The sequence below is a fragment of the Micromys minutus genome (assembly GCF_963924665.1).
Source record: "Micromys minutus genome assembly, chromosome: 11".
Classification (NCBI taxonomy): Eukaryota; Metazoa; Chordata; class Mammalia; order Rodentia; family Muridae; genus Micromys; species Micromys minutus.
Genome location: NC_137980.1, coordinates 42,279,039 through 42,421,822, shown reverse-complemented (window position 1 = coordinate 42,421,822; position 142,784 = coordinate 42,279,039). Strand labels below are relative to the sequence as shown.

The 142,784-nt window shown below is 49.8% G+C and overlaps 4 protein-coding genes and 1 pseudogene across 6 annotated transcripts; 2 read left to right on the top strand and 3 right to left on the bottom strand.

Moving 5' to 3' along the window:
- Positions 1-22,281: 22,281 nt before the first annotated feature.
- OCSTAMP (osteoclast stimulatory transmembrane protein) lies at positions 22,282-25,734 on the bottom strand (the record flags this gene model as incomplete). The annotated part of the gene is made up of 3 exons (XM_080925617.1): positions 22,282-22,725; positions 23,588-24,587; positions 25,691-25,734. The coding sequence occupies 3 exons, from the start codon at positions 25,732-25,734 to the stop codon at positions 22,282-22,284; spliced, it is 1,488 nt and encodes a 495-aa protein (XP_080781743.1).
- A 6,089-nt stretch (positions 25,735-31,823) lies between these two features.
- On the bottom strand, positions 31,824-95,310 carry SLC13A3 (solute carrier family 13 member 3; the record flags this gene model as incomplete). Of its 2 annotated transcripts, XM_080924764.1 has the most annotated exons (13): positions 31,824-32,000; positions 34,077-34,214; positions 36,770-36,931; positions 45,071-45,183; positions 47,737-47,834; positions 49,563-49,667; positions 50,587-50,682; positions 55,751-55,876; positions 58,776-58,955; positions 62,154-62,220; positions 70,715-70,878; positions 73,867-74,132; positions 95,200-95,310. In XM_080924764.1, 13 exons carry the CDS (start codon positions 95,308-95,310, stop codon positions 31,824-31,826), a joined length of 1,803 nt encoding a protein of 600 aa, XP_080780890.1. The 2 variants fall into 2 exon arrangements, with proteins under 2 accessions (XP_080780890.1, XP_080780891.1); XM_080924765.1 differs by lacking the exon at positions 62,154-62,220 and having other exon boundaries at positions 55,751-55,793.
- Positions 95,311-95,614: 304 nt separating this feature from the next.
- On the top strand, positions 95,615-99,320 carry LOC308427411 (leucine-rich repeat-containing protein 51-like; annotated as a pseudogene). Its single transcript has 2 exons — positions 95,615-95,642; positions 98,799-99,320. The product of its transcript is annotated as a leucine-rich repeat-containing protein 51-like (transcript).
- A 10,468-nt stretch (positions 99,321-109,788) lies between these two features.
- TP53RK (TP53 regulating kinase) lies at positions 109,789-113,428 on the bottom strand (the record flags this gene model as incomplete). Its single annotated transcript, XM_080925546.1, is given in 4 exon segments — positions 109,789-110,554; positions 112,012-112,147; positions 112,149-112,176; positions 113,337-113,428. Coding segments are annotated over 4 exon segments (735 nt in total). The 3' UTR covers positions 109,789-110,075.
- Positions 113,429-121,330: 7,902 nt separating this feature from the next.
- SLC2A10 (solute carrier family 2 member 10) lies at positions 121,331-132,965 on the top strand (the record flags this gene model as incomplete). Its single annotated transcript, XM_080924817.1, has 5 exons — positions 121,331-121,452; positions 129,188-130,459; positions 130,979-131,101; positions 132,369-132,504; positions 132,890-132,965. Exons 1-5 carry the CDS (start codon positions 121,449-121,451, stop codon positions 132,963-132,965), a joined length of 1,611 nt encoding a protein of 536 aa, XP_080780943.1. The 5' UTR covers positions 121,331-121,448.
- Between the last annotated feature and the right edge of the window lie 9,819 nt (positions 132,966-142,784).

Sequence of the window (142,784 nt, the reverse complement as noted above, 5' to 3'; positions counted from 1 at the left end):
TCCACAGTTGCCTATGGTCACACCTCTGTGTATATACATCTATGTATACACATACGTATGCATATACCCAGTAGGCAGGCAACCTGTAAGTCTCAGCAGCTGCTGGGAGGAGGGAGAAGAGGAAGAAGGCGGCCATGCCTTTGGAGTTGCAGTAAGCTGTGGATGTCTGCAAGCAGTTGTAGAGCAGTGCTTTTGACTAAACCTGGAGTAACACAGAACCTGGAGAGAGCTCAGACTCCAGGAGAAGGTCATTGACTGGAACATCCAACCGGATATCTGGTGGTCAGAGATCCTTGTTGATAATAGTTCCTGGGGGGGGGGGTTCTGGGGATACAGGGTACATCAGAAGAGAAGGATCTGCTGTATAGAAGGAAGCCAAGGTTTCCCCAAGTAGTCCCACTGACTTCATACAGTCCACAGACATATATTGTGAGCAGTCAGTTACGGGAGCACCATGCCTATTTTGGACTAGAGACTGTCCACTAAGCTAGCTTCCCAGTGAACCTAAGAAGATAATATTGCCAAGTGATCGCAACATGGGCTGACTGTACAGTCAGTGGGCAGTGTCCGTGCACTCCTGCAAACAGCTACTCTAAGTCATCACCAGAAGACATTAGCTGCGAAAATAGAGACTTTCCTAAATATCTGAAGATTCTCCTCAGTGGGATGTTATGAAAGATGGATTGATTTATACACACAAAGCAATAGAGCAGAACAGGGGCTGGAGAGATGGCTCAGTGGTTAAGAGCACTGACTGCTCTTCCAGAGGTCCTGAGTTCAAATCCCAGCAACCACATGGTGGCTCACAACCATCTATAATGGGATCTGATGCCCTCTTCTGGTGTGTTTGAAGACAGCTACAGTGTACTTAAATATTTTTTTTTTAAATTAGGGCAGAACTGAATGCTGTCAGTTCTGTCAATGGGCAATTTCTAAAAACCTACCTCTGCTCTAGGAGAACACCTCTGCTCTAGGGCAACACCATATCTATCATTAAAGGGCTCCCCCGGGGACCAGACTCCAGCTCATCTCACTGCCCCAAACAGAACTTCCTTCCGTTCTTGTTACCTGGGAGGAAGCCTCTATCAGATTGGCCTATAGAAAATTTCTTAATGATTGTGTGGAGGGGCCCAGCCCACAGGAAGCGGTGCCACCCCTGGGCAGGCAGTCCTGGGTGGTATAAAAAATCAGGCTGGCCAACCCAGTAAGCAGTGCTCCTCCATGACCTATGTCTCAGCTCCTGCCTCCAGGTTCTCACCCTGATTGACCACAGGTATAGACTAGAAGCCATAAGATGAGATGAGTCCTTTCCCCAAGTTGATTTTGGTCATGTTCCTTTATCACAGCAATAGAAAGCAGGCTAAGGCATATCCCCTTCCTAAAGAGTTTCTAATCAGCACATAAACATGCAATTACCTCGATCTTTACAGATAAACCTTCATTTGGGTGGGTGCGTTTGTGTGTCTGCTCTTCCAAAGGACCAGAGTTCAATTCCCAGCACTTACATGGCAGCTCACAACTGTAATTCCAGTTCCAGAGTATATGCCACCCTCATACACACATGCAGGTACAACACCAATGCACATAAAAATAAAGAAATCTTCTTTAAAAAACACTTCATTTTTTAAAATTACATTTATGCTGGGTAGTGAAGTCAGCTCCCACCTTTAATTCCAGCATCAGGAGGCAGATCTGTGAGTTGGAGGCCAGCATGGTCTACAGAATGAGTTCCAGGACAGCCAGGGCTACCCAGAGAGCCATGTCTCAAAAATAAAACAAAAATTACATTTTCTTGTCTATTTGTGGAGGAGAGCTTGGTCATTAAGGATGCATGGGCCAGAGTGTGTGTGGGGACGAGAGGGCAGCTTACAGGAGGAGTTGGTTCTCTTCCTGTTCCCTGTGCGTCCTGGGATCAAACCCAGGTTGTCTGGCTTGGTGGCAAGTGATGTTACCCCACACTGTCTAGAAGTCTCCCAGACTCTTCATAGATGCAGTAATAATTGCTACGGAAGGAGAATAGCCAGGCTGCAGATTCTCAGACTGCTGAGCCGTCTGCAAGCTGTGCAGGGGGGCCCAGGGCTACAGCTGTCACCCCCCCATGTTAGAGTGGGTTTTGATAATGCAGCTTCTTCTGGACCATGCCTGCTCCTGTAAGCAAGCTTTCACCTACACCCGTAGGTAACCCCAATGAACTCACTGGTGTAATCATTACTTTGGTCTGGCATAGGTTTCCTTCCTAGGGTATATTGCATCTCCCCAGAAAAAGTCTCACACAACAAATATCTACTGTCATTTTAATGTGGTAAACATGGGGTTTTAGGGTACCAATAATGTCTCCCAAGCCTCTAATACTCTCAATGTGACCTTATAGAATAAGGCTTTTACAGATGTCAGTCAACATGAGGTCATGCTTGAGTAAAGTGAGACCTGGATCAGACATGTCCTGGATAAAAGGGAAATGCAGACAGACATGCGCAGTGAGGAACGGACATGTGCAGTGGTAACGGACATGCGCAGTGAGGACAGATGCCACAAGCTGCCGGAAGACACACGGGAGAAGCGAGCTTAGCCAGCCTCCGGCGGTCAGAATGAAGCAGGCTCGCAGCACTGGGCTGACTGGCTGTCTCTGGTCCGGTCAGATGAGATCCACTCTTCTGATCCGGGTGCCAGTTTCTTGCAGCAGCTGTAGGAAGTTCACAAACCCTACATGTTGCCGTTCCCTTCAGCTGTTTTTAAGGATTTTCTTCCATTTAATGGCTTTAGATTCTTTATGTGTCTTCCAAGTTATTTTTTAAAAACACCTTTGAAAACTGCACAGCTATTGTATGTGTGCATGGGACGGCAGTCATGTACAATCAGAGGACAACCTTGTGGAGCCGGATCTCTGTCCACATTTACAGGTGCCCTGGGATGCTGACTTGTAGAACACACACCTTTAACCTTTACCTGCTGAGTCCTCTCTGAACTCTCAAGTTTCACTTTGACATGTCTTGTGACTTTGTGATTGGGGCTCACTGACCTACCGTTTATGAACTTTTTTTTTCTCATCAGACTTGGGAAAAAAAACAAAAAGTCCCCCCCCCCCGGCATTCAGCACTCCCTTGTATATACTAGGTCAAACCAATAAAGGGGAACAATTCAGTAACCACAATTTGTGATCTGTTGCATAACCCAGCGGCAAGTAGAAGGCACAATTAAGACAGATAGGGTACAGATCTTCAGAGAGTGAAATTACCTCCCGAGACAGCTCACCAACATCCTCTACAGGGAGCTGTAGTTTGATAAGACCAAGCAAAGAAAAGTAAGTATAAGGAATGCATTTTGGCAAATGTGGTAAAAATGCTTAAGAATCCTATCAGTGAGTTTTAAGAACACTTTAAATTTTATTTATTTGTGTGTGTGTGTGTGTGTGTGTGTGTGTGCAAGCCATATCACACTTGTGGAAGTCAGGGTAACTTGTGAGAAAATCAGTTCTGTCCTATTATGTGAGGCCTAAGGATCAAACTCAGGTAGTCGGGTCCGCCAGGAAGCACCTTTGCTTGCTAATCCTTGTCAGGCATCCATCAGTAATTTTAAAACAGATGATAAAATTGCATCTGCAACAGCAACCAAATCACTTAAGTAATTATTAAAATCTTCAAGAAAAGGTTACTATTGATATATTGATATTACTGATATTCAAGTTTCAGCACATATTAGTATATATTGAACACATGTACATTCAAAGTATGTACTGACTTTACTGAAGGATATAATGTACAAATGGAATAAACACATCATCTTGTTCATACTGGGATTTCCGATGGGTCTCAAACAGAGGGCAACTTTTCCCACCCAAGAACCCAACCTCACAAGCAGAGGCAGCAGACAGGTCAGAGTGAGACTCTGTTGGACAATATAACTAATTTACTTTGGCCACACCAAGGGCGATTTGCCCATGACAAGATACCCAGTGGCCCTTTTTTGTTTAGCCAATGAAATAAACTCACTTCAGAGAACAAGGCTGGGTTTGTGGAAAATTCCACTTGTGGCTGGCTACCAGGACTTGACATTAACCCATCATGAATGGCCGGCATTCTTGCTAGATGCATACATCCACAGTATGGGATTCTATTTGGCACCATGGAGACGTTTTCTCAGAAGCTGACAGGTAAATTCTAAATCATACCCCTATGAACATGTTCATTTAAAAAAATCAAGATAGCTTTGAAAACACTGACATAAACAAATCACTAATAGAACAGAGGTATTTAAAACACAAACAACGCAGAAACACTGTTTGACTCAGACACTCCCGAAATCCTCTTCACTATTCAAATCTGCTCAATTCATTTTTGGTTTTATTATGGTAACTGTCTTCTTGGCTTACATGGAAGCTCAAGGAGGCACTTCCCAGCTAGCTTGAGTCTTCATTAGAGAACTCCAATGACTGGGCTTTAGCAAATGCTGGCTCATGTGTGGAAGTCACCACAGGTATGAGGTGAAGGGGGATAAAGGGGGTCTGTCACTAGACAGCAGGGACGGAGGATGAACAGGCTGTGCAGTATGAGTTAATACTGGAAACATGTAAACAGAAACTACTCAGTTATCACAGAAGCAACTGGTGATGATCTGGAATCAAAACTGGCTCCTCACTTCCGGCAACATACGCTATGCAAATGAACTGTGGAGGGTAGTCAGTGTTTGTTCCATGATTTGGAAGGGAGGCAGGCACACTGGTATGTTAGAAATGCTGAATGTCTCTATAGTTAGCAAAGTCCGACGTCCATAAAACAAACCCTGTACGTCACGCATGTGAGCTCTGGTGTTTGACACAGGGCTGTGACGAGGTCTCACACCTTTATGTGTAATTCAGGATTTGAGCATTGCATGAATGATCGGTTGCCTTGCTGGAATTTACTTCTTGTGAGTTTTCTGATGTAAAAGGAAGTTTGATTTGTGGCGAAATGATTTCTTACACATGTTACATTCATAGGGTTTCTCCCCTGTGTGGATTTTCTGATGTTCCGTGAGAGTCCAGAGCCGGCGGTAGCTTTTCCCACATTCGTTGCATGCGTACGGCTTCTCTCCCGTGTGGATTCTCTTGTGCACTGTGAATGCTGACTTGTGGCGGAAAGACTTCCCACATTCTTTGCATTTGTGTGGCTTCTCCCCGGTATGAGTTCGCTGGTGCTCAGTGAAGGAGACCTTCTGACAGAAGGTCTTCCCACACTCTTTGCACTCATAGGGCCTCTCTCCCGTGTGCGTCTTCTGGTGGTGCCTGAGAGCTGACTTCCGGCAGTAGGTCCGCCCACACTCCTGACACTCATAAGGTCTCTCCCATATGGTTCTCTTGTGTGCGAAGCGGCGTGAGCTCTTGTGGGCCACTCGCTTGTGATCGTGACAGTCATGCAGATTCTCCACTGTGTCCGCTCGTTTCTGCTCACCACAGTTTAGCTTCCCAGCAGACGGTCGGCTCCACTTACCAAGCACAGCGTGCTTGTCGCCTGTGTGAGTTCTCTGATGGATCGTCAGGGTGGACTTCAGGTAGAAAAGCTTCCCGCACTCGATACATTCGAAGGACTTCTTTCCTCTGTGAATTACCTGATGCGCAACCAGGGCCGACTTGGTGCACAGGAACTTTCCGCACTGGCGGCATTTGTACGGTTTCTCGCCGGTGTGGCTTCTCAGGTGCACGTTCAGCGCCGACTGACAGAAGAAGGTTTTGTCACATTCCTTACACTCATAGGGCTTTTCCCCGGTGTGGATCCTCTGATGTGCCGACAAGGCGGACAGACAGAAGAAGGTTTTCCCACACTCCTTACACTCATTGGGCTTCTCGCCCCGGTGAGTTCTTTGGTGTACGATGAGGTAGGACTTCTTGCCAAAGGCGTTCCCACACTCCTTGCATTTGTACGGCTTCTCCCCGGTGTGAGACCGGAAGTGCTCGGCCAGGGCTGACTTCCGGAAGAAGGTCTTCCCACACTCGTTACACTCGTAGGACTTCTCCCCGCCGTGAATCCTCTGATGCACGATGAGGGCAGACTTGTCAATGAAGGCTTTCCCACACTCCTTGCACTTGTAAGGCCTCTCTCCGGTGTGAATTCGTTGGTGTCGAGTGAGGCTCGCCTTTATGCGGAAAGTTTTCCTACAGTAATTACAAGCGTAGGGTCTCTCTCCCGTATGGATTCTCAGGTGTACAATCAGAGTGGACCTCTTAGAAAAGGTTTTCCTGCACTCGGCACATTCATTCCGCTTTCGTTCGGGACACTCCTCAGTGCTGGCTGACTCCGGTTCACCGACATGTTGAGGGAGCTGACTTACAGACTGCTTATTCTGTTGAGGGAGATCCTCACCTTGACTCCTAACGCCCCTAACTTCATTTCGTTTGCACCGTTTTGCAGCAGAATGACTTCTGTCAAACTTTGTGTGGAGCACTGGCTTCCCACTCCCATTGTGCTCAGAAGCCACCTTCCCATTGGCTTTGCTTGGCTTTGTAACAGTTTCTTCTGAGTTATTTTTTAAGCCATTTCCACCTGGATCATATTTATGGAGCATTTTTTCCGAAGAAACACTATTCATGCCGAGAGCAACTGTTTTCTCAAACAGATTGGCTTTTTCTGACGTCGCTTTGTTATTGACGACTAAAGACTGCTTCAAGTGTTTGTCTTGTACTTTCTTGTCCTTTTCTAAGGCGTCATCATCTTCTGGAAGGAAGGAACAGGATTAATATGTGAGCTCTCTGAACCTCTGACAAACTGTACCAAGGCCTTATGGGGGCCAGTGCTTCAGCGCTGGCTTTCCAGTGTTAAAGAGATTAAGTTAAGAGATTATCTCCCACTTTATGGAAACAAAACCACAAAGGATGAGGGAGAGGAGGGTCGGGGAACAAAAGCAAACTCATCTATAGCGGCTCACTAAACGGGGACAGAGAAAGGAGACACTGGCAAAGAACACAAGAGCTTGGGCCCCCGACAGAAACACAGCAGCAGGGACGGTCCCCAACAGCTCTCCATGGCTGACAGGGTGAGAGGACAAAGACCTGGTGTGAACAAAGAGGAACACAGTGAGGCAGCAAGAGCATGAAGCCACCCTCAGAAAGCCAGTGCTCAGAAGCAGCAGGAGGGAGGGGCCAACTGGACATTTCAGTGCTGAGAACTCTGGCATCTATGCAAATGCAGTGGGGCAGAAAGCTCCGGTGGGTGGTGAGGGGCACAGGCCAAAGGCAGTAGCTTGGTACCTGGGTGGGCACCTGGGGAAGGATAAAGCTCGATGAAGACGCTTGGGTTCTGTAGATAGAGCGCATAAAGCCAAGCCTTTTTATACTCAGTTAAGTGAACAGATTGGGGAGAACATTTTAGTAGCTATGAGAGCTGGTTTCCTCATCCATCACTTCTAGAGCGCTAGGTCCTAGAAGACCCCAGAAGAAAATCATATAGGTGCCTGCTGTGGTCATGGACCAGTCTGGGATTCGAGGTCTTCCGTTCCCCACTCAGTCATCACGCTTACCTGTGTGATTCTGACATGAGGAGGCTTCCACTACCCAAGGCTCTTCTCCTTGCTCCAGTTTTAAGATCACATCTGGCTTGCTAGCATGAAACCCTGTTAATGAGAAACAGCATGAACTTGAACCAAGCTCTGTGAACTTCAAGAACTTAAGGACGGAAGAACTGAGGGATGGATATGCCCTCTGATAGCCCAACGGGGCCGGAACACGTGGGAGAAGAGCAGTGTGCACGCACACAAATGCAAGCGTGTGCAAACACTCGTCATCATTTTTTCCCCGTTACTCAAGGCAAGAAAATTCACTTCTACAATCCACTGTATTCTCTGACACATACAAGAAAGGCTGCCTCTGTGTACTATGTGAGGGTTGTACTCACCCACCATGATGAGGCTGCCTGTGTGCTGTGTGAGGACCGCACTCACTCACCATCATTAGGCTGCCTGTGTGCTGTGTGAGGACCACACTCACCCACCATGATGAGGCTGCCTGTGTGCTGTGTGAGGACCACACTCACCCACCATCATTAGGCTGCCTGTGTGCTGTGTGAGGACCACACTCACCCACCATCATTAGGCTGCCTGTGTGCTGTGTGAGGACCGCACTCACCCACCATCATTAGGCTGCCTGTGTGCTGTGTGAGGACCGCACTCACCCACCATCATTAGGCTGCCTGTGTGCTGTGTGAGGACCACACTCACCCACCATCATTAGGCTGCCTCTGTGCTGTGTGAGGACCACACTCACCCACCATCATTAGGCTGCCTGTGTGCTGTGTGAGGACCACACTCACCCACCATCATTAGGCTGCCTGTGTGCTGTGTGAGGACCGCACTCACCCACCATCATTAGGCTGCCTCTGTGCTGTGTGAGGACCGCACTCACCCACCGCGATGAGGTTTCTGTAGTTCTCCAGCATCACATCCCTGTAGAGGAGACGCTGCGCAGGGCCCAGATATTGCCATTCCTCACGGGTGAAGTCCACAGACAAGTCCTTGAAGGAGACTGATCTCTGAAAGTGCAAGTTTCATCTGAGATACCGGGACTCAGCAACAGCAGATGAGCAGGAATAAGAACCATGAGGTGGACCCCGCCCAGACGGCCAGTGTTTGGCTAGAGACGTTTCAGGGGGAGGAAAGATACTGCCCCCTATGTGTGAGTTCTTTAACTCTGCAGACTTTTTACTGTGTCCTGGGACTCCTGGATCACTGACTCGTATGCACTATGGCTCTTGCTCTCGAGGAGCACCCAGTATGCTGGGTGACAGGCTCAGGACTGCACTTCAGGCAAGAACATACATGCTAGACAAGGGGCCACCACACACAGACCTGTTCCGTGTCATGAGGCTTCTGTGAGGTGATGGTTTTCACATGATACGTCTTGCCACATGCTAAATACACTTAGGAAACACACACACACACACACACAACAGTTGAAGAGTGTCCTTTGTAGGAAAGAACCCAGGGAGTGCGCAGACCACACAGGTCCTAGAGCCCACAGTCAGTCATAGGTTTTTGCTACTGTAACACTCAGTAAAATACTCTTTTGACGTACAGATGACCTACGTGTTTACTTGGAAACCATAGTGAAGTTCTAGGCTAAGCAGTATGTTAATACCAATAACCATGGTACCACCAGTAACAATCTGTTGTCTGTTCATGCTTCTGGCCAAGATCTGAGTATGACATAAGCCCAGGAGCTGCTGGAGTGCTCCCTACCATGCACCCTGGAGAACACAAAGGCGCCTGTAACCCCTAGAGCAGCAGGACAATGTGAATTCTGGAGGTGACACTGTTGTGTATGGTGGTGACAAGCCACTGCCCCTGTGCCCAGTAGAGCCACAGAGGCTCAATCTGGCCAGTGCCTGCTTCACACTTTGCCCGTGACTCTTTCCATTCAACAAGTGCTGCGTTTACAGCTGATAGAGACTGTGTGTCCAGGCAAACCTGAAAACAGCTCCCACATGCTCCCCCAGAAAAAGCTTGCTGTTCCCTACTTGAAAACATGGGAAACAGCTAAAAGGACCAATCAAAGGGGAAGAAACTTGGGATGCCCTTCTACAGGGAGCTTCAGTAGGTGAGAGATGAGAAGAGTCAGCACTCCGTGAGGATCAAGAGGGACTGGCCACCAGTGGGCTGGAGACTGTTCTGTGTGACCAGCGCCGGAGCATGTCAACATTACATGCCAATGTTAGGAAGACAGAATTAAACACCCCGCCCACTCAACAGCACAGGAAGCTAAGGCATCCACCTGCACTCCTGCACTCAGAGCATCTGTACCTACCCTGGCAGGTAACACTTGGTTTTGGAACTCAAGGAGAAGAATAGTAATGGGAAATAGTATCTGAAGGCAAAACACAAAGTCTCTAGACAGGCACGCCATGAGTTCTAGGCTGTACTGTGAAAGGGAAAAAGTCCAACGATATCTCCAGTGTACCCTTATGTAAGAAAGGAGAGAAAACACAGGTAACAATATCTGTGCAAAACACGCACAGAAAGGGCCAACCCGGAAGGAATGACCTTGTCACCTTCAGGAGGAAGATGGAGGGAGACAGTAATAGCAAGGAGAAAGGGCAGAAGTGCTGTGGGCAGGGACATTTTCCCACACAGACTTTCATGTGTAGGTCTGACTCAGAACCGCAGAGATGCTTCCCAGCCCCCAAAACCCAAGTAAGCGAACTACCATACGCTATGGAAAACTACAAATCAGACGTGAACAGCACAACACCTGGCTGGACAAGCGAGCTGACAGCGTGTAGATCACAAGACAGAAGGGCTACAGACAAGGAGTGTGTATAGTGACCGGAGCCTTGCCTGGGTGTCAGCCACAGGAAAGCCTCTCCTCTACCAGCCAGAGCTCCGTGAGGGCAGAGGTGCTGGCTTCTCTAAGTGATGGGTGCAGCATCTGGTACAGTGTTTGGTACACAGCAGGAAAAGGCCAGGAAGTAACCAGCCTTGGTAAATCAAACCAAGGATGCCAAACTTATTGGTTTGTTTGTTTGTTTGTAAGGTGTGCACTTTTATTAAAATGGTCTCAAGTCAGCCCTGGCTGCCTCAACACCTTAACCCACTCCCAGGGAGACCAAAGCCTTCATACATCAAGTTTGGGGGACAAAAAAATGGCCATGATGGCTGACCATTCAGAAATTAAAAACAAAAATGAAGTATTAAGGCGGAAGATTTTTAAAAATGTGTTGCAGTAGATAACTTACACAGAAGCAATGCTGTCACCTTCCCTGGTGTGGACTCAGAGCATGGCCATCCTCCTCTTAGGAGTGGGGGTGGCTTTCGGGAGGGTGAGGGACTTCCTGTAACCATGTATTTCATGGATACGTGGAATGACTATTAAAAAAAACAAAAACAAAAAACAATGTACAATCAAAGTCCTCAGCCACACTGTAGAACTTTGGGGGTTGTTTGCTGCTGTCGCCTTCACCGTGCCAGTTTTTAAATCCCGAGTCAAAAGGATGCTGAACTTTTATCCTGTCGGTGTGGGCCTGCCCAGGCAGCACAGCGCCGAGACATTACCGATGGGTACTGCTAGCAAGACAAGCAAGTGTGAGCAACACATTTGAGAAAGGTGTGGACAGACCATCGGGAAATCTATCACAATCCCAAAGACAGGAACCGAGGCAGGCAAAGCACAAACTGATTCTCATGAGAACTTTGCAAGGCTTGATGACTGCCTATGACTGGAAACAAGGAACGGGAGGACTGAACACACACCTCATTTTCTTCCCCCTCCCCTCCCCACTTTTGAGACAGTTTCACACTGCAGCTCAGGTTGGCCTCAACTCATGGCAATTCTCCTGCATTAGCTTCCTGAGGACTTGAGTTGTAGGTATCAGTCACCACACCTGGCTTTGGGCTTTATTTTTTTTCTAGCTCGTGGAACTGGAAGGATTAGCAACGTCGGCAGGGAACAATTAGGGAGCTGCACACTGGACAAACAAGAGGTGGGGACATTATTTTTGTTCTGCACCAGAAGACTCCAAGTGCCTTTTGCAGACCCCTTGCAGGGGAGCACAGCAAGAATCACACCCTGAGATTGTTACAGACAGGAAGATTTCAGGGGTCAAAGGGTTCAAGTTAAAACTCTAATGACACAAGAAAACAGACATGAATGGAGTTAGCACACAGTGTCAGTGGCAGAAGTGTCACCTTAGCATCCACCCACAAGAGGAAAGGATTAGCGAGTTAAAGAGAGTGGGATGAAAGCCAGAAACAGCTAGGAGTTTGGTGAAGCATGGAGTGGAAATACCAAGTATGGAAACAGGCGAATGATCACTAATTTTGATCACAACATGGGTAGTACATGTGGAGCAAGCTGACATTAGAGACGCAAGTGAAATAGTTGTACCCCAAGATCTAAAATCAAACTGTGCCCTGGGATGCCTGTCTTAGAAGTAGAGCTGAAACACTCAGGAGGCTCAAGGAGAATTACCAGTCTGAGCCTGTCTCCACTTTACAGCAACACACACACACACACACACACACACACACACACTTTCTGAAAAAGGCACTAAAAATAAAAAGAAATAGTAACAGGCACCATTTGAGACATATATAACCAGTTTATTGTAGGTTTTATCATTACACTGTGGAGAATGCTCAGAGGGCTGTCTACACCTCTGAAAATAGATTAGACATCTGCAACTACTAGGCCTTGCCAAGTTGTAAGTCACAGGGAATCCACAGCTGTTGTTGGTAAAGGTGACTCTGCATCATCTGCTCATAGATTCTCTAAGAACATGTTTATAAATAAACGATTAAAAAAATCACAGCAACAGCCCACTTCATGCTACTTGAGTCTTTGTTGTACAACCTGAATAGCCTACAGGGATGAATAATTTCTGTTTATTTACTTATTTATTTTTTTCAACAAAGGGTTCTCTGTGTAGCCCTGGCGGTCCTAGAACTCTCTATGTAGACCAGGCTGGTAAGAGCCACCTGCCTCTACCTCCAACCAACTGTTGTCACCTCCCAAGCTCTGGGATTAAAGGCCACCACATCTGACAATACCTTCTGTTTATTGAGGTCCACTTTTCTGGTATTGATCTGATTTCCTTCTAATCCCTGATGCTGACTTTTTATATATTTCTGTTTCATCTGGATGCATACACTGCAACTCTATGAAAACCCGCTGCCCAAAGTGGAAAGCGAATTCCTCAGTGACTTACCTGGGTACTGTTCATTTTCAGGTGTTCCCAAGAAAGGGCCAGGAACGATGATTGAAGGGCTGGGCGAGGAAGAACAGGGAATGTGATCAACAGACTGTCCAGCAGCTTTGACAGTGACTCACAGATGTGCCATGGAAAGAAAGGACCCTGCAGAGGGGATGCCCACAGGCAGTTCTGAATGGACCAATCAGAGCTTTTCTTAATGTGTGACTAGAAACAAAGGTGTGAACTGAATTACCATCTTACTCATGCCTCCTTAAAAAGCAAACAACACTTCGGAGTTCATATTAGATTACATCAATAAGCTTTAGTATATATAAAGTCGGAAACGGCAGGCCAGAATTCTAAGATTCTGTCTGTCTATCATCCATTTGTGTGTGTGTGTGTGTGTGTGTGTGTGTCAATTACCTATTTTCCTACTAATGCATTCAGCAGATGAACTCAGAAAACCCAGGCAGAGGAGTGAGCGCTCTAAGATGCTCATCGCTCTGCTCCCCTCCCCCAACCTTAACTGCCCTAGCAAGAGAGGGAGGCCTTTGCTTCAATGTAGCAGAGGACAAAGCCCTGGCCTTCGAATCAACACAACAAAATTCAATTCTTGGTTCTGTCACTAGCAAACTACCTAAGTGGTTAAAATAGCTGCCTTCCTCACTTTAGAAGTTCAAATATTTCAACAACAACAAAAAAATCTTCTCTGAAGCTACTCTCGGGCCATTCTTCTATATAAAGGAAATCAATAAACGCCACGATGATGGTGGATGTGGTTTGAGCAACTCTGGTGAAACAGAATAGAGACTCTAAGGAACGACATGCATTTGTTCGAAGTGATGCAGAGACTGTTTCCTTAGCCATGGCTGGCATCCCTTCCCTCCCAAATGAAAGACCCTTCAAAGAAGCGCCATCCTCCCCAATCTGGACCTTGTTCATTCCCTTAATCACAGCTCAACCCTTAAGCAGCCCCAAAGTTTTACCAGGCCAAGGGCACAGCAGACTGGTGGGATCCGGTATTTGTACACACTCACCTCTCTCCTTCTCAGGCTGCTCGCCCGCAGGCCTGCAGCCCCGGGATGCCCTGTAGCCTCGCCCGGCCCCTGGACACCCGCGAGCCTCTGCGGGCCCCAGGAAGGCGCTGGTCCTTCTGATCCTGCCCCAGAGTTGCCACCCCGTATTCCCCTGGCTCGGAGGAAATCTCGCCTTTTTTGTAGCTTCCAGAAAGCCCCGGGCAACCGTGGCGCACAAGGGCCCCTCGAGCCTCGCCTGGAAGATTCCCGCGAAACGGAAACGGGTCCGTAGAGGCTAGGAGACGGCGCATGCGTAGAGCCTCGGAGCAACCATTCCCACGGTTCTCCGAAGGGTGCTGTGGTCTTTCTAGAACTACATTTCCCACAAGGAGGTGCGGCACCCGCCCAGCCGATTTCCTCTGAGGCGCTCGAATTTTAATCACAGTAACCATAAGTAAAAACCATGAGCACAAAAAGAAGTGTAAGGAAAAAAAAAAGTCAGAGCTCTAGAGAGAAATTCCAACAGTGTATTAAAACAATAATAACCAAACAATTCTCTCAGAATAAAAAAAAAAGTAATGACGACCTTCCCAAAATTGCAGAAGAAATCGTTTATTCCCAGCTGTTTGAGTTTACTGGAAGGTGCACACTCTCCTGCCAATTTTACAGATGGGGAAATCACAGTAGAGAATAGTAAAATATTGTAACGGTATATTATTTTCAATTTTTATTTTATTTTATATGTATAGATGTATTGCCTGCCTGCCTGTAAGTCTGTTCACCACCCGGATGCTGTGCCTCGTGCCTCGTGTCTGAGGAGCCCAGAAGATGATATCATGTAGGTGTTGGGAACTGAACTCTGCTCCTCTGGAAAAGCAGCCAGTGTTCCAAATCACTGAGCCATCTTTCCAGTCCCTTAGCAATATATTTTAACGTGACCAACTATATATAGTGCAAGTAATATAGGAACTATCTCTTCATCCACGAGGACATATTGTATGCATGTCATTATATTTTAAAAGAGGAAAGCTATGTAATGTTACTCACTGGAAAGCCGGGAGGTTTCTGACACAGTTATCTGTCATCTTTAAACACCAAGAGGAACACTGAGATGCAGAGACTGAGAGATGGCTCTTGGTGAGCCAGACTTCCAGAGGTTCAATGCTTACATGTTGTCTCCCACATCAAACGTGGCCAAGTTGTCATTTTAAATAAAGCAGGTATCAGAAGGATTTCAAAACACAAACCTGATACCGTGGTGGTAGTCGGGTTTTGTTGCATTGTTCCTAGAGCTTGTGTCTGACTTTAGTTAACTAGTTATCAGAGATTAAGTGGAAATCAAAAGAAGCAGAGAGGCCGTGTGGAGAAACAACCAAATGTTTCCCAGAAACCCAGCCATGCCTCCTTCCAGGGATCCTTGTCAAGACTTGAGACCCAAGGAGTGAGCCATCCTGGACATTGCATGCAGTGAGGCAGAGTCACAAAATCCACACCAGCAGCCGTGTAGCATACACTAGATAACCGATCGAATCATTTTAGGCCACCGAGTTCTGGGAGTAGTTCGTTATGGAGCAATAAATGCCTGGTGAGTCTGCAAGATGTTTCATAAAGGCACTTGTCAACAAGCCAGGTGACCTGCTGTGGGTCCCAGGGATCCACACGGCAGAGGGAGAAGACCCAGTTCTGCAAGCGACACATGTGTACCGTGCCATTCTCAGAGGCATGTGTACCCGGACACATACCAAGCCAAAAGAAGACCGAAATGACTTTGGGGAAAGGTGGGTTTTAAAAGCAAATGTACGGGGGAGGGAATGCAGTTGGTTTCTATATCTAATAAATGTAAAAGTGGGCTCAATTATTAATAGCACTTCTAGAAATAATTTAAATTTAGTATGTTATTTGTTTGGAAATGAATTTGAAATTAGCCATATGGGATTCTTTGAATAGGTCTGGTCCCCATAGATTCATGTGTTTGAATGCTTGGCCCATAGGGAATGGGAGTGACACTATTAGGAGGTGTGGCCTTACTGGAGTGGTTGTGGCCTTATTGGAGGAAGTGTGTCATTGTGGGGGTGGGCTTTGAGGTCTCCTGTGCTCAAGCTACACCCAGTGTGGCTTACAGTCTCCTCTGCTGCCTTCAGATCAAGCTGTAGAAGTCTCAGCTCCTTTTCTGGCACCATGCCAGCCTGCACACTGCCATGTGTCCCTCCATGATGATAAACCCTTGAACCTGTAAGCCAGCCCCAATTGAATATTTTCCTTTCTTAGAGTTACCTTGATCACGTTATCTCTCCACAGCCATAAAACCCTAACTAAGACACCATATAAATGTATGTGGGTATATATAAAGTAACGGCCATTCACATTAAGGATCCAAGAAAAGTAAACACTACTTTAAAATCACATACACTCTTGGCAGACAAGCTTGGCCGTGGAATTGGAAAAACATTCCTCATCTGGCCAAGTCGGCTGTTGCTCTTGCTGAGTTTCTAGAACATTCTGCAAGTAAATTGGAGCTCACGGTCCCTTTATCCTAACAGTTCAGGAGACTCTAAAAGAAACAGTTGAACTTGTGTATAAAGATACATATCAGCAACATCCTCAAATTCTTTTGTTTTGGTTTTGAGACAGGGTTTCTTTATTTAGGCCGGGCTTACTTTGAACTTAGGACTGCCTGTATCTGCCTCCCAAGTTCTGGGAACTGATCTCAGTGATGGACAGGTGCGCCTCCAGGCCCCCCCTCGGGGGAAGGGGGTTCTGGGAGACCCTGCACACTCCAAAGACTTCTGGCTGACTCAAATCCCCGTTGTTTAGGAGTGTTTTCCATAACACACTCATGCCCCCTCCTCCCATTTAGTCCCTCATACCCATATCCTGGAATTATCTTTCTAGCTCCCTGTTCATTTTATTTCTGACATGACGGAGCATCAGGGTGCATTCTGTCCTGTTTCTTCGTATTTCACTTTCAGCCATCCAATGCAGTAAGTCAGGATTGCTTAGAGGATCACAGGCTTCGTGGTCCCTACATTCATTCTCTTTGAATGAAGACTGTAGAGTTAATAGCAAGGCCCTGACACTGTGCATGTACGACCACAACTCAACTAACTACCACAAAGGAGGCAGACAATTCATGGATCCTGGTGAGTTTTTAATCCAGTGGGAGGTCTCTCAAAAAAATCTTAGACTTGGGCCAGCCAGATAGCTCGGAAAGAAAAAGCACTTGCGGCCCAAGCCTAAGGACCTGAGTTTTATTCTCAGGACTTGCAAGGGAAGAAGAGAATTGCTTCCACCTAGGCATCCTCTGAGGGCCACAGGCCTGCTGCAGCCAACATCTGAGCATTTCACCTACATGTATACATTGTATACACTCACAATGGGAAGAATAACAAAGTAGAACATTTAGACTGGTGAAATAAAAGAAGAAAGAGAGGAGGATAAGAGAGGAAGAGGGGAATATAATGTTGGAGCCTGCAGTTTCCCACACTGACCACTAGATGGCAGAAGACTCCCCAGCCAACTTCTCTTGGAGGCTCCCCATCAACCAACTTCACTAGGTAGGAAGTGCAAAGTCTCAGAACCTGAGGCCGCACAGTCAAGAAGGCCTGCTGATAGAAAGCGCTGATGGAAGGTTCCAACACGTTCAGCTAATATATCCAGATGCCAATAATGTGGGTCAGGTAATTTGAAGGGACTCTTGTTTTTTCGTAGCTTTGTGAAACTGGCTCCCTTTTCAGCTAAACTACTGGTTTTCTACCTCAACCCTTACTCAAGATTCAACATAGGCTCTCACAAGCTGTGTGTACTGCACAGCGCCAGAGGATCCCCGATTTCCATTGTATGAGAAGAACCCACTAGAGAGAACTTTACCTAACCTGTAAGTCTGACAAGGCCATCCACAGAATGACGACCCACCTTACTACCCTAGCCAAGGTGCAGGCCATGACCCAAAGCAAGCATGCCAGGGATCTGAACTTGAACCCCAAGTCGGATGGAGACTGATTCAGTCTGGCACGGGAGCTGTAAAGCCTGCCGGTGATCCCGGCTACAGACGTCTCCAGGGCTCTGCTAGCTCTCGAGCCCTTCTGACTCCTACAGTTGGCCCTTTGAGTGATGCAGAAATTCCTGTTGCTGGCAAGCAAAGCCCTGGGAGTCAGTGTACGCTGCAGACATGCTAAGATGGGAGGGAGCTGGCTGTCTGAGAGAGGTTCTGCAGGAGGATGAAGGCAAGTGTCCACTCACTTATTCATCTGATTGAGAGTCAGACCTGGGGCTGGAGAGATGGCTCAGTGGTTAAGAACACCAACTGCTCTCTCAGAGGTCCTGAGTTCAAATCCCAGCAACCACATGGTGGCTCACAACCATCTGTAATGAGATCTGATACCTCTTCTTGTGTATCTGAAGATGGCTACAATGTACTTATAATAAATAAATAAATCTTTTTTTAACAAAAAGAAAGTCGGACCTGTTACATTTGTTTACTTGTTTATTATAATGTTTCAATTTATTCTTTGGGGATTTCATGGATGTATACAAAGTATGTATGAATCCAGTTGGCACTGATACGTGCATGGTGTGGTGCCATGTACTAGAACACCAGGAGCCACACCCCTTAAGAAAAATTACCACTTCCACCCCAGTAGCCATTGCCTGCCAATAGCTCCTCAGCAAGGAGCCAGGCCTCATGTGCTCCTCCCCAATCCATGCCAGCATGAGGATTGGTTTCTTTTGTGTAGGCAACCACAGCTGCTTGAGTGTAAGAGTGCAATGCATTTATTTACTCTGTGTGTGTGTGTGTGTGTGTCTGTGTGTCTGTGTGTCTGTGTGTGTGTGTACATGCCATGGTAAATATGTAGACATCGGAGGACAATGTCAGGGGAGTTGGTTCAACTTTTCCATTGGGAGTTGGGACTAGAGCTCAGGTTGCCCCCTGCTTCCCACAGAGATGTCTAGAGTCCAAGGTTCCTGAGGTGACTGGTCTGTTTGCCCCAGTTCAGATACTGACATCCTAGCTCCTCAGGGGATGGTGTCACGAGGTGGCTCTTTGGGGGCTCTTGCGGTTAGGCCACAGTGGATGGGTTAGTGGCCAGGTGAAAGATGGTGTCTCTATTGCTCTCTTTCCCAGCTCAGTTGCCCTGTGGCACTCACTGACTGGCAGCCATTGTCTGTCTGTCTCCTTTGAAGTTATTCTCCTTTTTGTTTTCAATACTACTGGATGTATTTAATTCTGAGACATTACATTAAATATAATAATCTGATATACTCAGAAGGAAAATATATAAACCCTTGCCTCTTTCATTCTCTTTTTCCCCCATGTGTGCACAGTTTGTGTATACGTGTGTGTGTGTGTGTGTGTGTGTGTGTGCAGGCACACTATCCTGTGTGTGTCTCTGGGAATTTGCAGATCACGGCATGCATGTGGAGGTCACAGGACAACCTCTGGTGCTGGTCTTCCGCTTGACTGAGGCTGGCTCTCCCCTTTGTTGCTGAGAACTCAGAGCTAGCTGTGTGCCTCTCCTGCTTTTCAGCTATGCCTTCTGACCTAGCTGTAATTCTAGCTAATGGTGGAGTCAGGAGAATCAAGAAGTTCAAGGTTAGCCTTGCCTACATAGTGAGTTTGAGGGCAGCCTGGGCTACGTGAGGCCCTGTCCCAAAGCAAATACTAAAAGATAAAGTAAGCAAAGAGAAAAGAAAATAAATAATGCCATCTTGGTTTCTTTTTTACAGCCAAGGCAATTTAGAGAAGAAAGAGTACATTTGGAACTCAAAGTTCCAAAGGGTTAGTTAGGATCCATTGCCACCATGGGGAAGAACATGGCAGGAGGCAGGCATGGTGTTGGAACAGACACACACAACCAGAAGGCCTCCAGTAAGGCCACACTTTCTAATCTTTCCCAAACAGTCCTACCAACTGGGGACCAAGTATTCAAATATAAAAATCTGTGGAAGTGGGTGTGTAAGGAAAAGATGACGGGGCACCAATGAAAGAAAAAGTCACTGAAAGGAAAGTCATGGGGCACCAATTTTGTGAAAAAATGACGATATGAGTCACGGCACCAATATTAGGGGAAGGATGAAGAGAGTGGGGGTGGGATATGGCCCATGGAAGTGCAGCAAGGCCTGGGGGCAAGGGAGATGTCTCTGAGGGGCCCATGTTGGGAATCCCTCCCCCCTGAGGGACCAGCCACACAACGGTATAGTACAGAATAAAGTTTATTCAGGTCATGGGAGAGTTAAGAGGGCAGTAGAGGCAGAGAGAGAGAGAGAGAGAGAGAGAGAGAGAGAGAGAGAGAAAGGGAAGTAGAGGAGTAGAGGCCGGCCATGAGCATGTGGGAGAGAGGGCAGAAGGGAAGGGAAGAGGAGGGGTAGGGGTGGGAAAGCAAGGCTGCAAGAGCACAAGAGCAAGAGAGAGAGGAGGGGTCAAGCAGCTCCTTTTATAGTGTCAGGTCACTGGGCGGAGCATACCTGGTCACTGCTGGGTAATTGAGGGATGGGGTATACCTGGCTGTTGCTAGGTAACTGAGGGGTGGGGTTTACAGAATCCCAACAGGGTGAGCATTCCCTACCACAGATGCCCAAGAATCCATTGTAGCCACAGTCATAGTGACAAGGTGTAGATTGTCCTGAAGCTGTTTGTATTTTAATGTTAATTCCACTTCCCCAAGAAGGGCTGCCTAGTCTCATGACTCCAACTGAACCTTCCCATTTTAATTAGTAAAATAAAAGAAAGCCAGTGACTGGGCAGAGAGAGGGAGGTAAAAAGGGCGGAGAGGTCAGAGGAGGTCAGAGGATGGAGGGGGAAGGATGTGGTGATATGGAGTTTCCCAAGGACCAGCTGGACCCAGGTGGGATTTATTGGTGTTAAATAGCTAAGAACATTATTTTACAGGTCTAATATCTCATATAGAAGGGCAGTTTGTATCTTTGTCTATTTGATGTAATCTTGTTGTGTAGAGGGTTTGTGGACTGAGAGTTGAATATATAAACCTGTATGAAAAGCTATCGGGCTCTAGAGTTGTGTTTGTGGGATTTTGGGGTACAGAAACACCCCAGGACAGAGGCAGAGAACAGGTATTAGTAAACCGCCAAGGGAAGGGAGTTGCATGGACAAGTTGGGCCATGGTGGCAGCTCAGACCAGGCCCCAGAGGTGCTCGCAGCTCTGTATCAGGGTCGGGCCTTGAGGAGTGAGACCTCAGGGCTGGTAAAGAGATAAACCAGTTACTATTTTTTAATATTACTTCAATAATGTGGTTCATCACCTGCGTGTTTGTGGTACTGATGTTCTGAGAATTAATGTGAGCCTTGGGTTTCACATTGGTTAATGTTCTTTACACTTCCTGCTCTGCCTCCCTCCCCCTCCCCCCCAGCCAAATCCTCCTTTCAGTCTTTAGAACATTTGATTCTGTTTTACCGAATGGGATGCTGCCTGATGCGACCATCCCAAAAGGCAGTCAAGAATTTGAAGTTTGGGGCCAGAGAGATGGCTCAGTGGTTAAGAGCACCGACTGCTCTTCCAGAGGTCCTGAGTTCAAATCCCAGCAACCACATAGTGGCTCACAACCATCTGTAATGAGATCTGATGCCCTCTTCTGGTCTGTCTGAAGACAGCAACAATGTTGCATGTACATAAAATAAGTAAATATTTTTAAAAAGTTTGTTGTTTTACTATTATTGCTATTATTTAATGTTGCATAAAATAATAAAATATTTTTTTAATTTTATGATATTTGATCACATTTTGAACTCGGAGATTGAGAACTGTAAAAATCTGTTTCTAATACTGGCTCAGCCTTTCATTCCAGAGCTTTCTGTTTACTGTAAAGGAGTAGTTGTGGGGTGTGTGTGTGTGTCTCAGCCCTGGCTCATACCTTAATGCAAGAGCTAAGCAAAGTCAGACTAGGTCAAGAGGCAAAGCAAGCAACCAGGTCTGAACTGAAGAGAAAGCTTTTTTATTTTGGGAGGTGGGAGGGTCAGCTGCCTGCTTTCTCTGCCTCTCTGAGCTAGCAGGATTTTACCCCAGCAGCTAACTCCTGGGTCCTCATTTAGTAAAACTGACTGGCTGGGATTTGTGTTTTTAAAAGAACAATTTTACTATGGGGAACTCAAGGCCACACGTAGCCGGGTTCATGGCCAAGGATTGCTAAACAAATATGTCCCTTCTCTGAAATTAAAAATTGGGCAGTGTTCAGGGCATCTTGTATTTTTATTTACTGAATGTGAGAAGTCTAGATAGAAAGGCCCCCAGAGGAGCATGAAAAAGCGAAGCCGTTTACTTTTCTATTTAATAACTACGCTCATTTATAGGATCAAAATGTCAGATTATCGTAAATTCTCAAAGGCTTGTAAATTGGAGGGGTGCTGAGGTGAATCCACATGCAGGATCTCCCTGTGAATGTTTGCCAGGGCTATCTCCATCTAGCGGGGAGACTGAACTGTCTGGTCCTCCCAAACTTCCGGTCCTCTGTGCTGCACGTGGGCCTTCCTTCCTCTTCCAGGCCTCCCGCTCGCCAAGATTTCGCGCACATCCCTTGTGGAAGGGAGCTAGATCACTGTTGCCATGCGTGATCAATATGTAGATACGGATACTGAAGCTCCGAGACCTGCAATGACCTACTCAAGGTCATACGGAGGCCGAAAGGGAGTCATGTGCCTGAGATCCCTGTGACTCCAGAGCGTTGGTCCCCTGTCCGGGCTTTCTGGGTCCCCGAGTGCCCATAGTGCTGGCATGTCTGTCCACGTGGTCACTCCGGTCATGTCTCCTTTGGAGCCGGGCCTGCAAGTGGCTAAGCCTCCTGGCCTCCTGGGCTGGGAAGAAGGAGGCAGCGATGGCGTGCCGCAGGCGCTGGGCGTAGGCCTGCAGGACCAAGGTGGCACCAACCAGCAGCTGTAGGGTGCCCGCGGCCAGCGCAGCGGCGACCCGGGGCGGTTGAGCCTGGGGCAGATGGCAGTCGTGGGATGTGAAGCGCAGCTCCCACCGGAAGGAACGCTGGACTGAGGCAAACGCGCTCTCCACCGGAGGCTGGTTGAGGACGAAGAGGATGAAGTCTAGGACCTTATATGAGGCCTTCAAAACCGAGAAAAGGGGCAAGTCAGAGGCGCTGTCAGGCCATGCCCTGCCAACTACAGTTAGGATCCAGGGAGGGTCAACTGTGACACAGTAGTCATCAAAGCCGTGTCTCAAAAACCTTACCTCTGTTATTCTTACTACCTCTGGGCAAAGTACTTTTAGAGAAAACTAATTAAAGCTGGAGATGTATCAGTGGCTCAGGGGCAGAGCGACTGTCTAGCATGCAGGAAGCTCAGCTCCCACCCAATAAGGGGGTGTACCAGGGGTGGTGGTCCATGCCTTTCATCTCAGCATTAAGGAGGAAGAAGCAGGTGGATCTCTGGATTTGGAGGGCAGCCCGTTCAGTGTTATCAAATTCCAGGTCACTCAGAACTACATAGTGAAACCCTGTCCAAAAAAAAAAAAAAAAAGCCCTGCCAATCGATGCATATGGTGTTGGTGGTCTTGCCAACTTGATGGGACTGAGAAATGCCCAGGACATTAGCAATGTACACCTCTGGGTGGGTCTGTGAGGGTGTTTTCAGGGAGGAATTAGGGCATGCGGGCTCTTTACTAACATGACCTACTGATGGGTCTACATCACCAAGGCCTTGTGGGAAGGAGGTAAAAAGGAGATGGGGCCAGCTGAAGGAAGCAATCACTGGGTGTGGGGATGGACTCAGCCCTTCTCCCTTCCTGCATTCCACTTCTCTGCTTTCTTATACCTCATGTCTCCACATCATCTGTCTGTCTGTCAGACTCCTAGGCATACCCAAGGACGACCACTCTGAGGCAAGCAAAGAAAAACAGAAAGAAGCCCAGCACCGGACAGACCCCTCCCATTTGATTATTCCAAGACTACTTCACTTGGTACACTTACATCATATTTGACTGTGAGTGTGACTGGAACACTGGGTAACTTCTGAGCCCAGGTAACCGTTGCTTGTGCCAAGAGGAAGGCCCCATAGTCTGAGGCCACCGTCACAGCGGTGGCTGTGAGGAGCAGCGCCAGTAGCCCCAGCCTTAGGAGACAGCTCAGCAGCTCCTCCTGTGACAGCTTAGACTGGGCTGTTTGGAGCAGCCACGGAGGTGGAGAGGCCAGCAGATGTGTGGCACCAGCCTGGGCCAACTGCCGAACCAGCTGCCTAGTCGCATAGACATTGTCGAAGCGTAGGTCTGTGAGGTAGCGATGAAGGTACCAGGCCGACTCGCCCAGGAGACCCAGCAGCAACAACCCGGTGACCACCCGTTGAGTCCCCAGTGCTGCCCGAGCCAGAAACTCCAGGCCAGAGAAGTCTTCCAGGATCTGCTGAGTGACCGTGTGCGTGTGAAGGCGGAAGGCTGAGCCATTGCCCTCTGCCTCGAAGGTCAAGCCCCGGCTGACTGCTTGGCTGGCTGGGCCCAGTTCCCTGGCCGCCTGGTGCAGCTGGTAAGTGGTATTAAGCAGACTCTCCAAACAGCCTTCAGTAACACAGCTCAGCACCCGCCCAGCTGCGCGCATGTTAGCTAAGACGTTTGGCACCACGGCGACAGCCAGGTTGGCTGTACTGTAGGACAGGAGCAAGCGGCGGCCCTGCTCAGAGCCCAGGGTAGGCACACTGAGTGCAAATAGGCAGCGGATGGGGGGCACCAGGACCAGGCTCAGGAAGATGAAGAGACCACAGAGAGCGGTCACCAAAGCAGGGGGTCCCAGAGGATAAAGCTGCAAAGAGACCAGCCAGTGATGAACCAGGCCTGCGATAAGACTGGCTAAGGAAACACATAGGAGAAGCTGGGTCAGTAGTTCCTTACAGCTGGCTGGGACAGGCTGGGAGAAGGCGTTCCAGGCCGTCTGCAGTGGGACAACTACCTTGCAGAACCCCAAGCGCCAGAACCTCCACCTGTATACGAGGAAATAAAGGAGCCATGTGTCAGGAGGGCGTGGCTCTCCTCTAACCCACCAACCAGGCTGCTACTAGATGCCTCTTATAGCCATTGGAACGGGCACACTTTCCGGATGGACCAATCAGAGGTACTCCGTCCATCCGGGGGTAACACAGCTGAACCAATCAGAGCCTTCCTCAGGAAGTCGGTACAGGGTTGTAGGTCAGCAGCCCAAAGTCTGGGGAATACTGAGTGTGTGGGACTAGGTGTCTGGACTGATGCCATGGTTACAGGCTCTGGGAGCAGCAGGTAAGCTGTGGAGGGAGAGTAAGCTTAGCTGAGAAAGTATGTAGCAAGAGAGTGAGGAGGCACAGAAACACACACGCACACGCACACACACACAGTGGCATGCAAGCACGAACCTACAAAATGAAAATCTAATAAAATTGAGGTGGCGAATGAAAGACGTTGACATGCAGGCATAAATGTAAAATATGCAATGAATGAATAAGTAAACATTTGTGTGTGTGTGTGTGTGTGTGTGTGTTGAAGTCAGACAACAACTTGCAAGAGCCACCAGATGAGCTATCTCTAGGATTTGCTTCTCTTCCATCACGCGGGTCTTAAGGATTGCCCCCAGTTGCGAACCTCGCTGCAGACAACTGTCTGTTGCCTGCGGGGTCAGCACGGCAGAGTGCGCCCCCTACTGGTGCTTGTCACTACTGCACACCCGCGAGTTTTCCACACCTGCACCCCCTTCCTGGTCCACCCCGCCGCCCCGAGAACATTTAGGGGTGGAACTACACAGTGTGGTTAGTTTCAGGACCTAGACCTGCTGAAGCAATAGAAAGGAGCGTAAATGCTTTTAAGAACTGGAAGCCATATCAGGTACTGAGTTGGCTGCGGCAGGGGGTGCTCTCACTCCGAGCCGCACCCTCTGCACACCCCTCTCACTCAGTGGCCTTGTAGCCACTGCTATTATTTCCATCCCACAAGGAGAAAAGCAAGTCCCAGAAAGGCGAGGATTCATGGGAAGGCTTGAGACTTAACCTCACACCCGCTACAATGGGCTGCTGACTTCTCTTGCGTGTGGTCTTTGTGTCCCAATCCCCAGACGTACCCCAAGCCGAGGAGGTGTTCCGTGGCTCCCCTGCTGTTCCTCATGGTCTTTGAGGGCGGGTTTTAGGCAGCTGCTGGGGCAGCCACAGCAGGTGAAGAGGAAGTGTGGGGTCCGGAGAGTCCTGTCCGGAGAGTCCTGTCCTGGCTGTTCTTCCCTTCAATCAAACCCTCCTGCGTGCCTCATCCTGCCCTGCCCGGGGGCCCACCTCCTGGGGGGCTGGGCCAGCTGCCTCATCCTCTCCTGAAAGGGAGTCAGGAGCAGCCAGGGGTGGGAGGAGGGAGACACACTTTCCAAGCAGGGCGGTGACCCTGAGGGCAGGGAAGTAGAATTAGCCCGTTTCACAGAGGAAGAAACTGAGATTCACAGAAACCATACAGCTCACCAACAGTAACACTAGACTAGGAACTCCACTTTGCTCCCCCTATCCCTCACTCCTAATCCCTGATTCTGGGGATGAGCACTCACAGGAGACTGCAGGGACTCACAGGGACCTCTGCTAAGGCCACACTGTGCTGTGCTCAATGCAGGCCACAGTGAAAACAGTAGGTGCTCAGTACCTGCACATGTCCCCGGTAGCGATTGTCCTGAAGGTGTAATTCCAGGCCATTCTTGAAGCCTATTCCCACCTGGCACGCAGAGACTTCTCCCCTGCACCTCCACTGTCTACCCTAGGGCTCTGTCTCCAAGAGGCCTCTTTGGCCATGGGATGGCTCCCCTGCTAAGGGACATGACACGCTTGACAAGATTCAAATTGCAAGCCATTCTTCCTTATACGAATATAGTTCTGGGCCATGGGGAAGTGGCCGTACATAATTGAATGAGACACCTGTGACCAGACCCTCAGAGGCCTATGAACCCCTCCCGGAAACCAGGAGCCTTCACAGGTCACAGCTCCCCACCCCCACCCAGAGCAAAACCTTGGCACACCGCAGAGCCCTGACTGGGCCGTGTGGGGCACCCCTGTGAAGCTGCTTCTCTGCTAGAGTGGGTGGCGCGCTGCCCAGGTAGCCCAAGGGGACACCCACACTTTGGTGGGAAAATGAACAGGGTTTTAAAGCCAGGAAAGAAGGAAACAGAAAACGGGGAAGGTAGGAAGGGACAAGGAGAGAGGGAAAGAGGATGTGTACACACACACACACACACACACACACACACACACACACACACACACACAGTCTTAACAGTGCCACCCCTCTGTAGGAGGCTTAGGTCCTCTGCTGTCCAGTGGGCCGAAAGGAGCAGGGGGCCTCTGTAGCAGCCCTGGCCCAAAGGCCACAGATCTAAATAAATGCAAATGAGTTTTACTCTGCGGTGCTCTATGGCTTTGGGCAAGATACTGTCCCTCTCTGAAGTCTGTGTCCTCTTCAGTAAGAGAACAAAGCACCTTTCTACTCCATGGGTCTTCAGCAGGTGCTACCTAAATTCCCATGTCATAAGCCCTTCCTCCTGAGTTCTAGTCTTGCCTGCAACCCACAAACCCTGGCCGGCCTTTGCCCAGTTCTGTAGCTGGTTGTGAGGAAACAGAGGCCATTTGGGGAAGCCTCAGGCAGCTGAAGGAGGGCTGTAGCACAAGGCCTGGTAAGGGGAAGGGCGGAGGGGGATATTTTGGGATTCTCTTCGAATATGTGGGCAGCCACCTCTACTTGGGCCAGGCTGACCTGGCCTCAAGGCTGACAGCATTTGGAGGGGTTTCTGAGTCATCAAAAGGCAACGGAGCTGGGCTGGGGGTGGGGATGTAATGTTGAAGGAATCAGAGCCACGAGACAAAGGGGAAGTAGGGAATCTAACTGTTCCCAGGGACGTGAGGCTCACAGTCCCACAGCGGGTTAGTGTCCTCGGGCAAAGGGGTGAGAAGACGGCCACAGCTCTCCTGGCTGACAACGTTGAGGCGGTTAAAACCGTACAGGCAGCTGTGGAGATACCTCACACTGTAAAGCATTCTGTGCAGGCAGAAGGACCCAAGACCCCTCAATCCATGGGGGGAAAGCCAGCTATGGCGGTGGGCGCTCATGGTCCCAGCCCCGGGGAGGTAGAACGGGGGGGGGGGGGAGTTTCTGGAGTTTGCTGGCCGGCTAGTCTGGCTGAAGGGCATGTCCGGACTCAGTGAGCTTCTACAGGTACTCAGATTAATGCGATCATAAACACACAGACGTGGACACACGTCTTACCCAAGAACCTAACAAATAAAGCAGGAGCTGCCAGCAGGAGCCATAGAAGTTTCTAGCAGTGACATTAAAACTGAAAAAACACTTTGATAATGTTTATTTGTGTGTGTGTATGTATATGTGTGTGTATGTGTGTGTGTGTGTTTGAGTGTGTAGTCAGACAATCCAAAGAGTTACTTCTTTCTTTCCACCATGTGGGTCCCAGGGATTGAACTCAGGGCCAGCAAGCTCAGCAGCAAGCACCTCTACCTGTTAGGCCATCTTGCCTGCCCTGAGATCTATTTCAATAAAACATTTGTTCCATTGAGTATATCCCAGATATGATGTGCTTAACGTGTAAGAAATGCACAAAGCATAGCAGGATAATTTATCTTTGTGTCACTGCAAGTGCCTGGGGGGGGGGGTGTCACTCATACCATGGCCCAAATGTTAGGTGAGCAAATGACAACCAACTCCGTCACGTGAGGAAGTGCTGTGGGACAGCTGGAGCGGAGACAGACCTTCACAGGCCGGGAGGGTGGCAGGTGGAAAGCAGGAGCCAGCACAGGACAGGAAGGACAGGAGGGGCCTGGGGTGAGAGGGCTGCTTATGGTTTGACTGCCACAGGCCGACAATTGTTGCTGCCATTTTGTTTCTATCTGGAGCTCAGGCTACCTGTCACGCATAACTCCCGATTGTCCTGATTCAGTGTACCACGCTATGGGATGACCGGTGTGTACCACCACACCCAGCTTGGCGTTTTGTTTCTCAAGAGAGATAGAACCCCAGATTCTTAGGTGGCATTCCTGACACTGAAGTTCAGTGACCATTGTCTGACTGGAAGCTAAGGGAGGGAGAAGAAATTCTTGGTTGTGGGGCTGTGTAGGTCAGCTCTGACAGGGAAAGCCATGCGCCATGACTATGGGGTCTGCTCCTTCCAAATGCACCTCTCCTTCCCCATCCCATGCCCAGGTATGACCTGGAAAGGCCACACGGAGGGTTCTGTGTTTCTGTTGGTGAGACATGTGGGATTATATGTGCCAAGTTGGCCAAGCCATGGTACCAGTGATGGGTCAACATTATCCTGGATGTTTCTATGAGGAACATTTTTGGTTAGATTAAGATTTAGGTCAATGGTTTTGGAGTAAAGAAGATGGACGTCAGACTATGGGGTGAGCCTGGTCTAATCAGGGAAAGGCAGCCTGGATAGAAGGGGATGGGTGTGGTCTGCAGCAAATAGCACCTACTGTCTGCCCTTATTTCTGCACTCCCAGCTTGCCAGTGCCCACACTCTTCATCCCATCAGGGGTGGGTCTCACCAAGTCTCCACAGCTGTGAACCACCCCCAAAACATATCTTCTTTATGTTTTCCCATCAATGAGACGCAGCAGCCACACCTGAGATTAAATAAACCAGAACCAACCATCTCAGCACCTGCTCTGAAACTCGGCTTACCAAGGTCCGGGCTGGGACCCCGGGAAGTCAACTAAAGAGGGACCCCAGAGAGTCAGTGACCACTGGGGACATTCCCCCAGCCAAGTTCTGTGACCCTGCTATCTTGTTTAGCCAGCCCCAAGCAATGCCACAGGACGTTTGCTCATGTTCTTGAAGGTACTGGGTGTTGGGATGCTGGGACTTCCACAGAGAGCTCTGCCCAGATGCAGCAATGTGAGCCAACAAATCTGTCCCAAGGCCACAGTGTTTTGGGTGGCTATTGGGCATCTTCAGATGTCAAACAAAGCTGGGATTGGCTTGTTTGTCCTTTCTGACTTTGGCACTCCACCTCGCCCGTTCCCACACCACCGTGGTGAGTGCCTCTGTCAGTGTCTCTCTCCTCTTGCCTCAGGTTTCTTGCTGAGAACATACAGGCAGTTAGTAAAGGGACCAGTGGTGACAGTCCTGGGAGAGGTGAGGATAGCTGTCACCAGCTAGAAGGAACAGAAGCTGGATGTCCAAAACCCCATGGATAGCCCAGAACCATTATTCCACACTGTCCACCCTCTTCCAGACTCCCCACCACCCCCATCTTCTCATTTCCACAGAACTATGAGTGTCCAGCCACTGTGTTCAACTTCAACATAATGCCACCTCCTCAGAGAAGCCAACCTGAGCCTGAGTCAGCTTGTCATGTGGCCATTTAAATGAGGACTGTCATTGTACATATGTCTTACCGCCTGTTCCTGTCCTACACATGAACCAGCGCATCCTAGGCTAAGTGCCTGCTGACCAAGGAGAAGCATAAAGAACAAACGGAGGTCACGTTCCAACACGTAGTCAGTTCGTGGGACAAGTATTTACTGAGCACTAGCGGTGTGCAGGAACCTGGTCCAGACCTCTGAGTTACATCAGAGAGCCAGAGAACTGTTTTTATGGTTTCTACTGTACAGGGCGAAGGGGGGGGGGAGGTAATAAACCAGGAAAGAAGTACCAAGCATCCCAAGAGCTCAGGAAGTATGCACAGGGGAGACAGAACAGGAAGGGAAGTCAGAGGCCAGATTTGCAGAAGTCCTGACCAGCAATCTGGGGTTTCATTCTGAAATGCCAAGAGTCATCATATCCAGTATTGACCAACAACATTCTTTATTTGAGCTCATTTTTAATCAGCAATATCAGAAATCATGAATCCTGTGGTCACAAGGCCATGGTCCCTGAGGGACACCACCGTTCAGCCCCAGAGGGTGCTGAGGCTGATTCAGTCTTACAGTGTCATCTCCAGCTCAGGGTCCCCTCCACCCCAGCTCTGGAAAAACACTCGGACTCACTGCTGTAACAGAAAGTGTCCATCCCTGGGATGTCTGCCCTCTGGAGGAAGTGATAGCTCCGCCCCTAGGTGTCAACAGAATTCTGAGCCGCCCACTGTCCCCACAGTGTGCTGTTCACAGAATACCAGAGGTTCTTACTGGGAATAAAGACAGCAATTGTCTACTTCCAGGCTTCAGCCTCTGGTGGAAGGCTGTCCTTCAAGGGGTGGGGTCTCCATCTGCACAAAATGTTACAATGTCACAATGTCACAATGTTACAGCATAGTTCTGGCCTGAGACACTTTGCCCTGTTTTTCTCCCAGATCTCTTCCACTGTCCTTCCGATTTTTCTCTCACCCCTGAAGACTGTGGCCTTTGCAGATAAGACTTACTGATCACGTGGGGTGGGAGCAGGGAGGCCAAACCCAGTTGTCAGGGTAAAATCAGCTGGTGGTCTGCAGCCACAGAGCCCCTCTCAAGACCACAGACAGGAGGGTCCTAGAGGGATAATGGGGGTCCAGTAAGTCTGACTTAGAGCTAGGTCCTAAGAGAATCAGATGGGGGAAAAAAAGAGAGAGAACCCCCAAGCATCTTGGGTAGATGTATGAGTTGGGATTTCTCAACCCCCCATGGTACTCTGCTTTCGAGACTTGGGGAGCAGCAGAGAGACTCCAGGAAGACCCGTGCCCTCCCTCCACCTCAGGCAATGGAAGCCGACCTCTGGCAGCCAGGTATCATCAACAAGAGAGATGGCTAAACAGATAGGGTAGAATCCAGTCTGCTGTGAGCAGCTGTAACATCTGGCCAGAGCTTTGCCGTCACAAAGCCCCTCCAGTCTCTGTACTGGTGACGTCTCCAGAGACCTAAAGCCAATGGCAACCATGAGCATCGATACCCCCGGCCCCAGGTGAGCAACATAAACGCCCTTTCTGCTTTGTTCCTTGTGGCTGAAGTGGACTTTCCTGCACCCGGGCCACAGACCAGCTCGGTGAGAAAAGCCTGTTCCGAGGGCAGCAGGCACAGGAGACAGTTGCCTTTGAAATGCATGAGAAAGAAAGAGAAGGTGCTGCAGACAGTGAACCCTGTGGCCCCAGGGAACCACTGAAGGTCATCCTGGCTTGCTGCCACCTATCAGATTACAGGAAAGAATTGCTTGATCAGCTTGTAGGATCTTAGCAGCAAGTGACAGCAACAGCCCTCAGGGAAAGGTCCGGCCGGGGAGAAAAAAAAAAAAGTCCCCAGCAGGGCTCAGAGGGTTTGAACCGTGTTGTTGGTCAAGGCGGGTGGCAGTGCGGTCACGTTGGCATCGTGGGTGTTGGCCCAGTCTGGAAAGGTGCCCAGCTGGAAGATGGTCTGTGCCCAGGTGTTCATGGCCAGGCTGAGCAGCAGGACACCCATCAGGTTCATCAGGAGGCCGGTCCGCACCTGCAGTGGAGACCGAGCGAGCTGTAGGTCCTCAGAGCAGACGGGAGATGGTGGCTCAGCCCACGGCTCACAGCGAGTAGCTGGCTTTACTGGAGCCAGCCACAGGTGTAAGCCACAGATGCTTCCCAGGACCCAGGCTGGCCCCCAGGCCAGGTGACACTCCCTCCACTAAGGGTCATTAGGTGTCAGGCACCAGGCTCCGGAGTGGTCATGGGTTATGCCAATTAACCACAAGGCCACTTCACAAAGTTATCCATTTCCCCTCGAGACAGAGAAAGTCAAGCCTTGACCAATAGTCTTAGATGATCATTAGGCCCCTCCCACTCAGTACACACATGTAGACACAGGTACACATGCATGTTCATATGAGAACACAGACACAGTTAAGGAAAGTCTCCTGTTTATGAGACAGGGACTTGTCGCCTAGGCTGGCCTCAAACTTAACATGTAGCTGAGGTTGGCCTTGACTTCCTGATCTTCTTGCCTCCAACTTCCATGAGCTGGGATCATAACTGATTTTCTATGACCTGCCTATCTGATGTTTCTATTTTTATTTTTTTATTATTTATGTAGGCTAGAAGTATATAAATAGAGCAATACTAGTTACTATTATAAATAAATATTTAGTCATTTCTCTTAGCCAGTTCCAATGTCCCAAAGTTTACTATCTGATGTTTCTACCAACAGTTTAAAAAAGGGCCTTGGTTTCTGACTTTTTCTGTTCTGTTATTATGAAACTTCCTGAAGCTGTTTGCACATTAAAACATGGTGGCATCCGCAGGCCTGGAATCCGCGTTTCTGAGGACCACGTTCGCTTACATTTGGCTCCAGAATAAACCCTCTCTTTTCATTGAGGTGACAGCTGCAAGTTCAAGGCCAGCCAGGGTCACAGAATGAGACATCTCAATTGCTCGGCGCCCGTTTTCTGAAAGCCCAGACCCTGCATCTAATAACCCGTTTCTGTCTGAACCCACCCAGCCCCAGCAGCCCCTGATCCTGTGCATCTGGTGTTACGGAGTGAAGGCATTTCTCTACTTCAGACATTTGCATGGGCTGGGCTCCCTGTCTGGACAGCTCCACTCCACTCCCCCCCCGCCCCTCCCCCCCCTCCTTGCAAGGCTGGTGAGTCATTTCGCGGTGGGGGGCGGTCTTGCCCATTTCATCCTTCTATTTCGATCCTCGGCATATTGTATCACTGTTTTCCACCTAGCAATTCTGAAATTCACATTATTTTTAATGCATGAGGAATAGTCTTCCAGTTTGACTACACAAAGTACCTACCCTCCCAGGAAGCAGACGGTTGCATCTTCTGCAGTGCTGCCCCCCAGTGGCCGGACCACAGATTACACTAGACAAACCCGACTAAGGAAAGGGGCCAGTAGGGAGGAGCTCTTTTCTCTCCTTCCTCCTCCTCCTCCTCCTCACTCTCGCTCCAGTCTCCATTTTTCCTGTTGGAGTCTGATGTCTGCTTCGGCAGACTGACCTCAGCTGTGTGAGCAGAGGATGCATGGACGTAGTGCTGGCTGTGGACAGAAGAAGAGGAGGAAGAGAGAAAGAAAGAGGCAGAGGAGGAAGAGGAGGAGGAGGAGAAAGAAGGAAGAGGAAGAAAAGGCAGAGAGGAAACTGGAGCTCACGGCAGCGGTTCTCAACCTGTGGGCTGCGACCCCTTTAGAGGGTTAAATGACCCTTTCACAGGAGTTGCCTAAGACCGCTGGAAAATGGGGATATTTGACATTATAGTTCATAACCGTTAACAAAATTACAGTTATGAAGTTATCAATTAGAATATGCTTATGATGGGGGGGCAGTCACCACAGAATGAGGAACTGTATTAAAGGGCTGAAGAGTTAGGGAGGCTGAGGACCACTGGCTTAGGGGAAGAGGAAAATAGAGGAAGAGGAGGAGGGAAAAAGGGGGAGGATAAGGTAGGAGGGGGAGAGGAAGGAGAGGAGGAGGATGACGACTGTCTCAGTGAGGAGATTCATGTGGGGGGCATGAAACAGACTGGCAATGCTGTCTCTAGTCACCACCCACCCCTCCTCTTGCCAGGACCCTGCTGGGAAGGCCCACCCGTACCATGTCTTTGACCAGCAAGTGTCCGGTGGAGAAGGCGATTGAGTTGGGGGGTGTTGAGACTGGCAGCATGAAGGCATAGGAGCAGCCGACCGTGCCTGGGATCATCAGGTACAAGGGGTGAACGTGCAGTCGGATAGCCTGGGCGGAAGAAGTCCCGGTGAGAAATCGAGACCATTGGGAAGAGTGTCAGTGACACAAATTGTCACAGTGACAGAACTGTAGAGGCACATGAGAAGAGGGACAGAGACAACGCACAACACACATGACATGCAGTTTTAGGAAAATGGAGGGATTTAAGGTCAACGATGACAGGGCCACACTGCCCTTGACCACAGAGCAGGCAGCTTAGAAACCGCCTTCCCATGAGTGAGCTTGTGGTTCCAGCTCCTCCCCAGCCACTGACCCGACGTCTGAGTGGGACCTGCATCTCTCACACATTCCCAGAAGCCCAGGCTGCAAGTGGTCCAGGGCCATAGGCTGAGAATAAAGGCTGGGCCCTGTCCCCACCTTTGCCATTTTAGAAGCTGCCACCTGGCACCTGTGGTCAGGGCCTGGCTGGAGCTGAGAGAGCAGGTGGGTGTCCCCTTGTCCTAAGGTGGAGAGTTCGGTGTGACTTGGTCCTGGATGCTACCTACCCTCTAGGCTGACTGCATCTCTGATATTCCCTTAGAGGGAATTCCTGCAACAGGAAATAGAGAAATTTCCTCAACAAGCTCCATCATCACCCCCAGTCTGTAAATATTTTGATTTTGATGAGAAGCCACATTTAAATGGTCTTTACTGGTATCTCTTCTAGGTATCTGTAATGGGATCTAGTTTCGGCCAGTTGCCGACTTGTAGGCTTTGAGCTGCTCTCCTTCCTCCATAGCACCCCAGAGCATCCCCATCTCCACCTATTACCAGGTGCCCTAGACTTCAGAACAGGGTCTGATGAATCCAATCCCGCTCAGCAAAGGCTTGAGGACTTCATACTGAGGGCAATTTGCTCATATCCAGCACAGTTTCCAGTGTTCACGTTCTTTTACCTGGGAACTCCAGGCTTGAACCTTGTCTGATGTTAGCAGCCTGTGCACACAAGGTGAGGACCAGCTGCTTGGTGATAGCTTTCAAGAAACGGCTCCCTGTCCATTAGGACAGAGCTTAAACACTCTGACCATGGACGGCTTTCTGGAAATGTCTGAGGGACCATTAGGACAGTGCTTAAACACTATCCATTCATGGCAGAGGAGTCTGTGTCCCATAAAGAAACACAGGTAAGTCTTTGGCTGATACAGTGTCACCTCAACTAAAAATAGAAACATACGGGGCTGGAGAGGTGGCTCACTGAAAGTGCACTGTCTGCTCTTCCAGAGGTCCTGAGTTCTATTCCCAGCAACCACATGGTGGCTCACAGCCATTTGTAATGGATTCTGGCATCCTCTTCTGGTGTGTCTGAAGACAGCTACAGTATACTCACTTAAAGTAAATAAATAAATCCTTTAAAAAATAGTAACACAATAAACAAAGAGATAAGGAGATTAAGCCAACCCCCCTCCAAAGGTGGCAACGCTGCTTCATTTTATCCGGCTTCGGTGAGGGGTGTCCTATGGCGGGTTTTTTTTTTTAAATCTGTTTAACTATAAAACAGAAATCCCTCCCCCTCTCCCTCCCCCTCTCCCTCTCCCTCTCCCTCTCCCTCTCCCTCTCCCTCTCCCTCTCCCTCTCTCTCTCTTAAGGTAGCATTTTTCTGTGTAGCCCTAGATATCCTAGCTCTGCTCTCTATGTAGACTAGGCTAGCCTTGAACTCACAGAGATCTGACTGCTTCTGCTTCTGCCTCCCGAGTGCTGGGATTAAAGGCATTTGCCAGGAGATCAAACAGCCTTTTAAGCTCTAGAATGAAATCTGTCTGCTGGCAGCCTGTGCCCTTAGCTCGTCCTGGCTGGATCTCTGCCAAGCATTGGTCTAGAGTGTATGCCAGCTCACTTTCTCCTGCTTTGTTTTCTTCCTGCCTGGCTTCCTCAGGATTTTTGTTTCCTTTCTGAATCCATCATAGATTGCACGGTTGTCCTGCGTCTTTCTGTGCCTTGGGGATGGTTGGGGTGAGTAGGAAATTGCTGGTGGAAGGTTTGCTGGATCTTGCTTGCCTAGCAAAAGAGGGTTCTGGATAAATCACTCCGAACCACCCCTGACCCCAGCCCATCTGAGACTGGCTGGCGACTTTTATAGCAAAGGGTCTCAACAGGTTGAGACTTGTCCTCCCAGGGGACTCTTGGCAATGTCTGGTGACATCTTGGATTGCCACTGTTACAGGGTGCTGCTGGCCTCTAGTCGGTGGAAAATGGAGCGAGCTCTGATCCCCCACAATTTGCAGGGGAACCCTCCTTACAGATGAAATTTGGACTAAAACCAGGAGGCAACAGTGCTGTGGCTGGACCCTCTCCTGCGCTTGTTTGGTGACTCGAGAATTTCCATGGAACCCAAATTGCCTGTCTTCCTAAGAAACACAGGATGTCCTCATGGGTTAATTCTCCCACGAAGGAACTACCCTCACTTCTAAGGCATTCCTTTAAGAAAGAAGCCCCTGTCGTTTGTGAACTGGCTCTGTGGTTCAGACTCTCCTGTGCATCCTGGAAGCAAGCAGGGCAGCCGGAGCCCCAGGGAAACCCCATAGCAGGGGACTCTGAGTCAGGAGTTGGGCCACGGGGATCCTCACCAGCTCTGCCAGGACAGGCAGGAAGATGATGATGGTGGCCGTGTTGCTGGCGAACTCCGTGAAGAAGGCGATGACCACAGTGATGAGCAACACTGCCAGCAGTGGGGGGACATGCTCCAGGGGGTGCAGCTGCCCACCGATCCAAGCCGACAGCCCTGACTCCTGTGGGAAGACATTCTATTGGTCTCAGTCCACCCAGCATCTCCCTTCACAGGCAGCCACCAGTGCATGCTTTGCCACCGCAGGCTCTACAGGCCCAGGGGACCCCATGATCTATTTGGTTAGAAAGCAGAGTCTCTCTTTCCATTTGGGTCCAGCACCCAAAGTTCTGGCTTGAGTGGAAGAGGGAACCAGACAAGCCCTTCTGGCTGAGTCTTACTCCTCTAATGATGGTCACCATTCATATCTTCCGTAAAAAATGAAGTATTGTCACTACATGATGGCACATTAATATATATATAGGTTATATTATATACCATGTACTATCTGTAATATAAAATATATGTCACAATTAGTAAAAATGGTCAACTTGACACATTTTAGAACCACCTGGCCATTGTATAGATCAGACTGGTCTGTGGGCAAGTGTGCAAGGTATTGTCTTAATTGTGTCAATGGATGTAGGAAGGCACAGCCCACTATGGGCAGAGCCATTCCCTGGGCTTGGGTCCTGGACTATATAAGAATAGGGAGCCCAAGCTGAGCACAAGTATGCACTCATTTGTTGTTTCTGATTATGGGCAGAATGTGACCACTCCCCTTAGGCTCCTGCCTTGACTTCCCTACTATGATGAACTTTAACCGGGAATTGTGAATATAAGCAAACCCGTTATCACTTAAGTTGTTGCTTTTGTCCTGCCTTTTAAAAAAAAAAAAAGCACAACAACAGAAAAGAAAACAGAGACAGCATGTGTCTGATATATCAAATTGCCACAGTGTTACTAATGATAGACTTATGAGCAGCCCTAAAGATTTTGTCACAGTGATAATTAACCAATATGGTAGCCACAAGAAGCCAATGCTAACATAGCATCATTAGTCTCCATCCTAAGAATCACGGTTGCTGTTAGACCGAGGAGGAAACATTCTTGTGATTTGCCCAATGTCCCGTATTAGTGCTGAGAGACTGACCTGAATCCATATGAACTTCTAAAAAGCTCCCTACCATCTCCTCCTTCCTCTGGAAGAGAGGGTCTGTCACTTGACCCTTTAAGAGCAATGGCCCACCTGGGTATGGCAGCTCATACCTTTAATGTCAGTACATGGGAGTTGGAAGCAGGAGGATCCCTTGGCAACCAGAGAGCACCAGGCCCGCTTGATACTGTCCCAAAGCAAAGCAAACAAATAAACCACGCAAAGCAAAGCCAATCTGAAGTGGACCATGGTCTCTAGAGCACGGAAGGACAGGAAGGCCCCTTAGACCTCGGCTACACAATTGTTGGGGTCCCCTCTCTCCTGACCTCTCCAGGAACGACCTCGGTTAGCAGTCCATCACACTCCCTCTGACACCATCAGGTCTATCTTACAACCACAGTGATCAGGCCAGGCCAGCTTCCATAAGACATCAGAGTTGACCGAGTCTCTAGCAGGTCTGCATAACAGTGTAGCACGCAGGGATTGTCCCATCCCACCTTAGGGCTCTTCCTGAAAAAGGTAGCAGAGCTATGGGTTTGGGGGCTGATCCAAGGCACAGCTAAATGAGCCCCCAAACACTGAGAATCAAATCATTGTGTATGGGGGGGGTGCTTGATGCCAGCTCATTCTGAAGTTACATTTCTTAGTAATGTATTTATTTTCCTTTGCAATAATGGATACTAAACCCAGAACTTTAAACATACAAGGCAAGTGCTCTACCACTGAGCTCTACCTGTAGGCCATACTTTCCTTGTTACTTTGGGACTAAGCTGCCCAGGCTAGCCCTGAACTCACTCTGTAGCCCAGGCTAGCCTTCAACTTTTGACATTCCTACCTCATTGCTGAGTAGTTGGAATTGCATGCCTGGGTCACCATTTCTGTCTTTAGAAGATTCTTTGATAGCTTTGGGGACATAGCAGTTGCTGTGCAGACAGAACAACACATTTGGATTCTCTGATTTACCTTAGAAATTACTTCTAGGGCCAGAGTAATAAGAACTCAAGAAGCTGGGTGTGGTGGATCACACTTTTAATCCCAGCATTTGGAAAGTAGAAAACAAAATGATCAAGAGTTCAAGGCCAGCTTTGGCTACATGTTTCAAGTCAGCCAGAGATGTATGAACCACAAACTAAAACCAAAGAACCAAAATCAAAACAAAAACAAACAACAGTTTAGACATATCTCACCCCAGGTAAGTCATTGCAGCATTAAGGTATTTTCTGCAGCCTGCAGAGCCTGTGAGAGGCTGAACCAGCCCTTCCTTGCTACAGGGAGCACAGGGCAGCTGGTGTTCCCTACAGCCATGGTCTGGCACATTGTGCAGTGCTGAGAGAGCCTGTTAATGACCAGGCAAGTTGCCAGTCATGAGCTTCCTGTGGCCTGGCCTCTGAGTGAGAGGACCCTTGCCAACCAGTGTCTTGACTTGGGCTCCTAAATGGAAGGCATCATCTTCCCCTCAGCTCCCTACAGTTCTGCTGGGGATACTAAAGGGATTTCCTCCAGTCCTTCCAATTCCCGGAGGAACCATGGGCTTGGTTTCCTTAGAAACACAGGCCCTAGAATTCCTAGGGAGGCCAGAGACCAGCAGCAGCCAGAGGCACCATGGTGGGGAGAGCTGAGGGTCTGTGCTTCCCAGTTAACCCTTCACCTTCCCTGTGCCTCAGTTTCCTTATCTGTAGACCAGAGGTTATAAGGGAGAAAAGTAGCTGATCTAAAATATTTAGCACAGTGTCTGGACACCATGAGTACTAAGTGGCCAGATGTCACTCGAGGCCACCCGGTGCCTGTAGGGGGAACTCATTGCTGATTGGCACAGTGGCTGTCAGACTGTGTTCCCCAGAGACTCCAAAGGTGACCAGAAGACCCAGCGTCACTTTGCAGAAGGGGATGGAGGGAGACCAAGTTGCCAGGGTGGTGTCTCATTTTCCCCTGTTTTCTTCAGCCAGATCCTCTCTCTAGTGTAGCTGTCATTATAGTGAGCATAGTGTGGCTCTCATCATAGTGAGCATAGTGTGGCCATGTTTCTTAAGGACAGTTCAAGTCCAGTGCTTAAAATCCCAAGTCTCTGAGGGACTAGGAGATGGTCCAGCAGACAGGCAGCAAGAGGGGCTACACGTGGATAGCAAGGTTGGTACGCTCTCTATTTCCTCCCACCCTCCTGGCCTGAGGCAAAAGCCCCACAGCTTAAAACAAAGGTCCGGTAGCTTTTCCTCGTGACAGTCTCCCACCCCCATCCCCGTGGCCTATGGACAAGGCCAACAAGTACAAGACCAGACTGGAATATGTTTTCCCCAAAGTGGTGGGCCTGTTAGCCTCTCTGGTTTTTGTCCAAACTGACCAACCCCGAGTGGGGGAAGGTGTGCACCTTAAAGACCCTTAAAACCGGAGCCTTCATCGAGAGACTGCATTTTAGCTTCTCTCTCTCTCTCTTTGTATGTATACATGAGTGTTTCTCAACCCTAAAAAACCCTCCAAAATTTCTTTTCCCGACTAACTCTGTGTTTGAGATTTTCCCTGCTGCTACTTGTCCAGTTCAATTTCCCCCCTGCCTTTTCAGTCTCTGAGTGGCAGAGAAAACAAACCTAATCAAGGCGCAAGAATGTAACACTGGGGTCCTGGGAAATCTCTCTAAGGGCCTCAGAAAACACAGGAGGCAATTCAGCTCAGCAAACTAATTCTTAGAAGAAACAAAGCAAGCTTGAGTAAAGAGAAGGCCGCTCTGTGTGTGAGTGTGTGTGTGTGTATGTGTGAGTGCGTGTATGTGTATGTGTGTGTGTGTGTGTATATGTATGCATGTGAATGTGTATGTATATGTTTGTGAGTGTGTATGTGTGTATGTGTGTGAGTGTGTGTGTATAAGTATATGTATGTAAATGTGTGTGTGAGTGTGTGTGTTTGTGTATGTGAATGTGTGTGACTGTGTGTGTATGTGTGTATATGTATGTGAGTGTATGTGTTTATATATATGAGTGTGTGTGTATGTGTGTGTGTGCATATGTTTGTGAGTGTGTGTGTGTGTGTGTGTGTGTGTGTGTGAGAGAGAGAGAGAGAGAGAGAGAGAGAGAGAGAGCAAGAGAGATTGAGAGCATTTAACCATTGTAGCACATAAGAGAGCTCTGTGACCTTAGATAAGTGACCTAACATCTCTGTTCCTACACTTCTTTAAGTGACTCTGAGGATTAGTAAGAGTCTATAACAATGACGCAGGAAAGGACTTGTTATTTTTTAAGTAATTTGATGAGCACTAGAGTGTTCTCCTCCATGTTGGGTGTTTCCCCAAGCACTTTGTTAATATTAACTTAATTTCTAAAACCATGCACGAAGGAGGGGGTACAATCTTTCCCATTTCATTGTCGAAGAAATTGAGACACAAGGAGCTTGTGCTGGCTGGTTTCATGTCAACTTGACACAAGCTAGAATTATCTGAAAGGAGGAAAACTCAATCAAGAAAATGCTTCCAAACTGTAAGGCATTTTCTCAATTAGTGACGGCAGGGGAGTGGGGAGGACTTAGCCCATTGTGGGTGGGGCCATCCCTGGGCTGCTATTTCTGGGTTCTATAAGAAAGCAGGCTGAGCAAGCCATGGGGAGCAAGCCAGGAAGCAGCATCCCTTCATGGCCTCTGCATCAGTTCCTGACTCCAGGTTCCTGCCCTGTGTGAGTTTCTGTTTTGGGTTTGCTCAGTGGCAGACTACTTCCTGAAGTATAAGTTGAAATAAACCCTTGCCTCCCCAAGTTCCTTTGGCCATGGTGTTTCACCACAGCAGCAGTAACCCTGACTAGAATAGAACTAACAGATGTGCTCTGACTCAGGCTCTGAGTCTTAGTCGTTTTGGTAGGCTCACGTCACTATTAACAAGTCACACATAAAAAGCAATTGTGATTTCCAGCAGAAATTGGCTGACGGCAGGAGCATATCTCTCTGTCCACCTCTGTGACTGACCGCCTCTGACTCCTGGAGCCTGGTGGATTTGTTTATAAGATGTGATTCCCAGGGGGTTGGAGAGGTGGCTCAGTGGTTAAGAGCACTGACTGCTCTTCCAGAGGTCCTGAGTTCAAATCCTAGCAACCACATGGTGGCTCACAACCATCTGCAATGGGATCTGATGCCCTCTTCTGGTGAGTCTGAGAACAGCTACAGTGTACTTATAATAAATAAATACTTAGAAAAAAAGATGTGATTTACATCATGAGGTACTCAGATAACAGTGAGACGTCATTAGAACAGTCCTGGGGTGGAAATGAGTCTGATGGGGCTGAGCACGAGGCCATTGAGCTGCAGGGAGAAGCAAGGAGGAGGTGTGTACACTGGCAGGGAGGAAGGCAGGGGCTGGATGTGTATGGCTCCATGGAGGCTCAGGGAAGCCTTCTGCCCAGCACTGTAGCATATGGGGTGTTTGTCTGTGCTCTGCAACAGGTGACCTGAGGAAGCCACAAGCCCAGGACCACCTATCATCCACCCAGGAATCCTCAAGCCTTGGGCAGCCCGATGCAACCTAATGAAGGCCCTGGACAGGGTCCAGAAGCCAAGATGTGTCACAAGCTTCTTGGTGGCTCCTGGACCAGATTATGCCGCCTAGGGACAGAGGCTGGGGTGAGGGGCAGCTGGTAGACAAAGGCTTCACTGAATGGAAACCCTGGCTTACTGCCCAGCACTGGCCTCCCAGCATGCACTATGGCCCTGCATCCCAGCCCCAGAGGCAGTGCCTCTCCACCAATCCCCTAGCTTGGAGAATCTTCTGGGGTACAGGGTCTCCAGCAGCTCCTGTCCCAGGTCCAGGCTATGCCAGTCACTGTAGCAAAATGAACCCCAGCCACTGAATTGTGTAGGCCCAAGCCTCCCGGTTACCCTCCACTGGCCCTTTTCTCTAATGTCCAATCCAAATAGCAAACCACATCAGGCTGTGTCCTAAGTATGGGCTCACCTTATAACATTAGGTTATATTAGACAATGCTAGCAAGTGGCTGCCCCGTCATTCCCATTTTACAGATGGGGAAAATTGGGACCCAGAAGATTTAGTAACTTGACCAAGGTCATACATTTTCTAATTCTAATGGAAACAGTCTGGTCCCACTACACGGCCTGACCAGAATGGGATAATATGCTACTTCCTCCAGTAAGCCTTCCCAGGTTCACCACATGAGAAGGCATTCCGGCCCTCCCTATTTCCAAGACATCCTTTGCCCGAGGCGGAGCCCGATTCTCACGTGCCAGGCCTGGAATCTCTTGGTGCCGCCCTCCCCTGGCTAAGCAAACAGTGTTAGCAATCGGTTGCTTCTGTCTCTAAAATGGGGACAGCAGCTGAGGACATACCTCAGATGCATGATATCCTGGGTTTGATCCCTAGCACTGCATAAAACAGACGTGACGGCAGATGCCGGTAATCCCAGACTCCGGGAGGTGGGGGGCAGAGGTGGGAGGATCAGGAGCTCAAGGTCATCCTTGGCTATGAGTTTGATGTCAGACAAGAGACCCTGCCTCATGGACTGGAATGGGATGGGATGGACTGGAGTAAACTGGGATGGAATAAGATGGGGTGGGCGGGGCCAGGATAGCAGCTGCGAGTCAGGGGTTTTCCAAAGCCTGGCATGCAAGCTCTTTAGAGGGTGCAATGACACTTCTAGATCTCAGAACCAAGTTCAGTTTGGGTCACTGCCCCTCTGAAGGGCTCCTGGAGACTTAATTATCCACAGCCTCACTTTTCCTATCTGTAAAATGGGGATAAAAATGTTGCTTCCATCCTTGGGCCAGGGGTAGGGATTAAGTGAGATGATGCCTCAGTTGCACTGCTGGTGTCGGGGTCAGCTGACCCTGACCTCCCAGGAGAACAAGAGTGAAGCTGAAAGTAGACAAACTTGAAATCACTCCTGGGAGCTTCACTACCTGGGTGGTGTCTACCTTGGTCCCAGCCTGCCTCTGAGCTCAGAAATGGCCAAATCAAAACAGGAGCCACATTGTTGCTAAGGAGCCACATTGTTATTCATTCTCCATACCTTACAAGAATGATTTTCTAGTTCCTAAACCTAATGCGCTCAGAAATATGTTTTTTAACCTTTTCTGATCTTGTGACCCCCGTGATGTATGATCACCCTTTGCCTTACAAAAGAAAAAAAAATCAAAACAAAACACATTTTCAAGGTATCTTGATTAATACCCATGACCGCCTACAGCATGGTATATGATCACCCCATAAAAGGGACCCCCAAAAAGCCAGTGAGTGAGGAGATGCTCACTAAAATCTTGACTTGGGGTGAGACAGCCAGCTGCCCAGTCCCAGGCACAACTCTAAAATACAGCTGGCTTCAATCGGGCAGTTGTGGAATTGGACTTTCTTCTCACAGATCTGGGTTTAATAGAATAGCATTGAGAATGACCATCAATATCCAACACTCATGTCACTGGGGTCAAGGCCACAGAATTCGGCATCAGATGCCTGGATTTGAGTCCAACCTCCTTAGCTGTGTGACCTTAGGCAACTCAGTTCACCTCTCTGTGTCCTGGCTTTCTTGCACTGAATGGGGTAACAGCAGCATCTGACTCAGAGGTTTATGGGGAGGTCTCCCCAGGGTTCTATGTCAGAAGTGGGGTGACTCATGTGCTCTGGGTCACCCTTGCTGCACACCTATTGTGGGACCCCAGGGGCTGGATCAGACCTCACCCCCCTTTCTACAGCACCAGGCACTGAAGGTAGACCCACAGGCTAGAACCAAGAGTTGTCCTAACTTGGGGAGCAGGGCTTGGCTGTCTCCTCACCTGCTCCCTGCCTGGAGCTGCGGTACAAGACTGGCCGTAGCTTCCAGGCCTATAGCTCCAGGCCTACTCAGCAGCAGGCCCCAAACTGCTTCTCCTGGGTCCACAATCTTCACAGATCCTGGGTCTGCAACACCCAGGCCTCCTGGGCTACAGAACTCCCCCTTCCTTTTCACAGTCCCATTCTTTTCTGGCTTCTCCCTTGCCACAGGAGCCCCTCCTCCCTGGCGAAGCCTGTTTCTCCCAGTGCCCACAGCAGTGGCTCATCCACCTCACAGCCCCCACTCCTGTCTGCCCAGAGCCTCCACTCTCTCCGCGCTCAGCAGCCCTCTCCTTCCTCCCCGCACACACCCTGCTCCTCCCTGGCCACAGTCCTCCCGCTTCTGGTCCACTGCCCCAGGTCACCCAAGCTCTCACCTCACAGCCTTTGGCCATGGCAAAGCCACCTCCCAGGAGAAGGATGATATTCCAGGGCACTGTCTCCTGGGCCTTCTTCCAGCTCAGCAGAGGCTCTGGCTCCGAGTTGGGAGCTAGGTAGAGAAAAGGACCCAGTTGGCTTTGGCTTTGGGACTGCTTGGCTTGGGAATGCCAGCACCGGAACTTCGTCTTTGTGGGGACTTTCAGGGACCCCGGGAAAGCTAAGTCTATTTCTAACATCGGCTTTTTGTTTGTTTGTTTGTTTGTTGCTTTTTGTTTTGGAATTTAGGGAGAGCCCCAGCACCTCATTCTAATTGGAATGGAAACAATCTTCAAGGCTCTTAGCGTTAAGAATATTCTAGACCCAAGGCTCCCCAGGGCCCTGTTTAAATGTCTCACCAGCCTTCCTGGCTGAGGGCTATTTTTATTCTTATTTACAAGATAAAAGACTTTTCTCAGTGTTTGAATGTGGGGACTGTGGACCCAGGACAAGTGGTTTTGGCACTTTGGTTTTGAATACCCATTCTCCCAGAGAGAGTGGGCCTCTGTACAGCTTTCTGTGTCTCAGACTGCAGCCCAGGAGGCCTGGGTGCTGCAGGCCCAGGGGCTGTGGGGGCCCGAGGACCCAGGAGAAGTGGTGGGTTTGGCCTTTTGGGGTCAAATACCCATACTCAAAACAAAACAAAACAAAACAAAACAAAAAACCCAAAAAAACAAAGGGCCAAAAGAGGAAGGAAACAGAAAAATCGACACCAGGGTTCTTGAGCCCAGTGCATTGTGGGGTGGTGTCTATTTCCTGGAAATGGGGCTGGACAGCAGTGGCTGCAGTGGGGTCGTGAGCAGTCAATAGCGGGCCCTGGGGTTGGAGGGAGATGAGTGAGGATCTGAAGGCCAGATCCACGGTTGAGAGAAACCTGCAGTGTGGACCAAAGGCAGGAGACAGCCAGACTCAGGGCACCAAGTTAGCATTCCCTGCAAGTGGGTGCCTTGGGCCAGTGACTCAATCTCTGTGAGGAGGACTCAGGAGTGTGAGGGGGTCATACCGAGCCTTTGTTCTCTGTCTGACAAATACACCCCACATGTCAGCCATGTGCTTGGTGCTCTTCTTGACATCACAAACACAGAACGTGTAATGAAGACCAACTCTTTCCCTGGAGAGCAGACATTCCCCGGGCAAGACACATAATAAATAAATATAGCTCAGTGTTGGAAAATAATGTGTTATAAGGAACAACTACATAAGAGAACAGAGAGTGATGCTGTAATCAAGGAGGGCTTCTCCAGGGAGGTAGCATTTGGGAAGAGCTCTGAATGATGCAGCTGAGTAAGCCAGGCAGACTGGACGAAGAACTAGTTGGGCAGCGGAGAAAAAAAGAGTCATCCTTGCCATCATCCTCACCATCATCATCCTCACCACCACCACCATCATCAGCATGGTCTTCACCATCATCACCACCATCATCACCACCACCACCACCACCATCAGCAGCATGGTCCTCACCATCATCACCACCATCATCACCACCACCACCACCACCATCAGCAGCATGGTCTTCACCATCATCACCACCATCAACATCATTGTCCTTACCATCCTCACCATCATCACCACCACCAGCAGCAGCAGCAGCAGCACCATCTTAAGCATCATTATCATCCACTTATCAACCACAGCACAGTGCCCTGTTACCAAGGCCCTATTCCAATATTGACAATTAAATGAGATGCATCAGTGTCCTTAAGGGATGGAATCTGTCCTTTGTTTCAAAGACGTGACAGAGCAATGGACTAGGAAGCCACGTGTCCTGTGAGCTATACTTTCCTGCTACCAGTCAGCTGAACCAAAATGCTCTCTCTAGAGGCATTAGAGTTTGCAAGCCATATCTATCAAACAGCCAACACCAGAGGCAAGGCATCCACAGGATCCATGACTATGTAAGTGAGGAGCCAGGCCCAGAGACTCTGGGGCCTTAGTGGAGGCCACAAAGCAAGGTGGAAAGAGAGTGGGTAGGGGTCCTCTGTGGTGCCTCTGCACAGTGCAGGATGTAGGGGACAGATGCTAGACTAAGAGCCAACAGGTCAAAGTCCTGTCAGGAGTCCAAGTTGCTACAAGAGGACTCCTGGCAGACACTGCCCAAATAAGAACAGGCCACACTCCAAGGCCCTTAAGTTTGGAAGAATGGATGGGGACCAGAGAGCCAGAACAGGAAAGACTCCAAAGAGTGTGGCTGCCACAGGTGGGGATGGCGTAGGCTGGAGTACTGTGAAGATGCTGGGGAGGAAGATGCTGGGGAGGAAGATGCTGGGGATGCTGGGGAGAAAGATACTGGGGAGGAAGATGCTGGAGAGGAAGATGCTGGGGAGGAAGATGCATCACACACCAGTCACATCTCAGGAAATATTTTCCTCTTGAAAACGTGACAAGTGTCCTTAGCTCATGAGGTGTGTGTGTGTGAGAGAGAGAGAGAGAGAGAGAGAGAGAGAGAGAGAGAGAGAGAGAGAGAGAAAGAGAAGAGAAGAGGAGGGGGAGGGGAAGGGTCAACACACAGCTGCTGAATCTTGCTTGCCCAAGGACTGAAACTATTAGTTCCTGTCCTAGCCCAGTCCCCTTGGCAGTCCCCAGTCCTTATCAAGCCCCAGATTCCAGCCAGCCCTGAGCATCTTACCTTTGAAGTCAAACCACCACTTAAGGGAGGGCTTCTGGGAAGGGAAGAAGAATAGGATGGTGACAATGGCCACACCGGTGACAGCATCTGAAACAAACCTGCAAGGAGAAGGCCACAAGCCTGTCACTCTGTCTCCTGACAGGCCGTGGACTGGCAGACTTGTAAAAGCAGAGCTGCAGACTGGGAGACGCTACCCACTCATAGTCTGCTGCAAGGGACACGGGGGCTGTGGGTCCAGCATTCTGCTTTGTGCCCAGGTCAGACGTGGCTACAAGGGAGGCCCAAGCCATTATCCAGGATGCTCTAGGGAATTTTACAGATGCCAAACAAAAGCTTGTCCTCCTGATCTAAGAACCTAGAACAGGGACTCTCCAAAGAGAGGAATTTGAGAGCGCATAGGAATCATTTGGACCCTGTTGGGATTCTGTAAACCCCACCCCTCAGTTACCGGACAACAGCCAGGTATGCTCCGACCCAGTTACCTGACACTATAAAAGGGACTGCTTGCCCCCTCCTCTCTCTCTCTTATGTTTTGGCTCTTTGCTCTCCCTCTCTTGCTTCCCCCCCTTACCCTTCCTCCCACATTCCCTTCTCCCCCTCTCTCCACATGCTCATGGCCGACCTCTACTTCTCCACTCCTCTTTTCTCTCTCTCTCTTCTCTCTCTCTGCCTCTACTACCCTCTTAACTCCCCCATGCCCTGAATAAACTTTATTTTGTACTATATCGTTGTGTGCTGGTCCCTCAAGGGAAAGGAATTCCCAACACGGATCCCTCAGCGGCACCCCCCCCCTTGCCCACCCCTCCATGCCTCACCGCACCTCCATGGAGCATATTCCCCTCCACTGTCTTCATCTTTTTCCTAACAGACCCCATAAGAGCCTGGTTGGTATGCGTGTGTGTGTGTCTAGCTTCTGCTTGGGTTCTTCCTGGCACAGGTAGTTCACCGCCAGAGAGGCAGCCACCCATGCCTGCCGCCCATGCCTGCCAAGCCCAGGTCCACTAGCCTCACAGCTCCTCCAAACCCAGCTTCCACATTTTAAGAATTCACCGTGTCTTTGTGGGAGCTTGGTAGACATGAGGCCTTCAGGGTAGGTTTGGGGACATTCAGAAGGCAGAAATGACTTGCTTAAGATCAAACCAAGGTCTTTGGAGAGGGTGGGCTTGTACCCTGATTTTTCCAGCTCTGAACTCAAGGGAAGCCCAGAGCTTATTGCTAACTCTTATAGCTCATGCCTAATGTTTGAAAAGGCAGGAAGATGGAGGGGGCTGGGCCAATCCCACACCATACGTGGGGCCACTTTTCTGCGTGCAAACCTGGTGCAGGCATTGCGATCATGTGAGTAGTGAGATAATCCGGGGTTAACCTCTCTGAGGGTAGTTAGTAGTGTGTTTCACACCCTTACTTGTGACCGTCCCCCACCCACATTCCTGGCCTTGCGTTCTTTCCAGAACTATTCAGTCCTGATCCAGTCCATTGTTTTATAGTCAGCCCATCACTTCTCCAATGCACCCAGTCCAAGCTGCAGTCACTTGATTGTCTAGTGCCTGCTGTGCCCATGGCAACCGTCCCACGCTTAGCACGTGACACATGCTCCATCAGTGAGTGACTGACACCACAAATGGTGCACTGAGTCACGTAGCTCATCAAGGCTGAACTAGGGTTCTAACCCAGTTTTGTCTAACCCAGTGCTTGTTGCCTGAGAAACCAAGGGTTAGCATCCACCTAAGCTCTCGTGGGAGGGACTTCTGCCCCTCCAGCTCCATACTGCTCACCCCAGGATCCTCCCACGGAGCCCTGCCCTGTGGGTCTGCAGAGAATCTCACCCAGGGGCGAAGAGGCTGGCCCAGCCAGGGATAAACTTCGGGTCCCGGGAGAAGAGGAGGATGGCAAATATGCAGAACAAGATGAAGACGGCCTGTTCAGCAAACCTGTGGTGCAGAGACGCAGGCCTGCTGGTGACTTTGGACTCAGACAGGTGCCCATCGAGGGACCTGCTTCAGAGAAAGCTGAGAGAGGCTAATTACTCCCAGGGAAGCCTAGAGAGAGGCTGCCTCAGGGGGCAAGTGACTCACATCTGCCCAGAGTCCCCAAAGGGTTCTATCATTGTTAAGGGAATAGTTTAGGATCCTATAGAAAAGCCGGACAGACAGTGACAGACAGATGGACTGACGAATGGATGGACAGACAGAGCCAAAGAAAGACAGAGAAGCAAAGGGTAAGGGAAATAAAGATGAAGAGGGACAGCCAGGCATGGTGATGCACACCTTCAATCCCAGAACTCAGGAGGCAGAGGAAAATGGATCTCCGTGAGTTCAAGTCCAGCCTGAATTACACGGTGAGTCCCAGGACAGTCAGAGAGCTACATAATAGAGAGACTCTGTCTCCTCCAGAGACGGGGGCCGGGGCGCCCACTCACAGAGAAACAATCATACAGACTGACACACACACACAGAACGTGACAGCTACCCCAAGAGGAGCATGCACAGGGACAGACACTGCCAGACACACAGAGGAGGGTACACAGAGGTGGAAAGACACTCTCAAGTCTGGAGGAAGCAAACTGGGGAATGGAATCTTAAGGCACACAAAGAAGGATGGCCAAACCAACCCTTGAAGGTGGGCTGGCCGGGGGCGCTGTGATTTCATCCCTGGGAAACGTGCGTTAACCAGGCCCACAGCTCCCGGAGGTCAGCCAGCCAGCCATGGACTCGAAGCACCAGGGCCAGGCAGGATCCACCTTCTGCCCTCCATGATCAGCCACTGAGCCTGAGGTACACACTCAGACACACTCGAGGAAGCTCCTGAATCCCAAAGGCCTCCTCACTCTCACCCCAGTGCCCCTCGTACTTGATGGGCCCCAGGTTCTGGAGCTCCTCCTGAATCACAGCTTTAGCCTTGTCCTCTGCGTCAGCGCGTATCTTCGATTTCCTCTTCCTCCAGCCCCTGGGATGGAAAGAGCAAGATTGAGTGGTGGATACGGGGCGGCGGGGGGCGGGGGTGTTTGTTTTATGCTTTAAGATTAAAATTAAAATTAATTAACTTATTTATATATAGGAGCCTGAAAGTGTCCTGGTATATACGTGGAGGTCAAGGGACAAACTGTAGAAGGTGATTGTCTCCGACCATGTGAGTTCTGGGGATTGAACTCGGGCTGTCAGGCTCAGTTGCAAGTGCCTATACCTGCTGATCTATCCTGCTGATCAAAGATAATTTGCATCTTACCTACCGTCCCTGTCCCCTGCCCTGGCCCAGCCACAGCCTGCCCATCCTGAAGACACTGACTTCACAAAACTTAGGTTCAGGTGGGCTTTTAAAATCATTGAATGTCACTGGCTATGTTCTTGGACTTTAAATCCTTCCACAAGCCAAGCACACACACACACACACACACACACACACACACACACACACACACGAATAATCAAAATGTCAGAGGAACAGAACAGAAATAGACTCTGTCACAGGTGAGAATTCAGTCCCTGATGAGGGCAGCATCTCTGGCTGACCAGCATAGGAAAGACACCATGCAAGATGTGTCAGTCAGTGGGATTGGAGTGACAGCAGGGAATGTGATTTTAGTTGTGGAATTAGAGGATACTTCATGCTGTAAAGAATTTACTTATTTATTTATTGTCTAGGTTCTCCCTACAGGATGGTTCCCATTGCCAGCTTGATAGGGTTTAGGACTACCTCTGGCCATGCCTGTGAGAAACTGCCTTGATTGTATTGACTGAGCTGGGAAACAAATTTTAATTATAGGCAGAACTGGGCAGGGAATCGTGGACCATAGATTTGAAGTGAGCTGACCGGTTGTACTGGCTGGTTTTTGTGTCAACTTGACACAGGCTGGAGTTATCACAGAGAAAGGAGCCTCCTTTGGGGAAATGCCTCCATGAGATCCAGCTGTAAGGTATTTTCTCAACTAGTGATCAAGGGGATGGGCCCAGCCCATTGTGGGTGGTGCCATCCCTGGACTGGTAGATCTGGGTTCTGTAAGAAAGCAGGCTGAGCAAGCCAGGGGAAGCAAGCCAGTAAGTAACATTCCTCCATGGCCTCTGCATCAGCTCCTGCTTCCTGACCTTCTTAAGTTCCAGTCCTGACTTCCTTTGGTGATGAGCAGCAATGTGGAAGTGTAAGCTGAGTAAACCCTTTCCTCCCCAACTTGCTTCTTGGTCATGATGTGTGTGCAGGAATAGAAACCCTGACTAAGACACCTGCCAGGTGCTCTTGGATTGTGAGCTGAAATAAACGCTTTTTCCTGTTTGCACCAGGGCATTCAATGCTGAAAGTCGTGGCCTTTGGGGTGATAAACCTGACCATGTGGCTCTTAGGCCTTTGAAACTGGCATATGGGAAGAATGTGGAAAAGTTTTGGTGTTTCAGGCTAGAAAGGCCATTAAATGCAAGAAGCCCAGTGTAATGGGCCATTCTGGGGGGAGCTTGGAAGACAAAGATGCTAAGAGAAACATAGATGGGTTCAGGGGAAAAGGACTCCATCAGCGCCTGGGAGAGGGGCTGTTTGTGTGATATTTTAGCCAAGAATCTGGCTCCATCCTGCTCTATTCAGAGTGCCCGGGTGAAGCTGGGCTGAGAGGTTATGGGTTCATATGTTCAGCAGAGGAAATTTCAGGGCAGGAAACTGCTCAGGTGAGTTCTGAGAAAACACTTCTAATGGTTCAGAGATCAGTGCCCTGGAAGAGAAGCCTCCTGCCGTATGCTGGGGTGCTGACAAAGCTCCCAGATTCACTTAGAGCAAGAAAACCCAAGCTGGTGAGTGTCCACACCAGAGATAACTGTCTCGAAGCAATAAGCATAGGAATTAGCACACTGTGGTCCAAGGGAACCAGCTCCCTCCCCAGCCGACAGCACCACTGGGCAACCTCAGCAGTGCTAGAGATGTAGGGATGCTGGAGATGAGAAGAACGTGGAGCATCTGTCAGGGAGTGGAGCTGTCCTGAGAGAGGAGCAGTGTGTGCTACCGGGCTGAAGGACTGGGAGCAGCCTGGCCATCTGGAGCCTGGACCATTGCACATGGGCCTCAGGTGGCAGGCATGGGGCTTCTGGGTTTGGTGTTTAGTTTGCCCTGCTGGATTTTAGTTTGACTTTAGTTTGATTATTCTATTTTTTTTTTTTTTTTGCCCGACTTCTACTTTCTTTGAACTAGGTAGAGTTACATGTGGACACGTGTAAGCTCACAGTGAAGACTTTAGACTGTTAGGTCTAATGATGATCACAGGGACTTTAAAGTTGTCCGGGTGCATTTTAAGCTGTAACATGGTCATAAGCCCATGGGAACAAACATGGAAAGTTATGGCTTAAAAGCGGTGTGTCTGGGTGTCTAGTTGACAGAGGGTTAGCCTCTGACAGTTGGTGTTCATTGCTAATCTGCTGGAATTGAGAACCGTCTGGGAAAGGGACTGAAGAGTCACCACCACACACAGCTTTGTGCTGTTTTGATTTCTGAGCTACGTGTATGTATTATCCTTTCAAATTGGAGAAACTTTTTTTTTTTTTTTGAAAAAACCCAACCCATTCAGGAGTGATAATACACGCCTTTAGTTCCAGTATTCAGGAAGCAAAGGCGAGTGGATCTCTAAGTTCTGGGGTAGTCTGGTCTACACAGTGAGCTCCAGGCTAGTCAGGACTGAATAGTGTCTGTCTCAAAAAAACAAAAAACAAAAAACAAAAAAAGCAAAACAAGGAACCAAGAAATAAACAAAGAAAAGCCACCCACACTGGCTATCTCATGTGGAGACCAAAGCCCCACAAAGCTCTCAACAACCCAACTCAGGGCTCCTTACGTTTGGAAAGGGTTGGATAATTCTTTGTTCTGGCGATGGCCTGTACGTGTGAGAACGTTAAGTGGAACCTCTGGTCTCCACCCAGGAGAGTCCAGTAGCCCTTTACAACTGAGAACCAAAATGTTTCCAAATGCCCTTTCTGTGGCCACCAGATCGAAATCATTCCTCGGTACAAGTCCTCGTCTGGTTTCCTGGCCTTGGCTCTCTCGCATCCCCTCTTCTTGTTTCCAGCTGCTTAGCCTTCTATCAGCCTCAAAATATCCCTTGCTACCCCAGCCCTGGGACCTTTGCACTTTCTCTTCGAGCTCCCCACAATGCTCTTCCTTCCTCGGTTAACTCTGCTCACCACCCAAGTCCCAGCTCAACCATTGCTTCCCTGGGATTGAGCTCCTGGCCTGCAGGTTAGGCTGCAGGCTCCGGTGCTTGCTGGAAACTGCACTGTGCTCTGTTGCTTACTGAGTCCCCTTGACCCAGAGTGTAAGCTCCCCACAGCCACAGTCAGCCTCTGCCTTGCCGAGGATTCAGACCTCAGCACCTATGGCTGTTGGGCACACAGGCTTAGAAGCCATCTGCTGAGTAAAGACGGAGTCATGGGACTGAACAGAAATGTCCTGTTGCCCCTCAGAAATCTCTCTTGATGCTTCCCTCTACCTGCATTTTTTCCCTTGGTTCCATGGGTTCTAGTCACACAACAGAGACGAAGGGATCTTGGCTCCACCTCCTTCCCAGCATCTCGCCCACACCCCTCACTGAGGGTCTCTCCCAGCTGTAGGTGACTTTGTCTACAGGTCTACAAGGGACAGAAGTAAGAGCTGGGAAGGATGAAGAGATGGCAGAGTCCAGTTTTGCAGAGAGAGAGAGAGAGAGAGAGAGAGAGAGAGAGAGAGAGAGAGAGAGATTGGGACCCTGACCATGTGGCTAAGTCTGGCTATGCTTTCCCAGTTGATGGGCTTCTGCCATCAGGAGCTTGGAAGGTTCTCGAGACCAGAAGCATCCTGTGGGCACCTCTCTGTGTTCAAAGTGTTTACACCTCAGCTCCAAAGTGGATCCCATCGGTCCCTTTCCACCAAGGATCTAGTCAAGGTCCAGGGCATTGGGTCAGATAATTACTGAGCAATGGCTGCCTCCCCCAGCTCAGTTCCGGCTTTCATTAACCCCTAATCCTCACTTATATCTGCACAGCACCTGGCTCACAGTTCATGGCTTTTCTTAAAAATAGACTAACCACTTTCATTAAAGAAATGGATTTCCAGCCACTTGTGGTGGCATATACCCTAATCCACAAATGGGACAGGAGGAAGGTTATCTAGTGAGACCATCTTAAAAAGACAAGGGAGGGGTTATAGCTCAAGGACGAAGTGTTTCCCTGATATGTACAAGGCCCTGGGCCTGATTTTAGGAACCATGAACAAAATAAACAGACAACAGTGTAAACATCAAACTTCATGTCATGCTCTTAAATAAAAGATAAGTGTCAACTCTTGGGCTGGAAGAGAGCTCAGCAGGGGAGTTCTTGCCTTATCAGCACACAAGGACCCGAGTTTGACCCCTAGGACACATCTGACGAAGCTGGGCACAGTGCTGTGTGATTTTAATACCAATGCTAAGGATGCAGAAACAAAGCTAATCCCTGGAGTTCGCTGGTCAGTCACTCTAGCCTATTTAGTGAATTCTAGGCCAACGAGGGATCCTGTTTTTTAAAAAAATAGATAAATAAAAACAAAAAAGGAAAACAAAAGGATCAACTGTGCCTGAAGAATGGCACAGACGTCTTCTAACCTCAACACACATTTGTGAACATGTGTGTACCCCCAAACATAAGCAGGCAGGTATGCAGTGTGCACATCTGTGCTCATTCACACACATGTGAGCATGCACAGACACACACACACAGACACACACACACAGACACACACACAGATATACACACACACAGACAAACACAGAGATACACAGACACACACAGATACACACACAGACACACACACACACACACACACACACACACACACACACAGCCATCATTGTAAGCAAAAAAAGAAGCCATAAAGGTAAATAAAACATGATTATGTCTTGGTTCGACACCATCAACTAACTGGTCCCAGCTATCCTCTAAACCAGAGTCACTTTTTCTTTGTTCAAAGAGCAACAGGTGGGGCTTATCGAGGAAGTCTGGGCTTTCCCACCAGCCCTCTAGAAGGTTCTACATACCTCCAGCTTAATCCACCATAGAGGAAGGAGATCCAGAGCCAGCCCACCAGTAGGAACAGCAGCATGAGAGGGAAGGCGAAGATGAACCAGGAGCCAAAATTCACCACATCACACTGTGGAAAGAAGCTGGGGAACAGAGGAAAGGGAGGACAGCCATCAGACAGGACCATCAGGGCCAAGGCAGGAGGCCTCCAGGGTGTGAGGGCAGAGACTCAGGGGCCTGGGAGTACAGGACGGGAAGACCCCTTCTCTCTGACAGAAGGCACTTTTCCTTCTTGAGGGGAGGAGTGGGTTCTGACTCAGTGGGACCACAGGTGCTCTGTGACCCCAGGGGCCAGACAGTGATGTGGGCAGGTTGTACCATGGCAAACTCAAGGTCCATTGGTCAGCATTCATGAGACAGTTTGCTCAGGATAGCTCTGAGCTTCACTTAGAATTATGCTGTGTTTAAGTGCTGAAATCTCCTTTAAGTGTTTCTTGTGAATCTTCCCACATCTTGGGTGAGACCTGGAGGTGTACATCTTTAATCCTAACACCCAGGAGGCAGAGGCAGGTCGATCTCTGTGAGTTCAAGGCCAGCCTGGTCTATACAGTGAATTCCAGGCCAGCCAGAGCTGTGTAGTGAGGCACTGTCACAAACAAAAATGAAAAAGGAAGAAAGAAAGAACAACCAAATCTCCAAATGAAACAAAACAAAAATGTGCTCTTAGATTGGAAAGAAAACAATCATATAAAATGATGCAGACGAAAGAATATGAACACAGGTCTACCAGCAGCCAGTTATAAACAAACCGACAAGACAGAATAAAACAGCATCAGCCACTGTCTGGCAAACTAATAGAAACACCAGTGACCAGGGAGCGGGAACCCGAGACGATCTCGTGGTTTTGGTTTCCTTTATCTGATTTCCTACAAGAGAAAGGTCTGCATTGTGATCATGTGAGAGAAGGAGCTAAACAGTGAAGACTGTATTAACGCATTAGCAGATATGGAGCGGGTTGTGTGAATTCCTAATATCAAAATAATACTAAAAGGAAAGTGGTCAAGATGCCACAGTTGAGTAAGTATAATGCCCAAGACAGGATCGTTAATTGCCTTTAGAAATGTATATTTTCTGTAACAGTTTAATGATAAAATCAGGCTATAAAAGTGAACAAACAGTATGGCAAAATGGTAATAAATAGAAACATATACATATACATCATACACACATATACATATACATACATAGAAAGGACTAGAAGGAAGCCTGCTGTCAGTGAGACTCAAGGTGTTTAAATTTTTCCGTTTTTCTATATTTTCTAAGAGTTTATATAGTGTGCACGACCAGTAAGAGGTGTTTGTGCAAAGAGCTGCTCACCATAGCCATTCCAGTCTCCCAGGTCCCTGCTTGGGCTCACTGAGTCTGAGGGACCGTCCTGTGTCTGCCTCCCAGTGCCGGGATGACAGGTGTACACCGTCACATCTGGATTTGTACCTGGGCGCTGAGGCTCTAACTCGGGTCCTTGTGCTTGGGCAGAGAGCATTTTACGTACTACTGATGCCTAAGTACCTCTTCAGCATCGTGACTACGCGTGAGAAATGACCAATGGCTTCCCAGCTGCCACTGCCCCCATCACCACCTGCCTCTCAGGCTCTGGTTGAGCAATGGGTGCAGTTGGCAGGCAGCCTCGGCAGCCATGCTGAGTTACCAGATCCTCAGTGCTGTTTGCCAAATGTTTACACTTGAGTTTGCGCAGACCATACAAATAGACCGTGCAGGGGATAGGGACCCAGCCGTTTGGAATCCTGGGATCTGAAAATCATAGAGAATCCTGAAATAAGATGTACACACCAGAGCCTGGGCTATTTGAGAGAAGCAGCCACAGTAGCCCTTCTCTCCTGTTCTCAGGCCTGGGGATAGCCATCAGTGTCTGGAGACCCTTCTTACTGGCAGAAGGACTTCTCTGCAGGAGCATGCTCAGAACTGGAAGCCTCCTCTGGTCTCATTGTCCCGCAGCAACGCCTCCAGCTAAGATCTGAGTTTTACATCCCGATGCCCTCCCTGGCCTCTCAGGGTCTCACTGTCTTACCTTTTGGGGTTCATATGCTACTCTTGTAACCCACTAGCTCCCTATTTCTTTGAAAAAGTTGTTGACTTGTTTTTTTGAGATGATAGTGTCTAACTTGTCAGTTACCTTGATCCTCCTGCCTCAGACTGCAGGGGTACCCCTGTCTGCTCTCCCAGGTCTTGCTGTTTTCCAGAGATGCCCAAGGGCTCTTTCAGCTTTGTGTTAACAGGTTCACTCTAGAGCTGGTGTGTCATCTCAGCAAACAGGTGTCCCTGACCAACATATCACCACAGGACCCAGGTCTTGTCACCCCTGTACTCCAACCTGTTTTGTTTTATTTCTGCCCCATGTGTAGCACATATTCATTTACTTTTGTTTGTTTTGACAGGTTGTAGCTCAGGCTGGCCTCAGACTCTCTGTGAGGATAACCTTGAAGCTGATCCTCCCGTCTTTAAGACCTGGTTAGGATGGAAGACGCGCCACATGACCCAGTCTTCATTAGCCCTTTGCTGTCGTCTGTCTTTCCCCCTCAATGGTGGTTCTTCAAAATGGAGGTCTGATGGTTTGTTTCTGTGTCCCCAGAGCTAGGTCAAGAGAGATACTTTTTCACCCTCCTTGGCTAAGAAATGAGCAGGGGAGGAGGAAAAGGATAGACCCTTGGCCCACAGGGGATGTTATGTTTAACTCTGTGTGCGTGCACGCATGTGTGTATGTGTGTGCACAATGTGTGCATCATATGCGCGTTCAGGCCTGATGTGGATGCAGAGTGTCTGCCTCTGTCATTCGCCACCTTACTTTTGAGGCAGGATCTCTCAATGAACCCAGCACTCGTTGATTCAAATCCACTGGCCAGCGAGTCCCCAGAGCTGAGGTCACAGACATGTGTCACCACGTCCTACTTTTAGGTGGGTTCTGGGGATCCAGACTCAGGTCCTTGTGCTTGCACTGAGCGCTCTCCCCAACCCCACACTTACCTCTTGAGCTGGCCGAGCAGGATGAGGTTGGGCGCTGTGCCCGTGAGTGTCGCAGTGCCCCCGATGCTGGCCGAGTAGGGAATGGAAATGAGGAAGCCCTTCCAGATGTTTCTGCGGTATTCCTCCTCCTTGGAGTCATCAGGCAGCTCCGGCGGGGCCTCTGCATCCCCGGGGTGGCCTCTGTGGGGAAGGACCCAGAGAGAGGTCAGAGCCTCCGGCCCCAGGAGGAGCCAGCCATCCGAGGCTCTGCCTGTGGCTTCAGGATTCTTTCTAGAGTCAAACCTGGCACAGGCCCTGAAAACTTTCAGCTTAGATACTCTACTCAGAGAATTTTTACCTCCAGGAAACACCGAGATTAACAGCTCAGTGGGTAGCAGGGTGAACCACGTCATTAAATGTTATTTCATTCAAAAACAACCTAACTGTTCATCCAGGGAAACTCAGCTACATACAGTCTCTTTCTGGATGGGACAACTATGCGGCTATTAAAACCTGTCATTTGAGGGCCAGTGAGATGGCTCAGCAGGTAAAGGCCCCGGGACCTAACATGGTGGCAGGAAAGACCCGATGCCTGCAAGTTGCTCTCTGACCTCCCCACGTGTGCACGCACACTCGTACATGCATGCACACAAACTCAGGCAGAATTAAAATGTAAGAACGTAATTTAAAATGTAAAGTGAAATGGGAGACTTGAGAGGTCTCTGTTAAGCGTCTGCATCAGCAACTACATGAGAGGCATCTGATATCATTGCGGGCACTTTGCTGTAAGATATTCCTATAATACTGTGTCTCGGGGATACACAAGCACTCCAGCCTCCAATGGTATACACAACCTTGTATCCCTTTTTTGCCCAGAAACAAAACTATAGTGTTCCCCCCCCCCCACTTTTATTTCTTCTTTGATTTTTTTTTTTTTTTTGCATTATTTTTCTTGTACAATTTGGCAAAGAATGGAGCCAAGAGTTACTAGTTGCTTCTCTGAGAGATCATGAGGAAGCCAAAGATGACATGTCCTGCAATTCCAGTGCTCCAGAGGCTGAGGCTGAGGTTAAAGGACCCTGAGTTTGAGGTCAACTTGGAATACATAGTAAGAACCTCCTGTCTCAAAATAAGAGGCCATGATTCTGCAGGACTGGCCCATTGGTTTGCCCCAGGGGTTGTTTGTCTCCACTCCCCAGTTCTGGGGTTATGGGCTCACACTGCAATGCCTGGCTTGTGTTTACTTGGATTCTGGGGATTTGAACTCATGTCCTCAGGCTTGAACACGGACCACTTTACAGACTGAGCTATCTCCCATCCCTCAAGCATCCTACTTGCTGTCTAGGGCTGCTCTAAAGTGCTTATATGTGGCTGGAATTAGAAATCGCATGTACAGGGTCAGAAGTGAGGGGTACCTGACTGCCGTTATTAAAGCGATCGGTTCACCACATACATGTGTCTCAACCACATACACATGTCTCAAAACACCTTGATGTTTGTCAGTTATCTCTAAATAAGTCTGGAAATATAAAAGAAATGGAGATTTAAAAAATTGCACAAAGCAATGTTGACGCACACCTTTAATTCCAGTATGTGGGAGGCAGGGGGATGGGTCTCTTGAGTTCAAGGCCAGCCTGGTCTACAGAGTGAATTCTAGAACAGTCGGGACTACACAGAAAAATCTATCTCAAAAAACAAAAAAGCAAACAACCAACCAAAAGAAAGTGCAAGCTGGGCACATAATTCAACAGGCTTGCCTAACACTCATAAAGCCCTGGGCCAGTCTCTCACGAGAAAATGAAGGTGAAGATACTGTTCCTCGGTAACCAGGCACTTCCTAAAACATGTTTGAAAACTCATTTTTTTAAAAACTCAAATTGATTGATTGCAAGATGACCTGAGTTGGATCCCTCTGACCCACACGGTAGGAGAGACCTGATTCCTGGAAGCTGTCCTCTGACCTCCACATGTGTGCTGTGACTGTAAGCACACACACACACACACACACACACACACACACACACACACGAAAGAGGGGGGCAGCTATGGAATAGCAGGAGGCTAGTGCCTGAGGGTCTTCCCAGGCTGGGGGTCTTGTTGATTGCCTTTTGAAAGAAGGAACCCAAGAGATCATCAGTGCACTTATACATACATGTTTGCCCACATGTGCATGTCTGCCTGTGGAGACCAGAAGTCAACCTTGAGAGTCATCCTCAGGTGGTGTTTACAATTTGTGAGTGGCATCTGTCATTGGCCTGAACTCATGAAGGTTAGTTGGCCTTAGTGGCCAGTGCGCACCCTGTGACCATGATACTTGACATTCTTCCTCCCTTCCTTCCTTCCTCCCTTCCTTCCTCCCTTCCTCCCTTCCTCCCTTCCTTCCTCCCTTCCTCCCTTCCTTCCTCCCTTCCTTCCTCCCTTCCTCCCTTCCTTCCTTCCTCCCTTCCTTCCTCCCTTCCTCCCTTCCTCCCTTCCTTCCTCCCTTCCTCCCTTCCTTCCTCCCTTCCTTCCTCCCTTCCTCCCTTCCTTCCTTCCTCCCTTCCTTCCTCCCTTCCTCCCTTCCTCCCTTCCTCCCTTCCTCCCTTCCTTCCTCCCTCCCTTCCTCCGTTCCTCCCTTCCTTCCTTCCTCCCTTCCTCCCTTCCTCCCTTCCTTCCTTCCTCCCTTCCTCTCTTCCTTCCTCCCTTCCTTCCTCCCTTCCTCCCTTCCTCCCTTCCTCCCTTCCTTCCTCCCTCCCTTCCTCCCTTCCTTCCTTCCTCCCTTCCTCCCTCCCTTCCTCCCTTCCTCCCTTCCTCCCTTTCTTCCTTCCTTCCTCCCTTCCTCCCTTCCTTCCTTCCTTCCTTCCTCCCTTCCTCCCTTCCTCCCTCCCTTCCTCCCTTCCTTCCTCCCTTCCTCCCTTCCTCCCTTCCTTCCTCCCTTCCTTCCTCCCTCCCTTCCTCCCTTCCTTCCTCCCTTCTTCCCTTCCTCCCTCCCTTCCTTCCTTCCTTCCTTTCCCCCCTCCTCTCTATTTTTCTTTCTTTCTGTATTCTGGGATCAAACTCTTCTTTGTGTTTATAAGCCAAGCGTTTAACTGAGAGCTACCTCCCCAGCCCCATGGATGCCTTTCAGTTTGATATAATTAACAGTTTTGAGATAGCATCTTGCTATGTGTCCCAGGCCAACCTCCAGCTCTACACCCTTCCTTAGTCTCCAGACGGTTAGGATTATAGGTGTGAGTGTTTACGCCTGGCTACCGGCTGCTTCTTAAAAGGGAGGGGCCTCAGCTAAGCCACAGGGGTGAAGGGGAATCAACGGGACCCTGGGTCATCTGGAGAGAACTTGGGGCTGGTGCTGCACCCAGTCCTTGTCAGTCACCCCTTGAATCAGGCTTGGGGTTCCCCAGGAATGAGACCAGAGCTTACCCTTCTGAACTTGCAAGAAACTGCATCTCCGTGGGCACTGTCCGAAGTCCATTTCCCCGTACAGCAGCTGGTAGGGAAGAGCAGGCGCATTAGTGAATGCAAAGGGGACTAATGGGAAGCTTCCCATTCTTGTGCGGCTAGTCAGGAACAAGGTTTCACTGCCAAGATGCTGCTCACTGAAATAAAAAATGAGGCAGGTCAAGACACAACAAAGGGACGGGGTGGGGGTAGAGGGGAGGAGGGGAGGGAGGGAAGGAGATGGCAACAGAGGGGCATGGGAGAAGGGAGGTAAAAGTCACAACTCTACATTGCACATTTCACCCCACCATCGATGTTTGGAGGTGGTGCCAGTGCCAGGCTGACTGACAACTCCTAACACAAACCAAGGCTGGCCTGAGGGACCATTGCTGCTACCTGGGAAACATGAGCAATGTGAGTGATGGCATTCTTTCATTCATTCATTCATTCATTCATTCATTCATTCATTATTTGCTCATCCAAAACACAGAAGCTGACCCTGTGTAGAACAATGGAGACTCTAGTATAGGAGACAGGCAAGAATATAGTAATAACAATTTCAGGTAGTGACGATTGTTATAGAAGAAATACAATCAGGCTAGAGAAGAGAAAGTGACAGTCAAGTACCATTGACTTCATGTCACTAGAGCTGATGACATTTCATCGAGCCTGCAGTGTGACAGTGGCCAGCCTTACGGAGCTCCATAGCAAAAGGCCCCAGGAAATAGGAGCATCAAGTAAATGCAAAGGCCCCGAAGTAGGAGAAGCTGTCAGGGCTGTGGAAGCCGGGCATGCTGGGGCAGTGGTGAGTCAGGAAGGGTTAAAGGGCAGAGAAAGCCAGAGGTGACAGAAATGCTCTGCGGAGTTATATTCTGCAGGGAAAGGCTTGGATAAACTCGTTAAGTAAGGGGATGGTGGCTGGGCCATACGGGTGATCATAGAGACACGGAGATTGACCAAACTGTGTTGAAATCAAGACCTCACCACTACTGGGAGTGGAGGGCGGAAACTCAAGCACGCAAGCTTTACAAAACAGGCTGAGAAACAAAAATCTCCTTGTGTCTCTTGTGTGCCCAGCAATCATGGATGAGACAGGAGACCCACCTCAGGTACTGCCATCCGACAGAAGAAAAACAAGCATAGTGTGTCACGTGGGTGGGTGTCACTCGGAGTGATGTGAGGGAGGTCCTGAGAAGGAAAGTGCTATGTCTCCTCGAGGGAAGCCAGTGGGGCTGGAGGGGCTCTCCTCTCTCCCCTCCCCCTTCTGGATCCCCCTCCCCACAGACACATGCACGTCCTGAACATGCACACCTGATCACCGTTTGGGTTTTCTTTTCGAATGGGGCTTCCTTCTGGACATTAGACCACACCCGTCATTGCTCTGCATTGAGAGGAAGAGTCTGGCCTCTTGCCTTGGCCAATCCCAGTCTCCTCCCATTGGCCTGGGGACACCCTTCCTTCTTCCAGGCTGCGGTTGTCTTTGCTGGCACCAAAGAACAAGACTTTATGGTGTCTGATAGCATCACTTCTGCTGTGCCCTGGGGTGCCCCTTGCCTGTTGAGCACAGCAGGGGTCTCAGGTGAAAGGTCAGCTCCACCCCTCCCTAGACTGTTGAACTGCTCACAGCTAGGGCAATGGGACAGATGCCCACATGCAGTGCACGAGGCCAGGGCCCAGGGCACTGAAGCAGGAAGTAAGAGGCTGTTAATAACACACAGATGGGGGTGGGGTGGGGGATGGAAGGAGTCGACCTCTGACCCAGTGACCCCTGGTCCTCGCTATCTCAAGCTTGCCCTGTATCTTTCCCACTGGGCCCTGTGTATCTGGGGCAGCATCAGGCATTGGCAGAGCTTGCCAGTATCTGGGGCAGAACTCCCCAGCCTCAGGAACACCCTTGGGTATGAGTCCTACCCAGAGGGTCTGTAGGGGCTCTGTAGTGGCTCAGTAGTTTTGGCAAGCCTGGCAGGAGATTCTTTTGTGTCAGCATTGAGAACAACAGATCTGAAGTCACAGAAGGGAAACTGAGGCTTGCAGTGTCTTCTGGCCCTGGCGGTGGGAATGTATACCTCAGTGAGGTTGGTCTCATGTGGAGCCAGGTTGCTTCCTGCCCAGCCTCAGCGTGTGTACCCGTGAGTAGGGGCAGGAGTTCATATTAGTGCTAAATGTTCTCTATTGGGCACCAATTTTGATGACGATGACGATGAAGGTGAAGTTGGAAAACAGGAAAACCAAGGTGAGTGTTCTCCCAATTCACTCTGGCTATCCCACAGCATCTCTGTGACCCAGGTGTCTTTAGAGATGGAATGGAAACCGGTCTGTGGGGCAGAGTCTCTAGGGTGCCTTTGCTGGTTCCTGGAGCCACAGGTCAGCCCAGAGTGTGGTGCTTATGTTAGGGCTACACACACAAGCCTTGAGTGTACTCTGTGTGGAAGGAGCTGCGATCTGCATGTGTGCAGTCTCCAGCAGCCTCGGAGTCAGTCCCCCTCTGCATTTGGAAAATGAGGCCTGGAGAGGCAGGTCAAGGTTGGGGACAAGGGGACCCAGAGAGTTAGTTAGTGGCCGAGCCAGGTCTAAACAGTAACCAGTTCTGACGATTTACCCAGAACTGCCAACCCCCACTGTAACTCTCACCACGTGTCTGGGCACTCACCCAACACCTAGTAGTAGGTCTTATACAGAACTAATGAATATTCCAACTTCTCTGTCCAACGTCTCGGATTTGCCTTAGAAAAGAGCTATCCTGTTTAGTTAGGCAGAGCACCCCATGGAGGGCCAGACACCCCGACATTAGGCAGTTTAGTGAACACAATTCATTCAGCACGTCCTGTAGCCTGGATATATTGCTCTCCCCTTTGGAAGGAGAGGGAAACAGGATTAACATAGATGCTAACTGGCCTTTTCATGTTTACTCATTATCTACGTGCATTTATTGAGCACCTACTATGTGCCGGGTAGTGCTGTAAGACACAAGACTGCACCAGCAAATGCCATGCACATGATGAATAAAAGTGACCTAGTCCTTCTTGAGCTTGGAGACAGATGACAGAATGGCAGGGAGATGCCCGCATGACCCCTCCCCCAGGATGGGAGGGGAACACGAAGGAAAGCAGAGAGGGTCTTGCTGCCTACTCTGCCGTTTTATAGAATGTCCTTTTGTTGCTGGTGTCTTTGGGTTCTCTCTCTCTGTGTGTGTGTGTGTGTGTGTGTGTGTGTGTGTGTGTGTGTGTGCATGTTCATATGTGTGACTTATGAGTGTCTACGCCGATCTCCACCTTAGGCTTTTGAGACAGTCTCCCCTGAACCTAAAGCTCTGTCTGGCCTGGCCATGGAACTCCAGGAACCCTGCTGTCCCCACTTCCCCAGCAACAGGAACATGGGCGTGTGACACTTGCCCGACTTTTCACCAGGGCGCTGTGGATCCGAACTGAACCATCTCCCCAGCGTGGTGGTGTTTTGGGGTTTTGGTTTTGAGACAGGCTCTTGCCGTGTAGCCCTGGCTGCCTTTGCACGTGACACTTCTCTTTCTCGGCCTTTTAAACACGGGGGTTACAGGCGTGAGCCATCCTAACTGCAGCACACCAGCCCCTGCCTCTTCCGCAAACCTCTGCTTCATGCACGCCACAGGCCATGCGCAACAAAATCCCAACTTTTAATATTGGAGAATCTCACGGGGCCAGTGGCAAGCAAAGACCGAGGGAGAGAGAGCTGATCGCCTCAACCTGGATGGCTATTCAGACGACAACCAAATGGGTGGCTTCCTCCCATGAGAAAAGACAGAAGAGTTCAGGTGCGGAGCTAGACAAACCCCTAGCTGGTTGAGGGATTCCGGTGAAGCAAAACCTTGAGAGACTCTCATTGGCTGAAGCCTGGGTCAGAATAGGTCCCTCGTTAGTAAGGACAAGATGCCACAGAACCATTCAGACAACAGTATCGAAATTGGCAGGAGGGGTGGCAGGCACTCCCTGCAAGGTGACGACCTCTTGGGGTCTTGTCCAGTGCTCCACCCTGTTCATGTGCTCAGAGCTCTGCCTTTTGCTTACCACATTCCTTTGGGGGCAAAATTGCCTTTGTGAGTCTCCATCTCCCCATCTATGAAATGGGGACCATAAACATCAAACAGGCTAATGAGAAAATGAGACCCAAGTTGATGTGCAGGGTCTTCGGGAAAGGGAAGTTGGGTTGGCACAGTTGTTGGCCTGGCCATTGTTACCCTCATGAACTTGGAGCCTCTGACAAACTCCTTGTTCAAATTGGAGTTCACCAGCACAACCCCCACACACCCTCCGTCCTGTCTAACACACAGAAGCTGTGTGGAAAATGCTTTCCTGAGCCTCTGAGGCTGATCATTAACCTCAAGGCCTCCGATTCTGCAGCCTGAAGGCAGAGGTCTGGCCTGGGCCCCAGGGTCTCCGCAAGGCCTGCAGAACTAATAGGAAGAATGGCTTTAGGTTTCCTTCCATAACCATCACTGCCTACGACCTCAGGCCTTAGAGGTTTTGTTTTTGTTATAAGGGACAGGACATTTGAACATTCATGTGGCCGCCTTGTGGGAGGCAGGAGAACAGGATGAAAGGAATACGGCCCCAGAGTCAGCCAGGCCAACTCAAAACACTTAGTGCCACAGGTCATGTTGCCATGGTAACCCCTGGGGACTTCTGCATCCTCTTTTTATTTCTTCCTCAATTTCTTATCCAAGTGATGTCGATGGGATCGTTCAGACACAGCCCCTCAGAGGGTCCTTGAGTACAGTAAGTACTCAAAGAGTTCTGCTCTTCGGCAGACTCATCATGCAACACAGAAGACAAAAGGCTCCTGAGGTTGAAATTAATGAATGTCAACTATCTGATGTCACCCCAGGGTGACCATGAGGCCATCCTCTCTGAGCCCCACAATGTGGGAGGGAACAGTTTGAAGGTCAGAAAGCCAGACCAGGGTGGGCTCAGCAGCCCTTTTTTGTAGCCTGAATCTGGCCCACCTTGTCTGAATTGAATCTTCCAACTAAGATCAGCTCTTAACAGTTTTTAAATAGTTCAAAATATCCAGAGCTCAGGAAATGGCTCAGTCAGCAAGGTGCTTGTTGTACTAGCGTGGGGCCCAATCCCAGCCAAATGCAGGAGTTGGAGAGATGGCTCAGTGATTAAAAACACTGGCTGCTCTTCTAGAGGACCTGGGTTCAATTCTCAGAACCCACACGGTGGCTCACAACTAATTGTCTGTAACTCCAGTTCCATGGGATCCAACACACATGCAGGTAGAACACCAAGGCATGTAAAACAAAAATGTCATAAAAAAGCCAGCTGCCATATGTGTCTGTGATCCCAGAGCTGGGAGGAGGAGACAGCAGGATCCTGGCTGGGGCTGGCAGAGAGTCAGTGAACGCCAGGTTCACTGAGAGACCCTGCTGCAAAAGATACGCTGCATGTGCGCCTCCCCAAACATATACGAACGTGTACAGTGCACACAGAAGCACATGAGAACCACAGAAGAAGGTTTGGGGATGACTCAACTGTAGAAAATTCTAACTTTGGCTCTCATGCAGACTTTTCCTTGGCCTGTAGCCAGCCGTCGGCACCCTGCCGCCTTCTTCAAAGGCAGAGCTGGGAAGTTGCGACAGAGGGAGTGCCCCACAAAGTCTAAAATGTTTGCTGTCTGGTTATTTACAGGATCTACTGCCAACTACCTGGCAAATGTCCTCTGTTGTGTGGAAGACTGTGTCCTGTGACAATACCTCTCTGTTGTTGCACCAATATTAATGTTATAGAAGCGTCGCTCCATCTTTCCAGACCTAGCTGTGGAATGCTCCTAAACCACTTCAACTTTCAGTGACATGCATGGTGAGTATAGACCTACACTTGCCAGACATGGGCAGTATGTAGATGGTGTGGAGATCAAGGTGCAGTTTGTGTATACATGTGTGTATATGCAGTGTACATGTGGGGGGCATGCATGTGTGTCCATGCGTGTGCAGTATATATGTGTGTGAGCAGGTATGCTTGTATATGCAGTATACATGAGTGTGCATGTATGTATGGGTACATGCACATGCATAGGTGTGTATGTGGGCTTGTATATATATGTGCATGTGTATGTAGTGTACATGTGTAAATGAATGTGTATGTATGCATGTATGTATGCAGTATACATGTATGTACCTGTGAACATGTCTGTGCAGGTGTGCACACATGTGATGTTTGCATTGCATGCAGTATACATATGTGTGCAGCTATGAATGTGTATGCAGTGTACATGTGTGTGCAGGTGTGCACGAGTGTGGAGGTATGCATGAATGTGTATGTGTACATATGTGTATATGTATTCTATGTGTATGCAGTATACATATGTGCACAGGTGCATATGTGTGTATTTGTATGCAGTGTTCATGCTGTGCAGCTGTGCAATGCATGTGCATGTACAGGTGTTTATATGTATACATGTGTGTATGTATATTCAGTATATATATATGTGTGTATGCAGGGATGCATGTGGGCATGTATACATGTGTGTATATGCATACATGTGTGCAGGTATATGTGTGCAAGCATGTCTGTGCATGAAAAATCAGAAGTGAACCTCGAGTATTCTTCAGGAGTGATCTTTTTTTTTTGGACATATGTAGTGACAACTGGTGTGGAACTCCTTATATACAGTAGGTTGACCTTGAACTCACAGAGATGCACTTGCCTCTGACATTCAAGTCTTGGGATTGAAGGCATGCCTGGCATCTTGGGTGAGGGAAACAAGGATAGTGACCTAGGACGCACCGATTTGGCTAGACTGACTGGCCAGCAAGCTCCAGGGATTCACCTGCGTTCACCTCCCCAGGCTAGGGTTACAGACACATTCCACCTCACCCGGCTCTTAAACAGGGCTCTGAGAATGGAACTCAGGCCTTCACACTTGTAGGACAAATCTGTTCTGGGATAAGCATGCTTACATACATTTGCAAAGAACACGGTTAGATGGTTTCATGGCTAATGGTATCCATGGTTTCAAGGCTGCATTTATTGGCCTGAATGACACCTTTGTGGGAGTAATCAGCCATTTTTGTCAAGAGGTGGCTTTTACCTCTCATCCCTGGTGACCCTCACCACATGACTTACCACATCCACTCATCTTGGGGTACAGACCGGGAAGGGAAGAACCACAAGAACCCCTGTATTTCCGCTGAATTCTGACAGACCAGACTTAGACCCCTGACTACCTAGTAGGCAAGGGAAGGCAGAAAGTTCAGCTGTCTTCAGCACAGCGTGTGCTGTGTAGGGTCTGTGAGCAAGAATGAAACAATGCCGGGGATGAGATAGATGGGAATTCTGGCCCATGCATGGATGGATTTAGACCTCTCTTAAAAGTATCAATAAAAAGGACATTGATGATGAGTATATACCCACACATCAATAAAAAGTGGGACATTTTAAAGTAGAGGTGACGTGGCAGCCACTTTATCACCATGGGGTGAGGAGGTGCATCATTGGGTTGCCAATGAAAATTCTCAATGTCCCTGTGCTTCCAATGTGACCCTGCAATGACTTCCCCTGATTCCATCATGTCTGAAGAAAATACTTCTTATTTTTTTTAAGCCATGTGAAGGCAGACATGCTTCCTATTGCTGCCAAAAGAATTCTCAGTGATGAAGCCCATTTCTGGCCACATTGCCTGTGTTCAAAGTCAGACTACCTTCTCTCTGTGTGATCTAAGGCAGTGGCTTGCATCTGAGCCCCACACAGTCATATGAAAACACCTGCTAAGAGCCCAGGGTCAGAGGGTGAGACCTCTCAGGTCTGTGCAATTGGTGACACAAGCTCTTCCTACATTGGACGGTGTGCCCTTCTGCCAACCCCTACTCTGAGACAGGATGACCTGGAACTCACTATGTAGACCAGGCTGGCCTGACATTCACTGAGATCATCCTTCCTCTGCCTCCTGAGTGCTGGGACTATAGACATGCGCCACCCTACTAATCTGCATTTCTCTGCTCATCATGGGGAACACTGCAGTAACAGCACCACATTGCTCTCCTTGCCAGTTGGCTGGAGAGTTCTTGGAGTATTTGCATCTGGGAAGGAAAGTGCAAGCATTCATGTAACCTGATTAAGTTCTTGCAGAATGCCCTTAGAAAGGGCTAGCCTGGACTAAGCTCTCTCCAGTAGTGCCTGAGAATCTGCCCAGCTCCTGTTCCCATCTGCACGAGCACTTGCCCCATGTGATGCTTGCCGGCCTCATTGTTTCCTGGGGTGCATCTCTGGAGCTCGGTGTTTATAAGCATCTGTTCAAATGCTTCTGAACAGAGTTAAGTCCAGCACCTGCTTTCAAGTGTACAGTAAGGGTGCTTAACCCATTGCTTAGTATTAAATGAGTATAAGGCTAAAATGTCCAGGGATCCATGGTTTGGTGTATCCAATTCTAATTAACTGTCGTCATTAACACTCAGCCCATGGCATGTGTCCAGCACATGTGTGTGCCCTTGGCCTTCCCCAGAGGCCCATGGACCTTCGATACCCATCCCCCCAGCAGTGGTGTGAACCCTGGCACCCATCCAGCCTCACCTGTGCTGTTGTCACCTTCCCGGGAAAGGTCCTTCCGTGCTTCTCGCTGGCCAAAGAGGCTCTTGAGGATGGCGCTGGCGATGGGCAGCATCATTGCAGTGGAGGCCGTGTTGCTCAGCCACATAGACAGGAATGAAGTGGTCACCATCATCCCCAGGATGAGCCTGAGAGGCAGGAAGAGTTAGAGCTGGGTCTAGAACTCCGGGTCCATGGGGGACTATGTTCTAGTTCCATTTTACAGGAGGGACGTCGAGGTCCAGAGAAGGCAGATGAGGAGCAAACACAGAAGCAAATGCCTAGACTCTCTCCTTTCACCTCCGTGTGAGTTGTAGGGATCTAAGTCAGGTCACTGAGCTGGAGCAGCAAGTGCCTTTGCCCACTGAACCACCCTGGCTGCCCCAGGCTTGTTTTAGAGCCAAGCACACCTTAGCTTATTCTGCTTAAGGAACTTGACTGTTGAAGTCAGTCCAAGCCTAGTGTTTCCCTGCCTTGCCCCCAGATCCTTAATGGTGTCCATTCTAAAATGGCACTAGACTCTGTCACCTTGCCCCTCCTCCTTCTGCTCCCACCCCTGCTGACTCCTCCTGCTCACTAACCTGGGCTTCTTGCCCGCATAAAGCCAACCTGGATGCTTCTGATCCAGTCTCTCTCCGGCCCACGCCCACCAGCACAATCTAAGTGTCACGAGGTTTTCCACGTAGAGCTCATTTAACTACACAATATTAGGTAGGAGATAAATGTAGGCTTCACCATAGATTAAGCCAAGGACCCCAACTCTTGTCAGATTCCCTATGATGCAATGGCTTCTGGATTCTTCATCCATTTCTGTCTCCTCTGAAACCGTCTCTTCCTGGCTCCGTTGTTGCATCTCCAGGGGGCATTTCTTGGCCTTTCTGTTCATTCTGCCCAGGTGAGCCCGGAGGCTCCCTCCTCCAGAAAGCCCCCCTCACTCTCCCCTGGGACTTTATACTCAGGGGTCCAAGTATATTTGACATTAAACAAGCTTATCTGAGTCCATCCTGCAGGTCTTCTAATGAGGAGGGATGGAACAGTGGTCCAGGACAGTGTCACTGAAACACGTTGTCATGAGCACTTTCCCATTACACTGTAAGACTGTGGTTCTCAACCCTCCTAAAGTTCTGACTTCTTAATACAGTTCCTCGTGCTGTAGTGAGCCCCAACCGTAACAGTATCTCATTGTTACTCGTAACCATAATCTTGCTAACGTCGTGAATCATGACATAAACATCTGCATTTTCTGATAGTCTTAGGTGACCATGAAAGAGTCATCTGACTCCCAAGGGGTTGAGATCCACAGGTTGAGAACCACCATTGTACTGGCTGGTTTTGTGTCAACTTGACACAAGCTGGAGTTATCACAGAGAAAGAAGCCTCAGCTGAGGAAATGCCTCCATGAGATCCAGCTGTAAGGCATTTTCTCAACTAGTGATCAAGGAGGGAGGTCCCGGCCCTTGTGGGTGGTGCCATCCCTGAGCTGGTAGATCTGGGTTCTATAAGGAAGCAGGAAAGTAAAAATCCCTCCATGGCCTCTACATCAGCTCCTGCTTCCTGACCTGCTTGAGTTCCAGTCCTGACTTCCTTTGGTGATGAACAGCAATATGGAAGTGTAAGCTGAATAAACCCTTTCCTCCCCAACTTGCTTCTTGGTCATGATGTTTTGTGCAGGAATAAAAACCTTGACTAAGACAACCATTGTAAGAGCTTCGGAACCTTGAGGTGTCAGGGACAATTAAACCTGACACCAAATGATGGCTGTTGTAAGGCCTGCTACGGGAGCATACCATGTTGTGTTTCTAGAGGTTAGCTTGTGGTACTCTGGCACACATGTGTGAAAAAGGAGTGTTTGGATAACTGCACTTTGCTGTTGATGAGGTTATTTTTATTTAATCAATCAATCAATCAATCAATCAGTCTGTGTGTGTATGTGTGTACAAATAACATGGCATATGTTGGTGGTCCGAGGAAGGACAACCACTCCTGGCTCCCCCAAGCCACTCCTGTTGAGGTTTGGTCTCTTGCTATGTATTGTAATGATAAATAATCACACTAAGGTTGCCCCTAAGGATGAGAGAATCTGCAGATAGACCCAAAGGATGCTATGTGACCTTGCTTTCCAAGTCATCCCTGATTGGTGAATAAAGATGCCTACAGACTATAGCTGGGTAGAATTGAGACAGGTGGGGCTTGGGGTTCCCAGGCTTGGCATTAGAGGAGACCCACAAGGAGAGGGAGCAGGAAGACACCATGGGTTGGGTGAGTCATGAAAATATGGCCATGAGCTGGCCATACTAATGGATGGCCAATTAAAGAGCATGCCCAGATGGAACATGGCAAGTTATAATTCTGCATTATTAATGGGGAAATATATTAAAATAGCTTAGAGGGTAGATATTTACCCACTTCTAGTGCTGATTAAAGCTTATTAATAATAATAAAAGTTGTGTGTCTTTTAACCGTGAGCGGAATGATCAAAGGCGGAGTAGAAGTCCCTGATTGAGATTAAATATTATGACAGCACACTCTCACACCCTTCACACTAGCAACTATCAAGAATGGTGGCTAGCAGCCAGCTTTATCACTCGAGTCTGTGTGATCCCTGAACTTGCCCAGTTAATCCACAAGGACTTCATGAGACCTGGAAATACAGCTGACAGAGGTGGGTGCTATCATTTTCTGGAACAGAGGCTCTTGACCTCAGCCCAAGAAGCCTGGTGACACTACTCTAAAATCCTTGCACACAGGCTGAGGGACCAGCAGTACAACTCGATCTCCAATGACTCTTATTTTATTTTATTGCTTTTGTGAGCCGGGGTCTCACTATGTAGCTCTAACTGTCCTGGAACTCACTATGTAGAGTAGGCTGGCCTTGAACTCAGAGACCTGCGCTCTTCTGCCTCTTGAGTGCTATGATTATAGGTGTGCACCATCATGGCTAGCTTTGGAGGACTTTGAAGCATATTGAAGACGGATGTCACCAAATCAGCTGTACACTGCACATATGAGGAACGCATCAAACTGCCAAGAAAGTAGGAAGCCAAACATGTGGGAAATGGCAGTTTCTTGCTTCTGTGGCCCAAAAGGAGGAGCTTTGCCTTCCACCCACCCCAGGTTTCCCTGTGGCTTGGTCTTACCTTGCAGGCTGGACCCCAACCACCATGAGGACTTTGAGAGCGATTCTCCGGTGCAAGTTCCATTCCTCGATGGCACTGGCCATGATCAGGCCGCTGAGGAAGAGGAAGTTGGTGTCGAGGAAGTACTGCGGGCAGACCTTGCTGGAGGGTAGAATGCCCATGAAGGGGAAGAGGATGATGGGCAGAAGAGCCGTCACTGACAGGGGCAGGGCCTCCGTGCACCAATACACCGCCATGAGCAAGATGACATACAGGCAACGGCCTTCCTGTGTGTGGAGCAGGGGGATGAATACTCAGTCAGTGGCTGTGCGTCAGGCTGGAGGCAGTGGGGGGAGGGGCACGACATCATCTTGTTTAGCTATAAGATGAGGAAGCTCTCTGCACAGCAGACATTGTTGGAGATATATAGAAACATACCCCCCCCCCCACACACACATACACCATTATCTCCGTGGGAAACTCTGGGGATGAGAATGTTAACAGTTTACTTCTAGAGAATTCTAGAAAGTTCTGGAAAGGCAGAGGGGGAGTGAAACAAAAGGAAACCAATCAAGAGTCCTTAGAAGGTTCCCCCATGGACATCTGAAGCATGATCCTGGTGGGAAACCTGAAGGTGGTGTTATAGATGTGTCCAACCTTTTGACATTAGGAAAGATGCCAGCTACAAAGGTTGTCCTTGGACGTTATGTAGTCCAGCTACAAAAAGGAGAGAGAGAGAGAGAGAGAGAGAGAGAGAGAGAGAGAGAGAGAGAGAGAGAGAGAGAGAGAGAAGGAAGGAAAGAAGGAAAGAAGAAAGGAAGGAAAGCAAGCAAACATTTAGGAAATCGCGTAGCAATGGAAAGAAGAAAGGAAGGAAAGCAAGCAAAAGTTTAGGAAATCGCGTAGCAATGGGTTGATGGCAGTCCTCAGCAGTTCTAGACTGTAGAACATGTCTTGAGATGTTATCTGAAATGTAGGACATCCTGGGTGATTCATAGCTGATCCCTTGCTATCCCTGGCTGAGCATTGTTCCTGGGAGTATCAGCTCCCAGCATTCCCAGATGCCCCAGCGGCAGACTGAGCATGGCCTTCCAGCCAGACAAGCTCACCCTGGAGACAGGCAGGAGCCTTTGGTGTGAATGGCATTGGCCAGCACGGATAGCAACGACCATCCCCACAGGACACTCTCGACATGGAGGGAAAGAGCCAACTCTCACTGTTCCCTGCCACTTCCCCTGTTCTGTACATCACCTGACAAGACTGTCAGTTGGGAAAGGTGGATCTAGAGATGTCTGGGACAGCCGGTGACTCTTGGATCCCCTTGGACCATTTTACATCTTTGCATTTGGGGGGAAAAACCCACATGTATAAGATGGTGGAGAAGATCAAATGGAGAGGAATGCCTTCTGCTTGTGCTGGAAGCTTCTTTTGTGTGTGACTCAAAAAAGAAGTCATGTTCCCCAGCTGGACCCAGAGTCTGTCTAAGGTAAACCCAGCTAACAAAGGCAAGCATTGTTTACCCAGCATCCACCTGTTTGAGGCAGGCAGATGGGAACTTAGGTTTGTTCTGTTGTGGTCTGGAATTTGGTTTTGTGAAGTAGTAGGGATGGAACCTAGGGCTTTACACATGCCGAGTCATCCTCTAACTCTGGGCTGTGTCTCTAGCTATATTTTTACTTTGTAGATTTTTAAGGCAGAATTTCACTAGTTGCCCATGTTGGCCTTGAACATATGTCATAGCCTAGGCTGGCTTTGACCTTCTAATTTTTCTCTCTCAGCCTCCCAAGTAACTATGGTTACAAGTCTGAGTCACCATTACTGATGAAAAATATGTATTTCTTTCTTAAATGTGTGTGTGTGTGTGTTGTGTGTGTATGTGCGTGCGTGCAGGTGCATATTAGTGTGTGTGGAGGCCAACCTCAGGAATCATCCTTAGAAATGTTGTCTACCTCCTTGAGCCAGGGTTTCTCATTGGCTGGAGCTCATTGGGTAGGCTAAGCTGCTTGGCTAGTGTGCTCTGAAGCCATTCTCTCTTGCCTCCCCAGTGCTTGGATTATGAGCAGAAGCCTCTATGCCAGCTTTCTGAGTGTTCTGAACTCAACTCCTCATGTTTGCAAGGCAAGCAATTCCCCAGCTGGGTTGTCTGTACTTCTGAGTAGTCAGAATGAAAGGAGATGTCCCACCACACTCAGAAAGTATTCAGCGTGTTCTGCATAGGCAGAGCCACTGTGAAGGGGGGTTTGCTAGGGGCTGATCAGGTTTTATGTAATCTCTACCAGATGCCCAGCCATGTCATCTAAGGTCATGTAAGATATTCCCAAGGAGGATTCCCAGGCCAGGGAAGTTTTCAAACAACTGTTCTTGGCATCGCTAAATCTCTATGATAGGTGCATTGGATGCTGATGGGTTGCAGAGTCATATCTTAATGCAGTTTTTCAAGATGCAGTCATCTACAATACTCCCTCGATATGCCCAGCCGGTACTCCATGGAAATGGCTAGAGATTTAGCCCAGATGCCTGTAATGTGGGGAGAGTCCAGCATTCAACAAGAGTTCCTTATGCTGTCTCCCAAGGTAGGACTGAAATTCCATGATAAGAGGGTCTCTGTTTGCTGTGTCTCTTTCTCTTCTGTGTTCCAGAACCTAACGATCTTCAACATACTTAGTGCTGGTGTCTGCAGTGGAGAATAAGTCAATAAACATATGAGTGGTTGATAGATGAATGGGTGGATAGATGTATGTGTGTATGAATGTGTTTATGTATGTATGTATGTATTGATGTATGAATGTATGTATTGATGTATGAGTGTATGTATGTATGTATGAATGGATGGATGGTTGGATGACTGGGTGGATGGACAGATGGATGGATGAGTAGGTAAATAGATGGATGGATAGATGAATAGATGTATTGATGGATGGATGAGCAGGTGGATGGACAGATGAATAGATGTATTTATGGTTGTATGAGTGGATGAGTGAACAGATAGATGGATGAGTGGGTGGATGGACGGATGGATGAATAAATGGATGGATAGTTAGACAGATGGATTAGATGTATTTTGATGGATGTGTGAATGGGTAAATGGAGTTATTGATAGGTGGATGAGTGGATAGATGGAAGAATCGGTGGGTGAATAGAAGAGAGGATGAATAGGTACATAAGAGACAGATGAATGGTTGGGCAGAAGGTGGGGTGCTAGGCTGGGCCCTAGGCTGGAGCTTCAGGTACCGAGGCAGGAGAGTAAATCTCTCCCCTAGCTGCAGTCATGTCATGGAATGCAGCCACCACACAAAACAGCGTACTCTGCGGTAAGTGTGGCCCTAGGTCCTGCTTGAGGTTCCATAGGAATAATTAGCCACAAGCCAAACAGAAAGCGGGATGGCCTTTCAGGAGGCGCTCTCAGCTCCACTCGAGAAAATGCACACTTCCATGGAGCCCGAAGGTCGGGCCCTCCTCCACTGGCCTGAAGCCTTTGGGGATTTGTTTCTCATGGGGCGCTCAGATCCTAGGGAAGACTGTGGGGCCATAGAGGAATCTTGCAAATCAGACCCTGTGACTAGTTGGAAGTTGGTGTGTGGGGGAGGCAGTGCTTACATATAAAATCCAACCTAAAACTCAGGCAACAATGTGGTTTCTTGGCTGAAACTCATCAGACAAAAACCTAGAGGAGGTCCCACAGGGAGTAGAGCATCCATGGGGATGACAACGAAAAACTGAGCCACCTCCTGTCAACAACTTAAGAGAAACAAATATCTTGAAAATGCAACTCACTCCATTCTAAGAATAGCACCAGAAAAAATGAAACATTCCGATATCTCCTTAAGAAATAGAACCAATCATTAAATCCACCCCCATTTCCTTCCCCTTCCCTGCTGGTCTCAGCCTTTACTTGGCTGGACAGAAATGGAATCGGCAGGGTCTGTTCCTTGCACGCCGGTCTTTGAGAACAGACAAGGAAGGCAGTCTCCTATTTCAGTCTATGGGCTCAGTATAAGACAGGGCTGCTCTGACAAGAGCATTTCACGAAAAAAGGTAGAAGAAATACTGGAAAGACGGGGTGCATGGACATTACCCGAAAACCCCCATCTGAGAGCCCGAGTCACCCGGTAGATGTGTCATGGCAGTAGCAATGACAGCTAAAGACACTTCCAGAATATTCCCTAAGTCCCAGGCCTCACACACACACAGGCTCAGTTAATGTCCCCCAACAACTTTTATGTGACTGCTACTCCCCCCCATCTCTTCAGAGGGGATTGCTTTCTGCCATCAATTTCAGTCAAGCCAAGGCCTGTCACAGCTCCTGGGCTGCCGAGTCTGCCCAAGAGTCTTGATTTCCATAGTCTTCCCTACAGACTCCACCTGTGCAGCTCTCCTCCATGGGGGCTTTGACCCTGAAGGAAACCCGGAAGGCAGCAGGCCTTGGGCAGCACACGGGTCAGAAACATGTTTATTTATTTTTCTAGCTAACATATAGAACACTGCTGGTGAACCCCCCAAATCTCTTCCCTTCCCTAGCTAAGCATCCTATGTACAGTGGATTCAGAATTGGCCGGGGAGCTGATAAGGCCCACTGCCTCCTTACCTCCTCCCAACCGAGCTGGGTCTGGGGGAGAGAACTGATCTGAGCAAAGCTGTTGAACACTTAATGATAGCAGGATTAGTAGATATGAGTTAGCAAACTAAATCGGAGATCAGCCACAAAAGGGACAGAGTAGAACAAGATGCCACCTTTGATGATGAGAGGAAAGAGCAAAATTCACCCCCCTTCCCCCCGGTATGAAGAACTGGGACCAGGACTTAGCATTAGGAGGACCCTTCTGTTGGCGGATGCATCCTCAGAGAAGCTCCATACATTAGTTTCTGGGAAGCGATACCGTCTGTTCATGCATCCCGGGGCAGGGCGTGTCCTGAGCTCTGTGACAGTACAAAGTCCAGGTTTGCTGACCATAGAGACGCCAGGACCCCGACAGGAAGTAGGTTGTCATGGCAGGCGCAGGCCAGTGATGGTCACGTCAACATTGGGACCGAGGGCTCAAGTTCCGGTGATCACTGATTTTTTTTTTTTAAAGAGACAGTTTAAAATCACTGTGTATCCCAAGTTGATCTCTGACTCAGCATCTCAAGTCACTTCAGCATACTGAAATGACAGAAGTAGATGACCATGCCTAGCCTGGTATGCACTCTGACTAAAAGAGACAAAAAAAAAAAAAAAAAAAAAAAGAAAGAAAGAAAGAAAGAAAGAAAAACCTAGCCCAAGCATGTGACATTCTTCACACTGTGTTCCAGCAAGGGTACTGTCCCCACACTTTCCTCCAAGGCCTGGTTCTAAAAGAATGGCCCTTAGGATATGGTGATCAGCCAGAGCAGCATCTGCACAATGCTGCCATGAGAATTGGAGAGAACAGAACAGGAAAGAGAATAAGAAACAGGAAGAATTGTGCTATGGAGTAAGAGCCACAGAGGAATGTTAAGGCAGAGGTGAGAAACAGAAACCCCAAAGTGTCACATGCTCAGAATCCCAGCACTGGGCAAGCTGAGGCAGGGGGATTTATTTGCATTAGGTCAGTCTGGACGGTGATGCAAGGTCCAGCCAGCATGGTAAGACACTGTCTCAAAAATAAATAAATAGATAGATAGATAGATAGATAGATAGATAGATAGATAGATAGATAAATAAAATGATAGAAATAAATTAACAAATGGGTCTAAAATGGACTTTCAGTAGAGGGTGGTGGAACCTGGGGCCTGATCAGGCAGGAGGTGGTCACATAAAACCTTCTAGAGAGAGGGAGAGAGGGGAGAGCTCAAAACAGACCAAAGACAAGAACGTTCATCAAAAGGAAAGTTGGACATGACAAATGGTATTACACCTGTAATCCCAGCACCTGAGGCAGAGGCAGGAGGATCACTGTGAGTTCAAGTCCAGCCTGGGCTACATAGTTAGAACTCTTCTCAAATAAATTCACAGGTATACACCACCCGATAACAAGTATTCATATCGAACATCTACACATGCACATACATATGCACACACACACATACATGCACACACACATGTCCATGCATGCACAATGCCCATATTAGCTGTGGATATTTAGAAGAACAGAGCATGAATAAGGAAGGTTTTGCTGTGAGTTTCTCCATCCCTAAGATAATTCTTCATCAACGACACGTCTCAATGTGCATTCTTAGGCTTTTATCCCCAAGGCTCCTACGGAAGGCAGGCATCTAAGAAGTGTGATTCCCAGTTTTCAGCGGAACAAACAGAGGCTCAGACTGTTCTGGGGAATTCTACCACACCCTGCCTCAGGCCTCCAGCCCCTGGACATCGGTTCCACCCACAGTAGCTTTCTGTAGCAATGGAGTCCTGACATGCCTTCCCTGAGTGAGCAGTGAGCCCTTGAAACATGGCTCGTGCCATCGAGAACCTGGAATTCTAAATTTCATTTCTTTAAAGTAAGCCATGGCCTGGGGCTCTGGTGTAGAGACTTCTTCTCTCTTCCTAAGCTAATGACCTCTTCCTACACTATGACCACTTCCCACATCCATGACTTCCTGGGTGTATCAACTTCTTCCTGGCCCTGGCACACGGCCTTTCAGATGGTCATTTTCTCCCAGTCTTATTCTCAGGGCCCTCCACGTCAGTGGGTTTTTTAGGTTTTGTTTTGTTTTGTCTTTTTTTTTTTTTTTTAACTCTCCAAGTCATCTGGTCCTTCAGCAAACTCAGGAGGCAGAGCCTCTGAGCAGAACCAAAGCAGGAAGGCAAAGGAGTCACCCAGAGTGACCCAAAAAGGAAGCTGGGAAGATCCGGTGCTTTCTCAAGGACCTGTGAGCAAAAGCAAAGGGATCATGCTACAGGTGTGACCATGACCCGCCTTAAATACAGCACTTTGCAGATGTGGCTGGCAGATGGTGGTGTGACCATGTGGTGGCCTGAGTTCATGAACTAAGGGGCCCAGAAGCAGAAGTGGGAAGGATTTGCTGTGTCATGGGCTGCCCGGACACAGAACCAGAGCTCTCTGTGTGCTCTCCGTGGTCCTGAAATTTTCCCAACCTTTCCAGGCCTCAGCTTTGACATCTGTAAGTTGGGGATTTTAAGACAGGAGACCATTTGAGCACATGGTGCTGGAAGTCTTTTAAATCTATTGACATTACCTTCAGAGTTTGTGAGTGCGACCACTCTGTGACTTCACCAGTTTAAAAAAGTTACAGGCTGGACATGCTGATACATGCCTGTCCTCCCAGTACCCCAGATGGCTGAAGCAAGAAGACAGAGGGCCAGCCTGGGCTAAAATAGTGAGACCTTGTCTTAAAAAGCAGACAAATGGGAAAAAAAATCCCAAAGTGGCAGGTTTTCTGACCCACGGTTTCCTTTTGATGGGCAAATCTTTTAATAATGTGAAATTCCACAGAAAAACACTTTGAAAGGTCTCTTGGGAATTCAAGTGCCCTGGGGAAAAGGGGGGCTCACATCCCTATTGCACAGCACAGAGCAGTACTGTCTGTCCCTAGGGGCCTGAGCCCCTTTTACTCTCACTCCCACCCCTTCCTGTGGCCCTTGAGACACTAGAGTCTTGGCTCTAAGCTCCCCTCCAGTGGGACATTTCCCCTATGAAGAATGTTCTTTCTTCACCCATAACCACAATCAGAAAAGCAAGTCTGATACTTTCGGGGGTTATGGTTTTTCTCATACTGACCCCACCACTCACTGTGCCTTTCCCCTGAGCCTGGTTTGAAGCCTGCATGTCCTGGTCCAGAGCATTCCTTCATCCCTGTAGCTGGTACCAACTGATACCATACCTGATACCTGAGCTCAGAGGCAAGCAAAGCCAGACAAAAGCCCTGCCTGCCTGGACGTTGGAGCTGGAGGGAGGACAGACTATGGACAACAAACCAGCCATCAACTGCAGCTGGTGAGAAGCTGCTTGGGCAGAAAGACTTCCAACAACAGCTCATGATGTGTGGGTGAAGAGAAACTCTAGGGAGAGGCCTTTCCGGTGAAAGTGAGTAACAAGAAGCTGAGGAAGGGCCCAGGCATCGTGGAGCAGGCCCGTTGGCGCTTCCCTTCCCAGTCAGAGCCTCCACTTACACCCTGCCCTAAGCTGGGGAGAGACCTTTGCTCTCATTTTTACTTGGTGGATTGGTTGGCTTTTTTGAGCCAAGGGTCTTGTGTAGCCCAGGCTGGCCCCAAACTTACTATGTAACCATGACTGGCCTTGAACTCTTAATCTCGCTGCTTCTATTTCATGAGCTCTGGAACTCCAGGCATGCGCCACTGTGAACTACGGCACAGATTTTGCACCTGCCCCGCCAGGCAGCTTCTTTCTCAACCTGGCATTTGGTTCTCATCCTTGATTCAGCCAAGGTCATGCCAGGGCTACTCTGACATACTCGATAGGACCTGGCCTCCCCGCAGGAAGCATTGCAATCCCTTAACCAAAGAAAGCCCAGCTTCTGAGTTTAGGTGAACCTCGAACCTCGCCACTGAGATTAAAGTCTTCAGGCGAAGCATGCAGGGGGAGAAGGAGAAAATGCCGTGTCAGAAGGTTAATTTTTGAGCTGGGAAATGATTTCCAGGCAGCCCCAGGTGACTTTTCCCCCTTGCTCCAGGCTGGCCCCTCTGCCCATGAAGGGAAGAGAAGGGAATAGCCAAGGGCAGATTACAGGGCACTGGACCCCAATAAGATCTTTCCCCTCACCAGCTTCCTCCTAGGCCACAGCAGGGACCTTTGTCACGATGTGTGTGGGCAGTGACCAGGATGGTGGTAGAGAGCCAGGCAAGCCTTGGGAACCAGTTGCCCACAGTGGCACCTGCCTCCTTGAGCTTAGAGGGTGGTGTCCGGTGCCATGGTACCTGGGTTCAAATCTTGCCTCAGCTACTTAACTCTTTCCTAAAGAATTTCAACCTCCTGGCACCGCTGTTTTGAGTACACCTAGCAGCCAGCCATGGCACAGATGTGTAACACTTGCACATTATAGATGTGGCACCACTACCTAAAGAATGGCCCTGGCACTCGGTACACATTTCTTCCCTTTTGCACTAGGTTTTTTTCAACCTGGTGGGCCACACCTGCAGTTCTAACACTCTGGGCTGAGCAGGAGGATCCCAAGATTGAGGACAGCCTAGGCTACGTGATGAGACTCCTGTCTGAAACAAAACCAGACAAAAGAAGGCCTTGGGCTTTTCCTTCAGACATCCCCAAGGGACTTGGGGTGTTTTCTGGGGGGGGCGGTGATGACTGCAGATGCCATTCAGACACAGGTGCTAAGGGGACCTGTCACTGGCCTGGGGACACAAACGAGAACGTAGTAGAAGCACAGTCCGCAAAGCCAAGAAGTATGCTAGAAAGAGGCATCCACAAGCAAGGGACCTGTGAAGGCCTCAGAGGGCCAGAGACAAGGTTCGGAGGCTTCACTCAGCCTTAGGCATTGACTCTGTGCCACAGCTCCCATACTTCAAGAGCTTTGGAGCAAGCGTTTGTCTCTTCTGAGCCTCCCCATGTCTGTCTGCAAATGAGGGTATGCAGGAGGCTGCTGCCAGGGAACCAGCCTCAATGGGTCAGTCTGACTCAGGTTTGCCCTCTCTGACTGAGAGAAGCCAGGAAAGCAGCAGGGGCCTCCCTGGGATCTCAACAGGGGAGCTTGGGGCCTGGGGGTGGGGTGGGGTAGGGCTGAAGATCTGGTTTAGGAAATGCTGACCCTGCCCCCACCCAGCGCAATGCTGACCCCTGGACTCATTAGCAGATGTCCTGACAAGTTCAAGCTCTGACAACCATTCATTAAAAGTACTCCGGGGCGCCTCACACTCTCTGGCTGCCCAGGTCTCACTAATCATTCACAAGCCAGCAGGCAGGCTTTGCTCTGGAATAGCCCCAGATCAGGAGCGCCCAGCAGCCTGACCCAACCCTAGAGCAGACTGCTGTGTCCCCTCTGGGAAAAGAAGCTGACTCACTATATGACCTTGGGCAGTTCTTACCCTGGTTGTGCCTTAGTCCCCCCAACTGTCCTGTAATTCAGTCCTAAATATGGGACCAGGAGATGCCTCACATTTATTTGATCCCATCAAGAGACCTCTCTGGCCTGGGTGGAACGCTGCCTAAAGGTATTGGTCAGATGAGGTTCAAATCCCTTCTACGCTGTCCCATTCTGTGACTGGGGTCCTAGTGGGTAGGAGGCAGAAAGGCTAGATGATCAAACTCATCCTCAGCTACATAGGCAGTTTGAGACTAGCCTGGGCTACATGGGACCCAATCTCAGACAATCTCTACTACTCATAGCTCCTCTCCCTCTAGGGCTTTGGGCTTTGAGCCAAAGATAAGAAGGACAAGGGTGTGGCCACTGAGGTTTTCCTCAGCACAGGCTAGGAACTTCCAGACTAGGGCAGTTGAGCCTTATTCCCATTTAGAGGGGAAGAAAGGGGGCCTCCAAGAACCTGGGGCCTTGGTGAAGAAGAAAGGCCAGAGGGCACAGGAAGGATGAGACCCAGGCTCCATTAAAGCCCCTCCAGGACACCAAGCATAGGCTTAGTGGGACTCAAATATCCAGACTGGTCCTCAATACTGCAGAGGGCTGACCAGGCACCTCTAATGGGCCTTGCTCTTTTGGTTTCTTCAATACACTAACCAAGCTTCCCCTTATCCCTGCGAGCTCCTTCCCAACAGTCTCTTCATTTTACATAGGCGGAAAGTGCAGCATAGGGAAACTGAGGCACTTTCCCAAGTCCAAACAGCCAGGAAATGGAAGAACAAGATTGCCAGAAACCACCATGCCACCTGCTGCTGGAGTCCATAACAACCCCGGAAGGGACTCTACGGGAGGCACCAGTTCATGGGAGGCAGGCCCTGCTCAGTCCACAGCACAAGACCTTCAGCAGGAAAGGTTCTGCCATGCCTTTCTGCTTCCTTCCTGGATGGCTAGCTTAGAGAGTCAACAGAGCTGTCTACAGGCTCCCTCATGCTAAAGGGGAAACTGAGGTAGGGAGGGTTAGGCCAGAAGCACACTCAAGGTGATTATTACAGCCATGGCAGCTCAGTCAAGTAGCTGGGCTGGATTCAACCACAGCCAGGGGCTCTGGAGTCTGCCCCCGGTTCCACTGTGTGAATCCTGGAAAGATGGGCCCATTGTGTTGATGAACAGACTGAGGCTCAGAGCAGTGTTGCTTATCTATTACCTGGAGGTGATATCCATATCACCTGGTGGATAGATATCAATCTATCAGTAGATGGCTGCACTGGGAAATGTTGTAAAAGGGGCATTTGTGCCAGACAGGGCAGGGACACTGAAGACGACTACCCAGGGGAATGATTAGCTAATAGCACTCCAAGCTAGGACTCTGGAAGTCTCTGGGGTTCTCCAGAAGCAAGGTATTATGGAGACCAGCCCTGCCACACACACGTTAATTCTTTAGTGTCCCTAGAAGTCTGGCTTTGCCCTTAGCAAAGCTGAGCATCAGTGGGAGCTGAGCCTCGGGTGCCACCTGGCCCCAGAGGATCATGGAAAGGTAAGGACTGGGGAGTGGGGCCATTCTGATTCTCCTGGCCCTGGTCATCTCCAGGCTCAAGCCCTCTGCCTTCTGGGTTCCTGGGAGCTAGATGGTGCCTCCCTTGAAAAGGAGGAGGTAGCAAAGAAAAGCCTATTCCGCCTTCCACCACCCGATATCCCTCTGTTACCCTCCCCTCTCCCCAGCTTCTCCTGAAAGCTGTTAGTTGTTGGTTCTGGGGAACTAGGGGCAGAGGGGATGAAAGCTTTCTCTGCCCCCTTTAACTCCTTCGTCCCTGTGTGGAATAAGAAGCAATCAGGAGAGACGATGGTGGACTCCCCAACCACTACCCACCCTGCTGGTGACTTCTGGGCCTGAACCATGGAAGGGTAAGTTCTGGGGAGAATAGTAGAGACCCACTATGAATTGTATAACAAAGTGCCCCAGGTATACGTCTCAGCTGTGAACGCTGAGTGTGCATCTGACAGAACCTTTCCGGCCACAGTTTCTCCTTCCAGCAAGAGGGTGCCTGCATTCGGCTCTGCTGACCCTCTATGCAAAGCCACGCAGGGAGGAAGTGGGAGGGCTCATGGAACCCTTTCTGATGAGGGTCATCCTCTCATTTCCTCTACTGGAACCTTCCTGTGTGAGGAGTCAGAGGCCCCGACTGCAGAGGGCGCCGGAACCCACCTCGGAGGTCAGAAGCCCGTGGGTGCAGACTGCCTTGCTTCCTCCATGGCTTTATCTTATGTTGACCATCCCTGTGGACAGAGGAGGTGCTGAACATGCCCCATGCCTCAGTTTACCCATCTCTGGACAGAGTTGCCGGGACGAGTGAGGGAGTCAGTGCATGGCTAAAGAGGACCTTTGGGTCTGCCATGTGATGTGTCCTCTCAAAAGATAGTGGTTTTGTGCTTCCCACTATCAGGAAAAGACAGTGACCCTGAGTGACACGGAGCTACTGTAAACCAAGGCCGTGGCCAGGAGCTTTAATAGTGGCCTCCATGGACCCATGACTGGCACAGGTGTTCTTGGAGCAGTTGTGTGGCACTGAGGTGACAAGGGATAGCTGTTGGATAGGCTGAGAGAGAAATGTTCCCTGTGTCACATTCCTGCATCTCATCCTCTCCTGTACCCTCTAAGGAAGAAACTAGGAAAGGCATCCCATTCAAAAGAGAAAAAAATATCCCTTTCAAAGTAGATCCCCCCCTAGTTATGTTGTAGTTTGGTCTGTTGATATGCATTGTAATGCTGAACTCTGTACCCGAATGTCTAGGCCTATGAGTGGGTTCTCACGTTTACCAGCCTCTGCTGTGGAAGCCTTGTTCCTTAATTTAAAACCCTTGTAGATGTTGCTATCTATTATAATACTCAATACTGGCCCTGGTTGCCTCAGGGATGAGGAAATCCTCACCTATACCAAGGGCTATGTAACCTTGCCCTTCAAATTGTCCTCATTTGGTCAATAAAGATTCCTACAGCCTGTATCTGGACAGAAGGGAGATATGGTAGGGCTTTGGTTCTGGAGCTAGAAACCCCCTCCCCCCAAAAAATCATATGGAACCACAAAGAGTCAAAGCAGACGTAAGGAGCAGACACGGCTGGAAGGTTCACTACCACCTGGTCTCAGACTATACTACAGAGCTACAGTGATAAAGGCAACCTGGTGCTGCAGGAGAGCAGAGGAGGAGACCCCAACAGATCTGGGGACCCAGAAATAAACCGGCAAAGCTACAGATGCCTAGTTTTTCACAAAGGAGACAAAACCATACATTGGAGAAAGGATAGCCTGTTTAACCAGGGGTGACAAAACTGGGTATCCACCTGCGGAAGATTAGGTAATATCTTTCACTTTGCCTCAGAACCAATTTGAGATGGATTAAAGACCCTGGTTTTGAGAGCCGAATGCTGAAACTTCTAGACACTAGCCAAACGAATACTTGTCAACACAGCAGGGTCGGCAAGGACCTTCTGACCAGACCCCTGCAGCCTGGGAGCCAGACCCACGTACCAACAGCTAGGACTCTGTGGAAATAAAAGTCAGAGTTCAGAGAAGGAAACGACAGCACAGGGAGTTTCTTGGAACGGGTGGCCATCTTTATCAGCTCCGCTTCAGACAGGCTAGTATCAGAATTTACAAACTGCAGAAATTAAATATTAAGGAAACAGAATTGCCAATCAGTAAATGGGCACATAATTGAATCGACAGTTAGAAAAGAAAAGAAAAAGCCAAAGAACCATGAATAGCCAATCCCTAATTTTGAAAGTGTTCGATATTCTTAGCCATCAGCCAAATGCACGTGGCAGGACGTGGGTTTTTTTTTGGGGGGGGGGTATATCCCAGGAGCAGAATAGCTGTCTCATGTTAGTTCTTTTTAAAAAGTTTTTGAGGAACTTCCAAACATGTTGCCATGATGTGTTTATGAATTTGTATACTGACCAGCAATAAATAAAGGTTCCTCTTTCTTCACATTCTCTCCAACACTTTTGTCAGATTTCTTTAATATTTTTAATACTTACTTCTGCAATTGTCAGGAGCATTTTTAACCACTGAGGCATCTCTCCAGCCCCCAGGTTGTCAGATTTCTTGACAGCTATGGTGACTGGAGTGAGAGGCTACCTCAAAGTAGTTTTAATTCGCCACGAACCATCCAGGGAAGCTCAGTGAAATGCCTGGTCCTTTCTGTGCTTTGGTTGTTACACACACACACACACACACACACACACACACACACTCTGGAGCTGCCCTGAACATCCCTGAGCTGACATGTGAGTCTTGAGCTGTAATTCTTTTTGTTTGTTTTTGTTTTGTTTTGTTTTTATCTTTCAAGACAGGGTTTCTGCCTGGCTGTTCTGGAACTCACTCTGTAGACCAGGCTGGCCTCAAACTCACAGAGGTCCCCCTGCCTCTGCCTCCACCTCAGCCATGAGTGCTGGGATCAAAGTCACGTGCCATTCCCACTGCTCTGAGCTGTGGTTCTTAAAGGAGTTCTGGGAAACGGGAAGAGGTCCCTCCCTGGAGCCTCCTGGGTGCTTGCATTTCTCTGCAGAGGAAACCCGACACAGTGAACAGAGGCCCCCCTCAGCCCTGTGAATTAAGGCCTCCTCAGGAAACTGTGGGTCCCCACCAGTCTGGGTGGCAAGGGCATGCTGGCTTGGAGGTTCCTTCTCCAGTGTCTGTATCTTTTGGCTTGCGGCCACACCTGATGTGGGTTTGTGAGGCACAGGCACGGGACCCTGACTTTGCACCTGCGGAGCACCAGGCATTTTTGTTCTCTTGGCGAGTGGGTTTCACTGAGCCACTCTGCTGGAGAGGAAAACAGCTCACCAAGAAGCTGAGTGACCACGTGTGTCTCCTCCCAAGTCCCTGGCGCACCTGCATGGGGGCAGGGGGTTGGCGTCTTCAGGGTCTGGGGGTATCAGAACCCTCTGCTCCTCAGAGGGCACCGTCCTGTGGGGCTGGGTCAGGACACTCGGTCTAGCTCCCTGCCGAGCCGTGCTGGCCTGTTTACACACCTGGCAGCAGTGGAGCCGCTGGCCAGGCCTCAGAGGACTGAGGCTGAGGCCCAGAGCTAGGGGAGCCCACAAGGGACGGGCGGCTGGCCACCTAGCCAGGAGGGCTCTTAGGATGTTCTGGGAGTCCCAGGGGTCCCTGTGAGGAGACCACCATGGCTTCCCTCTGTCTCCTCACCTCTGACTCCCACCTAAAGAAGCAGGAGCTGCTGTTTTCTGCTCAAATGTGCCATGGCCCAGATGTGCCAGGGGTTTTAAGAGGGAGACATACTCTGAAAGCAGGACCCATGTTTAAACCCATGTCTGCCCACCCTGCTGTTGCTAAGTGGCCTTCACGTGTCGGGCTAAATTCTAGACTTTAGAGACACAGAGGGGACTGTGGCAAATGAAGCTTTGCCCCGACACTACCCCCGGCCCAGAGTGAGATGTGGATACGGAACAAGACAACAGACAGGACACGGTGCTGAGCACACAATGAAGGGGCATAGGGGATGAGTGGGGCAACGTTTTTAGAGTGGTCATCCAGGAGGACTCCTCAGAGGTGGTGTCCTTGGGCCTAAGACTTCAATAGCCATAGCCCTCCAGCTGCAGCTGATTAGGGCAGGAGAATTCCAGAGGCAGAGCAGGTGCCAAAGTCCTGAGGCAGACACAGGTGGGAAAAGAAAAAAACGAGGGCAGAGAGGGTTCGGATCGAGCTTCCTGGTTCCTGCCTCTGGTGGTCTGACAGCTGGAGGGCTGTACCACCCAATGTGTGTTGACCCCTAGAAATAAGAAGCCAGCACCACTGCTCACCCGGTAAAATAACCACTGTAGAGCCCGCTCCAGACTCCAAGCTGCCGTTCACTTCCTCAAATCACCCAGGGCCAGTCACCATCTGGGGACAGCCCTGTGTCCCATAGCTCACTGAGGTCCTACCGGTCTTGACCTGTAGTCCTGCCTCAGCTTTCGTTCCTGTGAATGTGGCTCCAGCAGCCCTATGTCCTTGCCTCTGCCTCCTGCAGACCCTGGGCTTCCTGGGTACTTTTGGTGGCACGGTGGCCTGCTCCTGTTCCTAGGCACCTGTGAGTGTAAAGAACTTATTCCCCCATGACAGTCACCCCATGGCTAGGAGCTCATAAATCCCAGCACCACAAGGAGAAGTGGCAGGCAGGTGACAGTGCCGGGCAGGACCCAGGAGTGACTTGAGACCTCTGCTAATGTCCAAGTTGCTCTACTGCCTTGGGCCCTGGAGGCTGCCTTGTCTAATGTCATAGGACCGGCTCCATTGAATATAACGTGCCATGCACATAGTAGGCTCTTAGCCAGACTCGAAGTACATGTTCAGCCAGTGTGGCTCCTGCTTGTTCCCGCCCTCTGGGGTCAGGGTTCCCTGAAGTTTAGGGTAGGATAGAGGGAGGCCCACTTCCCTGCCTCTTTCAGCACAGCCAACAGTGGCCTGCCCTCCTCCCCGCCCCCATCCACTCAGGCTAGGAACGATCCATGGGACAGATGCCTTCTGGCTTGCCAGCCTGACCCTAGGTAAAAGCTTGTCTGTCCCTGTCACCCAAACACCATGGTAAACAAGGCAAAAGGCCTGGAGACAAGCAAGACTTTGGCCTCACCCCGGGGCGGACAGAGAGGACCACGGGAGCTCCTCACCAGGGTCACGGGAGGATTTGTGAACAGCGCACGGCAAGAGATTGGCTGGTGATCAGCATTCCTTTGTTCTCTTATGCAACATGGATTTGCTGAGTGTCTACTACACATCAGGCCCTATGCTGTCTAAAGACACCGAGGTAGGGACAGAGAACCCTGCCCTCCTGGAGCTGACCTCCCTTGGGTGGCCTGCCTACAGATCCATCACTTAATATGTGACAGATTGCTGGCTGGTGATAAAGGTTGTCGGGAAAAGGGGCAGAGAAGACAGTAAGGTGTGTGGATCTTTCCTTCTCCCTTTTAGGTAGGACCCAAAGGGAAGGACTTGGACGAGGTGATGTGAACCACACAGGTAAACTGAAGAAGACAGCCTTGCAGACTACTCAGAGAGCAGTGTGGTTCAGACAAAGGGAAACCCATGTACAGGGCAAGCCCTGGGGTGAGATCCAGTTCTGAGGCTCCAGCCGACTCTTGGTCTCTGCTATCACGTGTGTGTGTGTGTGTGTGTGTGTGTGTGTGTGTGTGTGTGTGTGTGTGCTGTTCTCTGTTCATTCAGTCCTTACATCTTGGATTTTCATACACGGACCCCACACAAAGGCTCCCCTGTAAGACAGTGTATTGACGTTTTCTAGAAGGGAGGGGGAGGGCAGGACAGGCTCCTGTTCTTTTAAGAAGTAAACAAGTGTGATCAAGTGGACGGCAGAGTTGTGCAGATGGCGTTTACACCAGGAGATAGAGTCAGACCCCGTTCCTAACTTTCTAGGATTCAATGGTGTGTGTGTGTGTGTGTGTGTGTGTGTGTGTGTTCAAATATAATGCACACGCTTATCTGGAGGCTAGAGGACATCCTCAGGAAGGCCACTGGCCTCCTCCAGACACAGTCTGTCAGTGGCCTGAAGCTCACTTATTAGGCTGGCCTGGCTGGCCAGTGAGTCCCAGGAACGCCCCTGGCTCTGCCTTCCACAGCAAAGGATCACAGGTGCACAGGACATCTGTCCACATTTTCTCATGTGTTCTGGGGTCTCATACTTTCAAGGGTGCTTTATAACCTGAGCTGTCAGCCCCTCTCATACAGCCCCTTCCCTCTCCCTCCCGCGCCCCTATGCCTCCCTGGGCTTCGGTGAAATGCTGTTAAGAGAATAAGACCACTTGGCAAGGCCTGGTAGCAGAAGTTGACCCACAGGGCTGGAATTCTACTGTTTGTCCAGGAATCTCCACCAGGGACTGGCACTGCCTGGTTGCTTTGTCTTCCGATGCTCGGAGCCTAGAGAGGATGGGCAGGCACTGGAGTGGTGCTCAGCAGCTGTGTGAGGTGTTCACTCAGCTCCTCTGTCTGCATCTCCTCAGTGGATAAGGATGGCCGTCCTAAGTCCCCTCCAGGGCCAAAATGAGCTGAGGTGTGATATCCAAGCCCAGGTGGGGAGGGGCAAGGACCTGACTGTTGTTATGACAACAAATGCCCCAGCCCCGTATTTCCCTGAACTTTGTCTGAGTGCACAGTCCATTGAGATGGGAGCCCTTTCTTACCAAGGAGGAAAATGAGGTTCAGAAACTCAGCCTTCAAGCCCAGAGACAGCCCTTCCATTTCCTCATCTTAGGGTCCTTATTCATCTGTCACGAATGTTCTCTGAGCCTCAGTTTCCCTTATCTGACAATGTGAGTGCCACCATTCTTAAATATTGAGTTAAAAGGTCACAAGGCTTCCGTGTGTCCACAGTTACTGTGTCATCATGGGACCCAAAGAATAACCAGGAAGACAGACAGCATTTCAGCCATGTTGAAAGAAAATCCCAGGGGAAAGAAAGCCTTCTCATGGCCACCCACTGGCAAAAGAATAAGCCAAACAGAAGAAATGGTACCTCTGGACTTGCAGATGAACTACAAACCCCCCATCACTGCCCATGCCCCCCCCCCAGGTCAAGCCTTTCCAGAGGACACCTATGGGCAAATTCTGAAGCAGGAGGCTTCCCTAGGGAGATCCAGCTGTGCCCCAAGGCTCGATTTAGCCTCACTGTAGCTTGCTCAGTGTACCAACTGTGCAACATTCTATAGTTGTCCCACCTAGAACTTCCCCAGCCACCCTTCCTTGGAGCACCCTCAGAGTCACCCAGTGGTGAAGAACTCACAGTGGCCAGGGGCCTGGAACCAGAGGGAAGGAAGCTATTCTGCAAGTAGACAGGCCCACTAGCTTTCCAGGTCACTGGCCTGCTTCTACCTCCAGAGATGGCCTTTAGTGGAAAACACAACAGATCTGTTGCTGGCAACCCCTGGGGTCATGGAAAAAGATCCCCTGGGGGCTGAGAATTCTAGGGCTCAGCTTGGCTCGAACTTTCCCTCCCAACTCATACCTTAGTCATAGTATATGCTAGGAGCCTCTCTTCCTAACCCCAGCTTTCCACAGTAGACCAGCTCCTTCTGGACCAGTGACTTATAGAACATCAGAGTATGTGGTCTAGAGGGATCACAGAGGTAGAAAGCCAGAGTTGAGTTGGGGCAGCCCCCATTACTCCATAACATACCAAATGGCAGACACCCTGGTCTTCCAAGTTTCTTCCCATGTCTGGTACCTGTCACTCTCAAGGATTTCCAGGCCATGTCTGTCCAATGCCACCTGTTTGGTGGCCTTGGCACACCTGGGGCTCAGAGACTAGGAGGCCATCTGACAAGGCAAATGGAGCAGACACTACAGACACTCTGAGATGCCATAAGCATTTTTCAGATTGGCCCTGCAGCCTTAGGGAGGCCGTGTCTACACTGCCTGGCAGCTATGAACCCGTAATTGCTTCCGTGGAACCACAATTCACAACAAAGGGTAGGACACACCAGCTCTTATCAGCTTGAGGAAAATCATGTAAACCTCTCCGAATGCAAAGATGCCAAGTCTCCTCACTGAAACTGATCCACCTGCCTCCCAAGGCCAGGCTCTGGCCTGTCAGTCACTTAGAGGCAGTGACATCTAGGGCCATAAAAACAGTTCTCTCTAGGGAGCCACAAACACATGAGTGGTCCTTCCCTGGTCACAAAGGTGCCAGCCCAGTGCTGTGTGATCTTCTGACCCTGCCATCCCGTGTTGTCTACGCATGCCTGAGAACCTCACCACTGAGTTACTCCAAAAGTAAGACACAAAAATCGCACGACATCTTAAAAGTTTGAGATGTGTGTTGAGACACGCACTGCTATTCCCGGCCTGTGGCTACCCTGGGCAGCATTGAGTAGCCATTCACTTCTTCACCCGTCAAGGAGGAAGACAAACACAGGCTCCTCCCTGGCTGGACATCAGAGGACCCTGCTCCAGAGCCTGTCCAGAGCCCCTTCCTGATGAGGCTGGCCAGAATCCCTGCCATCCACCCATCTAACACGAGGCGGCTGTGGTGCTCTATCCAGTTAGAGCCAAGGTGGGGATGTCCCTTTCTCTTGGCAGGACTTGTCTAAGACCCGCACTGGATCCGCTCTTGCAATTTTTGCCTCTGGGGCAGAGCACACATCAGCCATAGTCCCCTGCAGTCATACGGCTCCTACTCATCCACTGCCTCTATCCGGACCTCCTTGGGCCACACAACCAGTGTCCTGGCTTGACCTTCCACCTTTTCAACCCCCCCCCCATCCTCCTGCCTCAATCAACCTCAACACTGATTCCCAGAGGCATAGAGATCATCATCTCATTCTTAAAGCCAAAGAAAGTGAGACTTTGGAAAGGAAGGGGACTGGGAGCCCCCAGGCTGGTGATTCGCCCAGGGCCCCATTTGGCAAGGGTGACCCTACTCCTTCTGAGGTCATTTATTTGCTCTCTTCAATGTCAACAGAGTCTGATGGGCTAGATAACTGAGCACTAAAGAACTTGCTGTGCACGGCCCATCTGTGGTCACCGCTCCCTGTCAAGCACGCACGCAGGAGGCCTTCTGCAGCGGGCAACTCCCTGGGGCTCGGCTGCCTGCTCTTGGGTGTCACTTATTAATTGACAGCATCCCCTCTCCTTTATTTTTGTGAACTTTGGTTAGCTCAGTCAGTGTTGTGGTGATGTGGCCAAGCTCCTTCTGGAAGAAGCCACTTAGTGTGATGGGCTTCGTTCCTTTCTGGGACTCCTGATGGGCTGGGCTCAGGTGCTGGAGTCCCTAGAAACTCACTCCAGCTGTCACTGCGAGAGCGCTGGACTCTGGAAACAGCAGAGGACCTGGGCTCTCAGACATGAGCACCTGGAGAGGGGGGGCTTCCCTGCTGTCTCCAAGCCTTAGCTGTTTCAGCTTAAGTGAGGAGGGGTGCGCTGAAGGGAATTTTTTCAGAGGTGACACAGGACAGGTGACGCCTCCTCTAGGAAGCGCTCAAGTTCTCCAACCATTGAGCAACTGTGACAGAGCAAAAGCAGCTAGTACTTCGGGTGCTTACTACATACGGGGCTTAGTTCTAAGACACCGACACATACAGACTCCTTGATATTCACCGTGAGCCTATGTTGCATTATCATATTCCCTCTTTCTAGGTAGGGGTACATAAACCAAAGTTCAGAGAGGTTAAGTGACTGGCGACAGGTCACACAGTTCCGCGAAGGACTATCTATGCCCTAAAAGCACCGAGCAATTGGTCAGAGCTCAAACTTCAGAATTCGTTTAGAAGTGGGGAAGAGAGGCAGACCAGGGAGAGGCAGGCAAGGAAGGGAGAAGGAGAGCCGATGCTCCTAGAGGGAGACAGGCTCAAGACGGAAGGGTCTGGACCCGGGGCCACCGTACCTTGGGCGGCAGGGCGAAGAGAATGGGCAGCAGAGCCAGCGGCACCAGCAGCAGCACCAGCAGGCGCCGCGCGCTCCACACCTTCTTGGCCAGCGCCGCCAGCGCCGCCATCCGCGCGGATCACCGGAGACCGGGCGGCCCGACTGCCCCTCAGTGGCCGGGCCGCCGGGACCTAAAGCCCCGAGGGGCGGGGAGGAGCCACGTGGAACCGCCCCGGCCGCGCCTCCTGGGCCGGGGAGAATCCGGGACAAGGAGCAGGGAACCCCCCACCAAGCACCGCCTCCCCGCCCCCATGTCCCACTCTGGACTCACGTGGGAATTGGAGCAAAGCCCAGGTGGGGCTAAAGGCCTCAGCACTGTCAGGCCAGTTCAGACCCTGTAAGGATAGACCATGCTGCTGTGACCTTTAGTGACCATGGCTGCAGCCTCTTCCAGACTTGGAGGTTGGTGGGGGGAATGTAAATGAGATAGTGCTTCGTGCAAAGGGCCCAGTCACCTGTGGCTGGGAGTTTTCCCTTCGAAGTGACAGATTGATTGACCTGCTTGTGTGTGTGTTGGGACAGGCTTTCATTTAGCCCAGGCTGGCCTGAATGCAGCTGAGGACGGCCTTTAACTGCCATCCTCCTGCCTCTACTTTTTGAGTTTTGGCATTACAGAAGTGTGCCAGCGCCCCCCACCCCCCGTTTCCAAATGAGCATCTGCTAGGTCAGCTTATGATCCAACCTCCACTATTTTAGGAAAACGGGAACTTTGCTCTTACGCTGCGCTTTTTACATTCCCGCCAGCAGCTCCCGGGCCCCGGCTTCTCCACACCCTCCGTTGACTGCTGAGCAGGGATGGACTGGCCGGACTCTTCTGTTCCCTAGAGACGCTGGGAGGGAACCTAAGGCCTTGGCCATGCAAAGCAGGGGGCACGAGGCCTGACTCTGCATTCTGCCCTGAGTGGGTCCTCCACCCTCGCTGGGAGCCTGACAACTCTCCACAGTGACTAGTTACTGTCAATGGGCACCTTGTCCTGGCTACTGGGTCCTGAGCGGTTTCTGTGGAGAAAGAGCCTTGTTGGGAAGTTTCTTGCTTTTTGTCATTTTTGTGGGGGATTTTGGTCCAGTACATTGCTTAGCCACAGCTTATAACTGATAGGCATGGTCACTTACCAGTTCCTGTAAAATGTGAAGGCCTCGTTGGTCCACGTGCCCCCTTTGCTTATCCATTTTTAACGTTGCTGCTCCTCTGCAAACATCTGGAATCATCCATGTTATGGTCTTTGTCTCAACTTCAGGCTTAGAGAACCCCAGCTCTCGTTAACGTGGCTGGCTTCAGTACAGCCGCAGCAACTCAACACTCTCTCAAACAAGATGGAAAGTGACGACCAGCGCAGTCTTCCAACAACACGTGCCCACACTCTCACATGTCTGTGCACATACACACACATGCCATGCACACACACAGGGATTAAAACAAAATACAGAAGAGGGGGCCGGTGAGGTGGCTCAGCAGGTAAAGGCAACTCCAAGCCTGGCAACCTGAGTTTGGTCCCTGGGACCCACCATAGAAGGAGAGCAATGATTCCTACAAATAGTCCTCTGTGTTCTCTCTCTCTTTCATAATGAAATAAAGTATACACAAGAAAGAGGGGGGAAGGAAAGGGGGAACAGAGAGAAAGGGGACACATTGCGCTTACATCTCCCAGGGTGCCGCTGACAATCCCCCATGGATTTTATCATGGTCCCCTGCTGATGGTGCGTCTTAACTGGCTGTTTGGGAAGACCCCTTGGTGTCATGGCCTTGATTTGGGTTTGGCTTAGGATTTCTTTGCATCTGTGTCTTCTGGCATCTGTGACATGGACCCAACCATTGTCCCTTCAAATGCTTCCTTCAGCCCACACTTTTCCCTGTCTTTCTAACTACCAGTGATGTTAGAGCACTCGGCGTTAGTTAGCATGCAAATTTCAGATTCCTCCACATTTTTCTGCCTTTTCCCTCCGCGTGTCCCCTTGATGCCCTGCCTTTGGTTTTGCTGATTTGGTCTTCACTATATCCACTTGCTACACGGCTCAGTCCTTGTGCGCGAGGTCCCGCCTGTGACCATAACTTCTTCATTGGTTTGTCACAGTTTCAAGTCTCAGAGGAGTGGTCCTGTTTACTTATAAATGCTGCTCTATTTTTTAAAAATTACTTTTGTCCAAGTTTTAAGTCCCAGGTTTTAAGAACCTAAGCCACCCCAAGATCTACTGATTCCCTTGATAGTCACATTTTTAAGGAACTATTTTTTTTTCATTCATGCGTCTGTGTGAGTGTCTATCACAAGAATGTTCACAGAGCCCAGAAGAGGAGTTACAGGTGGTTTGGTCATGAGGTTGTGGGCACTGAGGACCAAACTCTGATCCTCTGTAATGTTGACTCTCCGGCCCCACGATCACTTTTGTTTATTAATCTTTGAACACACCATAAACATTCTGTGTGAAGGTGAATGGTGTCCGTCCCATTTCCCTTCAGGAGGCAATCGGCCTTCCCGGGCCTCGGACTCTGTGTGGCCTCAGTTTCCTCTGGCTTCAAATGCTCTGAGACAGGAGCTGGAAGCTCCCTGAAGCAGGATAGGACGGGATTGTGGGCAAGCCAGAGCTCTTTGGCTCCCAGTATCTGAACTAGGGGTGGTGGCAGGCAGCACCTCCCTTCTGTAAGGCTGAGTTGCCATAAGTCTTGTGGTTGTTGGGGGGTTACCTGTTTCCACCAAGGCCTCTCCATAACCTGGGGCTGGAAAGAGTCTTCCAGATAGTACTGTTGTCATTCATGTGATGGTGGCAGGGTTGTGACTCTGCACATTTGTGAAGGTCTGAAATGCCATGCATGGCTGACCCTCAGATACCCCCCCCCCCCGCATCTCACTCAGCCTCTGGTAGCCATGGTCTGGACTTCAAGGAAGCAAGGACGTCTCTTCATTCGTTGGTCTCATTCCTCATGTGTTGTAGGTGTATGTGCACCACCTCAGCCTCCCACACAGATCTCAGGTGTCATTACTGTCACTCCTGCAGCACCTCACCCCTGGCCCCTTCCTCCACAGGGATCTATCTACTCATTGATGGCATCTCTTCCTTTTGGTGTCTTGTCACACTGTGCATGGTGAATGCCACAATCCTGGGCAGCAGGCACTTGCAGACCTCCTTTGAAAGTGGAGCACATGACTAGCTCCTCCGCTGCCTGAGGTGAACTCTTGCTCTAGAACTGGAGTAGCAGAGGCTTTTCTGTTGCAATGATCTTGCCATTTCTGCTGAAATGTAGTTTCTTCAGTAGCTGGGTCTATGGATGAGGCATTTGGTATGCAAGCTTGGGGACCAGAGTTCAAGCCCCGGAACCCACACAAATGCCAGATGGGTTAATTCTTGTAACTCTGGAGCTCAGAAGGTGGAGACAGGAGATACTCAGAGTAAAACTAGCCATATGGGTGAACTCCCAAGCTGCAAAATAACCAGTGAAAACAATCTGTAGAGAGCTGAGGACAGATGGGAGCTTGAAGGAAATAGTGTTTTTCACGTGTGTGTGTGTGTGTGTGTGTGTGTGTGCTGGTGTATATGTGTGTTCACACATGTGCATGAACTAAGATCTGGTAAGCTTGGAGCCAAGGACAGGTCTACGGCCAGTGAAGCACTGGAAGTCAGGAAACACACTGACCCAGTCCTCAGCAACAATGTCCTCAGTGACCTGAAAGACTTCAACCAGGTGGTTTCACAGCTTCTGTGGCATCCAGAGAATCTGGCCTGGACTGACCTCTCCTTCACGACTTAACTTCCATTGACCCTGTCCTAACAACATTCATCAGCCTAAGAGTCCTCTACCTTCATGGCAACAGCATCCATCGCCTAGGGGAGGTGAGTAAGCTAGCTGTCCTCCCTTGTCTCCGGAGCCTGACCCTCCATGGGAACCCCATAGAGGAAGGAAAGGGGTACAGGCAGTATGTGCTGTGCAACCTGCCCCATATCACCACATTTGACTTCAGTGGAGTCACCAAGGCTGACCGCAGCACAGCCGAAGTCTGGAAACGCATGAACATCAAGCCCAAGAAGGTGGGGGTCAAGCGGATGTGTTTTGAGATTCTCAGGAGCCCAGCACACCTAAGGCCCTGAGGATGATCAGCTTGCTCTGACAATAAATGATTCGAGCTGTTATAAAAAAGAAAGCTAGGTGAGCATGAGCCAGAGAGTAAGTAAGCCAGAAATCAGCATTCTTCTGTGGTTTCTTCATTGAGTTGCTTTCCTCAGTGATGGAAGTAGAAGATGAAATAAATCTTCCCTCCCCTAAGTTGCTTTTGGTCAGAATGTTTCGTCAAGGTATTAATGGTGCTTCTGATTCCTGTAATGTGTCCCTGAGTGTCAAATTAAATCCTCCTTACTCATAAGACCAATACCTAGTACTCCCTGGCTCAGTCCTAACAGTATTACATGCATTAACCATTGAGAGTTCAACCTTACAAACTTGTCCTCAGATGCTTCATTTTGCAGAAGGGTACAAAGAGCTCAACGAACTTATCCAAGGGCACAAAATGGGGACTCAAGCCACAGTAATACAGCCTGAGTTCACACGCCAATCCTCCATGATCTACAGTGTGGCTGGCCTTCAAGGGTTCATGACTTCCCAGGTCTATCACCCATACTGGAGCAAATATTCTAAATATAAACCTGTTCTGAACATGCACAGGTTTTTTTTTTCTTATTACTCTCTAGAAGATACAGCGTAACAACTGCTTACTTTATGTTACATTGCGCTGACATAAAATATGGGGGAGGGGAAGCCAAGGGTATGTGAAATAGCATATTGCACAAGGCAGATGAATAATATCCTGTGCTTAACAATATCCTTTGGGTGTTCCGGAACCACAGACACCAAGGGACGGCTACGTGTGCCTTTCTTAGGTTTGAGATCACCGACGTCAGAGCCGTTGCAGCCAGTGCGCATCTCTCCCTCCCAGGTGCCTGCAGATGCTGCAAACTTCAACATGTGTGCGCACTCTCCGGGCTGTTCCCCGCCTTCAGCACCTTTGAAACGTCCAGCGTGGTGGTTCCCAACCTTGGCTGCGATGTGGGAACCCCTGGGAGATTTAGAGATGTGTGTTCCCCCACCCCGACCCAGCTCTACACAGTGAACAGTCATCCAGAGGGCCCTGGCAACTGAGAACCTGCTTCCGGGCTCTAGAGTTCCTCCTGTTCTAGACAGATGTGTCCACAGAATCAGACAGTGCGGCACCTTTGCATGGTGTATGCATTTCCCATGCAACATAGTCTCTATGTATCCCTGTCCTGGTGTGCAAGTTCCTTTTCATTGTTACATAATATTTCATTGTGTGATGTGACACATTTTATTATTCATTCACCAGCTGACACACATTGGGCTGATAGGAATGGTGCTGCTTTGAGCATTGTATACACAAGTGTGTGAGGGGGGGTTCCAGGGGTGTACACGTGTGTATGTAGATGTGTATACACATGTGCATGCAGGTATGCGTACACGTGTGTGCCTGTGAAGAGCAGAGGCTGACACTGGGTATCTTAAATTACCCTTTAATTTTTATGATAGATGTCGCACTGGGACCCGGGCTCATCAATCAGGCCAGGCTGGCTGAATCCTCCTGTCTCTGCCTCCCCAGCACCAGGTTTACAATGTGTGTGTATTTTATGTCAATGCTAGGGAACAAATTCAGACTTTACATTTGTATTGGCAGAGACTTTACTGAAATTTGTAGATCAGGTTGGCCTTGAATTTACGGCAATCCTCCTGCCTCAGGCTCTTAAGAAATGGAATTACACACTTGGGTTGGGGATGTAGACTTTGGTCTCTTGCCAGAATCAGATGATACTGCGGCGTGTTCATTCATTCTCACACTTACCTTTGACTTCAGGCAAGTGAAGTTTGAAAACTTTATTTTACCTGTGACTTTTAAAAGCCCCCTTTTAACTAAAAATGTACTCAAATCTACAGTACCGAGTGACACACAGGAAGAGACCGAGTACCTTAATGTGCAGAGAGCGCCGTCACAGTGAACGTGCAGGCATGAGAGGGAGACCGGAGAGATCCCAGGCTCACCCCCCAACTCAGCCCAGCAAAGCATTCCTGTAAATCCCAAGGGCAAGTGACTTCCGGGTGGACCTGTCCCAGGCTGTGATGAAACCTGCTCCCATGACCCTAAGCTGGCCCAGTTCGGCATCATCAAAGGCAGCGGGACAACCTCAAGTGGGGAGGCCAGGCCTGCAAAGGGCACTTTGGGTCTTCCGGGCTGTGGTGGGTGGGAGACATAAACTGGCCGACCCCCTAAGGCCCAAGTGCACGTAGCTGAGTCAGAGAATATTAGAAGGAAACATGGATGGACTCCCTTGCTCCAGAAGAAGTTAAGAGATTAGAATAAGATATCCGGCCTTAGAACAGAGGGTTCTGTCCTGTGGTTCAAATGTAGCAACAGTAGCTTTATAGTAGTGATTCCAGGAGCCTGTTTCCAGTACCAGCCCGCAGCTGAGTGAGGGACGCACAGAGCCAGCCTGCGGCTGAAACCCTGCGGCAGCCTGTCGCTGGGGGAGACATCTTGCTTCCTTGTCGTCCCTGTTCGAGTGGTTAGGAAACAAGTCAAGCCCAGAAGAGACTGAAGCTCAGAGATGCTGGTTGTGGCTCAGGCCACACTGTCACCCTCAGCCACACTGTCTCAAGACACAAAGGGCAAACTAAATGTAACTCCAGGTATCTGTTGTGCCACCAAGCTATTCAAGTGAGAGAGAGGCATGTCCGTGGGACCCTGTCTGCCATTGATGGGCTTGCTGAAGGGTGCTGAAGAACTTCATATAGGACACCGATATAAGAGCAATAGGACAACCTGGAGAACTGAGGCAGGAGAATCACAAGTTTGAGGCTAGCCTGAGCTACAGACATGACCCTGCCTCAAAAAGAGAGAGGAATGGGAAAAGAGAGAAGCCAAATCTGGGACTGTGCAGTAAGCCCCACAGTGTGTAATGCTGCAAAGAAACCAAGTGAAAAGGAGGGAGGGGGCATCAGCAGCCTCTTCAGCTTTCCTCCCTGCTCCTCCCTGCTCCTCCCCTGGGTCACTGTCAGCATCTCCCAGTGTGACACTGCTTGGAGGCTCCAAGAGCAATATTGGCTTTGAGACAGGTCCCAGCAGAGCTCTCAGGTGGGGGCTGGCATTAGTAGCCCCCCTGGTGGCCTAGAGGCCCAGCAGCTCATCCTTGGGGCTTTCCTTCCTATGGGGAGGGCTGGACTCTGGCTCCTGGCAAAGGGGGAGGCTACACACAGTGGCCTTTGATCGAATTAGACCCCCAACATTCTCATTGTTTTTTGTTCCAAATCCCAAGCCAGGATTATTTTCTGCTTTGCCTCCAGCAGGGAAGTTGGTGTGTAGGTGGGGCCTGTGTCTGTGTGTGTCTCTTTGTGTATGTGTATATGTTTGAGGGTGTGTGGTGTGTATGCATTTATGTCTCTGTATATGATGTAGTATGTGTGTATCTCTATATATTCATGTATGTATGTGTGTATATGTATATATGTATGTATGTGAATGTGCTTTTATATGCATGCATATGTGGTTATGTGTGTATATAACTGTACATATGTGATAAATATGCATGTATATGTGTATATGTATTAAGCAGACATGTGTGTATGTGCGTGTATGTATATATATGTGAGTATGTGTGTGTGTCTTTATGTGGATGTATGTGTGTGTTCTGGGCAGTGGGGAAAAGACATATCAATTCTTGATACTCTCCAATGAACAACAGTAGGTCCTGCTCAACTCCTCACAAGTTTTGGCAGCAGAGCAACAGAAAAAGAGCATGCATGGTCTATGGCCGATCATCACCAAGTACAGAAAACAGAACCTGCCCATCCTTCCAGGAGCAGCCAAGTCACCCTCCTCCCTAAGCTGCCAGGATTTGCTGCTGCTCTGTGCTCTGGACTGAAGACAGAGTCACAGGAGCCCTGCCCTGCTTCATTTCTCCTGTTGGCAAAACACTCTGACAAACAGCAACTTTGGGGAGAGAGGGCTTGCTTTAGCTACAATTCCAGGTTATAGTCTAATTATTTTAGGGAATTCACAGTGGGAGGAGCTCGGCACAGCTGGCTGCATCACACCCACAGTCAAGAACAGAGAGAAAGGAATGCATTCGTGTTTGCTTCTTTGCGTGCGCTCACCTGGATTTCTCCATTCTTATTTAGTATATGGCCCCTGCCAAGGGAATGGTGCTTCCCACAGTGGGCTGGGTCTTTCCACATCAATTAACTATGACAAACCTGAGCCCAGACAATCCTACAGGCTGACTCAATGCGGGCAACCCATCACTGGGACTTTCGTCCCAACTGACACTAGGTTGGCAATGCTTTCCCTCACAAGGGCCCAGAGTGTGAGCTGCCATGCTGAGTGTGTGTGAAGACTAAGGGAAGGTATGGAACTGTGGAGTAGTTTGAGGCATGATAAGTTAGAGGTGCCTAGGAGACCCTCAAGAAGGCTCACGGACTGTCTTCTCTGGGACTCTCACAGGCTCTTCGGGAGTAACATGCAGATGAAGAGGTCGGAGATGGGGGAGGTTTCCCTCCCGCCTTGCATTCTGTGAGGCCCATATAGCAGGAATGTTGTGCCCAGAAGCAGCTGCGTAAAGGACAGTGATGAGGGTGGCGCTGGGTGAGGGGAGCACACAGTCCCCTCAAAAAGGGGAGAGAGGACAGGTCCACGAGGCTCTCTCCAGACAACCTGGGTTTCCGCAACCAGACAACTGTTCGATGTTGGCAGCTGAAGATAGTGGGGGTCCAGCCAGAAGGCTTATAGCAATGTCTGATCCACACCAAATGCTTCATCTTACCAGTGGGGAAACTGAGGCCCAAGAAAACCTCAACTCTCCAGGCTCACAGAGGCAGCTGGAGATTGGCCAGGCCTTGAGTAGGAATAATCTGAGTGCAGGACAGGTCTGGAATGGTCTTCTATTGCCCGCACCTTAAGCTAAGTGGACAAGACCGTGTTTCCTGAAGTTCCCACATGACCAAGCAAGGCAGTGGGTACTGGAGACAAATGTGGCCCCTCAGGCCTGCAAGTTCTCTGCTTAGGTTCATATTCTTTGGACTTCAGGTAACCAAAAACCTGCTGACAGTGGCCTTTAGGTGAGTATTAAGTGGATGCCTAGCTTCATGTGCCATGAGACAGGAAGTGGGACTGGGTAAAGCCAAATGGCAGAAAACAAGTTCCCTCCCCACCTGCCTCTGCATGCCATCATTTTCCTCTTCTTGACTCCTTTGCTGTGGCCTCATGGCCTCAAGAAGGCTGCTGGACTGCCAGTTACCACGTCTAAAAAGCAGGACTTGTTACCAGGCTTGGTGGCAATGCCAGCATTTTAATTCCAGCACTGAGGAGGCAGATTTTTGAGTTCAAGACCAGTGTGGTCAAACATAATTCCAAGACAGCCAGAGCTACATAGTCAACCCCCATCTCAAACCCTGACCCTCCAAAATAAATAATAAAAGCAGAAATTGTTAAGAGGGTTGTGTTGGGAGTTTAGACAGGGAGAAAGTTCTCACTCCACCCTCTGATCAACCAAATCTTCCAAAGAAGGCATCTTTGCATGGTGCCTTACATGACACCCCTCTGTCAAGAACTAGCCTGACCCTCCCATAAGTAATTCCTAGACAGATGATGTGTTATGCAGTAGTAATGGGGTTGGCTCCGTAGGTTGCCAAGAGGAAAGCTGACTCAACTCTATCACCTGGAAGATGATATCGAAACCTGTCTCCTGCCCTCCCAGTATGCACTTCCATCTTCCCTTTTGGAATCCTTTGCTTCTCCTTAGAACTTGTCAGAAATGCAGATTCTCTGGCAGCGAGGGAAGCAGGAACTGGACTGGCTACTCCGTCTACAATGGGCTGTCGTACCACTTGAGTGGCTTCATGACTGCTCGCTGTGGCGTACCTAATCTTGTGGCCATGTCCCACCTGATTGGTGACATCTGTGTCTGTAGTGCATACTGATGTGTGACTTGGCTCCCCTTCAAGGACTGGGGTTTCAGGGAGGGACAGCAGTCAGCTTCCAGCTGTAAAGAATGAGGGTGCAAAACTCCCACCTGTGGGCAGAAAGTAGCCTTGCCCAAGTTCCTGCTCCACCTCAGGGAGGCCTACTGGAGACTGTGATGTGGGATACCAAGGGCCTGGCCACCCTGTCCCATCCTGGGGACGTTTCTGATAGCCATCTGGCTTCACAGCTTTGGGGCTGGCTGAGGGTTGCTTGCTGGACCACCTCCTGGCTCCTCTCGCCTCTTCAAGCCTCTCCCATTACCTCCTGTACAGTTTGACTCAGGTCTGCCTTCTGGGGACCTGAGCCAAGACTGCTTACAGCAGCACCACAGGGGGCACCCCAGCCTGCTCTCTTTCCAGATGAGGCCATGAAGCCATGAGGTGCAGGAGAAGATCCAGGCCTGCAGCTACAAGCAAGGAGACATGGATGAAAAGGGTCTAGCAAGATAACTTGACAGGTTAGCGTGCCTGCTGCCAAGACTGAAAACCCAAGTTCAATAACAAGGACTCACATGGTGGAAGGAGAGTCAACTCCCACAGGCCTCTACATGAAGGTCCCCCATTCCACATGTAAATTAAACAATTTTCCCCCAAAAAGTGTCCATCTGCCTGCTGAGTGTGGAGGAATGCAGAGCCAAGCAGCAGGAAGCCACGAGAGGAAGTCCTGGTGTTCAGCAGTGGCCAGGGGCCCCAGGACAGTCAGTGGGATTTCCCCGTCACTGGGGATGCCCCATGGTCCAGCCAAAGTGCTCATCCAACACCTAAGTGAGCGCCAAGTGAAGATAATGATGGGTGAGAGGTTAGGGCAGGAAGAGCCATCTGCCTTGCCTGTGGCACTGAGTCGTAACTGAAGTATCTGCCAGGGCCGAAGTCAGAGTGGGGTCTGCACCGCTGTGAACTGAGAAGCAGGCTCCAGAGGGGGAGAAGGAATGTGGGGGCCTGAGAGGGAAATGAGGAGGGGGGGGGGAGAGAGGGAGATGGGGAGTGGGGTGGGGAGAAAGGGACAGAAAGGCTTTTCTTCCCCTCTACCTGTCCCAGGGTGATGATAACAAGTGACCTCTGGTGGCACAAGACATGGACTGTCTTGGAGTCAGATGCCTCGAATCAGACTTTGGTTGGCCAAACAGTTGGTGGAAAGCTGCTCCATGAAGACTGGGCGAACAGAAGGCAGCGCTGAAACCTTCACTAGCTAAGACAGATAACTTAAGCTTTAAAAACAAAATTGGGAACCAGGCATGGTAGTGCATGCCTTTAATCCCAGACCAGCATGTGGGAGACAGAGGCAGGTGGATCTGGGTTTGAGTCAGCCTGATCTACTTAATAACAAGTCCAAGTCAGCTAAAGATTTATCTATATCAGTATATATCTTTATCTTTTAAAAACTTGTATCTATCTATCTATCTATCTATCTATCTATCTATCTATCTTTAAAAAAAATCAAATTGCCAAAGTATGGCTTATACCAGCTCTCAGCAGCCTGTTTTTGTAAAGTCTTCCTGGAGCCAGTAGAATCAGCTCTTGCTTTTGACATCACAGCTCACATCCAACCCCTACCTTCACAAGTGGGGCCTTCCCTATCCTGTACAGTAGCACTCTGTGGGCACATCCCTTCATCTCATTAGCCAACATACGTTTGCGGTACCCAGCATTCCAAGGCCTAAAGGAGCAGCCACTACCTATGGCCCCACAAATGGCTTGCAAGGGCAGTTACAGTGGAGGAGACGGTGGCCGAGGTTCTCCCAGGGCTGGGGCATGTATCACTGTTGGGCATGTATCAACTGGGCCAGTACTGTCAAACCTGGGGTTTGAGTCCCAGCCACAGTTTCCAGTAGCCCTAGGACAGATTTCACAGATGGACTGGGTTCTGTACCAAGTTGTTGGAGCTACTGATTCATCCTAGCAAAACACTTCTTGCTCCCAGGTAGACTGAGGACCGAGAGCTACAAAGGTCTCCTGAGCACTTTGTGAGACTCCGTCCCTGGGTTGGCTCACTCCCCATCACAGGCAAGGACTGGGTGCAGATGGGTAACGCTCCTTCCTGCTGGGGCCATACAAGGCTCATCACCTCTCTTGTGCCTGCAAAGATCTGCCCTCGGTGGTGCTGTTACCAATAGGCCACACCTCACAAAGAGTTCACTGCATGCCCACTACTGCGTCCTCCCCAGCCAGTCACGGATGGGCAGATGAAGTAGCAGCCTGTGGATGTCCAATGTCTCTCTTCCCCTCTTCCCCATGGCTCTCCCTAAGCCAGCAACCACCACACCCACAAAACGATGAAACTGTCACCTTTTAAAACTCTAGGAGGCTTACAGAGAAAACTATCTTGACAGAGGACCTCGCATGAACTGGTTTTGACGCCTTACCCGTTTTCTGCATGCCAGCTGCACTGGCCTTGTCCCACAGGGCTTCTCACCAACTTCCAACACCGTGCTTCTCTAGAATCCCTAGGCTCCAGAACCTCAGGTTTTCTTCAGTTTCCCTCATCACTGAGACCGGCATGCATGCTGTCCTACAGGAAAAGCACAGTTCCCCACTGCTCTTGCTAACCAGGGCCTGCACGGTGAATGCTAGGGGTCTAATATATGTGCACATTACAGTCATTCCTCAGGCAGCCATCCTTTCTGTACGTGAGGAAACTGGGGACAGGTTTTCTCCATCATGCTGATGGTCATGCCAGCTCCTCTGGCCCTTAGAAGCCATTGAAAATGTCATACAAATCGATGTCTAATAGTCATACCTGATGCCACAGCTCTTGTCAAGTCAGGAGGAAGCCAAGCTTGTGGCTCACACATGCACACTCAGCACTGGGAGGCGGAGGCTAGTTCACAAAAGCACTAAAACTCACTGAAAACGGCGTGTCCTGCTCCCCGTGGGACCTAGGCTAGCTCCAGTGCAGCCGAGCACCCAGTGAAGTCATCCTAGAACTGCTTTACTTCTGTCTCCCGGCACAGAACCTGGCATGCACTGAGCAAAGCAGGCAATATTGATCTGTACTAGTGACAACTACCCAAGAAGGGACATCTTCATCCTCTCCTGGCCATCTGTCACATGCAGGGCACTCAGGTGGCAGCAGCTATGGTGAACAAAACAGGCCTGGTCCTGCTAGAACTGTTTTCAGACTCTGTACATTCAACTTAACAACTTCATTACAAGAACCCTTCTGGTGGAATTTTCCCCTAATAAATAAGCATTCCAAGAAACCAATCACCGGGGGAGAGGGAGGCGGGACTTCCGGGTCAGAGGCCGAAGGACTGCAAGAGAAAGGAACTTCCTTTTAAACTGCAGAGAGCATAGAGGCTCAATGTAGGTAGCCCGAAGCTGTTGGTTCAAGTGGAGGATTTCTAACATAGACGTTTATAAAATTAGGGTGCTAGATTCTGTGCCCAGCCCAGCGATTGTGTCACCTGTTGTGTGCTTTCCTTCACATGGCGACTCAACTGGGTTCCAGAGAGAAAGGTGACTGGAGCGCGTTGTGGCAACAGACAGCCGTGGGAACTTAGCGAGCCTGGTGGAGAGAGGGCTTTTGGAGCTCCGGAGAGGCAGAGCAAGCATGGGTGAGGCAGGACCTGGCTAAAAGGAATGATGTGGTCTCTGGCTGTCCGCCGGGCTGGAAACAGTGAGGCCACCTGACAGTGCTTAGCCAGTGATAGCACGGGCTGATTTTTTATTTCACGCCGAAGTCCTAACCTGCCTTCTACCGCCTGAGATACAAACCAGTTCCCTGCTCTACCCACATGAGCTTCACGACCTGTGGATACAGAGCAGCAAAACCTCAGTGTTTCAGATGTCTGAAAACTGTTCTTTGTAAGATTTATGTGTATGTGTGCTCTATCTGCATGTACGCCTGCATGTCAGAAGAGGGCATCAGATCCCATTACAGATGGCTGTGAGCCACCATGTGGTTGCTGGGATTTGAACTCAGGACCTCTGGAAGAGCAGTCAGTGCTCTTAACCTCTCCATCCCCCTTGTTTTGTAAGCCTGCTTTACTATTTAAAAAAAAATGAGGTAATTTTTTTTCATCTTTTTACAACTCTCAAGAATATTTTAAGAGTTTCTTCTACTTTAATTATCTGTATGTGTTCTGGGGAGGGGCATGTGCCCATAAGCACAGGTTTCTGAGGGGGGCACTGGATCCCTTAGAGCTTTCAGTGTTGGGCATGGAAGCATAAAGCCAAACTGGAGTCCTCTGGAAGAGCAAGTACTCCTAGCCACAAGGCCATCTCTCTTGCCCCTCAAAATACCTCCTGTATCACACTCCAAACACAGCCATGTGAAAACCCACACTTGAACAAGCTCTGCAGAGCAGTCGGCGGCACCAGTAGGAGTATGTTCTGCTTTCTCAGAGTGCTGCTTACATCCCACTCAGCTGAACTCAAGCAGTCTTCATGTGTGTAACAAATACCGTCAGACATGAGTCCCTGCCTTTGTCTGCCTGCTATTCGTGAGGTCCACAGCCACTGGGGGAAAGCCTGTTTGATCTGAAATACCGAGTTCTAGGGCTGGGATTTGGCTTAGTTGGTAGAGTTCTTGCCCAGCATGTCTAAGTCACCACAGAAGCCAGATATGACAGCACACAGCTAGACTCCAATGGACACAGGAGTATCAGAAGTTCAAAGTTATCATCAATTACAGTTTGAAGCTGGCCTGGGCTACCTACCCAGTTCTGCCTAGAATAAATCTCATAATAAAAATACATGAAGCCCCTGAGAACAGTGAGCCATGGATGGCGGTGGCTCGGCATGATCACAGAGCACTTAATGACCATGCTTTGCTGAGGTCCAGCCTGGGCTACATCATCCTTCACAGTGAGCTAGTCACCACAGCGCCGCTACCCGACCATGGACCACTTTCGCCCTCTCAGGCGCACCTCATCTAACTTCTTCAGCACTGGACTGGACTTCTTGGACGAGGCACCGTAACTCTTCAGAAAGGCTTCAAACACAGTCTCGGTGTAGGGGTGCGTGCTGAGGAAGGCCTTCTCCAGGACATAGAGGTCGACACCTTTATCTTCTGGCAGTCCTGAAACAAAACTCAGCCCAAAGTCAATGAGCACAATTTGTAGCTGCTCCAAGGGCCGTTTCAGGAGCATGTTGGAGGTGGTGAGGTCCCCGTGAATGAGGTCTTCGTCATGCATTCTGGCCAGAATCTGCCCGATCCTTCTGGCCAAGTCCAAGAGGCTTTGGGGGTCTTTTTCCTTCTCCATAGTGGATTGAATAAAATCTCGAACGGTCACCGAGTCTTCGATTTCTTCCATATATAAGCAGTTAGAAGCATAGTCCACAAAGAAGACGACAGGGGCAGCTATCCCTGCAATGGACACACGTGGTTAGCAAGTGCTCCTTCATAAAGGTGGGCTCCACCTGCACAGGTAGACAGTCTCTCAGTCTGAGTATACTTTGGAACAGGGTTTAGGGAAACTGTGGGAAATGATACAATTCACCCAGAAACTTCCCCTGTTAAAGCCCTGCAGGACCATGGCCTGAGACCAGCCCAGGTATGTCTAGAAGTAACAAAGCTTGTTCCCCTTTCTCAAGCCTTCTTAGGACTGAAATTTATTGCTACTCCCTAAAAACAAACAAAACAAGCCAGAAGGAAAGATTCCTGCAGTCTGAGCAGTTTCTATGGGACAAGGTCACAGCAGGAGGCTAAGCAGGGTTTCATCTTACAAGTGTTAGCTTCCAGGCTCATCTTGCTTCTGGAACATGCAGGTTCAAATCCCAGCTCCTCCTTATTAGCTGTGAAAGCTCAAGGTTCCCTTAGCTACTCTATGCCTCAGTCTCCACAACTGTAAATGGTAACAATACCTCCAATTAACTCTGGGAGTCTCTCCTGAAGGTCACCCAGGTTCAGGACACTTGCCTAGAAACTGGAGACCTGTCAATGGCATCAAGGTAGCACCGCCCTGTCTGAGAAAACTCAGAAGGGAAAGGAGACTAGATGAACACTACTTTATAACTCCATTGTCCCTCTAGGGCAGAAAAGTACAGGCCTGTTCACTACTGACTTTTCCCAGTCTCCTGGCATCTATCAATGACCTGATAGTAGGCACCTAAAAACCACTAGAGAGAAAAAGGCAAAGGATTGGTGCTTCTAGGCCTCAGATAGCTGCCTGGTAGCTGTGGAACCTTGGGCACTTGCCCTCTTTGTGTCCCATTTTCTCTGGAGTAACGTTGTTGTTTTGTGGGGATGTGGATTTTTTTCTTTAAAGAAAAAAAATACAATTAATGCAATCATGCATTTATTGAACTATGTCAGCATACGGACATGTGATGCACAAGCCTTCTTTAATGACCACAACATCCCTGAGATTCCCATTACATACAAGGTAACACGGGCTAAACGACTCGTTGAATTGGTACGCGAGTAGCAGTACAGGGGCAATCTAAATCTCGAGAGCCTGGCTCCAGACACCCGCCTGTCAGGACACCTGCTGCTTAAAACTACCAAATGGAGAGAGCAGGATGGTTAAGTGGAAACGGCAGAAATGAGAAACTGGGGAGGTGGGGGGTCCGGGCGCTAGACAGCTGCGGAGCCCCGCGAATCAAGATGAATGGCGTCCTGAATGTCGCTCTGAGTCTTTAAGCCTTGTCATCTGATTCCGCACCTGGAACTCGGAGCCCCGTCTGTCCGGTCCGATCCGTCTCCCGGAGCCGTCTCCCGGACACGGCTCGTGTCTATCCTGTCCGTTCCGTCCCCACCGGTTTCCCGGAGCCCCGTCTGTCCCGTCCGACCCGTCTCCCAAAGCCCCGTCCGGTCCTCCTCACCCGCACGGCGGCAGCAGAGCAGCGCCTCCAGCTCCGGGTGCCGGTAACACTTAAGGAAGCGGTGCTTCACCACGGCCGTGTGGCGCTGGAAGCGGCCACGGAAGACTCGAGCCTCGGCGCCCTGCTGCACCAAGGTACAGGCTGCTCAGGAAGAGGCGCCTCCGCCTCCGAGAACCCGACCGCCAATTCCTTCAGCCGCTTCAGTTCGCTTCGGAAATCCTCCGGCCTCTTCCGCTATGATCACCGTCCCCCAACACATTTTACCCTGCAAGAGTGGTTCCGCCTCCCGACTTTTCCCGCGCTCAACAAAGTCTCTGGGATCGGGCGACTTGGCCCTACCCCAAGTTCTTCGTCTATCTCCGTGAGCGCGGCAACTTTCGGGTAACACTCTTCGGCTTCTTCCGGAAGCTTGCTGGTGATACTCCGGCTTTGGGACGAACCTATTTGGAGGCTCTTTTGGGAAAACTCTTTTGTGGACGTTTTGCTCCTTTCTACTAGGCTTCTTTCCTTTCTATTCCTTTTCTCTTTTGTTGAGACAGGGTCTCACGGTGTAGCTCAGATTAGTTTCGAACTCATGCCCCACTTCAGTCTATGGAAACATTCTCTAAACTGGGAGGGAGCAAGGGACTAGGCAAAACTTTCTATCCCGAGACGCCGCCACCTGATGCCTGGCACCAGCCTGTCAGCAGCCAGCACCATCCCTCTGAGCTCCGGTTTCTTCATCTACAGAATGGAGTTGCCTGATTCTGCTGGGGTGAGGGCTTATCAGAATTAAGTAAGGGGCTGGTTGCAAGGTGCTGGTGGACAGAGGCCCCTTCATATGGCCTCTGACCTCCTTGTCCCTGCCCCACGATCCTTGGGGCTCTACTGAAAATACAGAAGAAAAACCCTTTGGTCCCGGGTTGCTATGGCACCAGCATCCTGGCTCTGTGGTCCCTGGGTTTTGTTCATATTCATGACAGGTCCCCTTTCATATATCAGACCCTTCGTGTAGACAGAATGTGTTTTCTGGCAAAGCGCACCCAGAACCCATTCCGTTTATATCCCCAATGCTCAAGTTTGTAGCTTCATTATCATAATTGTTTGTGTCCACACAGCCATCTCTATGGTGACCAAACCCATCTGAACTCTTGCCTTAGAAATCTACTGTGCAAAGGCACTGGCCAGAGCCAGGTTTGCTAAATCGGGCTGAGTTTAGCTCTTTAAACCTGCTTCAAACCTTTCAGTGTCTCCCTGCTGTGCTAAGGATAAAGACCTAAACCTTAACTCAGCCCACGGACTCCTGCATCTCTTATAAATCCTTCCCTCTTTGGAATCCCCCCCACCCATCCTCCATGGGGCTCTCTCGGCACAGAGCCTTTGCTATTTTCTCCGCAGGGAAATGCTCGTCCAACCCCACCTGGATCTGCACAGACATCCTTTATTCTCGATTGCAGGGTCACTCCTCCAGACAAGCCCTTCCTGGCCAAAATATAAGGAGAGGGAGTTCAACTGCTATCAGCCCAGTTTTCCAGTTTTCAGGACTGTCTCGGATCCCCTTTGGTGTTGACCTGCTTGGTTGATGCCGGCCTCTCCCCCACTATATAGCTAGTCAGAAGGCAAGGATTGTGTTGTTTCAGTCGTTCCCCCAGCACCAGAGAGTTGGGTACTGGCCTAGAGTGTCCGTCGGGATTGAAAACAAGAGAAAGTTAGTGCATACATGTGATCCCAGCACTCAGAAGGTTGCGGAGTGCTCAGACAGGAGACTGCAAGCCTCATACATAGTGAGACTGGGGGCTTGACAGTGGGGGCATTTAAATTCAAATTTGACTTTTTTTTTTTTTTTTTTTTTTGACAGCCAAATAGGGAAGTGGACACACCAGCTCCTTATCAACCTGAGTCCTGCAAAGGTGGTTAGAGATGTGGGTGGAGACCTTAAAGGCTCTGAATGGGAAGATGAGTTGACCAGAGAGAGGAGAGACAGGCTGGTCCACAACTGGCCCCTGTAACTTGGCAGGAAAGCAGGAAGCTGGTAGCTAAGGGTGGGTGGCAGGGACCCTCTTCATTTGGCTACTTCCAGGGGCAGGTGGTATAAAGTACAAGTTCAGCTGTGAAGTCCGATATCCAAGGCTTCCTTCCAGGAAACGCCTACTCCAGAAGTGGGCGTGGCAGGGATGTGCAGCTGCCAGTGAGAGGTGGATTGGCCAGCTATACTCCTCAAGAAGCAGCAAGTGTTCTGTTGGGAACAAGAACCAATACAGAGAGCAAGTGCCTGCTGTGATGGGGAGGGGTCCTAAGAATATGGAAATTTTATCCAGGAAGAGGGTAGGGCTGAAAGCCTGTAGCCGAGTGACTGCCTCCAGGTCAGGGCTGCTACTGAGCAGTTGTGAGAGCTCACCTCACAGCTATGCTCCGTACATGAGGAGCTCCCAGCTTGTGTGTTTCATTCTTTCTAGAGTTCTAAAACTGTTGTGGTGGTTTTAATGAAATGGCCTCCTTAGGTTCATAGGGAGTGGCACTATTGGGAGGTGTGGTCTTGCTGGAATAGGTGTGGCCTTGTTGGAGGAAGTGTGTCACCTGGGGTGGGCTTTGAAGTCTCAGATGCTAAAGCCAAGCCCAGTGTGTTACTGTCTCCTCCTACTACCTGTCAATCAAGAAGTGACACTCAGCTACCCCTCCAGTTCCACGTCTGCCTGCAGGCCACCATTCTTCCCACCATGACAATAATTAACTGAACCTTTGAACTGTAAGCCAGCCCCAATTAAACAATTTCTTTTTATAAGAGTTGTCATGGTCTGTCATGGTCATGGTGCCTCTTTCCAGCAGTAAAACCCTAAGACAACTGCCAAGACAGACAGAAGCAGAGGATTTATCTCTCCAGTTCTTGCTCAAATGGTAAGCAAACCCCTCTCCAGTCACCTGTTCTTGCCTCCTATGTTTTTGACAAAGCCTAGGACAAAGACCCTGAGACCCATGGGTCACAGAGGTACTGCAAAAAACCACCAAGGGGAGGATCACTCACTCTGGGGAGACTTATGAGGTGCCTCTGCCCTGCCCCAGAAGAAGAGCAGAGACAGATAATGTTTCCATGTGGCACTGTGCTCTTACCAGGGTGCACTTGGATAGAGGGCAGGGGTCTTCCCTTGGGCATCCTGCCATCCAGGATGGGGACTTTTTGTATTACTCATGACTAGGGTAGCAACAAGTAACAAGTTTTAAGGAAGGAGAAATATATCAGGCACCACCTGAACTTAGATCGTCTCCCTTCTTCTTCTCTCCTTCTCTGCCAGCTGTCCCCTCCACAGGGGTCACCTTTTGAGGAGCTGGAACCTGCGATCTGCACCCCCCCAGCAGAGGGCAACCCCCCTGCATCAGTTGCCTATGGTAGAAACATCAGGTGCAGAGGGAGCAGGATGGAGCAGGAGAGGGGATTCTGGAGAGGTCAGGAGTTCACAGGAGGGAGTTGAAGGGTTTGGAGCAAGTTTAAAGAGCTCACTCAGTGTCACAGGTGCATGTCACACATTTCAGAGCCCATGCAGGCCCCCCTGGTTAGTCTCAGATCTCTCCTCCTTCCCTACCCTAAATTTCTCCAGCTCAGGCGATTGAAGGACACAAAGTGCTGGGTTTCATCTCAGCACCATATAAACTGGGCAAGGCAGCACACACCTGTAATCCCAGCACATGAGAGGCTAAGGCAGGAGAGAGGCCAAGGTCTTCCTTGGTTATACAGTGAGTTTGAGGCCAGTCGGAGCTACATGAGACCCTGTCAAGTAGGGGAGAGGAGGGGAAAGAAAAGCAGAGGAACAAAGGAAGCAAAACAAGACAAGAAAGCAGAAGGTTCCCACGGTGGAAGACTGCACACACTGGGTACAGGTCCCTGACTGTGACAAGCTAAGCGCAGGTCCCCTGGTCATGACAGGCTGAATTTCAGCTCTGCTGCTCAGCTTCCCAGAGAGATGAGACTGTGGTTGTCAGCTGCCTTCTGTGATGCTCTGAGTAAGACTCTGGCCAGTGAAGAACCAGCCTACCTCCATGTTAGGCTTGAAAGCTACCTTACAAAGATAAAGCAGGTTCATATCTTGTTTAGGATTAAACCTCTATTCCTTAAGCCTTGGGCTGTGTCCCAGCTGTAACCTTTACTACACATGGTTCTGCACGTTCCAGGAATGGCCACCATGTCTTTGTCTCAGGAGGTCATTCTGAGTAACTGCTGTGCTTACCTTCTGCTCCATGACCCACCTATTTTACCTGTCAAATCTCTCATGTGGAAACCCCCTGCCCCTGAGGTATAAAAGTCTTGTCTTCCTCACATCCAAGGTTCTCTCTAAAATCCCAACTTAGAGTGAGAGAACTGGCTAGCCAGTCCCAGGTGCACCCCCAAATACTCGCTTTAACCAGACAATTGTGGATTTGTTCTTTCTCCTCAAAAATGTCATGCTTAAGAGACAGCTTTACAGGTAAGACAATGCAGACTATATTCCCTTAGCAGGTCTGCGGAGTCGAGTCCTCAGGGCACCTTGTAAAGGAGCGGGCATGGTTTCGTGGCTGGGGTCTGCTGCCTCCTGTGGGTGACCTTTGGTTTATCACAGCCCTCAGCACTCCACCCTGCCCAGCTTGCTCTCTTGTGTGTAACACTTCGAGGACCTGCATGGATACCATTGTCATTTGAATTGGCCCTGCCTGTGGCCCCTATCAGCTGGCTGGGTCCTTTGCCTCTATCACAACTCACAGGTAAATAGGAGTGGCACTTCTGGTGTTGACAGACAGAGACCCTTGTGTGCCAAAGGCTTATGGGTGGGGCTAACTGAAACTTAAGTCCAAGTCCTGGAAACCAGAGGCTTGTGGTTCCAGGCTCTGGAGCTAAGATGTATGGCTCCAGGTACTCACATTAGAGGCTTACTTATGCTCTGACTTTGGATTGCTGGCGGCCCAGCACTCCACTAGTAGTATAATTCTCAGCTCCTCATAGCAATGATTAGCAGTAGTCTGGCTCAACTAGTATCACAGTTCTGCAGCCTCGGTGACACAAGAGGGACTAGAATAAATTTGATGCTATAAAAGATCTACAAATATTCTTGCTTAGGAAATATCATCTTAGTTAGGGTTAGCATTTCTGTGATGAAACACCATGACCAAAGCAACTCAGGAGGAAAGGGCTAGATTGGCCCACAATTCTACTTTGTCATGGAAGGAAGCCAGGGCAGGAACCTGGAGGCAGGAGCTGGTACAGAGGCCATAGAAGCTACTGCTCAGATGGATTGCTCGGTGTCTTAGTCAGGGTTTCTATTCCTGCACAAAACATGATGACCAAGAAGCAAGCTGGGGAGGAAAGGGTTTATTCAGCTCACACTTCCACATTGCTGTTCATCACCAAAGGAAGTCAGGACTGGAACTCAAGCAGGTCAGGAAGCAGGAGGTGATGCAGAGGCCATGGAGGGATGTTGCTTACTGGCTTGCTTCCCCTGGCTTGCTCAGCCTGCTTTCTTATAGAACCCAGGACCACCAGCCCAGGGATGGCCCCACCCACAATGGACTGGGCCATCCCCCTTGATCACTAGTTGAGAAAATGCCTTACAGCTGGATCTCATGGAGACATTTCCTCAGCTGAGGCTCCTTTCTCTGTGATAACTCAGTCTTGTGCCATAATTTCAGTTTTTTATTTCTGTTAAGGTTTATTTAGCAAGATTGACCTCCAGTTGGGCTCCGTTCTTGTAACAAAGGGGGACAAGCCTGACTTAAAACCTGCCATTAGGTCCATTCCCATACACAGTACATTCCAGCAACTTGGGGACCTCACACCAGGTTCAGTCTGCCATCAAGTTCAAGTTCCCTTATGGGGAAAATATTTAAACGAACAACACGCATGAGCTTAAGAAATAATTCTGACATTTTGTTTAAGTCGTTAGAAGTGTGTCTTGAGGCCAGGACTTGAAAGAGCTTTTAGGATGACAGGGAAACATATATGCCTAAGGCCTATAGAAACTGGCAAACTTACTGTTAAGGGCTGGTTTCCTTTGTAATGTTAGCCAGAATCAGTCAAAGAGTTTTTTCCTTTTTTAATCTCTAAGTGCTTAGAGTGACTTCTCACCGGGAAAACATATTTATTCTATACCATCAGGTGTCAGGACTCTCAGCTCCCATAGTGGCTGTGGCTACTGGAGCCTCCGGTGTCAGCCTTCAGCAGTTACTGCAAGAAATGTTAGCTTGGGACTTTGGATGCTGGGGCCCATTGTTCCTAGGCCTTGACAGCTTCCAGGAACTCTTCCAGAGACAGGACGGTGGTCCCTGACCTTAGGTCTTCACGGCCCCTCTGTATTTCCCCTCCCTTAATTATCTCTTGGGTCTCTTCTTCACTACCTCTGGAATCTCGAATTACTGAGGAAGGGCTCCCCATGCCATTCTGATGGAAGACAAGGATATCTAGGTCCTGCCTGTGGCAACCATTGCAGGGAGTCTGGAGCAGTCCTGACCGGAACAAGGCCTGCTGGGGCAGGAGTTCTGGCTTCAGCTGCAGTGTCCTCAGAGTGACCATAAGGTGTCCAAAACAGCCAGCCTGCCATGGAAGCAATTCAGTCACTTGACAGAGAAGTGACTCCTCAGTTAATGGCTCCCCTGCCAGATTCTAATGTATAAGGACGAGGCCCATCTGCTGCCACACACAGGCCTGAATGACCCTGCTCTGAAGGGTTTGACTCATTAGGAAAAACCATTAGAGAGTGCTTACAATAACAACTTAAATCCGTATCAAAATTGTCTCTGTTGTACTGACCAATGGTACTTAGCCCTGGGAAAGTTGGGTCTCTCTGCTCCTCTCAGTTCATCTGCTCTCATGGCTTGACACGAGGACACTGGCTAAGCTGGTACTCATGACTACAAGGAAGGCAAACACCCCTCAACATTTGTCACCGTGCATTGGCTGTGTGCAGGGCAGAGTCCTGGCGCTTTATTCGGAACCGGATGCTGGAACAAAGAAGAAAATACAAGAGACTTCTTTATAAAGTTCCCATTCACATGGCTTCATTTTTGTGGACAAACACAATAAGTAAATCAGGTCTATGGTGTGTCCAAGGTCATGTAGGTTTGCTGTAGCTGAGAATTAGGAAGGCAAATAAGCCCCCACCTCCCCAACCCCCAGATGTGTGTGTATACACAATCTGGTCCACACTTTTTCCTTTTCAGTGGCTTTCTCCTGTTCTCAGTCAAGGTGATTAATAGTGGTGGAATATGTACTAACTATTTAGAATTCCGTAACAAATTCCTACTAACCGAACGATTTAGAGCAAAATTAATCCCCTTATGATGTATACACATGGCAACATTTGAGATCAAGGCATCAGCTAGGACGACGTCTCAGTCATGCAGGGTTGGGGAGGAGACCTGTGTGCAGTGTGGTCTTGGCTGAGGACCAGTCCTTCTCAGACAGCTGATCTAAGGCCTTCAGTTCCCTACAGGTCAGTGCCTGGGGGCATCAGCACTGTGACTCAGTATAGTATTGCCTGGGGTGGGGATAAGGGCTTCCGTAGGTCACATCACATCACATTATGGCAAGTGGCTTGGTCAGAGAGAATGGTTAAGTGACCAGGATACCAAGAGCAAGGCTGACACTGCCAACTTGCACACCCAGTTTGTAAATCTGGTTGTCTGCCTTCTGTTTGCTGGCAGCCTATTGCTAGGTTTCCACTACTGTCGGGGAAGCCAGAGAGGTGGGTGGCCCTAGGACACAAAGACCAGGGAGCAGGGACCATTGGGAAGCAATCAAAAGGTGCTTCCTCCTTGAGAGGGTCAAAAAAAGAGGGATGCCTCAGTTTTCTGGAAGAGACAGACACAGTGGCAGTCAGACACACATTCCTGACGCACAGTAAGAGCCACAAAGGGCAAGAGCATCTAGACCATTCCAGGCACGCGGCTTCTACTGATAGTCTCACAGAAGCGGAACAGCCCTTGCTGAACTTCAGCTTCTCAGTTGCCAGATGTATGCCCCAGTGTGCCACCAATCCCAGCCACACCTAAAGAGTCAGGATCCCAGCCTCCTGGCGTCTCAGTCCAGCTGTCACATGGCTTGCTACTCCCTGTAGTCTCTTGGTGTGCACACACTAGGGAGAGAGAGTGAAGAATTCCAGGCCATGCTTTCAAACTTTGTAGCCTTTCCAGACTAAAGGGCCCTGCCTCGGAAGGTCTGGGCTACAACATTGCTTTGTCAGCATCTTAGTCAGGGTTTTACTGCTGTGCACAGATACCATGACCAAGGCAACTCTTATAAGAACTACATTTAATTGAGGCTGGCTTACAGGTTCAGAGGTTCAGTGGAGCATGTGGTACAGGAGGAGCTGAGAGTTCTACAGCTTCATCTGAAGGCTGCTAGCAGAATACTGGCTTCCAGGCAGCTAGGATGAGGGTCTTATAACACAAGCCCACAGTGACACACCTACTCCAACAGGACCACAACCCCTAATAGTGCCACTCCCTGGGTCAACTATACAGAAACCATCCCAGTCAAGGTACTTGTATGTACTTGGCCCTCTTGGAGAAAGTACTAGTGAGACTGAGTTGGTGTGAATACATTCATGAGAAAGCCTGTGTGTGAGCACAGGAGAGGCTGGTGGGGGTGTTGTGCTCACATGAGTGCCGAGCCTGCCTGTGGTCTTGGAGTGAGAATTACTGACATTGCTATCCCTTCACTTCGGATGCTCCTTTGTTCCCCACTGGCTCCTTTGCTGTCCCCAGGGCCTGGTCCATCAATTAGGCCCCAGTTGAAGTTTCCCCTTCTCAGACAAACCAACCCAGCCATTTCCAGCTGCCTGGCTCTGTGCCCTGGCTAATGCTCTGCTCTGCTTTGTCCTTCCTTCTGCTGCGGGCTCCTGTGACTCCCCTAGGTAATTTTCTTCTGCCTTTATAAGTAAGCTCTGTAGAACAAGGAACGTGGTGTTCCCTGGGCCGCCCCAAGTCCAAGCAAGTGTTCCTGTGTTTACCAGGACGGAAAGTGAAGGGTGCAGAATGCCTGGGATGTCAGAGGTGCTGTGTGGGGTGAGGTCTGTGGGTGTGGGGGTACACATGGGAGAGGCCTGTCACAGGATGTGTGTGTGTTTGTATATGGGTGAGGTCTGGTACAGGGTGTGTGTGTGTGTGTGTGTGTGTGTGTGTGTGTGTGTGTAATCTCGGAAGGCCAGTGAAGGGTGGACCACAGTGACTGTGGAAACTATTTGTAGAGTGACAGTTTCTCCGGGGAAACTTGAAGTAAGTTCCTTTGTGGGACAGCAGGGCCGCCACAGCATTGGCTGTCGGGCGGTACCGGGCTCCCCTCCGTCCCGCCCCCCAGGCTCAGCCCGGGCGGGCCAGCGTGGCGGAGGGAGAGCGCAGGCCCCAGCTCTGGGGAAAGTTTGCCACTGCTACTGCAGGGGTTTGACCAGGAGGTGCGGGGCCCAGAGCCCAGCCCGGACGCCCAACATTGCTCACTAGCTATGGGTAAGTCGCGATCACAGATCTCGGGCCTCCTATACCCCCTTCCCGGACCCCCGCTGTCAGACAAGGGAAGCTGCAGGGCGGTCCCCCGCTGTCCATCCGCCTTCTCGGGGAGTGGCCTGGCCTCAGAGAGGCCCCAGGAGCCCCAGAGCGATTCTGCAGACAGGGCCTTGGGATAGTTCTGCAGGCTATCCCAAGGGGTCGCTTTGGGGTGCTGAGGCTGTTGGGGGCTCTGCAGACAGCTCTGAGGAGACTCCAGTTCTGCACCCTGAGCCAAGCCAGCCAGCAGGTTGCTAAGGTGCAGTGCTGGGTATTGCCCTAGGGGCAGGACACGGACAGGGACAGATTAGACTGAACTCCTGGGCTGGATTTGATTTCCTGAAGAGGAGTTAGGTCCACTAATGCGGGAGTTCCAGCCAGGAGGACAGGTCTTAGCCTCCGCAGGGGGTCAAGATCCTGTTATCTTTTCTGGATTCAGAAACTTAAAGGGATAGTCAGTTTCTCATTCTTCCGTGGGCATGAGGTCTCGGCGGTGAGATGCTGGTGACTGGCTAGTGAACAGAAGCTGTGGAGCACGCAGGGGTATGAAGGCCGGGAGGTGTGTTCCTTGGGTAGCACAGGAGTCAAGGCAAACCTGAAACCTTGCCCAGAAGTGGGTTTTGCTGAGACGTGGGTGGGGTATTTGGGGACAGCTCCCAGGTGGCAGAAATGTACATTGGGGTCCAAGCCAGGGGCTCAGCAACTCAGGGGAGGGAGCTGAGAGCGAGTAAGGTAGGTCAAGCCAGACCCTGAGTGCTGTGAAGAGAAGTTCCAACAGGGAAGCTGGGGATTTTAAGCTGCAGTGGTGGATGGGGTAACTTGTCTTTTAAAACAATGGGGTACTTGGCTGTTGAGGGTAGTTAACACTGGTTGTGAGACAGCTATTATCCCATTTGTAGATAACGTGGTACTCTTAGTCCTCTCAGGGAAGAAACACAGTTACTCTACCATGTTGAAATAGGAGAATAGCAAGGAAAAATCGGGTCAAAGCAAGAACCAATCTTAGAAAGGCAATTAGGAGTTCCTGGAGACCCATGTTTTGGTATCCAGGGCCCATGGTATCATGATATGAGTTTCCGTGGGCTTAAACTTCCTTGTCTCCATCAACTGAGAGACTAAAGACCTCATGCCTCTGAGCTGGTTCCTTTGTGGCTTTCCTTGGTGGATGGTCTGGTATCTCTAATTCTCTGGGATCTCCACGCCAAAGTTCTGTCATCAGCTCCAGGGGCGGCAGGGTTCTCTGAGATCCACGGCTTCAGTGGCTTCAGAGTCTCTGACATAAACTTTGAGGAAACCACTTTCTAGGTGGTCCCGGGCCAGCACTGGATCCCCAAGGGCTCTCTGCTCTCCCAGGAAAGCTTTTTAATTAAGTTTACCGCTTTGTAGCTGCAGTGGATGGGACTTGGTGGATTTCTCAGATACCCACAAAGCATCCCACTGATCATCCCAATATAACGTGCTTGGCTTATTTCTAATGGAGTGAATCTCTTCAGAGACCTTGCCTTCCTTTATCCAGTATTCTCTGCTATACAGTCCTGCTCTGGCTGCCAAATCTCACTGTAAACCTGGCAAAAAAGCAGCTATGGTTATGCCAGAGACTGACTGTGGCCACCTTGAAATTCCCGTTCAGCTTAGTTGTTTAAAAATCACTTCTAAAAAAAAAATGTGTGTGTGCACACATGCATATGTGTGTGTATGAGAGAGGTGCTGCTGCTCCTGATGGTGTGTGTGTGTGTGTGTGTACATATGTATGTGTAAGAGAAAGAGAGGTGATGATGGTGGTGGTGGTGTGTGTGTGTGTATGAAAGAGAAAGGTGACGATGGTGGTGTGTGTGTATGTGTACACATGTGTATGTGTGAGAGAGGTAATGATGGTGGTGTAGTGTGTGTACATGTGTGTGTATAAGAGAAGAGATGGTGGTGGTGGTGGTGGTGGTGGTGTGTGTGTGTGTGCGTGTGTGCGTGCGTGCGTGCGTGTGTGTGTGCGTGTGTGTGTGCGTGTGTGTGTGCGCGTGTGTGTGTGTCTGAATGGGTGGGAAGAGGAGTGCAGGAGTACACATGCCATGCGGTGCATGTGGAGATCAGAGAACAGCCTTAGATAATTGGTTTGCTCCCCACCTTGTTGAGGCAGGACCTCTCTGGTTATTTTTGTTGCTTTGTGAGCTCTGTGGTAGCTGCCTCCAAGCTTCTGGGTGACTCTACTCTTTCTGCTTCCCACCTTGCCAGAGGAATGCTGGAATCACAGATGTGGTAACCACATCTGGCTTTCTGTGTGCTCTAGGACTCAAACTCCAAGTGTCCGGCTTGTTCAGCAAGCGCTTTTACCTGCTTCTAGACAGTCTCACTGGGCCTAAAATAGGACTTTTAAATTTAGATTTCCAAATAGTCTCTCAGGCAGATTGTATGTAAATTCTCTGTTGGAATGTAACAAATGGTCTCTAGTTTAATTCTGAATTAAACTTTTATTCCTGTCTGAAACCTCTTGGGCCTGGCCATCAGTGCCTGTGTTCTGGTCTTCTGAGCTTCTGCCGGACATACTCATTAAACCCTGATAACAGCATTCTTGGACTTCTCTACCCCACATCTATAAACTCTTGCAACCCTGCCCCCAAACCATAGGTTCCATAGGTTTAAGAACCACACAACCAGGTAGAGCTATAGCAGCAACCCCACTTCTGGTACCAATTTCCTTTTTAGTTACTCTCCATAGCTGTGGCCCAAATACCAGATAGACTAACTTGAAAGTCGCCAAGGCTTATTTTTTACTTCGCAGTTTCAGAGTGGTTTTGGTCCATGGTTTCTTGGTCCACTGCATACAGGCAGAACAGCAAGGTAGAGGAAGCATAGAGCGAGGGACCCTTTTACCTCACGGTGGAATGGAAGCGAAGGGTAGAGAAGGACAGTGAGTCACTGATTTACTTCCTTCAAATAGGTCCCACATCCTAATGTTTCTAGAACCTTCCCAAACAACACCACCAGCAGGGGACCAAGTCCCCCAACAACACAAGCTTTCTGTGGGTTCAGTCTGTACATTAGCCATAGCAATCACCTCATATGGCCTCTGAGAGTGAACTCTAGGGACCAAAGGAGGTAAGGACAGTGTGTTGTGTTTTATAAAAAGATAAGAGAAGCCAAGGATATGTTTGAGGGAGGCGTGGTATGGTGTTGGAAGGAGTGCCCCTTTGGGCTTATGCTGAGGCATCCCTTCCCCCTGAGGTACCAGCCACACAATGGTATCTTATAGAATAGAGTTTATTCAGGACATGGGAGGGGAGTTGAGAGAAAGTCAGAAAGAGTGAAAGAGAGAGAGAGAGAAGGAGAGGCCAGCCGTGAGCATGTGGAGAAAGAGAAGGAAGGGGGATGGGGAGAGGTAAAGAGCAGGATCAAGAGGAGAAGAGAAGAGAGCAGAGCTCAAGAGCAAGAGAAGAGGAGGGGGCAAGCAGCCCCTTTTATAGTGAGTCAAGGGCATCTGGCTGTTGCCAGGTAACTGTGGGGCGGGGCCTAGAAAAAATGTCAACACAGTGGGCCAGGCAGTCATTTTTGGGTGCTTCCTTCATGAGGAAAGAAGATGGAAGTGGCAACGATTTTTCCACCATGAGCATTTTGCCTCTTCATAAAAATCATCTGGCACCCGCGAAGAGGCAGGAAGGAGAGATCAGAACAAAATCTTATCACACAAACATTTGTTATCAAGGGGTGCTGATGACCTGGCTTTGGCTCTGATGAAGGCACCTACTTTTTCTTGTCATGAGTTTATTCCCTCCTAGGTAATACCAAGGCACATCTCATAAAACTGGTTAGACATAGCCATTAAGCTTGGTAATCAAAACAACTCCTGGACCAGAGACTGCTCTCAGCAAATTGGCTATCACCTCACCCAAGTTCTCCTCATCGGCAGTGGGGGGGGTGGCGTGGGGTGGTAGTGGTGGGGGTAGTGGTAGATGCTGCTGGCAGCTTCTAGATACTTCCAGACATATCTGTGCTCAAATGTGTGAATTAAAATGTAAGAATGACCTATACAACTCCAATGCCAATGTGGCAATCACCAAACATATGAGTTATTATTGTTATTAATAACAACGAAAGGAATTTTATTCTGAAGTCATGGGCACTAAGAGACTGTTTTTTTTTCTAAGTAAATTTATGAAAATGAAACCCGACGCTGTCCATCACCTTAGCTGTCATTCAAGTGCCCGGTTGTCCACATGAGGTTGGTTACTGCCATACGCAACAGCAGAGGTATAGACGTTTCTATGTTCTAGAACATTCCGTGAAAAGCAGGCTTGGCAACGAGAAACAGCGTCTTGCATGAGTAGGGGACAGAGTGGGCAATGCAGAGGGTTTGGCTTGTACATTTAAATTGATCTTTGCAAAGCAGGAACTCTTAGGCAGAACTGGAAAGCATGCAATTCTAAGTGCTTGGGGTTAAGTGGTCTCAAAATGTGGGGTGTGAAGGTTGGCTGTGTCCTTTCATGACTAAAGGTAAGAACCTGCCAGTCTCGAGGATTCGTGAGTGGAGGGTGGGGGAGATCCCGGCTGACAGACACTGTGTCACTGGTCTGTGTTTGTCTCCAGTGTCCCTGCCCACAGTCCCTTTATAATCCCTGCCACTTGTATTTCTGTCTCTCCTTCCTCTGTGCGAACCCTCGAGGCTTCATGACCAACAACCCACCACCCACCATTGCATTACCATCTGCTTTTAAATTCACGACTCCACTTGTTTCTTGGGGCTATTTTTCTTGCAACTTTTCTCCTTCCCTTACTTGGTGATAAAATTTATTGTCAGGTTATTTTGGGATAGCTGATAAAAATCACCTGTCTGTCTCTTTGACTACATCCCACAGTCTTGAGCTTGTGGTCTTTCTGTCCTTGTTGACGGCTATTTTTACCTTATTCCTCCTCCTCCTCTGCTAGTCTGTTGTGTTTTGAGACAGGCTCTTGTTGTGTAGACCCGGCTAGTCTCAAACTTGTACTCCTCCTGCCTGCTGGGCTCATGGCCTACTTATGTCTCATAAGAACACAGAGTTTCATGATTCTAAGGAGGGAGATAACTGGTCAGATGTGCACCCAGATAGCCACAAACTGATTTTCCTTCCTTTGGCAGTCTATCTATAGCACTCAGAGATTTATTCACTGTAGGCAAGCGCTCCACCCCCAGGCTCACACAGGCTCCACCCCCAGGCTCACACAGCTCCACCCCCAGGCTCACACAGGCTCCACCCCCAGGCTCACACAGCTCCACCCCCAGGCTCACACAGGCTCCACCCTCAGGCTCACACAGGCTCCACCCCCAGGCTCACACAGCTGCTTTTTAAAGTCCCTTGTCATTCACTCATTCTCTGATTTGAAGCTGGGGCAAGTGACATGTCCCTGTAGTCTCAACTACTTGGAAGGCTGAGACCCAGGGAATCTCTTGAGCCCAGAAGTTCGAGTTTAACTAGGCAGTGGTGGAGCACACCTTTAATCCCAGCACTTGAGAGGCAGAGGCAGAAGGATCCCTGAGTTCAAGGCCAACCTGGTCTACAGAGTGACTTCCGGGGCGGCCAGGGCTACACTGAGAAACCCTATCTCAAAAACAAAACAAAATGACAGCAAAAACAAAAACAACAACAAAAAAACAAACAAACAAACAAAAAAAAAAACAAGACAAATGAGATTCCTCACCGTCAGGTGACCTGAAGAACTCCTCTTGATCTGCCCTTTTCAGTTCCTTCACTTCAAGTTTTCCATTGCTCACCCTTTCGGAACTGCAGCCTCTTCATCCTTGCAGATCAGCCTAGAGCTCAAAGGCTCTCCCGCAACCTTAGTTTGGCCCCTTACTGTGTGGCCCTGAGAACATATTGTAACCTCTCTGGTTTTCTGTGGATGTTGCTCATGATGGCAGAGGGCTGCTGTGAAATTCACTGAAGACAGGAGAGCTCAGCTTTCACCTCAGTCTGGCCCTTTGTGAATGTCACACGGTGACCAGCTGTACGTGTCCCAGACACTCCCACACAGAAGGCTTCCTGGCTCAGAGCCTCTGTACAGAGGTCTGTCTTGCTACATTTGTCCAGTTTCTCTCTCCCTGTGTTCAGGTTTCTCCCCAGATGTCCCCTTACCAAAGAGGCTTTAGCTGACTCCCCTGTGTAAAGCAGTGCTCCTCTGCAGTGCTCCTCACTGCCCTGAGCTGAAGGCGTTAAGTCCTCACCTGAAATCACATGAACTTTATCAATTGTCTGGTGCCAGGTCCTGGACACCACAGCAGTGCCAGGCTTGGGAGCACAGCCAGCATGTGGTAGATGCTGGATGGTGGCTGTCCATGACAACATGACGACAAGTGGATGATGAAGATGCTGGGAAATGGATGGGTCTGTGGATGGATGTATCAGTGAATCAATGGGTGGTTGGGAGGATTAAAAGAGAAATGGAGAGGTGATGGATGGATGGCTGGGTGGATAAATAGATACGTGACTCCGTGGTTTGGTAAACATAAGGAAGGAAAAGAGAGATGGATGAGTATGTATGTTGGAAGAAGGAAGCAAGGGAGATAAGAGTGGGGTGTTGGCTGGAAGGATGAAAGGGTGGATGGTTGGGTGGATGGTTAGGTAGATGGGTAGATGGATAAATGGTCAGACATAAGTATATGTAGGTGGGTAGAAGGAGGAAGAAGAAGGAAGGGAAGGAGGAGGCAGATGGCTGTCTGTCTGTCTGGATGGGTGGATGGATGGATGGGTAGATGGATGAATGGGTGGATGGGTGGATGGATGAATGGATGGATGGGTGGGTAGATGGATGAATGGATGGATGGATAAATGGATGGGTGGGTGGGTGGATAGATGGATAGATGGATGGATGGATGGATGCATGAATGGGTGGGTGGATGGATGGATGGATGGATGGATGGATGAATGGGTGGATGGATGAATGGATGGATGGGTGGGTAGATGGATGAATGGATGGATGGATGGATAAATGGATGGGTGGGTGGGTGGATAGATGGATGGATGAATGGATGGATGGATGAATGGGTAGGTGGGTGGATGGATGGATGGATGAATGGATGGATGGATGGATGGATGGATGGATGGATAGGTGGATGGATGAACAGGTGGGTGGGTGGACGAATGGATTGATGAATGAATGGGTAGGTGGGTGGGTGGGTAGATGGATAAATGAATGGGTGGATGGGTGGGTGGATGGATAGATGGATGGATGGATGGGTGGGTGGGTGGGTGGTGGGTGGGTGGATGGATGGATGGATGGATGGGTGGGTGGGTGGATGGATGGATGAATGGGTAGGTGGGTGGGTGGGAGGATGGATGGATGGATGGGTGGATGGGTGGGTATGTGGGTTGATGGGAAAAAGAAAAGAGAGAAAGTGAAGGAAAGATAAGTAGTTGACTGTGTGTATGTATGTATGTATGTATGTATGTATGTATGTATGTACGTACGTATAGGTAAATGGGTAGAAAGAGAAGTGGGTGTGTAGAGACAGGCTGAGTGAACAGATGGTTGACTGAATGGTTAGATTGAGGGCTGGAAGGATGAATGAATGTGTCAATGGATAGAAGGAAGGCAGGAAGGAAGGAAGGCAGGAAGGGCAGGTGATTGAACTGTAGACAGCTGAATAGATGGAGGGCTGACAGACAGAAGGGAAGGTGTGACACACAGACCCTCTGCGACAGTCAATGAGTCCTGCCCTGTCATTTTGTCTTCCCAGGCCTTGGCCCGGCTGTCCTCCCCCTCTGTGCCTCTGTGTCTCTGCTGGGGGGCCTGACCTTTGGCTATGAGCTGGCTGTCATATCCGGTGTCCTGCTACCACTCCAGCTGGACTTGGCGCTGAGTTGCCAGGAACAGGAGCTCCTGGTGGGCAGTCTGCTCTTGGGTGCTCTCCTCGCCTCTCTGGTCGGGGGCTTCCTCATTGACTGCTATGGCAGGAGACGAGCCATCTTGGGGAGCAATGTGGTGCTGCTGGCTGGCAGTCTGATTCTGGGTCTGGCTGGCTCCCTGCCCTGGCTGCTCCTGGGCCGCTTATCTGTCGGCTTCGCCATCTCTCTGTCTTCCATGGCTTGCTGTATCTACGTGTCAGAGTTGGTGGGGCCGAGGCATCGGGGTGTGCTGGTGTCCCTCTACGAGGTGGGCATTACTGTGGGCATCCTGTTCTCCTATGGCCTCAACTATGTCTTGGCTGGCAGCCCTTGGGGCTGGAGGCACATGTTTGGCTGGGCGGCTGCACCAGCCCTCCTACAGACGCTCAGCCTCTCCTTCCTCCCTGCTGGAGCAGAGGGCACAGCAGCCCACCAAGACCTCATCCCGCTCCAGGGAGGGGAGACCAGCAAACGGGCCCCGGTGAAGGCACGGTACACCTTTTTGGACCTCTTCAGGGCCCAGGACAGCATGAGGAGCCGGACCGTGGTGGGGCTGGGGCTGGTGCTGTTCCAGCAGCTGACGGGACAGCCCAACGTGCTATATTATGCCTCTACCATCTTTCACTCCGTTGGTTTCCGTGGTGGCTCCTCAGCTGTGCTGGCTTCTGTGGGGCTTGGTACTGTGAAGGTGGCTGCCACCCTGATCGCCACGGGGCTGGTGGACCGGGTAGGTCGAAGAGCCCTTCTATTCTCTGGATGTGCTCTCATGGCCTTGTCCGTCAGTGGCATAGGCCTAGTCAGCTTTGCCGTGTCCCTGGACTCTGGCCCCAGCTGCTTGGCCACTTCCAACGCCAGCCAGCAGGTGGACCTGCCTCAAAGCCCGGATCTGCTTGTACGCTCATCCCTGCCACCGGCGCTACACACCAGTGGGGACCAAGGACCAGCAGTCCTGTCAGTCACTGAGAGACTGGTCCACCCAGTCATCACAGCATCCCCGGGACCAGCTCTGAGCACCGACTCCGCCGTTCCCACCAGTCTCACCCCGGAGCATACCCTGCTCTGCTGGTCTGCGCTGGTTTGCTTGATGGTCTATGTGAGCGCCTTCTCCTTTGGATTCGGACCAGGTAGGAAGGCTCATTGGGCAGGGAAATCCAGAGCCTTCTGTCCCTTTAGGTGGGCCTTATTAGTCTAGGGACACTGGAGCTTTAACGGTGGGTAGCTAAGGCTCCAGGGCCCCTTTGCTTATATCAAGGGGCTCCCCCAGAAGCTTAAGCCCAACTCCACTTGCAAGTTTTTAAGCCCCACCTCCCTACTCCCAACCCCGTCCGAGACACCAAAATTTAAACTTCAGGTCTCTTCAAACCTTGAGCTATCTCCAAGTGGTTCCATCAGAGGGGCTGTCTTGAAGAGAATGTAACGAGTCCGATAAAAACCAGACGTACCAGTTTGCCTAGGACCCTTCAACTCTCAGACCGAATGTCTTGTCTCCCAGGAACCCGAGACCACCTCTGATCACGGGATTCCTGCAAGGGCAGTTGAGAGAATCCGGGCCCAGGAGTGTGACACAGACCTCAGCTAACAAGGGTGGGAGGTGACCTGTCCAGTTCTTGGGTGCCCAGAATCTGTCTTGCTCTCACCTCCAGTGACCTGGCTGGTCCTCAGTGAGATCTATCCAGTGGAGATCCGAGGGAGAGCCTTCGCCTTCTGCAGCAGCTTCAACTGGGCAGCTAACCTCCTCATCAGCCTCTCCTTCCTCGACCTCATTGGTGAGCGCTCTGGCCTCACCCCAGGCCCAGTTCAGAGGGGCCCGGGGACTGTTCTCTCCGGAGCTAAAGCTCCCAAACTCGCTGGGTCACAGTGGCAGTGAAACCTGATGCGGCCCGCTTGTGAATCGAAAGGGACTATTTTATCTCAGGTCACCTAAATGAGCGGTGTGAGTGGCTTCAAGCAAAGCCAGCCCTGGGTTTTTCCACTCCAGGGTCTGTCCTTCATTCTCCCTCAGCTCTACTAATCCCCTGACTCTAGAGCGCCTCTCTCCTTTGCTGCAGCCCAAGTCCTGGGCCCTGTTCATTGCTCAACAAGATCACCTGTCCCTCCCAGAGCCAACGGCCTGCTCTTCAGATGCCCAGGGCTCCTTTACCAGGGCAGTTCTACGGATTCAGTTACTTGTCTACTTCCGGTGGTCAGGTGTTTGCTTGTCTAGCCCTAGTGTGAGGATGTGGGGGACATTTTGGAGATGCCACCCACATGATGGTCTCCCAGCCTTCCTTCATTTCTATGTGGGATGGAGAAGACAGACAGGAGGGAGGGGAGAGGGGAAGAGCCCTGTCCTTTCCTCAGCCCCACGTCACAGACGGGGAAATAATTCCTAAGCCTCTCAGGTGTCAGAGGACTGGAACCTGGCTCTACAGACCCAGCCTAGGGAAGATACCACTGCTCAGAGAGACGGAGGGAAAGGGTCGTCACGGCTGCCAAAGAGAAAGGCGCCCTCACAGAACCTGGCTTCCCCTCTACCGAGTCCCTTCTTTCAAGTCCCCTCTCTTTGTGATGGGCCCACTGACTTTCTAGGCTGCCCGTGGCGGCCATCTCTGATATGGTCCATAGCCCCAGACAGAGCCCTCTGTTCTAGGTTGGAGCAGTAGCACTTGTCTTCCTGTTCTGGCTCAGGTCTAGCCTAGACCAACTGGAGCTTAATTTTCAAAGTGACCCTTGTGGCCCTCTAGAGCAGAAGCTCTGGAGCTGCTCCTAATGGTCCTGGCAGCTAGCCATGCTTCCACTTGGGTGTTCTGACTCTGAGGGACCTTTCCCTCCATACCTTGTCCACTGTGTCGGTGGCCCCAGCCTCAGGGATGACCAGTCACATTCTGGCTTTCAAGTCCTTACCTGAGGGCTTCTTAGCCCTCTGCAAACTGGCCATCCCTGACTCTGGCATGGGTGACTACTGGCTCTCCATCTAGAACCTGCTGGGGTGCCCTGGGCCTCAAGAGCATGGTACTCATCTCCTGACACACACTCCCAACATTGTGTCCCAAGGTGCCATCGGCTTGGCCTGGACCTTCCTGCTCTATGGGCTGACCGCTGTCCTTGGCCTGGCTTTCATCTACTTACTTGTTCCCGAAACAAAAGGACAGTCATTAGCTGACATAGAGCAGCAGTTCCAGATGAGGAGGTATGTGGTAGATGGTGGATGGTGGGGGGTGCTGAGACAGTGCCTCAAAAGTGGGGTGCTTTAGGACCTCAGACTCCCCCTTCTTTCTGCTGCTAGATGTTCACATCTCTTGCCTTACTGCTATTTTTCCTGAGCCACTTTCCTTCAGCTATTTTGTATCATTAGATGGTGGCTTTGCCTTGAACGTTTAGGCTCAGCTCCTGGATTTGGGTGTGTGCCCAAGGGAGCATACTAGGGCGTCTGCGTGTGTAACCATGTGTAAACATTCTCCCACTGAGCACCCTCCAGCCCTGGGTTTTGTTTTTGAGGCAGAGCCCCACCATATAGGGCGGGGGCATTGATGTCCACTGCTTCCTGCTCTCTGATTGTATGGTTTCCTTGGCAGGATCCCTCTGAGCTTTGGCCACAAGCAGCGCAGCGGTATCCAGTACCACCGCCTGGACATCTCCTCAGCCTCTTGAGGGGTCCGTCTGCTTGGAAGATGCTGGGGCTTTGGTTTCTGCTGTCCATCTCCAGCTCCCTGCCTGCTGGGGCCTGGAACTCATGAGCTAGGTTTCCTTCTGTAGTGACCTCTGCTCCAGAGACTGCCTCTTGCCGGCATGAGAGTTGACCACCAAACTCTTTGTTTTGAGTGAGAGACTGCAAGGGCTCTGGAAGATCTAGGTCCATGCCTCAGTTTCCCTATGGAGTTGGCTTGCCTGCCATGTGTAGAATGACACCAAGTGCTTCTCAGATGACTAGTGAAGGCTGTGAGTCCCTGCCTTCTTCATCCCTTTGCTGGGGTCTTAGTGAGCCAGAGCCTATATGTCTCACACCCTTCCTCTTGCTCAAGATATTTATCAGGTATTGGGACTCTGACTGGGGACAGGAGGCTGTAACTAAGATGGCTTTATGACCCTGGCTTCAGTTTCCCCCAATGAGTCTCACAGAAGCCTGGACTAGGCTGTTCCTAAGATTCCTTCTCACTCCACAAGGAAAAGTCTCAGAGCAGGGACTTAAGCACTCACTGAAGACCCCTGTCAAGTGGCTCTGGGGACAGAAGCTTTGATAGAAGAGAGTGCACCTCAGTTCCAGAGTCTAGCACCCTGGAATGTAAGAGTTGGACTCCAACATGTGAAAACTGCTAGGAACCCAACAGTTCCTGGGGTTCAGCAGGGGGCTTTGAATGAAGGAAGGGTTTAGAGGGACTCATCCATGTGTTGGCAGTTGTGGCTTCTACTTTGGGTGCTACTGACTTCCTACATCCTCAGTTTATTCATCTGCAGAATGGGCACAGTCATACCCCTCAGGACATACTGAGTTACCCCATCTCTCTCAGGAGGACCTGCTCACCGTGTTACACAGGGCTCTTCTTTTGGGGGCATCGTGAAAAGGGTCATCCAGCTGGAGACAAGCAAGTGGCTCAAGTCAGAGGTCACGGAAAGAGGACATCATTGAGACAGTGTTCCTGGACACTGGGCAGGTGGCCTCACCGGCCCTGTCAGCCACACCCTCCTGGTTCCCACGCCCGGCCTGGTGACCCTGCTCTCTGTTTCTAGATATTTCGTTCATGTTGCTGAATCAAGCTTGTGCCACACAGTCAAGGTCTCTACAGGCTGGTTGCTAAGCAACGCTGCCATTTTAAAAGCGATTTAATTGATAAGAAACAATAAATGTCATTGCAATCGTCAATACTCAAACATCCCCTCCTCCCACGTGATGGTGCATGCCTGTAACCCCAGCACTCAGGGGGCTAAAGGATCAGGTTCTAGGTCAGTCTGGCTTCAGACGGAAACCTTGTCCGAACAAATCAATAGGTGAAAACAAAACCAAACCCGTGTTGTATTTGCTGTTTTCTGTTTGCTGCCTCCTAACGTCTCTGCTCCTCCGTGCAGCCCGGACGTCCTCATGCGTGTCTGGTGGAGACAGAGGCAGGCACTGTGCATTTTCCTGCTTCAGTGTTCTGTGTCTTCACGAGGAGCCGACCCTGGGCGTGCCTTTGCATTCCAGAGGTTAGGGAACCCTGCAGACCAGGGCTTGGTTTATTGTTTGGCTGATTTTTCTCTGGAGTTGTGAACTGCTGGGCCAAGCGTTAATTATATAAATTAAACTCAAAGGTGCCTCCCATGTGTACTATGTTGAAAACACTGCAGAGAACGGGGCTCGTGTGAAAAATTCCTCCACGGATTGGTTCAGCAGACAAGTGCTCCTCCACTCAGTGGAGGGAGGGGCTCTGATAAGCAGCTTGCCTTCTGGAATGTGTGTCTGTCGCCTATGCCCAACTGCACACCGACTGCTTACAGAATGCTCTTCAATGGAATGTTTTCTTTCACAAAGGCGTAAAATTTAACAGTGTATTTTGAAATAAATTATTTTAAAGACAAATGTGTGTGGCGATTCATATTTCCACACAATGCATATATGTTGTCTACTAAGCGTCATTCAAGACCCCAGGGCAGAGTTGTGGCCCAGACCAGGTCTCTGAACTTATTCCGACATTCTGGTTGGGTGATTGTTCCGTGAGAAAGAAAAGGAGCTGAGGGAGAGGGGAAAAGGAGGACAGAAAACAGAACGCAGTGAGGAAAAAATCATCCGTCGACAGATGGTATGAAATGATAACCAACCCATGACCGACACGACCCTCTCCAGTCCCCAAATCTATTCTTTTTACACTTCCAGAAACACTGAAAGTTCTAAAATTAAAAGGTTAAGAACTGCCCTTGTCTTACATGTTACAGAGAACGTTTGGTGTCTGCTCCCTTTTCCCATTGTCTGTGATGAGAAGAAATCCAACCAGTTAAAATGAAGGCAGAGAAGCCGGTGCGACAGGGCACACATTTAACCTCAACTCTTGGGAAGCTGGGGAGACGGAGCTCTGTGAGTTCTAGGACAGTCAGGGGGACATAATGAGATAAAAACAAATCAAAACAACCAAACAAAAAACCCCCACAAAGGTAAACGGAGTATCATCGTAACCCAGGCTGTCCCAGAACAGACTGCATAGTACAGTCACAGAGATCCATCTGCCCCTGTCTCCCGAGTGCTGGGATTAAAGGTGCCCCCCCATGCCCTGTGTCCCAAGAGGCTGAGTTCAGAAACAGTGTCCTGGCCAAGGTCAAGAGCAGAGTCAGCGATTTCTCTCATCATTTGGCTGTTTCTTCTGTGTGTGTAGAGACTCGAGCCGCGTGTGTGTCAAGTCAACATTCCAGTTTTCCTGGCAAAGGCCGAGTTTGCCAGTGGAAACGAAAATGTTTTCATTTTCTTTCTCTCCCATCTCTGTGCTTCTCGGGTTTCTCTACGTGTGTATCTCCTTTGTGCTCAGCCCCGGGAAGTGGCTAAGTTCTTCCAAACGTATGGGCCAGATGCTGCTCTAAATCTCTGAGTTTGACTGTCTGGGCTGGTGGTTACTGAGATATGTGACCCAAAAGTCTTTCTCTGGCTCCACCTGTCAATCAGATGCAACATCTGGGGAGGGGGAGAACTTGACATCAGTTTTGAACTTGGGTGGCACGCACAGTTCCTTGTGCATGTGAGTACATTGTCACTGTCTTCAGACACACCAGAAAAGGGCATCAGATCTCATTACAGATGGCTGTGAGCCACCATGTGGTTGTTGGGAATTGAACTCAGGACCTCTGGAAGAGCAGTCAGTGCTCTTAACCGCTGAGCCATCTCTCCAGCCCAAGGGTTGGTCTTTCGCTATGTATTATAGTGTTAAACACTAGCCCCCAAGTCCTGGTTGCCCCAGGGATGAGAGGCAATCTGCACATACACAAGTGATGTTTTGTGGCCTTGCCCCCCAAGTTATCCCTGATTGGTGAATAAAGATGGCTGCAGCCAATAGAAGGCAGAAGAGAGATAGGCAGGGTTTGGGTTCTAGGGCTTGGGCTCTGAGGAGACCATGCAGAGCGGGAAAGAGACTGTGGGAAGAGAAGGTCCCATGGGTTAGGTGAGTCATGAAAATACAGTATAAAGTCTGGATAATTGGAGTTTAGAGCTGCCCAGATGGAACATAACAAATTATAATTCCGTGTTGTTATTGGTGAAGCAGACTCTAATAGCTTAAAGGGTAGATATCTGCCCAGCTCTAGTGCTGGTTTTTGCTTGTTACAAATACAAAGGAGGAGTGTCTTTTATCTGGAAACTGAAGGACAAGAGGTGGGGTAGAAAGCCTGTTTGAGGTTAAATAAATACTACACTTGGTGGTTAAATCTGATCTCACTGGCTCCTCACTGCCTTTGCTGGCATCTTAGGCTCTAAGCAGAGCTTCGACCTCCCACACTGGGCACCGAGGGCTCCTGAATTCTGATTCTGCCAGTGATTTCATTTTTGAAGACCTGGAAGTAAGCACTTGACAGTTTCCATGTGGGACCCCATCCCTGACGTCCTCAAGGAATGTCCCCACACCTATCTCATGGGTGCTGATCTGTGAAGGGACACAGTCCCTTTATTCGTGGCTTTAATAAAGAGCAGGAATGTCTTTGCACCTTTGAGCAGGAAACGTGTCGCACCCTGAGAGATTTAGCCACCCCTCTGCGGGGAGGTGATGAGCTAAGGCTCTCAAAGCCATCCATCCATCCGTCTGTCCATTCATCCATCCATCCATCTGCCCCTTCCTCCCTCTCTCTCCAGCCCTACCTCCCTCCCTCGCTCCCTTCCTCCCTCCCTCCATCCATCTTACCATTCTCTCTGTGATTCCAACATGGATGCAGGGAAGTATCCCGGCCACTCAGTGACCTCTCCTTGGCCTTTGAGTTTCAGCCAAATGGGAATCAGGAAGATGCCCCATTCATACATCTTGGTGCCTTCACTTTCCTGTCTATGTGTGCTTGGACACGAGTCCTTTGCAACCTCTGTCCAGCTGGCCCTGCAGGTGGCTGTCCTCTCCTGCCTGTACCAACCCAGAACAGGAAACACCTGCACGTCCTCTTCATTCCCAAGCTCACACAATGCAGCAATCCTGAGAGTCTCTGTGTACTTTGCAGTAACAGGACCAGCTATGCAGAGTAGACACCATTCTCCCCCCGATTTTCTCCCCTGGGGACAACCTTCTGAGGGTCCGGTTCATCACCCATTGGCCAGTGAGTCTTCTACCCGCCACGGGTAATGAGAGTAACTTAGAAGAGACAACATCAGGACCAGTGACAATAGATCCAGGAAGAGTTCTTTTTAAAAAAAAATTATTTATTAATTTAATGTATATGAGTACACTGTTGCTGTCTTCAGACACACCAGAAGAGGGCATCAGATCCCATTTCAGATGGTTGTGAGCCACCATGTGGTTGCTGGGATTTGATTCAGGACCTCTGGAAGAGCAGTCAGTGCCCTTAACCACTGAACCATCTCTCCAGCACAGGAAGGGTTCTTAAAATCCTCTGAAAACCTCTTTTGAGGGTGAAGCCAAATGTTCTCTATTCAGTGAACTTTTAAGTCTTTATTGCATGCAGGGAACCGCAGAATTTCATTAGTAGTATGAGTCTACTACCCCTTAGGGGCACTCACATACACACACACACACACATAAACATATCACACCCCATACACATGCACACACATACACACACATACTCACATACAAACACACACACACTCATGCATACAAATACACACATACACACACTCACACACACACGTGCTCCATCTAGGAGCTTATTCAACAGATAAATTTGAATATAGACCTTGGATCTAGACAGCACCATGAAGCAAGTTTGGGCAGGTTGTAAAGTGTCTAACACAAGGGGACACTCTTCATATCTTAGGGACACAGGAGAGGAAGGTGACTTTCCCTTGTGTGTCTCTGCTGAGTGGGTTTTATTTTTATCCACAGTGTCTTTTATACATTTTTCTAAAGAAACACATGATGTCAGAACTGAAGTGCATGTTTAGATTCCTGTGGACATGGCTTGGCAGCAGGGACCTTAATTCTGACCTGAAACACCCGAGATGTTATTACATCACATGGACACAGGAGGGAGCAAGAAGTACCCGTGAAAGGGCTTTCTTAGCAGCAGCCATGGATGGGGGGGGTTGGGGGGTGGTGGTGGGAGGGGTGGGGAGTGGGGTAGGGGGTGGGGGGTGGGGGGCTAGGGAATTGGGGGGTGGGGGATGGGGGGTCCTCCTAGATCCAGTCAGCTAGCCTTACTGGTCATGTCAAGTCTTGTCTTCTGAATTCTCCCCAGGTCTGGCGACAGCTGAGCCACAAGGGAGCCAGGACGGGGAGCCACAGGACTGAGACTCATAGGGTCTCAGTGGTCACTGCAAGCTGGAGTTTGTTTTTCTAGCGTAAGAACCACAAGGAGGGAAGAGGCAAGGACAAAGTCCCACATGTCACTGAGAGTAAAGCACAAGAAGGGGTCTTCCCGAGGTGAGCTTGTGGAACTCCGTGCTGTACCCCATGTTGTACCCATGAGCATAGAGAAGGCATGAGTATTTAAAATCAGTGGGTCAGTGGGACGGCTCAGTAAGGGCGCTTGCTGCCAAGCGCTATGGCCTGAGTTCAGTCCTCTCACTTCCATGCATGCACAGTGGTGCTAGTGCAAGTACTCGAACGCATGTGTGTGTGTGTCACACACACACACACACACACACACACACACACACAATGCAGTTACGACTAGAAATAACATCTCTTAGCAGAGTGGAGCTCAAGCTTCAGCACGCCCCCAACCCCCTGCCCATCTCTCCTTTCCAGGCGCTAGCAAGCGACTTGCTTGGGTCTCGCTTTTTGGTCTGTTTTTGCCTTTTCTAGAAGATTGTAGAAATGAACCACACAACCCGTGGACTTTTGTCACGGCTTTCCCTCACGCAGCAGAGCTGCATTTCTGCCCAGTGGCCTGCCGGCCCCATGTTCCCCTTTGCTGCTGAGTCACAAGCCCCTCCCAGGATGTGCTCTTGCATGTTTCCCTTTCCCCAGCCGAGGGACACTGGGGACGACGGGGGTGGGGGGGGTGGGGGGGTATTCAGTCCAGGCTGTGATCACTCTCGGAGTAGACTCGGAGGGTTATTTCTGGGTTGCGCACACAGAGGTGGGATTTCGGAATCACCCAGTTAAGTGTGCGCTTAACCTGCTTTCAGAGGAGTCTGAGGAGTCACTTTGAGTGACAGTCCTACCAGCAAAGGAGGAGACTCCATTGCTCTGCACCCCCACAGCTGCTCAGCATTGATTTTCTACCACCAAGAGGAGAACCCAGCACATAGTAGGGAGTCATCAAATAGGCACACAGTGGGTGCTTAAAATCACCCTCCAGGTGGACAAATGGACAGCTAGAGGCTGCTGTTGCATAGCATTATCACGAGGCTGCTGTTGCATAGCATTATCACGAAGGATGTCAGAGCACCCACATTTGTGTGTGTGAGTGTGTGTGTGTGTGTGTGTGTGTGTGTGCATGTATTACATGTGCATGTGTGTGGAGGCCAGAGGGAAACCTGAGTATCACACTCAGAATGCTGTCTACTGCCTTTGAGACAGGATCTCTCACTGGCCTGGAGTTCATTAGTTAGGCCAGACTAGTGGGCATCCTCCTGTCTCTGCCTGCCCAGAGTGGGATTTTAAGGGTGCATTTTACTTTTCACATAGGCTTTGGGATTGAACTTGGGTACTCAAACTTGTGAAGCAAATGTTTACCAACCAAGCCACTTTTTATCACCTATTCATTTATTTCACTGATTTATTTATTTACTTATTTATTTGTTGCAGTCCTGGGTATTGAACCCAGGCCCTCACACATTTGAAGCAACAAATCACCACTGAGACATACTCCCAGCCAGGCCATGAGGATTCTATCACCGTGTCTGGCCTCAGTAGAGATGATCTTAGTACCTGAAGGTCACCCTTCCCACCTTAGAGGACAGGAGACACACTCTCTATCCTAACCTCTCTAGGCTTTGGGGTTAGAAAATTCTTTCTCGTGCTGGAGAGATGGCTCAGTGGTTAAGAACACTGGCTGCTCTTCCAGAGGTCCTAAGTTCAATTCCCAGCGACCACATGGTGGCTCACAACCATCTGTAATGGGATCTGATGCCCTCTCCTGGTGAGTCTGAAGACAGCCACGGTGTGCTCACATACATAACATAAATAAATCTTAAACAAAACCAACAACTAGGAAACTCTTTTTCCCCCCAAGAAGCAAGGAAGTCAGAAACTGTAGAGGACCCCAGATCTCTCTATACCCTGTGCCTGCTTACAAGGCCCTGAAGACTTAACTGTACTCTATCCTGCTCTGAGTACCAGTGTGGGAAGCCCATAAGCCAGGGGGTGGGGCAGGTGCTAGTTTTCCTAGCTGTCTCTGTCCCCTTTGGGGGATGGCAGTGTCCTGCTCTGCCAAGGTCTCCCCATACCTCCCCAGCACATGTTTGCCACAGTCTCCTCTCCCCTCTTCCTCTTCCACAAAGCCTATGACCCTTTCTGTTCTTGTTTTCCTATGTTAATTGAAGACCGGTCCCCTCACTGGGGCAGCCAGAGACTGTGCCAAGCACAACAGACTCAGCAGGCCAGAGAAAGAAGTTCCCAGGAGATGCTTCACGGTGGGGCCCTCTAGCAAGAGGAATGCTTATGGGGGGGGGCTCTGTGAAGGCAGTGGTGGCCTGGGATGGGGTACAAGTAGAAGGGAGTAACTCGGGGTCTGTCTTAGGGTTTCTATTGCTGTGATGAAATACCATGACAACTTGGGGAGGAAAGGGTTTATTTCATGCACAGTTCCATATAACACTTCATCATTAAAAGCAGTGGGGGCAGGAACTCATGCAGAGCAGAAATCTGGAAGCAAGGGCTGATGCAGAGGCCAGAGAGGGGTGTTGCTTACTGGCTTTTTCCTCATGGCTTACTCAGCCTGTTTTCTTAGAGACCTTAGGACCACCAGGGATGGCCCTCTCACCGGCAATGGACTGGACCCTTTCCCATCAACCAACAATTAAGAAAATGTCCTAAAGCAGTTTTTCTCAACCTATGGGATGCGACCCCTTTTAGGGTCTAACGACCTTTTCACAGGGGTCATCTAGACATCAGAAAACACAGATATTTACAGTACAATTCACGATAGTAGCAAAATTACAGTTATGAAGTATCAATGAGAACAGTGTTATGGTTGGGGGGTCACCACAGCACGGGGGCCTGTGTTAAAGGGTCCCGGCATTAGGAAGGCTGAGAGCCACTGTCCTACAGACTTGGATACAGCCTGATCTGATGGAGGAATTTCCTTTGGACTTTAGCTTGTGTCAGGTTGACATAAAACTAGTCAGCCTAGGGTCCCCGTGACCCCCAGTGGTGGGGGTCAGAGTAGATCACCCCAGAAGTTTCTGTACCATTACAGTTTCTCAACCACTGCTACACCCTCAGGGCTGCTTGGCACTTCTGGGGACCTTTTGGGTTATCATGGCTGATGTGGTCCTCAGCAGGTAGAGGATGGGGATGAGGTCAGAGTTGCTCATGACAGGCATACAGAGTAAAGAACGCTCCTCATACTGACAGTGGTGCTCAGATGAGAACCCCTGCCTAATGACCACTGCCCTGTATGATGAGGAAACTGAGGCACAAAGCAGTTAAGCGGCATATCTTAAGACATGCAGCCACAAAGGGCCATGCCGACTGGGTTTTACCCAGGGACCTCTTGGGTCATACAAGGGTGGGATAGGAGGAGCCAGGAGGAGGGGCCCCCAAGCTGGGAGTAGAGTTTTCGGGGCGTCTACTTAGGGGCGTCAACTGAGTGTGAGAAGGCTAAGGTAATTTGAAGTATCTGGGGGTGAGGATCTAGCGTGGTCTTTCTTGTAGTCCGCTTCTGATGGAAGGAAAGCCTGCCTCTGTTTCTCCACTACACACCAAGCAAGCACTGTGCTGCAGCTCCACAGATTGACCAGCAGAGGGCGCGAGTGCACCTTGCATTTCCTAGTTACCGCTTCTTAAAAGAAAACAGGTCAGCTTCAAGAAAATGGGGAAAACATACAAAAGAAGAAAAAAAATACTACATCTTGCAAGGGACCGGGCGGTGGTGGGCACACACTTTTAATCCCAGCACTGGGGAGGCAGATCTCTGAGTTTGTGGCCGGCCTGGTATAGAGAGTGCCTGTGCTACACAGAAACCCTGTTTCTAAAAGCCAATGTAACAAAAACATAACAAAACAAACAGAAACAAAGAAATCGCTAAAAAGTATAGACTTCCAAGGGTTGTTCAGCTCAGGATCAGTGTATGCTTTCTAGAGTTGAAACTGTTGACATTAGTTTCCTGGCACAGGAACCTCCCGGTACACACACTATGACATCTAGGTTGTCACATCACACTTTGCCTGTGAGTGACAAGCCCCCCCTA